The following is a 125,518-nucleotide window of genomic DNA, read 5'->3' as shown; positions in this document are numbered from 1 at the left end:
CTATTACACTTTGAAAATGCAAATAAATTTCAGACAGAGGTTTTCGGACAGGGTCGCTCCTCTCCAAGTTGGCATGTTCTACCTTGGGCTCAAATCATGTTACTAAATAGCTTCATCGGACGTCTTTGAATTTCAAAATTTTATACAACTCGTAGCAGTGTCAGCATGTCATGTCATGCAGAGGTCAAACTATTCAGTCAGACTTCTATCCTTACTTTTTAATCAGATTCTTTTTGGTGTAAACCATTTTTTTTCTCATCTTGCTATTCTTGTTTTTGCTGCAGTGCTCGATGATCTGCCTTCTTCCAGCTGCAGGAAGGTCTGTTCTCAATCACAAGGCGGATCTCAGGATTTAATGAAGGTGACAGGCTTTATTCTCCACTCAAAGGCTGAGGAGCAATCACTCTGTGGTTATCTACAAATCCTCCATATTCACTGTTGACGTTTTTCCCATTTTCGTCTTAATATTGGAGCTGACTTCATCTCCCAACATGCTGAAGGAGCGACGTGACCTCAGTGTCTGCAGAAGCCATTCAAGCTGGATTTACGTCACCTGGAATAAAGTGTCAGTTTTCTTTTTTGTCCAGCGCTGCAAAATCTATTTTTCTTGACAAGTCATTCTGCCCTGAGTCCCCAAAAAAAAAAAAAAAAAAGGACTTTTCTCATAAAACCCGGTAGAGTTCAGGTTGAGGAGTTTGCTGAATAAGATGAACACATCTGGGAAAACATATATAATGTTGTCACTTGTGAAATGATTTCACACGTTTTCACCTTCTACAAAAAAAAGAGCAAGAGGCTTTAAAGCGAATAATTTTCTGGGTTGAAACGTCTTCAGAGATTGAAGGTTTTCCTTTGACTTTGGTGATAATTTAATATCCTCCTCCGTCCCGTCATTTCCAAACTATTAGTAACTCAGCTGTGTCAAAGCCTGACAGCTGGACCAGCTTCAGTCTCCTCTGTCACACCAACATGTTCCAACAATCACAAGAGCAGAAGGCCTCTCATTGGCCCCTTCTCCATTCCTGGGTATCTTCTGTTTCATTTTCTTTTTTTTTTTAAATTACATTTTGTAATGCGAAGAAAGATAAATGGACCAATGTTCACAGGCCGTTTCTGGGTATTTCTTATTTCTTTCGGTGAAATGCGGAAAAGTCAAGTTTTAATACTCAGTCTGAAGATCGGTTGTTTAATTTAGCGGTCGGTTCGGACTGCTGCTTCAGCTGAAATGTGTGTGTGTTCAGTGTGTTTCTGCAGAGTGGGTTGAGCTCAAGCACCAACCTCAGCTTGCAAAACGTGATCATAATGCGAAGTGCAGAAAACCTGTAATACCAGGGAAATTCCAGTAGGGGGGTGGTGATGTTGGTTTTAAAAAGTGCCTGAGTCTCATTGGAACCCATTTAAAACAGCTGATTTTCAGAGTGCAAGAGTCTGATTTTCATATAAATCATCTGTTGATTTTATTTTTTGAGTTAAAAGCTTTGCATAAACCGTCCTATCACAGCGCCTCCTCTATCCACGTGATGCAGTCATGTGAAAGGCTGGACCAATCACATTTACATCCCGTTCCAATTGTTCAATATGGAGAAGTCCTACTTAAATCAACACACATGATATCAGAATGCTATGGGGGGACGTCACGAAAGTTTTGTACATCTTTATAAACCGTCATTGGTTGAGCTCCTCGGTCAAGATGTTCTAAAAAGTGTGGATTCTTCTAACTTTGAGTTGTGTAATCAATGACACATTTTACTGAACTAAAAGAGATCTCTAAATTGTTGTTACTCCAAACATGTTCTGTAACCAGTGTGGGGCATGCTGCATCAGCACCCGCAGATTACCTGAATAATCCGTCTGATTGTTGGAGTTGGCTGTAAACCAGAAGCCTCTTGAGTTTTTTTTCTTGTTTTCCAGCATTAAATACAAGGTAAGACCTGCAGAAGCCTTTGCTTGTCATCTCCGGTGGTTTTACAGCTCCGTTACACGAGAACATGACAGCTGAACAGCGTTTCTATAGGACGAGTGGAAACACAAAGCGACCCAACACCGCTGACACAGCGCGGAGAGCTCCGTCCAACATCCTGTCAAGCCTGGCATTCAGACAGAAGTGATGTATGCCGCGACCAGACTGGTAATTCACATGATTATCTCTGACTGTAATTGCAGAAGTAAAGCATCGGGGTGTGATCGACCGAGGTCTGAATGTTTGAGAGCAGGCACAGACTTGATCTCCTGATGGGAAACACCGAGGATCTGCCCTGACTCTGGGACTGATCCTCTCCAACGCTGTATGGTCCTTTCAGATTTATTTGCTCAAACTCCCTGATCAGTTTCAGTGTTTTCGCGGGTTTTGTCACAGTGTGAAAAGTTTCGAGGCATTTGAGGCCGATTGGTGATCCTCAAACTCCCCGTCACCGTGAATGACTGTGTCTTTGTCCTTTTACTGGCTGTTGACCCGTCCAGGGTGGAACCTGCCACTCAGCTGGGATCAGCTCCCTGACTTCACACCCATGAAGACAGATGGAAGAGAAAAGTGAGATTTCATTAAAAGTCCAGCCAATGCTCTCACCTTCCCAATATTCCATGGATTTTCCAACTTTTATTTTTCTTTCTTGCCACTGTTTTATTGTTTCTTAACATCTTCATGTGGAAACTGCCACTGAAGTACGAACCACTGCAAACTGTTTTTCAACGAGTTGAAATAATCAGCACAGGGAGTTTTTAACAGCTTATCATGTCAATACAGTGTCAATACTGCAAAAACCCCAATTCAATGGAATGATATGATTGACATGCTTATGAAAAAAAAACTTTAATGTGACATAGAATCAGTTAATTGGTACTACAAAATTCAATATTGAATTGATTGTTAATAATCAGCTTCAATCGTTGAATCTACTATTTCCAATCATTATTCAGGAGCGGATTCTCGTTGAGGCTTCTGTACAGTACACACAAACCCTGATGGTTTTTCCGTATCGTGCTCAGAGAAAGCTGTGCCATCACAAGGCTCCAAATGTAATACTTCGATTACATAACCAGAATTACGACTCAAATACACAGAAATTTCCCAGAAGATGCTGTAAAACTGTTACAATGGCAGGTCTCAAGCTTGTTCTGAATGTTTACATAATTCTGAGGCTGGTCAGTTTGCCAATTACCAAATTAAATCAGTTTCATTTACTGGATTTTCAATGCCAAGGTGAGTTTGAAAGTTTCCAAAAAATGGACTTAAAACTTTATTCACTCAGATTATTCACGTGCAGCTTTCTAATGTTGCTACATTCATGCAGAGGTTTGATAAGGATGAAGTGAAGATGAGCACGTGGGGGTCAACGATCTTCCACAGGGACCAACAGTGGAGATCAATCTGGAATGGGAATCGAACCAGCAACTTTTTGGCTTTCGCAAAGCTTTGGGGAATTAACATTTCACAAATCTTCTTCAGATTCTTAAACGTGGCTCATGAATTTCAAACTGAAGTTCATATGGAAAAACTGTCATTTCCTGTCATTTTCAGACTTCAATACTACAAGTTTAAGCAAATATACAATCTGTTTTTGCTCATAGGCGTGTCTGCGTGCTTCTCTCCCCTCCAGCCCTGAAACGATATAGAAGATTGTTTTACACTGTCAGGAAGATGACAAATTCTTCATTCTGTCCCATTTCTTTCAGGGAATTCATAGTTCTGTGACTTTATATGTGCTGCTTGGTTGTAGCCATGATATTGATCAGTGGGAAGGTTGCAGGTTTGATTCCCCATCTCCCTCTATTCTGAGCAAGACGCCAAACTGTGCCTTCCATCTGACAGCCACCTCCACTGGTTGACAGAATTTCCCTCTGGGATGAATAAAGAGCTTCTGCTCTATTGACGTCTATCATTTTCAGTGCAATGTCTTGATAGTTTATGGCCTGATGCATGTTTTAACCTGTTCTCGTTTCTCAGTTAGTGTTATTTAGAACACACTGAATTCTCATTCCATTTCTTTTCTTAGAAATCATTTTACTGAGTTTTCCTCGTCTTTCGAAAATGTTTGCTGTTATTTAGTCGCGGGGCCGTTTCACGATCCATTTACCGACTACAGTAGCTCTGCTCTTGCTTGCGGTTGCATAATCAGCTTTATGGGTGTTTGGGGTTTGTTTTGACACTGAAGCCCAGATATTCTGGTGCGTGTCCAGCAGGGAAATTTACGGGCCCAGCCCGTCACTGTCTGCCACTGTTTTGGTTCAGGAGGAATGTGTGTCTGTCTGAGTGCCCTGGTCTTTCAAGCGATAGCAGAGGTGGAGCGTTGGCTCAATGTGTTTCTGATTATTTGGCGGCATGGTAACCTGCCAGGGCGATAAACAAACTCCCGCTACGCGGGTTGCATGTGAGAAGCTCCTGAAGTGCTTGACGTCGATAGTTAAAGTCAGTGTAGATTTCTCAATAGCTTCCACTTGATGCAGAGTGTTAGATCCCTGTAAACACAACATTTAACACTATTGGAGAGCTTTTGGAAGAGCAATGTCACATCCATACATTGACTTTCCTGCTGTCTTCATCAAGCTCCTCCGAAGGGATCCAGTTGCTCTTCACTGGATATTCTTGTTAGATATTGCAGGAAGAGTTGCTCTACTTTGAGCTTCTCACTCAGGAAGAAAAGACTTACGTCTTGAAATTTACAGTGTTAAAGCAATAAAGGTATTATTTGTTAATTTATTATTTAATTAGGTAAAAAAAAAATTTCAAACAAATCCAGTATGAGATGACATAGACAAGACCTTTTTTTAAAATAATAATTAAAACTGCAAGCAGCATTGTTCAGAACAGAGCCGAACCGCTGGCCTGCGACTGAGGCCATCCTCGTACCTTGCTGACTGAAATCCAGGTCACCAGGAGCCTTGCTACTCCTAAATATCGATTTTCATGATTTTGACTCATTTTTGATTATAAAAGAACTTTAATTATGAAGGAATTTTGGACTTTTATTTTGGGAAGATAGTGCATAATGATAATTGTTTCTCAGTTCTTCAATTCCGTCAGTGCGGATTGGATTACGTAACAAAACTTGGAAAGCTCATGAATAAAGTTTGATTGATCGAGGGCAGAAATTTTCCTCTTGGCTGTAAAAGATGCAAACCTCTGGATAAAACCGAGGCCTTTCAGTTGTGGAAGCATAACTTGTGGAAAAATACATATAATATTACCGATTTTGTCCTTATCTAAAATCAGACTATCTTTGATGTAGTTATTTTCTATCTTGCTCACTCTGAACGTTTTTTTTTTTTTTTAAATGCTTTTGTTGGACCAGAGATAGTTAATGTAGCTGTTTTTGGATTTGGTCATTCCTGGAAGTGCAGAAGAAGGAGCTCATCTCTTGGATGGGATGAAACCAAACATGAATCAAAGGATCTTTCACGGTGATGTGAAAGTGTAAAACTTCCAAACAGGTTGTTTCTGAAATATTTTGCAAGCGTGATTCCACAGCTTCTCTGGCAATGTTTTCAAGTCATAAAAGATCCAAACTGTCAGTGAAGTTTTGCTTCAGTAAATTAAAACACTTGAGACTGAATCATGCGTTGTGCAATGTTTTTCTGTCCAAGACATCCAAACTGTGGCAGGGTTCCAGAAGGTGTATCCAGTTGTTCTCACTTTTTAGAAATGTTGTTATTCGTCTCATATTTACTGAAGCAGCCAAAAACAGAAATGTTGTGTTGTGTAGAGGTCGTGATGTTTTTCAAACTTTATTTTTGCTCTCGTAGCATTTCGACCAATCCAATTAAACTCCAGTCCCATTCAGACTGCAGCATGTAAACACTGTGACCTGTTTAGCTCTCGATGGGATCGGAGGAGGTTGTGCAACCCTGTTTATGACCCCATCTGAGTCCAGGTAAACAACACATTGGACTGTTTCCCACCGACGGAGCTCCGTCCGTTACATAATGTTGCCAAGAGAAGCTTCTTGCTGAGTTTTGAGGAAAATGAAGGCGGCAAATTATGACCGGAGGAGGCGACATGATGCAAAGTGAGTTCTCTGTCCACATGTCCTCCTGAACAAGGGGAATAGTGCTGCAGCTTTAAAAGAAACAAACCCAGCTTGATAAATAAACTCATTTATCACAAATATTTTTCTTTAATAGTATAAACCCTTAAGGCTTACAAGTTCATCTCCAATAGTTGGATGTTTGATCATGTGTGCATGTCACAAATGGCAAGTGCACCAGCACAAAGCATCATGGGATTGATCCATCGACTGAATCATTTTAAATTAAGGTGCACATCTGATCTCAGTTGTAAACAACTCACTCATACCGACCAAAAGAGGGCTGACGCTCAAGCGGCTGATGACCGTCTCTTTGCTACTTTGTTGGACATTTTAAGAATCTTTGGTTGTCATAGTTTTTTTTGTTAGCAGCTCACAAATGGCCTAATCTAATGAGTGGGGTGAGTTTATGAGGGAGAAAAGAATGTGATGATTGGAGGACTCAGTATCCATCTAAAGTGCTTCTAAAGCAGTGAAGTGGCGAGCCAGAGGGTCAAACCAGCCAAACCTCATTGATGCATGTCGGTGGTCGATGTGTCAGATGAGATTCTTGAGATGAAACTGCTGCAGAAGTTCATGATGATTCCAATGAAAACTTGTCAGATAACAGTGCAATAGAGGGTCTTTTCCTTTTTGAGAGAGAGAGAGGAGAAAAGGGGCAGTGAAGACAATATGTGGTGGCAGAACTTTGTCAAGTCTAATTGGTGTTTTGAATCTGAAAACACAAGCAACTGTGGTAAATCAGGATTTTCAGCTTTCTTTGAGTATTTTTGGGTTTGTGCGACAAAAACAAAAGGAAGATCTTGCATCTACAGGACAAATTATGGAGAATGTGGTCACCAAATTAAATCACAATCACGATAAGTTATCTTGAAGGGATTCATGGGATTGATGTTACTGCATGAAATCCTAAATACACTCTCACCTTTAAAGAGTACGACTCCGACTTCTCAGTTAATCATTTTGTGTTCTCACTTCTTGTCTAAGTGGCTCTTTGGAACAACAGTTTTTGGTCATTGATGATGGAATAAACAATTTTTATCTGTCTGATGCTTTTTAAAAGAATAACTCTGCACATCAATCTCATAAATTTAGTCAATATTCATATAAATCCAACAATCTCTCTGTCAGAAATAAGTCAATCAGATTGATTAAAAAAAAAGGAGTCGATATAAATGCACAGAGTTTCCAGGTCAGCACACTTGCAGACGTACTTCCAGACCAATGTCCTCATCTTTACAGTTCAGTCCATACATTCAGTGACTCACTCACAGCAGCAACGTGCAGCGCTCTGCACGTTTCAGCTCCAAGCTGTACAGAAACCTGGCCGACGAGATGAAAAAGCCAGACTTCTATTAACCGGGACTCGACATCCCATGGTTTCTTTTAAAACAGGACATTACAATGTGTCAATACCGCAGCCTTGGGCCTTAATGCTGAAGTCTCGCTGGTGCTTCCTCCCTCATTTGGACCTCCTTCTCACACCATACAGGCAGAACACATATGGAGGAAACCCAAATCAGCTTTATCACTGTTTTCTTTCCCCTTCAGAGGAAATACGTTTTAGCACTTTTTGCAGTCTGACAGAATTGGACCACACCGTGTTGCGGCCGGACGGCCACATTTCAAGGTAAAGGTTTAGAGAGTACGACTCCGACTGAAGCGCACAGCTACTGTGCTGGAAAATGGATCTTTCATTTAATGTCCGTCCCCCCCCCCCTTCTTTTTTGTAGCAAAGGGGCCCTGTAAATCATGTCCTTTATACCTCCGGCCGGGGGTTCACCGCCTCACCGCAGGGTGGGAGGAGAGCATGATGGGAAAAACATGATTGGATCTCACTTTAGTGGGTCACAGAGAGACAGCTCAGAAGAAAATGGGCAAAAGAGATTGAGAGGCTGTGAAAAAGGTATAGGGAGACATCTAGACTGGATGATGGAGAGACGGAGAGGCAGCGGGGTGTCAGATGTTGAAACATATTTATTCAGAGGACCTGAAAGAGTAAGGTAGGGGGGATACTAAGTCATTAACCTGCAACAAAAGCTGGATGCTTCATTAAAACAGGGGAAAAGGCAGCATGGCCCCTCCATCCTGCCCAGAGTGCAGAGCTCAGAGCAAATCATCAACAAACAAAGGGACATGAAAACTAAAGCAACAACATATATAGAAATCATGACTTAGTATTTGGTGGCGAAAACCTTGTCGGCATCCACAGAGGTCAGATGTTTTGTCATTGGTCACCTGTTTTGTGCACATATCAGGAGGGATTTTGGTCCACTTCTCTTTACAGATTCTCTCCAGATCTTAAGATTCGGAGGGAGATGCAACTTAAAGTTCCATCTCCCTCCATAGATTTTCTATGGGATTATGGTCTAGAGACTGGCTTGACCGCTCCTCGACATTCATGCTCTTTCTCTTGAGACACTGTTTTGTTTTGGGTGATTGTCATGCTGGAAAATCCATCCGTTAGCAATCATGAGGTAAGGAGGTTCTCATCCAAGAATTCACAACACATGGCCACACGAGCTCCACTGTATGATGCTTCCCCCTCCCTGCTTTACAGTTAGGGATTCTTGTTGTTGACACAACATTCAGTTATTCCTTCAAACAGCAAATACAGTTGATCCCAAAGAGCTGAATTTGGGTCTCATCTGACCAAATTACATTCTCCAAAGCTTTATCTGAATCATTCCAGAGCTTGTTGGAAAACGTCATTGTGTTTTGTTTAGGGGTGTCCTCAGATAGTCGACGATTAGATGATTCGTTGGAAGGGGCCTGATTCGACTGCCAATCACGCAGTCGAAGCATCGAAAAAATGTGGTTATTAAAGGAGGACCATTCCATTACAGCTGTATGGGGGTGCTGAATGACTGATTTTACATAGAATTGCTTATTTTTTTCCAAATAAACATGATATAAAGCCTATTTGATATACATGTTAGCCTATCAAATACACTGTGGAAAAATTTACTTAACTTGTAGTTTTATTCAATATTCTATCTATTTAGTGTTTGTGAATGAACCACCATGGTGAGTGGCACAATCCGATTTTGCGCAGAGCTCCGTCACAGAGCAGCATCTCGGTGGTGATTTGGCTTAACTTTAAAAGGCTCACAATGTTGGGAAAAAAAAAACAGAACTTCAGACCAAGTCAAAGATGATCCAAAAAAAGTCAAATGCAAGTTGTGTCATTTCATATCACTTCACAACAACATGGCTTTCCACCTTAAACGGGTAAGTAGCCAGATAATTGGGCTAATAAAAGACGGTTCTGTTACTCAGTTCTCATTTTTAATGCAGACATTTATTTCGTTTAATTGTAATATTTTACGTTATTATTATATTATTTTTATTTATCGAAAAGGCAAATTCTATTTATTTTAATGTTTGTTTTTGCGTGGATGTTGCGCTGCGAAACGGACCTGACACAGTGCAATTAAGCCTATTTCATTTACTTTGAGCAGATAATGTGAGAAATTGTTTAGCCAAAAAATGTGAGCTTATCTGCAGAGATTATAGATACAAATAAATAACATGCTTTAGCCCGTTTGTTAGAAGTGGGTTTGGTTATGGTCATTTGAACTATACTTCATTTGTTTGATGTTTAGCGTTACCGACACTTTGTTCCAGTCTGTGTTTCAGTGTGTAGGAAAAAAATAAGTGTTGTTTTACCTGCCAGCGCTGTTTTTTTTTTTTTTAATTTTTTTTTTTTAATTATTATTAGTGCAATCAGGGCTGGCTGTAGGCATAGGCGCCCCCACGCTCCGTGTGAGCACCGACACCCCGTGTAGGCACGCTCCGCAGCCCCCCCCCCCCCCCCCCCCCCCCACCCCCCACCGATCCCCCACCGCTCCGCCAAACAAGATGATAGATTGGACTATCAGTCGACTATTGGCAGGATCGGACGAATCAGATTCGACTATGGAAATTCTTAGTCGGGGACACCTGGAGCTTCAGAGTGAGGGCGATTTATGGTATTTTATAGGTCTTCCGGTGGTGGTCTGTTTCTCACCAAGCTAATGGTCCTGTAGTCCATTCCAGCCTGGAGTCGTTGGCATCCTTTGTTCGGAGTTGACAGTTGTCTTTGATCTGACAACCTTGACAATACCGACATGTGAGTGGCACACACTCAGAAATCACATCGACTGATTTTACAGACCCTTAAATCCTGAGTCAGATTAATCTCTCCAAGACGTTTTTGGAAGAACCTAATGATAATAAAAGCCCAATAAAAACAGATGATCCACAGTCTGAGCAGCTCCAGCTCCTCTCACCTCAACCTAACCGCTCTCTGTCATGTGAACTTACCGCAGACTGAGCTAATCTACTTTGCAAAGCTTTTTTCTTCAACATAGAAAACACAACCAAGGTGTCAAACGCTCTGCGAATCATTTTGAAGGACCAAGAGCAGCCGACTCAGCAGCTGCATTTTCCTAATGGTGATTTTATACGTGTTGTGTTTTAATACTCTGCAGTCACCGAATACCCCGGAGCAGAGTTTTTCATCCATATTTCTCTGATATAAATTGCTTTAGTCTCGACATTTAATATTGGCTTGTCTGACTGTGGTGGGATCGGATGATTGATGGCACAAGCATTCAGACAAGTCAGTTTCAATACCGGCACGCCTGTTGCTGTTGAGGCAAACTAGAGCAGTTCACACAGCTCGTTCAATTAGTTTCAAACCGCCTTGCATGCGATCAAAAAATGTATCATGGACTGAGTGAAACAATACTAATCATTCACTGTGAACAGCGCACGAAAGCAAACAGGGGAACGTGACACGAGCATAAACACAGTCAAAGCTTGGGCCAAAACCAGAAGAAGTCGAGCACTGCATCGATATTTAATATCACCACTGGCTTGCTGTCTCTTGTTTCTGCTATAACCTGCAGCATCCATCAGATACACGCACACACACACACACACACACACACAACACTCACATGCACGCGCGCCAATTTGTCAGGAAGTGTGCAAATGAATGCACATGCACACAGGTCCCTCCCACACAGTGGAGGAAATTATTCCCGGAAATCAGGGGTGATTATTGCTGTAACAAGGCCCCAGGGATGTGCAGGGTGGAGGTGAGTGTGTGAAAAGGTTCGGATGGTGGGACCAGGTGTTTCTGGACGTCAGAGACTGTGTGTGCGTGTGTGCGTCTTATTCCTGATACACAATCGAGCATCAGTTCGTCAATAATCAAAGATCACCGGTGAACCTCCTTTAACTGGAGCCAGACGGTCTAAACAATGACCTCACATCCTGTCGCCATAGCGACCCTGGCTATTAACCCAACAACAACACGCTCTGTGGTTTTGTTTACAGGCGGTCCGCACCATTAGGTTGACATATGGTGGCCCCTCTGTGGCCTTCGGGGGCCCCGACGCTCACCCTGGACTCTGAAAATCAGCATGTTCAGCCCTGCTTCCTACTTTCTGTTAGAAAGTTTAATGATGTTACGTGGCAGAACAGCTGATTCCAGATTTTCGGCCTGTTTTGGATGATATCTCCAAGCAATGAAAGGTTTGTGTCTCATAAAAAGGCTGAATCTGTTTCATAACCTCGCTGATACGAGGCGTTGAAGAGGCCGCCGGGTGCAGCCAGGGTTCTGCAGGTTCTGCGTTCACTGATTTCACTTTTGAGAGGGAGGGAAACTCTAGGAAACACATATTGAACTCGAATTTGTTTTTTTTATTGTATTGTGCATTGAAAAGTTACCAGAATCACGTTTTACGTAATTTAGTCTGTTCCACCAAAACACGTGAATCTTTTAAGATTGTCTCCATAATACCAGACAGCAGTAGAAATAATAAGAGGAGTGGGCTTTATGGCATCCTGGGGGGGGGGCGCCAGAGAGCTCCATGATTAGCTCAATAGCAAGTACAATCTGGGGGATTAAGGGGATTAAGGCCTTTTCTGAGCATTTTTTTTTCAACTCAAAAGTGAAAAAAACACATTGTTGGAAGGAAGGTACAGATTTTAAATATTTTATCGAAACGTGTTTTTAGCCCTCACTTTTGTGATAGAGATGAATTGATATGAGTTCATTGTATTTCATATTAGTTAGTCTTTTAATTTCATCACTTTCACCATTTAGACAAAGAAGTGACTCATGTTAAAATGTGCCGGTCAATACCACGTGGGACCACTAGATGTCCCTGTATGACAATACAATGCTGAAAAAAAACAAAAAACAATATTACCATACTGACTGTGCAAAAAAAATTTTTTTTAATGAAATGTTTAAACCAAAAGGTAGATATAATATATATAATGGAGAGAAAGAGAGCAGCTGAAACAGTTCAGTGTGTGAGAAATGTGAGAAGAAATACATAAAAGTGAAGAAGCCATGATGAAGAACGAAGGCTGATCATTGGCTAAAAACTACTGGACCAGGATTATTGATGCTGCGTTTCATCTGGACATGGAAAAGTAAATGGATGTTATGCACCAGTGATACTTACACATATATACGTCCATTTTGAGAGATTCAATTTCTATTCCTGTGCAACCTATGTTCTGGAGAATATAAGTTTTGGAATATAGGCATCTGTGTTGCACAAGAAAAGTTATGCAACTCATTGCTTTTGGATCCCACCAGCGTCAGCTACAATTTTAATATGTATTTCAGTGTATTTCCTGAAACTATATTATGAACATGAAATTGATTTGGTTGAATAGCCTTAGAGGGCAAGGATCTAAAAGGTCACCCTCACCATGACTGGAGAACATCCAATAAATGATGTGTTTGTAGATCTGCTTTGTTAAAGATGTTACTTACACGTTGCACATGACAAACTTCATCTATTGAACTCACACAACCTGCTTCCTGATTGCAGATTGAGATGCTTGTTTGTTGATACTGTCTCCATTCCCGATGCTGTGGGAGGACAGTCTGATCTCTTTCAGGAACACATGGGATGCCTGTGTTATCAATTTATGAATCCACCTGCAGCTGTTAGTGTGCTCTCACTGAAAAGTGTTTAACCCAGTTAAACCTGGAGCTGAAAGAGAAAGAAAGACACTTTATAGTTTTTATTGTGATGGATGTAAATCTTTTGAGTGTGGCAGCTCATCCTGGCAGTACCATTTAACACCACCAGATGGTGTCATGAGTCATTATAGGACTTTCACTGTTAGCTGAGGAGTTGGCATCTGTTTCAAGCTCCAAACTACAGTTCATGACAGTGTTTTCATGATAAAACAATGATTCTTCTCCCGTTGGGATGGAAGTTTTTCCCAGCATAATTTTTTTTTTTGTTCCTTTCGGTTCTTGTGAAGGGGAAAGTTATTTATTGTTTCATTAAAATGCACATTCTATGAACTGCAATGATTGTAAGTGTAATAGAGAGAATATATGGTTGCGGAATATTGATAAAGATTTACCAGACTTCAATTTAAGAACACTTAACAAGCAGACAAATAGTTAAGATGTCCATTCCTGATGGATCCCAACAGCTGTTTAGCTGTTGGTAGCATATTTTATCCTTCATTTTCAAGGTTGCAGGTTTGATGTCCCATCTTTCCTTGTCAAAATGTCCTTGAGCAAGACAGTGAACTCCCAAATTGCTCCCAAAGAAGCAAAATTACCAATTTTCTGTGTTGAATGGGTGACTGTGAATTGAAGTGGCTTGAGAATGCTGAAACTGTGAAACCAAAACTTACAACTTGATGTGAAACAGAGATTTTATTCATCTAAACTTTTAAAACCCCTCAATTATCAATAAGAACTCCAAGTTTACATTTAATAACAATTACAAAATGCAGTTTGTGATGCTGATTTAGGGAAAATATTTGCAATATTTCCTACTCAGTGAATCTAAACACACTGGAGAAATGATCAAGTGCAAAAAGAATATCAGCTATACATCTGCACTGTATAGAATGTGGACAGTCCTCACATCTCCGTACTGCAGTGTCCACCCACATCCTCTCTGTAGCAACATACACACACGTGACACAGTGCTGTCCTTGGCTGCAGGCCATTATGGTGTGTTCTGACCTATATTCTTCACATCTTGTGCCTTTCTAGGTATTTAGGGTTTATTCAAGCCACGCAGGTGTAAATCAAGGGCAGTCTGTCAGTTTCCTGGTCACGTGCTGGAAACATAAAGCAAAAATGGGCCAGCAAAACTATACGCCTACAGGAGGGGCACATACGTGAAAACAACTTAAAGCCATGGACAGTTTTACTGTTCTTCTGAACGAGACTCTCTGTTCTCCACAAGTAACAAACTTTTGACTGAAGCAGGCAGAGTGTGTGCTAGGAGTTTGGATGGAAAACTCCAGCAATACTGAATGGCTGCCCTCATTTGGAGGGTGGTGATGAGTTAACTTTCCTCCTTCAAAACAGGCTCGACTCCACCGTCCAAACAAGGAATAATGGAAATTAACAGAGGTTGACTCAGGGTAACTAAAGGCGTGTGTGTGTGTGTGTGTGTGTGTGTGTGTGTGTGTGTGTGTGTTCTTGTATTTCTATCCTTGTGTGTGTGTGTGTGTGTGGGAGTTTTTCTTTGTTTTCTCAGAGAAACGTGACCAGATGGAGATGATTAGATGTGGGCTGATTCAGCAAGCTGACAAATTTGTATATTTGCACGTGAGAGTGGGGCTGCCCCCTCTAGATTTAATCAGACACACACACACACACACACACACACACACACACACACACACACACACACACACACAGATTGCATTTGCATGATTTTGTTGGGTCTTCCATTCATTTTCTGCACTTTTTCTGACCCCATTATCGAATGTGTGAAACAATCCCTCTAGGGGGCACCAGAGAGAAACATCAGGATAAAACTCTGGGGTTCAGGGGAAGCCGTTTTGTTTTGTTGTTTAGAGTTAATGACAGAAATACTAAAATGAATCACCATTTTATTACAACACACTTTTTTTTTTTTTACCTCTGAATTTATTTTAAAGCTCGTGTCCGGAGTTTTGAAAGAGAGAGGTTTTTTTAATCCAACGTCTCAGGTTCCACCCTCCCTCTGATTTCATGAGGTCCAAGCCACGCCTCTTTAATTGTGCACGCGCATTATCTGTCGGGTGAAAACGAGTGCCTCCGAGTCCTACAGCATCCTACATGTTTAGCTGTTTACGGTGGATGTTCAGCAGACAATGGATATATCCGAGGTAAGCGGGGCGGCTGCTGCGTAGCTAACTCACCTCTGCCTGGGCGAGTGGCCGTGCTCTCTGGCTGTGTGCACACGATGATTGACAGCACTACAAGGCGGAAGCTTGAAATCTATTGGCTGAAGCTGACCAGCTTTTTCAGATAACATGGGGGTCTATGAGACTAAGGCGGGGCAGGGCGGGGCTCATAAATAATATCATATATATATAATATTTTTATATTGCTTTATGCTAATATCATATTATAGTATCAAACCAGACTAACACATTTAAGCTCTGTTAAAAAATGATACATACATTGGAAACAAACGGAAACTCCGGACACGAGCTTTAAAGGGATACTTCAACATTTTGGCAAATTGTCAAACTTGTCAAATTTGTCAAACTCATCGAATACACAATCCAACAACCCCCAAACACTTTGGTGGACACGTTATAATCCGCACATTCACTATGCTGTGGAACACCAACAAATAATATTGTAGCGTTGCGACACTGAAACAAATACTGGGAACTACTTTTTCTTTTGAAATCACCACGCCCAGACGCCATGTTTAGTAAGTAGTTCCGGCTTAGCAATCTTCGTATAAACAACTCAGTCTGGTAATTTTGCATTAATATTTTACAGCGTAGTGAATGTGCTGATTATAATGTGTCCACCAAAGTGTTTTGGGGTTGTTGGATTGTGTATTTGATGAGTTTGACGAGGGGAAGCAAAAATACCATCCACTTCCATTGTGTTCGTCCCGAAAACCTTCCCCGACTCACCTCTGGATAAACAACAGCTCGCCCTCACAAAAAAGGTAAGTATGCTGTTCGAAATGACTAAGGAATTGCGCTAAATGGGCCAATTTGCCAAAATGTTGAAGTATCCCTTTAAGTGTAATGAAGACAAACACTGTGAGATGTGCTCTGAGTGACAGCTGCAGGCTACATATCAAGACCACATTTCCAGTCTAAAGGATATTCAAATTTAGCTGTGTCTTTTGGCCACAGCAAAGACAACAAGTCTTCACTAGCTTGTAAATATGTTTAGATGACTTTAAAACCACTTCAAACACATCCATGCAAACTATAATTTACATCATAAACTTAGTTTGCATTAATGTGGAAAGAAATGTACAGACATGATCCTGATTGTTAAGTTTTGACCAGGGCTGCTGGGGACTTGAGTTTGAATCCCAGTTTTGGCAGAAATGAGTCAGTGAAAACACAATACATCAATCCCCAAAGAATATCAGCATGTTTTCAGAAGGGAATTAAAAACTGAAAATGTGAATCTGACTAAAAGTGGAGAAGCAACTGAATACAGAGTTTATAGGAATGACTGCAGAAGCCTCCCTGTGCTTTTCTGGGGGTCGTAGATAAGTGGAATTACTTTTCACTTCAGTGTGGAGAGACAATTAGCGAGCCGAACCCTCAGTTACTCCTGTTAGAAAGAACCTTGCAGCTTTTTTCAGACACATGTTGAATTGTAGCCAAGCGACCGAATCTGTAAAACTGTGAGCATTTTCACGGACAAAAGCCCACACACGTATTCAGAATTGAAAATTTAGAATTGGGTGTTGTCAAAATTAATTCCTATTCCGATGAAAGCTTTCTGCTGATCTCTGATATAATTCCTTGTTGGACTATGCCTCAGCTTGTCGGACTGGAGACACAGAGACCTTCACTGTCACGCTGTGAGATGATCCAGTACCTACAGAGGACCCCTGGCTCCACATCCAGAGCTGCTGGATACATTAGGGATGCTTAGAGTGGGGCAGAGAGGAGGAGGAGGACGAGGAGGAGGAAGAGGAAGAGGAGAGGGTAGCAGAGCCAAAGGCAAAGGGCAGAAAGGGGGCAGGAAAGTCATCTCCAAACACACAGAGGCTGAGAGATAGAATGATGCAAGATGAAGAAGGGAGTGGAGCAACACAGGGTGGAAGGAGAAGTGGGTGGGGGGTAGAGTGAAAAAGGAGGGGGAGAAAATGGGGGGGAGTACCCACTGGAGGACATAAAAAGGGCGAGAAGCGCCTTGGAGCCTTGCAGTCACTCGTCCCGACAGCCACGACCACCGCTCTCCTCTCCCCTTCTCCTCACCTCCGGCCCACCTCCTCTCCACTCATCCGCCGCAGCCCTCCACCCATCTGGAACCCTCAGCAAACAGAAACCAGTGAGTAGCCTCTCTCCTCGTGCACGGAGGTCCTGCATTCATCAGTCTGCAGGAATGATGGATGCAGTCCAGAATGCTGCACAGCTTGCATGTAGAGATTTTTGTAAAATGTTGCAGCGTTTATACAGTGCACAGTTTGAGATTCATTTACTCCACCTTCTAGTAATGCATCGATGTTTATAAGCTCAGTCACATCTGTTAGGTGGTCTTAAGGTGAGGCAATATACTGAAACTGTGGACTACTTGCATGCTGTCTTTACAAACAAGGGAGCTGCATCAGACTTTTACCAGACGAGCATTTAAGCTGTACAGCTGATCCTAATGAATCATCTAAGGAGGTAGAAACAGAGTCAAGCTGCTCCTCAAGAGTCAGAGGATGATACGATGAGGTATGTTTCACCATACCGGCATCTGTCTTAATCAGTGTCAGTCTGTGAGTCCACAGTGGAAAACACAGTGTGGAAAGTATCGGTGCAAAATGTCCCTCTGACTCACAGACTTGTTAACATTCATTTTGCAGAGGATTTGAATGCTCCTTGTTTTTCCAGAATCTGAGAAAAAGAGGATGACTGCATGGAGAAATGTCACCAATGAGACAAAAGTCACTATCCAGAAGAGGGTGTCGGGTTTTTTAAGTGCACAGAAAGAGTGAGGATGTCTTGACAGCTGGGTGAAGTTCTAAGTGTGTGGAGAATACACACCTGCAGCTGCATCACCCAGTGTGATAGAAATGTTACTGATCTGCTGTCATTAACTTGTTTCAGGTGCTCCAACCGACCCCATCTGCCTTGATCATGAAGACCTCCTCCTCCTCCTCCTCCTTCTCCAAGGCTCTCTACCACCTCGTCGTCACCGTGCTGGCAGTATGCCAGGGCGTCCACTCCATGCCTGTCCCCACCGACGTGCCCATGTGCACGGCCTCCGAGCCGGCCCAGTACAGCCTGACGTTCTCTGGCCGGTGGACCCAGGCCGCCTTCCCCAAGCAGTACCCTGTCTACCGTCCACCTGCGCAGTGGTCCAACCTCATCGGTGAGTGTGTCCAGAACCTCCTTCCAGAGATCAGTCGAGACGTCAGCCTGCCGCAGCGAGCCGGTCCGATCCTTCCCTTCCCCTCTCTGCTCTCAGGAGTGACGCACAGCTCCGACTTCCACATGTGGCAGCGTAATGAGTTCGCCAGCAACGGAGTGAGGGAGTTCGCCGAGAAGGGCGAGGCCTGGACGCTCATGAAGGAAGTGGAGACGGCCGGCGAACGCATCCAGAGTGTTTATGGATCCTCTCCGCTCCCCGCCGTGATGGGAGGAACGGGGCAGATGCACACTGAGTTCGAAGTCTTCGCCAGGCACTCATATGTAAGTCCGAGCGCCCCCCCCCCCCCCCCCCCCCCCCCCCCCCCCCCCCCCCCCCGTGCATGAGAGGTCAGTCTCTGACAGGTCAGTACATATTGCAAGTTGGTGTGATGCTGGCTGCAATCTGAGGAGGAAATTTCAAGAATTTCTCACTCAATATTGATACAAGCTCTCTTGTTCACATGTAGAGGAGCTTTCGGTTTACATCTATTGCATCTGACAGGAGGAAAATACTGATTTAAAAGGGAAATTTACATTTTTATAAGCCGTATGAACACAAAACAATCTGTATGAATCAATCAATCTACCTGACAGGGATCCAGATTTAACTGAGGAAAATATATCAGAGCAGTGCGCCAGAATAATGGCTGTTCAGGGCTGTGGTTCTCAAAGTGTGGTGCAGTCCCCCACTGGGAGGAGCCAGCAGGCTTCAATGGGGTCACAGACTCTTTACAATAACGACAAAATAAAAACAAATGTAAAGAAAAAGTATTACCTATTCTGTTAAAACATATTTTTTAAGTCGTATTTTTTTGGAAGTGTAATGGAAACATGTGAAAAGGTTAAAATGATAGTTATATATTATGTTCCCTATTTCTGAATGATATTTACCCATTTTTTGCTTGAATTCTGTCACGTTTTGGCAACATTTTGCTTGCCTTTTCAGTGAAGTGAGGTTACAAGGGATCTTATTTTTTGAATTATTGGCCCTGCAGCAGCACTCTGTTGTCCCAGTGATATCTAGTGTTCCCAGATGGTAAATACATATTCATTTTTATATATACGTTACATGACACCGACAGCCAAACATGAGAAAAAAGTGTGATTCATAATCTGGACGTTGCAGACACTTATGTTAGTTTTACTTCTTAATGAATGTTTCAAACACTTGAGTTCAACAAAATTAACACTGCAGTTACTTCTGTCCGTTCTGATTACCTCACATTAACACAACTGTAAGTGCAGTAACTGGCAACGTACTGGAATAAAAACAAGCCCGTGGCTATAAAAGCACTAATAATGTCAACATTTTGTCATTAGTCCAATAAACACACTAAGTTGAGCCTCACATTAAGAGGAGTTACGTTGTAAAAATACTGCATTGTGCTCTTTTAACAAAGCTGATGCAGCAAATTACTAAAAGCTCCTATAAAATCTCTAGACTGCGTCTTTTTCCTTTCCTTTTTACACACACTGTTAACGACCGCTTCCCAAATGGAACAAACTTAATTTATATGTCTTCAAAATTATGTAAAACTCTGCAGAGTTTCCTCCCGATGAGTCTCTCGAGGGGCAATAAAAGCGAAGACACATCGGAGCAGACTGTTAGGCTTGGACAGAGGACAGCGGGAACAAGACAGTCCAGCTGGACAGAAGACGTTTATGTCTGCTGCACAGAGCGTCCTGAAACAATAAAGTGTTTAGTGTTTGTGGGTTATGTTGGGATGAAGACGGCCGACGTGGAGGCCCCAGTCTGATCACCTCTCCCTTCCCCTACGCTTTGCTTCTTCCAGTTGTCCTTCGTGGTGCGTCTGGTCCCCAGCCCGGACTGGTTCGTGGGCGTGGACAGCATCGACCTGTGCGATGGCGACCGCTGGAAGGAGAGCGTGTCGCTGGAGCTCTTCCCCTACGACGCCGGCACCGACAGCGGCTTCACCTTCTCCTCCCCCAACTTCGAGACCATCCCGCAGGACAAGATCACACAGGTCCGTCGCATCGGAACGCACTCTGGAGAAGTCACTCCACCTAAATCCACAGATTCCCCAACAAAAACCAAGACAACCGTCGAAGAAATCGTCTAATTTGTCTCTTTTTCCTCCGCAGATCACCTCATCCTTCCCCAACCACCCTGCCAACTCCTTCTTCTACCCCCGCCTGAAGCACCTGCCGCCCATCGCCAAGGTCACGCTCACCAAGATAAAGAAGACCAATCAGATCATCAGCCTGCCCGTCGAGCCCACGCAGTCCAACCAGCTGCCCACGGGGAACGAGATCGAGGAAGCGCTCATCAGTAAGTCTGAAGACGCTGACGTGGGTCCGTACGTCCTCCCTCTACGTTCACTCCAAACCTCACGGGGGGAACGTGCAGAGTTTCAATACTTCCTTCTTCCTGCCCCAAAATGCCTCTCGACACTGATCAAATGATACCCCACACTTTCAGAGGCTTTCTCTGCAGCCTTAAAGTGAAGAGAAGCGCTTGTGTGTGTGTTTTTTTTCAAGCAAAAGCATTTGGGAAACATTAAAAACCACACACAAATTCAATTAGCTCAGACCAGGAACCAGAGACGCCGGCAGGAGCTGCAGGGCATCAGAAAGTGCCAGGGGCGCATCTGGCATCCAGAAAAATATGACAGATGGAAAAAAAAAAGGGAAAGAGCACTTAAAGAAAACTATGTAGGAATTATGTTTGGGCCGTGACCCCAAATGAGGCACAGACGAATGAGTTTTTACAAGAGTCTGTGAGGTGGATTTGCTTAATGTGAGCTCCCAGGCTGTTAAAGACTCCCTGCTGCACAGATTAGTGGGAATAATTAAAAGAAAGAAAGCTTAACGGCATGGAAGAATACAAAGACGTCTTGGAAAAAGTGAAATGTAGAGACTGCTACTGCAAGCAAAGCTGTGGCTCATTGAAGCTTTCTCAACATTATATGTAAGGGAGCAGTTTTCTTTATCAGCACTCTGAACTTTCTTTCAAAACGGCTCTGGTCTCACAGTTCAAGGTGACAAATTTAAAGTACGGTTCAACAGGGCTTCCTGTTGATTTTCTAAATACACCTCTTAGATGATTTAATCCAAAAGGGAAGTAGAGAGATGGGAAATAGCTGAAAAAAACCAAAATTACTGATTGACAGCATTCCAAAGGTTTAAGAAATGGGATTGTTTCAGTTTAATTTGTTGACAGATTACCTCTGTGACCCCCTACTAAAGAGCCTTGACCCCCAGCAGCTACCGCACTGTGGCAGCCCGCCACTACAATCCGACTAAAGTTAAATTTAGAATAATACAAACTTTCAATAAAGTGAGCTTTCTTTTTGAAAACCAGCTGAAATCACTAGAAAAAGTGTTCAAATAGCTAAAAACAGCAAAACAGCCTCAAAGACCTTGAAAGGGAAATTGGCTCAAAAATTCTAAACCGCTACCGTATTTCCTGTTATATGAGTCAAATCAAACAAACAAAAAAAAAGAAAGATTCACTAACAGGAAAAACATGGATGAGTCACATGAGTTGATTATTGTATAGTTTTTAGTTTAAATTTGGTGTGTTTTTTCTCTTTAATTACATTTTCTTCTGATGCCAGTCAAATGCTTTTTTTTTTTAGGTCTTTCTGAGATACTGTAGCAGTATTCTGTTATCATACAGTGACATCTATTGGTTACTTATAGTATGTATATATACATTTTGATATAAAAGTTCCTTCATAGAATATGTAACATGACAAAAAGAAAGTATGACTTATAGTCTGGGAAATACGGTAAAGCAGCTAAATTCTGCTAGTGTAAATAGTAGTTGCAAAAAAAACCCAATAATGCTACATAAACGTTTTTGCATGTAATGCAAAACAATAATTCAACTTTCTGCACTGGTTTATCCTTATTGTTAAGGACAAACCTGCAGATGAAAACAGGCTCTTGTGGTCATTGAGGTTTTAGACTCTTATTGATCAAAACACTTGTCTGTGTGACTGATGTTCTCCGATGTGACATATCAACAAAACCATCTCATGAAGTTTTGGGAGGAAGGGAAAGCCGGTAACACGTCGACCCGGCGGAGGCGCTGACGTTGCAGTGCCGCGGGTGACGCCGAGGCCTTGAGTCAGCGTCGGGCCCGTTCCCATGGCGGCGCGTCAACAAACAACAGCAGGCAGCCAAGAATCTGCTGGGGTTTCCTGCCATGCTCCATGCTCTGTTTATCTTTCCCTCGTCCATCTCTGCCGCGTCTCCTCAGGAGAGATTCAACAAAAGCTTCATTCAGCTCACCTGCCTCGCACCTCACACCTCAAATTACAGCAAGGCACTCTGGTATTCAATCACATCATCCTGTATTTTCTCATTAGGAAGCAGAATTGATTGTATAAGATGTCAGTGTATCAGCCGAGCTTCACCTGCTTGCTGGATTCGTCCTCCTGCCCGCTCCCGCCTCGCCTCCCACCTCCCTGCTTTCCTCCTCTCCGGCAGACGACTGTGATACAGATCAGCTGTGCGAGGTTGGCTGAGGTTGTTGGACGGGGGTTAAAGCGGAGGGAGCCGCAGCCAGCAGCATGATGTAACACAAGAGTCACCGAGGGATAGAGAGCCTTTGGAATAAGACTTTTCTCTACATTAAAGCTCACGGCGCTTTAATTTGTAGGTGAAGTCAGATTAAAAGTAACTCATGTGATTAAATAACTAAAGTAAAAAGTTAGATTTATGGGTTCAGGGGTGAGAAAGTTTGCAGCCCACCCCTGTAAAGCCCCTGAGCATGACCTTTTGACCCCCACATACACATATACACTTGATCTGGATCAGATTGTTGATTTTTAACACTTTTTGTCCCCCCTGTTGGAGGTAAATAAAGACAAAACAACCGCAGACTGATGACTCCCCCCTCTGTGTGTGCAGATACCCCCCTGGACTGCGAGGTGTCGGTCTGGTCTCCGTGGGGCTTGTGCAAGGGCAAGTGTGGAGACTCGGGCGTGCAGCACCGGACCCGCTACATCCTGATGCACCCCGCCAACAACGGGGCGGCCTGCCCCCTGCTGGAGGAGGAGAGGAAGTGCTTCCCGGACAACTGCTTATGACTAGGCCAGGACGGGAGGGAGAGGAAGGAGAGGAAGGAGAGGAAGGCCCGGAAGGGCAGGAAGGGACGCAGGCGGTCAGGCAACAGCAAGAGATCCGCCAGATATTCACACGAGTCGCTGCAGAGATGAACTCCACTGTGTCGAATCTCCCATCCAGAGACTGAACCCCAACCACACCGAGCCCCGACGTGAAGAAACTGTCCAGAGAGGTGTAGTTTAGCGAAGCTACTAGACACCCATTCAGTTCCGGCAGATTGTCTGTTGGGGGGAGGAAAATTCCCAAAATCAAATTTAATTTGGCTTTTTTTTTTTTTTTTTTTTTTTTACCGTATTGTAGAGGATTTGTAAATATGTGAGACTTAACCTCTATAAAGACAAAAGACCAGGAACAGTGGCGAAATGAGAGCAGTAAACAAAGGGTGTATTTATTAACAGGATTTTTCCCTGTCGTGTACAGTATATGAAATCTGAACGTAGCCCTTTATGTTATGGTTATTGTGATATAAGTTCAAAACAGAAAATAATGTTTTGTAAAAAAAAAAAAAAGAAATACTCAAAATGTGCAAATAAATAAATGTATGTGTTCTGTAAAGGTCAATAAAGTGTAAATACAGCTTGAGCTTTTTGGTTTTTGAGGTGCAGATCATCTTCACAGCTTCTTTCAGTAAAGCCATGAATATCAACTTCCTGTTATCCTCAGCTCAATATATCCTCCACATGTCCAAACCATCTCAAGCTCACAGACACTGCCGTCTTCTCTGCTTTTTTCAATCAAATCTACACTCACTCCCAAGAAGTATCTTCAGCCATAAAGACTTTATTGAGCAGATTCAACTTTATCTGTTAAACTAAAGTGGACTCTGATCTATTATGTTAAATTGGACAAAACTGAGGTAGTAATTTAGACAAAAATGGAAAACTTTCATTGTGTTTTACATGGCAGCGATGCTCAAAGATACAGAACCTTTCTGAAACATTGCTACTGCGGTCATAGTAAACAGACTCTCTGCACAATGAGATGACATTAACAACAATGACATGATTCTATCTTCTTATAGCGTTATATAGTAGACAGTTGCAAGTAAAAACCATCAAACTTCGCTGTCTGTCCATAGAAATATCTGTGTACTCATCATTGTTCGTGTTTATAGCTTATTTTTCTCTGTGCACGTCTGTGTGGCTTCGTAACAAAAACAAACAACAGCACCCACTAGTGGCCCAAAATGAAAATTACTGGTGTTTCTGCAATTTCCTGCAAACGGATATCACTTTTGAAACTTTGCTGTGCAAACGCAAAACTTTACTTAAATGAAAAAGCAAATATGATACTTTTTCACTTGGAATGTTGAGTAAATGGGGCCTTAGGGTGTTAATTAATAATAACATAGATATATATATATAGATATATATATATCACTGTATATATATTCCTGTGCTCCGGAATGGTATTAGCCAAATCATCTGTCTGTTAATTACTGATTTCCCTTAAATTACACTGACTAAACCTGATTGTGTCAACAAATTCCACACATTAATGCTGAATAAATTCAAAGAGAAAGACTTCAAATCTGTGAAAAATCCCCTTTAATACATACAATGAAAGAAACAATTCATCACAAACTTGGTGAGCAGGAGACCTTAAGTTGGCAGTAAAAATACAAGACTATAGCATTAAAACCTTTTTTTCTCAACTGAATACACTGGAGTTTGGGGCCACTGTGGCAGATCCCCAACAGTTGAAGAACCAGCCGTGTTGCTGTGACGTCAATCATTACACACTGTTAAGGACAAATTGGAAATTGGATAAGTAGCCACACTAACAATGACCTCTTCAAAAAATAAAAAGACCCACACAACTTCAAGTAAACGATATGAGAGTAAATCCGTAAAGCAGATCAATTCCCTCCGGAGCCTCCAGCTCCACAGAGCCAGCTCTGGACTGAGGACAGACTGAATAGCAATAAGGAGAGAACATCTGCTTCGTGGAGGACGTCCGTCCACTCGCAGCGACGAGGGAGGGGAAAACTACTGAGATCAGGGAGAGAAGAGAGAAACAGGCTTTTCTTCACTGGAGTTTCATTAACAAGGCATGAAAGCAGCATCCAGTGTATTCTACTGTGCATCTGAGCAAAACATGGCAATGCAGCACTGCTATTAAGTGAAATGATTTCATCTGGTTGCTGCAGGATGGCGGCAATTTATTGATTATCATTCAATTAACATTTCAATTCAGCTTTATTTATTAAGTGCCAATTACAACATAGTCATTTCTAGACACTTTTACAGAGAAAACCCAACAGATCCACATGAGCTGTGGGAGGGAAAAACTCCCTTTTAACAGGAAGAAACCTTTGCAGAACCAGGCTCACAGGTGGAGGCTTTCTGCTATTCTGACTGGGGTGACATACAAAGAGACAGACAAGGAGACAGGACTGACAGGTACATTTCTTGTATACATGCAGAGAGAACACAGAGTACAAGAGAAACAATGGTCAATGACAGGTAGTTATGAAATATTACATGAAAGAAATGAAATTACAAACACTCTGACTTGCTTTAATTTAATGTGGATCCTGCTCGTCTTCTTATATAGTGTCAAACAGGCAATATAGTTATGTTCACATTATTACGAGAAGCTTCTTTCACTCCTAAACAAACGATACCTATCTCAATGTTTATTTTGAATCTTGCATAAAAAATAAGAGGTTATCAGAAATAATATCACTTAACACATTACACTGAAGTTCTTTTATCATGATTGTTTGTCTTACAGTCCTGCCCAGTGGTACATCAAATGAAGTCTCACCAAAAACCCATGGGACAAGGTGTAATGAGTCGTGGTGACCCCTGAGAGTGGGAGAAACCAAAACAATCACCCAAAATGTATCTGTGTAGCATTTTATATCCCAGATTAATTGAAAATGATTTTCATCAATTTAAATGCAAAGAATGATCTCAGTTGCTCTTTTGATGAAAAAAAATTAATTGTTTTAATCCAACATATTCATTTTAACCTTGATTAATTCTCAAAAATTTAAAATATTACTGTGAAAATACCCCAAATTGCAAAATTGCGAGCTGCTGGCTGCCTTGAATTTTCCCATTCTATTCTATTCTATTCCAGACAGTTTAAAAAAAAAAATCACAAAGAGATTAAAGATTAAAAACCTGGTTCAGCATAAACTCTTTGTTTCTCCTCCTATTACAGAGGACGTTTTTGTATTAATGCTAACAGTATATAAATGTAAAGTAAGTTATTTTGTTAAAAAGATATGATAGGCATAATGATTTATTCCTCACACTTTGTGTAAAGCTGCTGAGGTGTGGGAGGAGAAGGCAACCTGACTCTCTGCTGACTTCAGGGATGAAAACTTCTGCAGATGGTGAACCCGAGGAGGGTTTATTCTCTGTGTGGGAGTTCATTTCAAAAGGTAAACACATGGCAGCTATTGTACTTGGGATTACGTTTCCCACTCAGTTTCCAAACACTGTGCCTTATTCTGTGGATTAACAACTGAGGAGGCTGTGATATGGAGTTGTGCAACGATCGAACAAGGTTCGGTTGATGCACACCAGAAAAACCCAGCAAGACGCTATGTTCCTGTTTCACCTGGTTTTGCACTGAAGATGTGCCAAACTGTGCAGAATTATTAATGAGATTAAAACATGAAAGTGGAGAAAGATTTTGTTTTTACTTGATCTTGCACAGAATTCTCCAAATTCCAGATAAAGGGACTGATTCACACATCAAGGCCTCATTTAAACACTGTTAACAAATAAGCCAGGTCATCAGTCATCAGGCTCTTTTTAGCTGCTACATATCAAGCCACAGGATTTTAAACACTAACAGAAAATGTAGCTTTTGTTTGAGTAGCATTCATGTACAAGAAAATAAACATTTTGGCAGGAAAGTAGACAGAGAATGTAGAAATGGAGATGCTGTCCAAGAGAACACCTACTGGGTAAACTGCTAAATGCTGTTCTCTTGGGGGTCACTTTAAGGTATCTCTCACCTCTCCACGATACGCCTTTCTTCCCCCATTTCATGCCTGCAGGTTAATCAGTCACAAAATGTCTGGAAATATCTCGTCACACTAAGCTGCACCTGCGAGTTTCTCACACTGGGGCAGCCTTCCCCTTCTCCATTATAGCACTCGACATAGTGTTTGGAGGATCGGCCCAGCATTTGGACGCCGTCAGGTGTGCTGCGATCTGATGAGATGGGTTTGCGAGGGACAGGCTTCCTGCTGCAGTGTTACCTGATGTTGGCGGGCGCCATGTATTTCGATCTGGGGGAACAGGAGGAAAAGTGCATCATCGAGGAGATTCCTGAAGACTCGCTGGTCACCAGTGAGTTGTAAAGACCGAGCCGTCCTCCCGGGTTTCACGTCTGCTCCCAACTGTAACAATAAATGTGGCATTAAGTGCATATTTAATACATTATCATTGTGAGTCATACAGTAGTCTTGTTTCAGCAAGAGAGAGAAAAAAAATAGAAGCCAGAGCAGCAGGTTGTGACTCATTGGGGACATTTCCAACGTGACTATTAGGCTGTGTCTTCTTGAAAAGTGATTTTCTTTGTGCTCCCTGTAATAAATAACCAGTGTACTCATAAATGCCTTTCCTTCGTTTATTCCTAGACAGCGTGAAACAGGAAAGTCTGGCTCCTCTGCTGACATTTGTTTTAACAATAATATGCCAACAAATGTATGAGTTATGATGAGTAAACACAGAGTATCATAAGTTTCGATGTGAAGCTCAGCAAACGTTACAAGCCTGACAGACAACGTATGTATTTAACCTCACATGTTGAGTGTGTCTTGCCTTTGAGGTTATTTCTTGTTGGAGCCGTGGCACCGGGAGTCATCCAGCAAGCCATCTCGCTACTTTGGCGTCAGGGCGAAGGTCAAAGACCCAAACTTCGAGGTAAGGAACACACAGACTGGTCCACTCAGACCCAGGAGGGATGAGATGTGTTTAACATGAGCTGGCTCAACCTGGTGCACTGGTGAGACATCTGAAGTCAGAGCTTGTGGGTGAGGAGTCTGCATGTTCTCCCTGTTTGAGCGCGGGTTTGTACTGTTCCAAGTTCGTCTCACAGTCTAAATGAGCAAGTGAAGTCAGGTGGAGAATGAAAGTTGTCATCGGTTTGACTGGGTGTCTGTCTCTTGATGTTAAATCCTAAATCCTGACTCTCTTCCATCATCAGAAAACACACAACTTCAGGTTGGATGTCTTTTTTTTTTTTTTAATTAATATTTTTCTTAGAAGGGTGATGCATGAACCAGAAGAAAAAAGAACATTACAAGTTCCACTCTGAAAAATCCCAAAGAGTACATAAATAAGACGAGGGACATATGGAGACCTCAGAGTATGCTATCTCCCAACTTCTTGTCCTCTTTTCTTTATTTATCCCTTGTACAAAAAAAAGATTGTCTTGAACACCGCAACAAAAAAAACCGACTGAGAGGCATGACCCTTGTCGTATATGAGGCAAATAAATAATTAAGAAATACATGAATAAATAAGTAAAGATAATTAAGAATCAGAAAGAAGAAGAAGATATAGAAAACAAAAAAGGAAATAAATAAAGGAACAAAGGGGGCAGGTGGAGACGCCATTAATCGAAGGGGAGAGACTGAAGACAGGTAAAAAATGTTAGAAAGCATTGACACTATCAAAGAGTCAGGTCAGAGTCACCGCTCAGCGAGTATTTTATCTTCTCCAGCTTCAAGAAACCCATGACTGCATCCACTGAAAGCAACTTTTTTAAAGCCAAGGTGGAACTTTTTTATAAATGCTCCGTCTCTATGTAGATAGAAGAAAATGCACCTTTTGAAAATGCTCCGATTACACATGGATTTGCAAAAGGTTCTTTTGCACAGGCCTAGTTTCTTTCTGTTGTTTCAATACACAGTCAACAGTGCCCTCTAGTGGCCAAACATGAAAACCACATAGTAAAAACCGTATAAACAGAAATCAAGAAAAATTCTCCAAGTTATTCCCTTTTCTGTAACCGTGCCCCACTGCCGGCTGAAGCCTAACAGTCTCTCTCCCTTTAGATCGTGGTGGACAAACGTTTCGGTAAATTTGGCAAGTTCACCTTCACTGCGCACGCCTCAGGGAATCACTTCCTCTGCTTCCAAACCAACTCCACCAAGTTCTCCGTCTACGCTGGAGAAAAGCTGGTCAGACCTTCGAGCACACCTGGAGGAAACAATATTGAGAATGGTTGAATCTGAGGGAAATAAAATTCAAAATGTGTCTTTATTTTTTTTTATTCTTCAAACAGAAGCTGCATTTGGATGTCCAGATGGGAGAGCACACCATCGACCCTCAGATAGACAGAACCAAAAGCAACCTGGAGGTTCTGGAGAACAGTCTGAGACACATGATAGACCAGATGGGATACATCCTCAAACACCAGGACTACCAGAGGGTACATCTGATTTCATCTCAGTGTTTTGATGTTCCAGGAACACAACTTCCAGAATCCAACTTTTTACCTTTTTACCTCTAACCTGACTTCTAGACCAGGGCTGTCAAACTCATTTTACCTCACACAGAGCGATGTGGTCTGAAGAGGGTCGACCCAGTAAACAATAATATGATGGTATATAAATAACTAGAGATCTACATCTGTCTTTGTTTACTTACAATAAAGTGTTATTAGGTCATTAAGAAGTTCACAGTGAATCAACTATTCTTTTTTATGTCATTTCTTTGCACCAAACATTTATCTATATGTATTTTCATATTTCAAAATTATCTCGCAATCAATTTAATCTTTTTTCTTTTTAAAATTTTATCATGTGTTGTCATTCATCATTTTGAAACCATTTATAATCTTTTACAATGTGCCAAGCCCTGTTTTGTCTTGTCAGTTCTGTATTGATTCACTTATGAAGCACGTTGACTCATACCAAAGTGCAACAAAATGGTTGTATGAATGAATCATGTGATGTCCTTCCTTCTGTATTCCAGGAGAAGGAGGAGGTGTTTCGTCAGGTCAGCGAGGACACCAACAGAAAGGTGATGTGGTGGGCTGTGGTGCAGACCTCCATCTTGCTGTCTGTTGGTTTCTGGCAGATGAAGCGACTGAAAGACTTCTTCATCGAAAAGAAATTGGTCTAAGGCTCCCCACCTTGCTGTTTTTCTACAACCTGCCTGCTCTTTTACCCCTGCAGTTTCTGTATTGATGTAGAGATAATCCTTCAAACTATTTACTTGTCAGAATTTCATTTTATTGCAATGTCTGTAATAAAAATATAAGGCGTTGGAAGTAAAAAGATGTGAGTAGTGTGATGCTTCTTGCCAGTATGACTGTATTTTTCTTGAGGGACTCTGGTTTCTACTACAAAACTGCAAAAACATCAAAATATTCTTGTGGTGAAATCTGTTGTTTCTCCTTTTAAAAGAAAGGGAAAAAATTGTGTTTTGTATTGTCAGTTTTTCAGATTGTTGGTGCTTTTTCATCTATAATTATTTACAAAACTAAAGCTAATATTTCAGTTTAGATGAACATCTAACTAAGACAAAGCTGAAAATATATAAGTGTTCTCAAATAGTTCACAAAGGAAACATGATTCCTCCAAACTTGAGGAGTCGGTCACAGCCTGAATGTATTTTATACCCCTGACCTGAAGCCATCCTCACAAGGTGCAGCAGACGGATCGATAATGACTAGATGCTGTAATTATGAATGAAAATGATTTACGTGTGTGTTACAGATTATGACATAATAGAATTAGTGTGGATCGATAGATTATCATAAAAAAATATAATGTATGAATAATAAATCATGATATGATAAAGTATATATGGATGTGCTTCACATGGTTCACCTGTTGTTCTATTCCCCAGAACCGCCACTGTTCTAGTCCGTCTCTCTGAGTCCCCCTTCTGACCGCTACAGCTCGAGTACAGGTAAAGGGGGGTTCCCGACATGTTGTTGCTGCAGAGCTTCTATAATTTAGAGCTTCCAGCATGTGGTCGTTGATATAAACCAAATGTTGGGCCCCTCTCGACGCCCCCTTCTAGAATGGTCACCCCGTTTAAACTAAAACTCCAAGTAGCTTCAGAAATGGCGCCTCATTAGGTAATTACATTATTTAACTATAAAATCAAAGTTATCTCTTTTTAAGAAAACTCATCTGATAAAAGATAAATAGAGGGGAAGCATGTATGTAACAGAGGGTGCGGGCTGTATCGCTTTGCTAACTTTGTTTGCTCAGGAGAATTGGCACGCGCTCGTTAGCATTAGCTGCCTGGCTAGTTTAATCTTCACGTGATTAAAATTCCAGGTCTTCAGATGTCTTTCTGGGTCTGCTGCAACTCCTGCTTCCTCTGCCCCAGCGCCGACCGCAAACTGGCTGTCACAACCTGTGGCCATGTCATCTGCAGCGTCTGCTACCAGAAAGGTACGACCTGTTTAGCGTCAGGTTCACATTGAGTCCAGCCTGTGATGATGGTGTGTTATAAATCTGGCTCATGTCTGGAGACAAGTGAACTGATGGTGAGACAGGGACATCTGGTGGAGCTACAGCGATACGACAGAGCTGGTTATTCATATTTAAGAAGCATATCACAGCTAACTTATACGTGCCATTTACGCCTTGCAAAATGTGTTCAAAGACACACATATCTCATGTTTGCCTTGTGATTAGTGTCATTTCTCAATTGATTGCTCTCAAAGATTAATTGCTTCCCAATGAGCATGATTTTTCCACTATTTCCTGTATTTTCTTGCAAAAACAAAATCTTAAATCTTGAAAACATGCAATAGTTGTGTGTGTTAAACATCGATTTTCATCATTTATTGATTTATATGTTCAAGTTAAATACACCAATCAATCTTGAAGGAAAAGATGCAGTTTATTGTTTATATTTAACCCAGTCTGTGATGGTTGGATGATTAAAAAAAGTCCTACATACAGATCAAGTCTGGACCTCAAATAAGTGAGTTAATAGTCAAACAGGGACATCTGTTGGAATTAGAGTGATATTGCAGTGTTGATTGTTCACTTTTATACAAAAATTAATAAGAATACCACGCCTATTGGTGTTGTCAAAGTTTAATCCTGTTAAATTCTGTAAGAAACAAATAATTCTACGCTTCTTACTGCTTTCAGCAATCTTTGAGTGACTTACATACACCCTTTATTCGGTGTTCAAAAAAAATCTTGGAATTTTACCTTGGTCATGCTGCCATTATCTACTTGGTAATAACGGAAATTGTCTTCCTAAAATAGTTCACCCATTGTTTTTTCTTTGATCCCAAGACTTGTTGGAGCTCTAAAATATGAATTACATAGTTAATCACAGTTTGTCATTATTTTGAAATGAAATATTTATAGAATTTCAATGTTGATTTTATGTTATTACTTTATTTTCTTTAAAGTTTTATTTTCTATTTTACTCCCTGATTCAGACCCAAGGCTTTAAAATTGGTTCTTATTCAGAGGAAACTTTATTCTCCATCAATGCGTCTTGTTGAAGCTGATGTTTTTCTTTTTATTTAACACAAAGTGGACAATTAGCATTTTTCATGCTTGATCTTTCTCTCAGGTAATCCTGGAAAGTGTTTAATATGCAGCTCAAAATGTCAAGTATCAGCTCTCTCAGAGAAAGTAAGCACACATCTTCTCATTAACCCTTTATTTAAAGTTTTGAAGTGGCTCTAAATTCTGTAAAAAGCTGTCAGAGCACTTCCTAAAAGTAAGAAATGTTGTTTTCTTGATCCCGTGTGATGTTTGTTCTTTCAGAGCAGTGCTGAAGTGAAGGCCCTGTTTTCTGACATCAACAGTACGGCGACCAGACACTTCACAGAAATCAGCAAGGTCGCCCTGATCAAGCTCCTAACACATCATCAACCTTAGAAAACTCTGCTTTTTTTAAAGTATGCTCATAAACAGTGTGAACCTTCCTCAGGTGTTAAAGTTCCAGTCGAGACACCAGAAGAGGATCCTGGCTTATTATCAGCAGAAGGTGAGATTCATTCAGTCCTCAGACTCCAGATCGACAGCCTCTTTCTTTCCTTGACATATTTAATCGATCCTCAAAGTTTACTTGTGTTTTAACATATTTAAAGTTTGTTCAACAACCCATAAATTAAACAATTTTAGCTATATTGAATTTAATAAAGCCCATAATGTAACATCTTTCCAATGGGAAACACTTATATTATTTATATTACTTAAAAAATTTAAAAAAATATTGTAACTATTTTATGACATTATTAGCTTTATTACAATAAAATTGTGAAAAATTATTGCATTACTGGCAATTTTTTTTCATATTTGGCTTTTATTGCATTATTGGTTGCTACAGTGTGCTTCTTCTGTTTAGTCAGTGAATGATCACTCTACACCCATGTATCAGATGTGTGTTTTTCCCTCTGAGCATCACTCATGTTCTCACCACGGCAGAATAAGAAGCTAGATGAAGTGTTGGTCAAGATGAGGCAAGAAATGCAACAGATGACAGAGTAAGTCCAGATCATGTGTGTTTTTTTTTGAATCATGAATCAGAGATTGTGACACTTTGGGTTCAGAGTGTTCTAATATCTTGTTTTTCCTCCTGAAAAGGAAGCTGAATGAACAACGCACCAACATTGCGAAGCTGAAAAACTCCCTCCAGCAGCAGAGGTGCGACCCCGGCTCCGGGTTATGGAAATAAAAAGGGCAGCACTCAGCTTTTCCCACAATTACTCATTAAAATGAGCTGTTTCCTCTTCCCATTATGTCCAGGAATATGCTGTGCTTTCCAAACGTTTGGGCAATTCATTTTCTGATCCTGTAGATATTTTTTGGAGCATCTTTCAATTGTGCAATTGGAAAAAATGTGGATCACATTTATTGGCCATTTTGTGCAAAATCAGAAGGAATCTAACTTTGAAATTAAAACAAATGTAAAACAAGCTAAATAGTTCTATTCCTTAACTCATGGACGACAAACATAAGGTTTGTGGACCGAAACTGGCCAGGAAGAGGTTTCTGTCTGGCTTGTCAACCCACCAAGGAAATTGTAGAAATTAAAAAAAAAATCATTGATTTAAAAAAATAAATAAATAAATATTGAGACCAAAGCCATGCTGTTAGGGTGAGTTTATAAAAACATGCATAATACAACAGCTGTAAGGTTTGCTTTTAACATTTTACTGTGTTTTGCACCAGGAGGTTTCATTAAAAGTGGCTCAGTGTTCAGATTCTAGTTGTTTTCCAAAGTAATTGTTTGAAAAATTAGACATTTTCATCACATATGCTCTGTGCCAAGAAAAAGACAAAGATCTCTAAGTTAAAGGCCATCGTGGCACTATTGTTTTATTTCACCCTCTGATGGTGGAATGAGTTTAAACCCCTGCTGTAACCAGAGACTTTCAGAGGTAAATATTCCACAAATTAGTGAGTTTAAAGTTCAACTAAACAGCATAAAGAACTTTAACAACATTAAATGAACCTGTAATTAAAAATTCTAACAACAGGGACATTTTGAAAGCTATTTGTGGAAAAAATGTAAAGCTGACAAAAAAAAAGCATTTCTGAATTTATTGGCAAAAATAGGATTTTTTTAAAAATGTGTGATTTAAAAAAACTTAGTTCAAACAACTCAAACATGCATCAATATGACTCTCTTATAATGTGACCTGAGCTCTTTTTTAAAGAAACGCCGCTGAGCTTTCCCCCGATGTGTCTGCTTTCAGCTCTTTTATAGCCGCTGTGATCAAACATGGAGTCACAATTGATCATATTTGCAAAACTAAAAGCATAAATTCAGGAATCTTAAGCACCGAGCGTGAGTACGACATCCTGGAACACACTTTCTGTGGATTATACTCTAATTAAAGTATTTCTAAAAATCAAACACAGGCAACACTTATTTGTGAGGAAAGAGTCACTGAATCCACTTAGAGTGTAGACTTTCTGGCACAGATGCTCGTATTTTGGAGGCCTCTGGCAGCAGTTTGAATCCATCTCCAATCAGCTGGCGGCGGCCGCTCTGCTCTCACTAGGTGTCAGTCCTGGCTCGTGGAAACGGAGCCTGTTAGTTTCAGGAAAGAGCTTCTGAAGCAGAGTCGCCCTGAAATAAACTGTCAGCTTTTACACCCTTCAAATTAAAAGCATATTGTGGTGGTCTGGAGGCGAAAACCGCAGCTTTGATGGATCTTATTTACTGCTGTGCTCACTCAGGGTGAAGCAGGCTTCATCTGTGCCCCAGATGAGCCGCATGTCCCAAACGCCACATGGACATAAAGCGGGTAAACAACACACACACACACACACACACACACGCTGTAACAGTGTAACACTTCATTAAAGGCGATGGATTCAGATTTATATTTAAGTTTCACTCACTTCCTCTTGTATTTTCTTGACTCATCAAATGGAAAACTGCTTGGATTGACACTCCAGAAACGCTTATTTCAATCCCTAGTGTTTTGAACCAGGAAGAAGTTTTGTCACCCACTTCATTCCGATTGTTCGTCCAAGTCACCGAAGTCACTGTTTCAAAATGTGACAACGGATCCATTGACCACAAAGTGAAAAAACAAAAAACAAAAACCAAAACCACTGCATCTGGTCGATTTTAATGTGTTTTTCTTCTGGTTTCCTCTCAGTTCTTCAGATGCCGTACACTTCCCCCGTCTCCCTCTCACGACACGCTTCAGTCTCAAACATGTGAGTTTCACTCAGAAATGTCCTACGTTTACAAGTTGAATCCGAGAGATCAACTCCTTTGATGAAAATCTTTATTGTAGGACTGAAAACATGGAGGTGGATGAAGGGAGTCTGTTCAGAAAGGTGAGTCCTTTTCTTCCAGACGCCGTCCTCCTGTTTCCAGAATGAGAGACGTTGACGTGTTGACGCTGTCTGTCTTCCAGCCTGTCCCCGCTCCCCGGCTGTCCTTCATCGCCTCTCCACAGGACGGGACGCTGGGTATGGGAGCTGTGATATCTGCTTCGTGCCGATTGGATTTTGACTGATTGATTTTGTTGAATAATTTTATTTATTAACGACTCCATCGCTCTCGCTCCAAAAATGTGAAATTAGCTGAAATCTGAGTATTTAAGAAGTTAAAGGTCAGGTTTTGTGTTTGTATGTGTACGATTATCAGGCCGCTCCGTGAAAAGTGAATATTTTCCAATCAGCCACATGATTCAGAGAGCGCCTTGATTTCGGGCACTGATCTGCTGGGGAGGCATCCTTGTGCATAAACATGCTCTTAGCAGCCCCCCTTCATGGATTAAAACAATGCCGCGGTCCAAACACTCACTTGCTTTATGATTGTGAAACACAGTGAAGAGAGAATTGCGTGAAGCAGATGGAGACGGTGAAGATAACAGCGCGATCGCTCACAGCAACGCGGCGTTTCGTTGTTTTTCTGTGTTTATTAGCAACCGCTGAAGCAGCAAGTGTGAGATGCTGCTTGTGGTGGAAGACGACTCCGGGGGTTTTCTAAATGAGACTTGTGGCGTAAAGAGACACTCCTGAGCTCATAATGACCTTGAAAGAAAGAGGTGTGTGTTCATCACTAAGGCCTGCTTGCGTTTTGTGTTGTTTAGGCCCCGGCTGCCTGTCGTCCCAACGCTCCGCCTGCTCGGCCACGGTCAGGTGACTGGTCCCACCAGCATGTGTGTGTGTGTGTGTGTGTGTTCTGGGTTCAGTGAGCATCGACACAATCTGCTCATGCATCTGTGCGTCTTGATTTGTTGGTTTTCTTTTGTAGCTTGTTATTGTAAGACTTCTGGGTTTCTTCTCTCTGAAATCACTTTGTTGACAGAGTGAAGGAAGCTTCCAGAACTCCGGGCCGGGACGAGGATAAACACTGATTCTGTCTCACTGGAACTTTCTCCGTTCATCTCTGACCTTTTTCCTCTCAGAGAGTCACTGATTGACCTTCTGATTGATCACTGATTGAATAGAACTTTATTGTCATCATGTCAGCGTGACGACATTTAGTGAGTAAAACCCAATGAGAGAGCACTGATCTTGGATCTCAATGAATACAGACGTGACCTGATTCGGTCATTTTAAAAGATTAAATCAGGTTAATAGAATGTTTTCTAAAAGCTGCTTTTTTTGTTGAGAAAGCTGCTACATTTTGTTTGTGGTCGAATAAAGAGGTGAAATGAAGTCCTGTGAAGTTTTTGTTCTTCCTAAAGAGTGAGACATGAAGAGAAGCAGGACTGAGCCTCAGTTTTGAAGCATGTGAAACATTCACTGCTCTGCAGAAAAGAGAGAGATAAATAATTATTGGCAGATGTGTGTGTGTGTGTGTGTGTGTGTGTGTGTGTGTCTCGGTATTTTTCATGTAAATATAAACTTTTCTTCCCCTTCAGTAAAAAACCCTCCAGAACTTGGGGAATCTGGGTTGATTCTGAGTGTCAGATATGATCATTCTGTTGTTTTGCTGGTTTCTGTCTGATTCCCATCACTAAAATGGAATAATTAGTGTGTGTCTTCCTCCCACAGTCGATTCCAGGGAGCCTCTCTGACCCCGAGCGTCTCCTACAGCCAGACCCCGGCCTGGAAATCTCCCATCTTCAAACCTCTGTCCTCCTTCAGACACTCCATGTCCTCCCCAGTCTGTCCTTCTCCTTAGCCAACACACACACACACACGGAAGTGTAGAAGAAAAGCACCTGGCCGCTGACATTCAGAGAGGTATTTATGCTTCTCAACATAAAAACAAAGCCGTTGGTATGTTTATTTTGGCCACTGGAACAAGCCAACGTGTTCAACTTGGACATTTTAGCAGAGACTTATTACCCCTGATGACTAAAAACAAAGAAAGAGTTGTTGAGTGGTTGAATAAAGAGCTTTCAGTTTCTAAGTGTTTCATTTCGCCCCGAGTTCCCCGATCGATGCCGAAATCCCCATAAACTCAGCCGGGCTGGCTTCCATTGCGGCTGCTGGTATGCAGTCAAAGGTCAGACTATTCAGAAGAATCACTTTGAAAAGAGGGAAATGTGCAGGCCTGAACCCGGCCCGGCGAGCCCGAAGCCACGGGCGCAGCGAGGCCCCGCCCGCTGCCGCACAGCACCTGCTCCGTCCACAAAGACGAGCCGGGTTATTGTTCACTGGGTTTCACCGGAGAACTAATCAAGCACACAGTTTTAATCGTGCTGCAGGTTGTCAGGATTATGCATTTGTGGGAGGATGAATCTGATGGGTCTCCTCCTGGTAGATCGACTTGTTGGAATTTGAAACTGAAAACCTGCACATACACACAGAGGCAGAGGCTCACACCACTCGCTTATAAACACACACACACTCCAACATAAACACACTCATGCGGATGCGCACACACACGCTTCAGACTGTCCAAATATGATGAGATAGAAGAACACAGAGTGGACTGAAGAGTAAATATTTAGCAGAAGGAGCAGAGCTCCATCACATCACTATGAATTTTGTTTTATTTGACTTTTATTTATACAACCTGATCTCGTTGAGACATGTTCTCATTTACAAGAGAAATATGTTGAAACACACTGATATGAAGTTGCAGATAGAATTTTTTTTTTCTTTTTTAAAGATACAGGAGGAAGTGCAGTGTTCTGATGTTAGTAAAATAAACCACTGGCGTCGTCTTGTTGGAAACCATTCAGGAGAATCAATGTTTCAACATAAATCATTACCAAAGAGAGACAAGATTTGGCTTTTTACTTAGGAATAGCTGCCGTTCTGAGATCTGCAGCTCATCCCACAAATGCCCCGTCTCTCCAGCGGTGCAGGGTTTACTGTTACCAGGGGTTCTTATCATCCAGCCCGACGTGAAGGAACCAGTCTGAGCTGCTCCCTGCTCGTGCTTCCCGGTCCTGGTTGGGTGGTTTTTGACTTTGGTAAGGAGACTCGTGACTTCACCCTCAAATCTGTTACAAAACGTGTGCAGGTGGAGGCAGAGAGCCGAGCCGGGCCGGGCCGGGCCGGGCGTCAGGCAGGAAGAGGATCTCAGCTGCAGGAGCTGTCCGGACAGGCCCGGCTCTCTCTGGAGGCCCGCCATCCTCCCTCCATTGTCCCCGCCTGTCAAGGTGCTGAATGCTGCCTATTCAAGCGGGCTCAGGTGTGACTGCGCGTGCACGGCGGGGGGGCGTGCACGCCATCCACGAGAATCTTGTACGGACTCAGCAGGCCTGATTCACCTCTGAGATCCTTTCCTGTTTTTTAAAGGTCCACTTAGAGAGAAATGGCTCCCCGGGGCAGACGGAGCTGACACACACACACACACACACACACACACACACACACACACACACACACACACACACACACACACACAGACCCACCATACACAGACTCACAACACTCACATAAGCACACAAATGCACAAACTCACATTACAGGCACCAAAACACACACTTTACATAGACTTACACACGTGTGGTGTCCACAGCCTGGCACAAGCACAGACACACACTGCCACGTACACACAGATGTACTTGAGTACAGATGCAGACGTAACACTGACAAACACACACGTACACACAGACACACTACTGAACTGACACAAACTGGCTCACACACACACACATGAGCACACACGCAAATACACACTCAAACTTTTTCATACAGACTTACATACACTCTTGCACAACAAATACACTGTTTGGTTTCACACACTTACATGAAAGTTTGACTTGTGTTTGTACTTTATATTACAGACAGAAGACTGTTCTTTCTTCTTTCGCTTTTGCACACACACACACACACACACACACACACACACAGCATGGCTTGGGGCAGTACAAATGAGCTCTGCCACTTCAGAGAGCTAAAGAAAACTGTTCTGATGTCAGTGGTGATTATTCACCGTGTTCCCACAGCTCGTCCATCCCTCCCCCCCCCCCCCCCCCCCCCTCTCTCTCTTGGCTTCTCCGTCTTCTCGTATGTGTGTGTGTGTGTGTGTGTGTGTGTGTGAAAGAAGCTTCCCACTTAATCTGATCCAGATTTCACACTTTGTCACTCAGAGTTCGAGCCTCGTACCTTTTCCTGGGCTGAGAGAGTAATCCCCTCCAGGCAGGACGCGACATGAACTAAATGATTTCACACCGGAGCTATTTGTCTCCGTGAGGCGCCCAGAAAAGTGTTTCTGTGTAATCTGTGATCCCTGTCACCTTCATTGTTTAACATTTTGTTTAATGTAAAGAAGGGCAATTTAAAACAAATACGGTATACCCCGAAGAGGATTTATTTTCTGAGGAGCGCTACACCTTCAATGACAGCCCGGAGGCTTTCCTATTGACTTTAGTCACCAAATTCTGCCAGAAAAGGACTTTATAGATGTGTTAGACTCCAGGTTATATCAAGCAGATTGAAAGAACCTGAAACAGACAAAGAAAGAACGCATTATTAAAATACATGTAGTCAACTTCTGCCTTTAGACACACAGATCTAGAAACACTGAACCAATTTCAGAAAGAAATAAATCAAACCGGTTCTGAATCTACTTGAAAGAACACCGAGAAGACACATTTACTTCCCTCCAATTTATTTTCCTAAGCTAAAACTGATAAAATGTGCATCGTTTACTTGATTGTGTGATCTTTGTTAGCAGATATTCACCTCACTTTCATAATTTTGGAGTTATTTTTTTTTATTTTGCATAAAACAACCCTACTTTACAGCAACATTTGTTAATGATAATGGACTTTTTTTTGTGCTGTTAGGATTAACTTTTAAAAAAAATTGTGTTTAATCGCAGAATGGGGTTGAGGGTTAAAAATTGGCTCAAAGAAAAGAAATAGGAGAGAAAACTAATTTTTTCATCCCTGTGCAGTCCAGGTTATGAGGATCAGATTCTTCATGTGAAGCTAGAAAATGTTACAGACATCCTCCTGTGGCCGTCGACATTTTGGACTGTTGAACACTGAAAGTGAAAAAGGGACGGGCCTTGCCTTGAGCATCTCAACTTTAGAATGTTGGATGGTTCAGATTCCACATTTGTGAATGTTTCCTGAGATCCAGATAAAGCCGATTCTGCGCATTAAATCAGTGATTTTGTCTGTTGATTGAGAGTTCACAAATGATCCAAATAACAGTGGTGAGGATTGTGATTAATTAGTCAGGAAATTTCAGTTGATTGACAGCACAATTTTTTTCATAGACTTCTTCATTTGTGTGAGAAATGTGCTTCAGAGCAGAGATTCTATACAGTTTTTTTATATATTCAAGTGTCTTTTATTGACAGTTTTTCTGTGTGTTTTTGTTTGGATGATTACTGGTTTCCCCTTCTCGTGTCTGATTGCCGCCCTGATGTCCTTCACCTGTGGCTGAGTGTGTGACAGCCGTCACCTGCTGGCTGTGCTGTAAATGAGACGCTTCTTGTGTGTGTTCTGGTTGTCAGTACATCTGTGTGACGATGCTCCTGAGTGTCTGTACCGCCCCTGTGCTGCTTATAAATGTATTTGAAAGTAGTGAAGTTGTCAAAAAAATGCAAGGTACTCTTCTCAAAAGTCACACAGTACCAACCAAATTAATGGAATTTTCCCTCAAACAATGGAAACAATGTTTATAAGACACTTGGTGACAATATAAACCTTTTAACAACCTTTAAAATGTTTGAAGTCCTAATGAACCTAAATATTAAATTCTTTTTCTTTTATATCAAAAAGCAATAAGGGCAAAAAGCGATTAGCTCAGAAATGAAAACTGCTCATCAGAACTGAGGGATTTATGGAGGAATGGTGTGTTGATATCATCTTCAGCCATCCTCGCCACCTGCTGCAGGTCCTTCCTGGTTTCCACTGTACAGCCTGAGAAGCACACGCTGCAGCTCTCGTAGAAGTGAATATACAGGAGGTGATGGAGAAAAAAACCTTTTTCAGCCTCCTGAGGAAGTTCAGTGTTTTCTGTGCCTTCCTGGACTGGGTGGAGGTGTGTGTGGTCCAGCTGAGATCGACCCTTCACGTCTGAAGTCCAGATGAATGTCATACTTCACATATTTGTTCTGGTGTTGGACTGATCAGCCTCTAGGGGGCGCTGTGGTCCACCTCAGCCCTGTGTGTGTGGCGGCTGCTGCTGTGTGCATTCCTCTGCTGAGTGTGAAGGTCTGTGGACCACAGCTGTCCCAGATAGGGATCTGCAGGATGAGGACGGGACGCTCAGGTCTCACACACACACACACACACACACACACACACACACACACACACACACACACACACACACACACACACATTTCAATCAATCCACAGGACAGTAGTCATTTCCAGAAGATGATTGATCATATGAACACTTGCTTTAAGCACTCAGAACATGTCCACAAGCTGCTGTTTGTTCCCACAACTTACGGTAAGTAATTCAAGCACAGTACACACACACACATACACACACACACACACACACACACACACACACACCTCTGGTCTCATCTGCTGCTTTTGTGGAGCATGAAAAGATCAGGATAGAGCTCTGCTCATGACCCGCCCCCATTCAGCTCTCTTCCGCCTGAACGTTACAACATCTTCAACAAAGAGGAACAGGTGAGCTTCGGTGACCTGGGCCACTCATATGCTCTTCAATACTCACACACACACACACACACACACACACACACACACACACTGGCATCCCACATGTGAGTGCAGGCGGGGGCCGCCGCCTTTGAGAGCGGGGGGCCTCCTGCAGCCGTCCGCCGTATGCCTGAGTGATGTCAGGACGGCTGTGGAAAGATTCCTTTCCTGTGCTGCTCACAAACAGCGCCTCCCTGTCACACACACACACACACACACACACACACACACACACACACACACACACACACACACACACACTGCCACCGCTCCCTCCAGCTCACAGACATGCACACTGCCGCTTGCATAAGCACTGGCTGCTAGTTTCTCTCATGCTCACACACACACACACACACATACACACTTGGCAGGATGTGCAGGGAGAAAAAGGGGCCGAAAGACAACACGGAGATTAGGAGGCTTTTGTCACGGCTCTGTGGCAGACTTTAAAGGCCCTGGCTGCCTTCCCCTCTGCCAGATTTCTTTCTCTTCTCACCCTGTCTGTCCACATCCCTCTCTTTTCACGGGCGGAGGAGGGGGGGAAGGTAAACATTTGGTACGGGGCGGCGGAGAAAGGCTGGAAGAAGGATGGGAGCCGCCTGTTGCCCCCTCCTTTGTGCTGTTGTTGTCTTTAGTTTTAACGGCGGCGTGGAGGATGATTACTGAGGGAGAGGCCAGCAAACACAGCGGCGGCTCCGAGCCAGCCAGGTGTCTGCGTCGCTCCCATCTGGGCTCCTGTGCGTGCGAGACGTCCGCACGCTGCCTGTTTACCTGTCAAGACTTTCGCCCGTGTGAGTGTGTGCAGGTATCTTCCGTGTGTGTGTGTGTGTGTGTGTGTGTGTGTGTCCAGGTGTGTGTGCATGTGAGCGCTTCATGGTCACTGCCTCCATTCACCTGACTGCTCCCCTCACGCAGAAAAGGCAGTTGCGAGTGAAGAAAAGCAAAAAAAAAAAGGAGGGAGAGAAGAAAGCTCTTTGGACAGCTTCTCTTCATCACAAAGCACAGCTGCTGTTGACTCAAGCGTCCAGGAATCTCCTGGGCGAGTTCACACCCTTTTAACCAGCCAGCCGCACGCTGGGACCCTCCGCCGACAGCCCCGGGGTCCTCCGAGACCGCGAGGGCCGGAGGTGCTAACATGCGGCCCCGGTGCACCGGGTCATGCCAGCAGACAGAGCGCGGCTGGCAGAGAGTTGAAAACCTTCATCCACAGCTGAGACACTTCGCTGCATGAAATACACAACGCAGACCCGCACAAGTTGAAAAAGTTCACATTCAATGTGCAGAAGGCTTCTTCAGATGAGTGGGGATCATTTGAGGGTTCACCAGCTGGAGGAGCTGTAGAGATAACATGCACGCTCAGGGAAAACATGCAAACCACACACAGCCATCGAGCCTCGGCGAGAAGCGGCAGTATTCTCTCTGTGAGAACTGCTAGCGGTCCTTTAGCATGCTAGCTAGCTAATGCTGCTCTAACCTAATCTGTAAGCAAACCAAGCATGAAGGCTGTCAATGTTAAATCTAAACTTGTATGTTTTTATACTTTGCAAGGTTGTCTTTATTACTGTCTAGCTGTCCTGTTTTGGCCCGCGGGTCACACGTTCGACACCCCTGATCTCAGAGGTAATCTCACTTCCCGGCCTGCTCATTTTTTTCCAGTCTTGTTTGACAGTTCTCCACTCATCTCCATTCTCTCATCTCCGCAGTGAGCTCAACACATCTGTCATCAGAGCAGCTCCTCCTCCTCCTCCTCCTCCTCCTGTCCTCCCTCCCTCCTGACTGCAAAGTCAATCAGACTCAGGAGATAACCGCTATCTCTGCAGATAAGGGGAACTAAATGGGATTTAAATGTCAAGGATGGAAATACACTCGGACCATCATCACACGTCTCGGATCCCTTCTGTTTTTGTTGTTCTTATCTCATCCTCACACCAATGTGTTCAGTCTTTCACAGCTGCTGCGTTTATGAGAGCTTTGTAAATCCCTCACTCCGCTCGGACACGCGCCTGAAAAAGTGCTGATTTTAGCAAAACATCTTGTGAAGCACAGATTCCAGTGAAGTATTTCCCGTCTTTCTACATTTATATTGTTCATTTCCTTCCTCAAATAAAATTCTCCCAAACTCAGTATGCAATTTTATCATCATGGATACAAGACCAATGGCACAGTAACAGTATAATCCAACGTCATATAAAGGACATAAGAAATACAGTTTATGGATCAGGAGTTACATCTTTCAGGGAGGATTCTTAAGAGAGAAGCAGAATTCTGACTTGGAGATAAAACTGTTCAGTTTCAGTCTTTTAGATTTTTTAATTTCAAACATTTACAAGACGTTTAAGCGAATTTCCCCACAAAATGAGGCTATACTGGTGGAAATGGACAATTTAAGAATTAGTTTTGTTCTTTTACTGAGATGTATTTTTATCACTTGAAGAGACATGCAAGTTTTATGGACATTAGATGGCGGTGTTGAGTGACTCAAGATACCATCTAGTGGTAATATTGTGTATCACAAGAATAAAAAAAGTCCATATAAAGTAAGAAAACCCACTGATTTTACTGGAATTACCAGCAGGATTTCAGAAAACGTTTCTTACAGATGAGATGAGGACTGATTGAGGTCATAATGATTTTCATTCAATCAAAATACTATCGTTTGTACCTTCAATGACACAAAATTATGTTACATTTAAAATATGATCTTTTGCAAATGCTTGAAAAGGAAGAGAAGCAAAGTGATCATAAAACAGACCTTATTTCTAAACTAAACCATTTACTAAAGAAAATATATGTGAATATTTTACTTTTGAATAATTCAAAGAACATTTTACAAATATCTACTTTAAATAAAATTCCACGTTGTTGTAATGGTTTACACTAAATTTGTGCAAATCTCTAGTTTGAGCCTCTCTGTGCAGATTTTTTTCTCTAGAATAAACTTATTGCCTGCAAAATACAAATCAAAATGACGCGCTGACCAACGGTGGAGTCCACATCGCCTCCGATCCCATGAAGAATTAAACAGAGACAAGATCTTTTCCTTTTTTTTAATGGCACCAATAACATGATTACACTGGGAAGAGAAACACATTTTGACCTAAATGACTGTACAAGATTGTCGATAAAAAGATTATCGATAGAATTTCGTATACTTTGTCAGCACGTATAAATACAGTATCTTACAATGACGTGGACCTGCGGTTTGCTACATAGCTCCCATTATGACGAGAAACACAACATCCATCCATGCAGTATAATGCCCAATTATAGGAAATACAAATAAACATGTCAAAAAGAAACAAATAAATTATAAACACACCTTTTCTTTAATATAGCCTGTAACAATGTTTGTATGGGCCGATGTTCTGAACAGTCCAACCTCTGAATCATCTATTTGATCTCAACACTAACAGTCGTTTCATGTACATACAAGTGGAGTGAGCACATATACAGTCTGCTGGCAGTCCTTTAGCTTTGACACATAAAAAGGAGGTTTAGGAAACGAAAAGAAATATAACTGACATGTTTTTAGCAGCACAAATAATAAAAAAAAAAAACCTGAAAGATCTCTGACCAAACCATGATGAGGCAGTTTGAAGATTTTTTTTATTATAAAGTTATTTTTATTATTGTGCAGATGGAATTGGCAAGACAGGGCTTATTTTATTATTCAAAAAAGTAAAAGTCTATTCTTCACATGCCGACAAACCATTCTGAAGCAGATGACGGGGAAATTCAATTTCCCTGAAAACTGAATCTGACCTTTATGTCAATATCAATGTCCTAATTTAATCAATAAATGACTTTTAAAGTTAATTGTTGGTGATCATCTGCTTTTTGTAAAAGTACCTGGCAGTAGAGACAATAACAATCCTCAGACTGAACAATTATGAGAAAATCATGTACTTTCTTTGAAGTGATACATTTTTGATTTGATTGTCACCACTCTATTTTAGGGAAAAAAAAAGTTCAGAAATCTTGTGGTTCTGAACTTGGGGGCAATGTGCCAGAAATCAGTCACAAACAACTTGGACCAAATCATAAGGTTTTTAATCATCCTAATATAATTTAATTACTCTGTTAATATAATTTGGAGAATCATTTTAAACTTCCTTTAATATTATTAAGCTTAAAACTCAAAGGGAGGCATTTACTACTTTTTTATATGACATTAAATCTTGGATCAAACCATTATCAGAGGGACTGACTTGAAGAGAATCACGTCACTCCAATGGGATATTTTTGACAAAATATGAGGACGAACAACCAAATCAATAAACATCTTAAAAAAAAAAAAAAAAAAAAAAAAAAAAGAAGTTGCCTGTTTATGGGACGTGACGAAACCAAAAACGACCCTATGAATTTATGGTCTGCTCAATTTTTTTGTGAATGGAGATAAAAACATAACAATGGAAAAAAACACAGGGGTATAGGAAATAGCTAAAAAAATATATCTGTACATTTTCCTTCTACAGTTTTGGGATTTATGTGCAAAGAACAAGAGGTGAATCCACCAGATGATTCCAAAATATCATTTCCTGGCACATGCTTACTTGAGGAGCGTCTCGTAAAGTCGTCGCCGTTTGTGAGCCTGCAGAGGAAAAGAGTCGGTAATAATTCATGTGGATGCATGTTTTCGGCCAGCACGCTGTTTTCTTTAACCGTACGAGGCTTTGAGTTGTAAAGTGAAACAGCTGGAGGCCGAATTTGAGCAGATTACTGTTATTTTTAGAGATAGCGGTCAGATTGAGGATCAAACACAAACAACAAGGTGAGGAGAAAAGAAGAACTGTAGTGCGAGCTGATGAGGGCGGGAAACACAGCAGGGGGGAAAAGATAGATAATTAACAGAAAAATAAAGAATATAAAAAAGAATGAAGTGAGGCCAAATGGTGTAACAGTGGTTCTTTGAAAATTCCTCTTTTTAGAAGGAATGAAATATTTCACTTCATGTTGAATAAATGTAAAATATATGAAAGTTTCAATAAATTGTCAGACTACTCAACTTCTCCGCTGAACGGTGATTTGGGGACACACTCATAGTGGTGATGTCAGTTTTCCTGCTCTTACTTGTTTCTGTTTTATCTGTTAAAATATGCCGCTTTTAATCTAAAACAGTTCAATTAAAGCTCCTTTGAAAAAAAGAAAATAAAACCATTTCTTCTGAAAGTTATTTTTTCTCATATTACTAAAATGCAGTTTGTGATATTTGTGGCATGAAAAAAGGAAGAAATGAGTCCTGAATTTATATTTCCATGAAGTAAATTAAATTGATAAAGAATGAAAAATACAAAAAGCTTAAATATATTTGTATTTAAAAAATGCAAACTATATTTAGACGATTTAATTGACGGTTTATCTACATTCATTCCATATAAAGTAAAAACACTGAAGCATCTTGAAAGTTAAATTGGGATCATTTTGACCTCTCATTGGAAAAAAACCCCTCTGTTTGTGATTTGCATGAATTATAAGTCTGAAATTCTTCTTTTTATGTGTAGTAAAAAGCAAAACGTGGAATTTTCACACTTTGAAATGAATCATATCGAAAATGCAGTTTGAGGAACCTGCAGCGTTCACGTCTGCATTGTTCTGTTCTGTTTTTCTAATAGATGAAACAGAAACAGCAGCTCTGGGGGTGAAGTCGGAGTGGATGAAGCAGATTTAAAGCCCTGATTAAAGGAGGAGAAGACTCATCCTCACAACAAACAGCTCCACGTCGAGTCTTTCTTCTTTAAAGCCTCCAAATCTCATAATAGAAGCAGAAGAATCTGCAACATATCTGGAGATCCAGCTCTGAGCCCTGAAATCTGGAAACCATTGGAGGCATTGTTCCTGATCCCGTTCTGCTGCCGGCTGATGAGTCCAATCTTTTTTTTTTTTTTTTGGGGGGGGGGGGGGGGAGTAGGGGGGAACAGGCGGATTCTGGCAAAGGTTAAAGTTAAAGTGAAGGAAAAAGGACAGAATTGTGTGAAAGTAAAGATCGCCTGATGATCTAACAGAATCGGTTTGAGGGAAATCCAGACTTGATCCAGTCTGGCTGAAGCCTGAGATACGGTGAAATGAAAGGTTTCACAAACACAGACTGCACTGCTCTTTAGAGATTACCCAGAGTGCTAAATGCCATATAATCATTTATACATATGCATATATATAAATATACGTGGCTATATGTGGAGCCCTGGAGTGTGAGCGAGGTGTTTGTTCACTGGGACTGAGGAGGTTGTGGTTGTGGTTGACGTTTCCTTGAAACTGCAGTTAGCCGAGGCTGCGGACGAGGCGCTAAGAAGAGTTAAGTACGGAAAAATAACCCAACATAAAAACCTTCTTTCTTCACATTCTTCATTGTTCGTGCTCTGAGTGATCCCAGGTCCGTGCGTGAGAGCGTGCACGTTCGGCGTGCGTGCGCCAGCCGCCGCTAACACTGGTAGTGGATGTGCTGGTGCTGGTGCACCTTGCCGTCCACGTGCGAGTGCGTGTGCGTGTGGATGTCGGTGTAGATCTTGGGGTAGACCTTGGGGGCCAGAGCGGTGGCGCCGCCGCCGCCGCCCTGAGCCAGGAGCAGCTGCTGGTGGGCGATGTAGTCCTCGTAGGACAGGTGGTCCTTGTCCCCGCCGGCCGGCTGGGCGCCGCGGTCCCGGCTGGCGGCGGGCAGACGCTGGGCGGCGGGCAGGGCGGAGGAGGAGGAGGAGGACGAGGAGGTGGAGGAGGAGGAAGAGGAAGAGGAGGAGCAGGTGCGTTTGGAGCGGCAGAACCAGAGGAGGGCGGTGCCGAAGATGAAGGCCACGCCCGCTGGGATCCCGATGATGACGGGCCAGGGCAGGCCGGGGGAGGTGGCGGTGGGCACCGGGACGGGCGGAGGCTTCCGATCTGCAGACACGGCACAAACTGTCAGCTCACTGAACTCACTTCATTGTTTTCTTTTGACATCTTTAGTCAAGGCAACATGTGGCTCTACAGTCCCTCTGCAGCGGCTCCACGAAGCTTTCACTATATATATATATATATATATATATATATATATATATATATATATATATATATATATATATATATATATATATAATTATAGTGACACACCACAGTACTATTCCAAATGATCCATCACTCCCGGTTCAAAAGGAATTAAAAAAAACAGTACAAGTAAAACTAGCTGAAGCCACAAGAAATTGGGAAAAAATGTGATAGAACGTTAAAAAAAAAATAATACAAAATGTCTAGAATTTCTAAAAAAACAACATAAATAGGGTTACAAAAAGTATATAAAACTGCTTAAAAGGAGGTAAAATGGTTAAACCAGCTAAAATTTCAAAATTGACAAAAAAATGTGAAAATAGGAGCAAAAGTGTTAAAATCAAGTAACGAAATAGGTTAAATTTAATAAAATGTGCAATACTATGAACCTTAACTTCATAAATGAATAAGATATATTATTGTAAGTGTGTAACGAACAGGCCGGTCGTTACTGGTAACATGACTCCACTTTGCACTGAGCACTCTTTCTCACTCACAAAGCACTTCTGAAGTAAGCTATGCACATAAAAGAAGAATTTGCACTACTATAGTCATTTGAAAATGATTTCTTTATTGGAAGCTGTTTGCTCATGGGTCCAGTCGGGGTGCGTCTCCTGCGGTGATGGCGGCGGACCTGCAGAGACAAACACGACAAGTCAGTTGGGGAATGTGCAAAATCTGTGAGTGTTTATAACTGGCCTGTCTTTTAGCTGTCGGTGTGCATGCAGTGTGGCTGTGGGAAGCTGTTGGGTGTGAGTGTGGTGAAGTGTGTGATTTTTTTTTTTACTCACCTTCTGCTCCTCCTCGGGGGGACCGGACGCCACTAAAGAAGGTTCCAGGCTGGACCAAGAGTGGAGAACAGGCGAGGGGTGGTGTCACAGATTTTAGATATGGTTTAAGGATTTCATTTATTCATCTGGGTGATTGGTTCAGTTTATTCTTAATTAAGGATTTTGTTTTCTTTAGATCAGAATTATGAGTTTTGTAGTGGACGTCACGCCCTCTACCTGTGGCTCCAGCTAGTGGCAGGCCGCCGGTTTCTTCTTCTTCCTCCTTTCTCTCTCTGTAGGTGGGCTTCTGGTGACTGAGGTGAGGACTGGTGCAGGGGAGCTGCTGATCACCTGAGTGCTCTCACCTGCAGTGGGGTGTGGTCAACATCAAACAACTCATCTCTCCCTCCAGTTCTGTTCAGTCCTCGGCCAGCTCGGCTCGCAGCTTGTCAGTTTGTGTTCTATCAGAGTCAGAGGGTGACTGACTGAGTCCTCAGCTGGTTACAATAAAAAGATCTTAGAGACTCGTTTTGTTCCCTGGAAGTTTCAACGCTTTTTCCTGCTGTACTGGATCAGTCTGGTTCTTTGTGTTGGGTTCCCTGACTGTAAATAAAACATTCTTTGCCCGAGTCTGAGTCTGAACCTTGACAGTGGAGGATTTTAACATAGTTTTAGGGAACTATGTTTTCACACCTCTGGAGTTTTTGTGGTTTTACCCACTTAAGGTGAATGTACTTAAGGGCCTGAGGACCGCTGGCCTCCAGGCAGCGCTCTCCCCGTTACCTGGCAGCACGGTCAGGTAGGCGCTCCTGAAGCTGTAGCCCATGGTGTTGGCCCCCAGGCAGATGTACATGCCGGCGTCCTCCTCCTTCGCTCTGGTGATCAGCAGCTTGTTGAGGTAGGATCCGTCAGGGCGGGACCAGACCTCTCCCGTCGGCAGCACCACGAAGCGATGGTCTCCAACCTTCAAGAAGCATTTTTATTCCGGCGTTAATGACTGAACAGAGCATTTCTGCAGCAGGTTAGGTTTTTGCGTCTTTCCGTACCTCTATGGTGGAGTTGAATTTGTTCTCGTCTCCGGGTTCGACTCTCTTCAGCCACTGGATCACCGGCTTGACGTCGCTGCGGACTTTGCACTGGAAGGACGTGGTTCCTCCGTAGTCCACCGTGGTGTTGACGGGATGAGTCCCGGTCAGGATGGGCTTGGAGTTAGTACGCTCTGCAGGGAGAGAACGCTCAGACGTGGTCACACAGACACCTGAAGGAACAGCTGCACTGAACGGTCTCTCATGTTTCTGGTCGGTTCATTTCAGCTGATTAACAGAAGACAAACTCATTTCACTACAGGTGGAAATGCACCGCGGATACACAGATGGAAGAATCTGACACATTCCAGTTGATGAGGTTGTAAATGAACAATAGATTCCCTATTTTGCACTACAATCGTTGTCCCTCTTGTTGTTGTGTTGTAGTGTTTCGTTTTATGTAATTGATTTTACCTGCCAAGTTAGTGAAAATGGAAATTCAGCTATTATCTTGCATATTTACATGTGCAAATTAAGAAACCTGTATTAGAAAAGATAACAATTATTTCAGTCTGAAATAAAGAAATGAGAAGCATTTAACAGTTACCACAGTCTTGTCTTTTAAAACTAATGAATACAGTTAAATAACTAGAAAACAAAGTGCCGTGTTGACAGTTCAAAGGAGGACCAGCTAAGATTCTGGAAAACAAAGAACATTAAATGTGGAATAATCACATTCGGATGTGGTGAAAGAAGGTCATTTAATCTGAATAATCAAATCTGATTAAAGACACTTCAGAAGCATCATAACAGCAGGGATCCCAAAGCAGCTGAACGGGGACAAACAGACAAAGAAGTTTGGTTCCTTAAGAGGATTCATCTGTTGTCAATGGTCCCTTGACTAAACTGACAAGTAAGAATACATAAAGACATATTTCTCACAGCTTTGGGAAAAACACCCTCAAAAAGAAAGATTGGAAATAATACGCTTCATCCATTAACAGCTAGATATCAGATAGATGAAGCATGGAAACAACACATGGAGGGTCTCCATCTTTGAATGTTTTTAAATATTAGTTTTTACTGGATGTGTTTAACTGACTGAACCAAGAAACCAACAAAAAAAGTCATATTTGACAAAAGCAAGGCATGATTTGATTTCCCTCCTGTGTGTGTGTGTGTGTGTGTGTGTGTGTGTGTGTGTGTGAGGAAAGACTCCAGCTGTAGTGTAATGTCGAACAGATGTGGTGAGTAAAGTGAGAGTAAAGAGAGCTAGTTTGAGCCTCTCAACAGACCTATAACATTTGGTTACGCTCCGTTCAGCACATGCAAGCGCTCACACACACACACACACACACACACACACACACACACACACACACACACACACACACACACACGCACGCACACCACACACACACTACACACTCCACAACTCTGCAGCAAACGGGTCAACATTAAATCACCTCCCATCCGAGAAGCTCCTGCAGCTTTCTAACACCAGCGAACGTTTCAACAAACAGCCGCAGCTCGTCAAAACACACTTTCTGCTGTCATCGGTGAAACTCAACCGTTCTGAGACTAAATCTGCAGCTTGCTCGCTCGCTCACCGTCCCTCCGTCGCCTCCATGACGCCGGCGATCAACAAGACCGGGCTTTAAAGGAGGGGTGTCAAACACGTTTCAGTTCAGGGGCCGCATGCAGCCCAACTTCATCTCGAGTTAGCTGGACCCGTAAACATAGTATACATAAAGATAATGTCTGCACGCAATTACAACAGGAAACGGCTGCAATCTCAACATAAAACCAGGTTTAATGAAACCTTCTGGAGCACAGATATCTCAGTTCAAGTCTCAGTTATTGTGTTGTGTCCACTAGCAAAAAAAATAAAAAAAAAAAAATAAAAATCATTATTTTCTTTGAGGTTTTTGGTCATTTGTTCCAGACTGGAGTCTCTTGTGTGTTTAAAAGCCGTTCTTGGCTCATGAGGCAGCCCGCTGGTGAGATCTGGATTAGTCTAAAGCCACGAATACTGAATTAATGCTTTCACTGCTCATAACCGAAGAACAGCTCCCTCCCTAACTGAGAAGGAATCATTTAGAAATCATTTACCGCTGCACTGCCAGTGGGAAAAGAAAAAGAAAGAAAGTGACTCACGTATGACCTCCACCTTGTAGGTGGCGTTGATCTCCCCGGCCCGGTTGGAGACGTGGCAGGTGTACTTCCCGCTGTGCTCCGGCGTCAGGTTCTTCAGACTCAGCGTCCACCTCTTCTTCTTGGCCTCGCCCGCCGCGCCGCTGTCGTTGTCCACCAGCGGCCTGCTGTCCTTCAGCCACACGATGTCGGGCCGGGGGTTCCCGCTCGCCGTGCACTTCAGGCGCACCGAGCTGCCCACCGGCCTGGCGATCACCCGCTTCCTCATCTTGGCGGGCTGGGTGAAGCGTGGTCGCACTGCGGGAGAGGGGCGGGGTAATGAGGATGGCATGGAGAGGGAACATTGTGCTCTGGAATCTGTCAAGAGTTCTAGAATAAGTTAACATTCTCAACTCTGTGAGGTTTTGAAGCGGTTCTTGAATCTAGAGCCTGTTTGCAGAATCTGAAAATCTGAGTGCAGAATTGAGAGAATGTCTTGAAGCGCCCTGAGGGGAGCTGATGAATTTGTGCCTGCAGATGGGGGAAAAAGACGCATGGAACAGGTGGGGAAAAAGGGTGGAAGTGGAAAGATGGGACCAGTAAAAGTTATTGGGAGATGGTAAAAGGTTTATGGAGCAGCTTTATGTTTACAAGCAGTGTCTGTTCCTCAGGCCAGTGAAAGGGGAACACGGGGGGAAACGGTGGGATTCATTCAAGATGCTGAAGCCACACTTTTATTATTCCACCAAGCAGTGAATCAGAGTCATGTTATATGTGACAGAAACAGCTCTTCCATTACATTACGTCTTGTACTGTCTTTGACAGATTTTAGATCCACCTTCTCATTTTAATTTATTCACATCTTGCCATCGTTTTTTAAAAATTCATATTTTTTTCCTGCTGAGAAAAATTAAAAATGTCAGCAGAGAACAACGAGAATCTTTCAAAGGATTGTTTGAGACTCCGATAAACTTGCACATACTGTACGAATGCTGGTTTGGCTTCAGGAACTGTGCGTCCCTGTTTCCCTGTTTACTAAATCTGATGTTTTGATGGTCGAATCACTGTTTATGCGTGCCGACATCTGCAGCAACTAATGTGATTACAAATTCATTTTCTGCCCCGAGAACAGTCATCGCGGGCGCTTAACTTTTCCATTATGCCCCATGAAATCCATTTCTTTGAAGTCAATGAAAATAACAATAATCTGCATCCACGGCTGGCGTGAAGAGGCTTCTGTGCACTGACGCCGTGTGTAAACACAAAGAATGAAATCATGTCAGCCTGGAGAGAGGATGGAGGGCATTTCAGGATGGAATATGAGACTCTTCGACTTGCTGGGTTTTTGTTGTAGCAGCGGCTGAGGTCACCGCCGCGGGCCGTGCCAGGAGTTCATGTTGTGCTGAAACAACATATGGCGGCGTGCCTCCCTGTATATACACAGCCTCATCTGCTGTAATAAACCCTAATTGTTTTGTTTGAGCAGAAATGTTTGAATCACTTCCTCTTGTCCGTGACACCGAAGTCTTACTCACAAGAGCGGGAAGACCGATTCTGCAGCCTGCCAGCAGTTTTTGGGCTGCATCGTAGTGAAGTTAATGGTCGTGTTTTCTCTATATGGACGTTTTCTCCAAAAAAACATGGCCGAGGTTGGCTGGTGACTCTGAATGGGTCACTGAATGGCAGGTCGAAGGTCGGTCCTGCTCACACACCTCGGGAACCCCGCGACCTCAGGTTGGATGGAGAGGTGAAGATGCGTGGAGGAGACGCATGGACGGAAAGAGACGGCTTCCAAACACAACCTGGCCCTTTGAGTCGGAGCTCACTTTCCAGGCTTCTGCTCAAAAATGACGAACCCAAAATGAGCTAAGAGCATCTCTGCAGCCGCAAGATCTATTCGCACAATTTAGGTGTCCAAATATTGGAAAAACTTCAGGAAAATGGTTTATATAATGGATTTTGGTGTTGGAGTTTGGAGCATGTGAAAATATTCATTATTGTAGCTGAGTTTCTCTGCTTCAACTCAATGTCACGTTATAAATTTACGTGATGAGTGCATGATTAACTTAATGTCACAGTCTGAAGTCAGAAACAAGTAAATGAGTGAAACCAGATAATAATCCGGAGTTTACATGAAACACTATTAATTTAATTGAAACATTTCTGAAATGTTTTTTTTTTTTTTTTTTTTTTAACAGAAAGAGGAAGTCTTTCCTTTTAAGCTTCAACTTGAGGGCAAAACAAGGAAAAGTTTTCAGAAAAGTGCTATCAGAGATCTGAATAAACTACACCAGCACAGTAAGTACGTAGAAATGCTTTGTCTAAGGTCATTAAAAAGTAGTGTGGGTGAAAGGACCAGGTTTGGTTTTAGAGTTAAGTACCAAAAAGTGTGTTTTCTCAAACACAACAGAACAAATTTTCACTTAAAAAGTCACAAACTTCACCTCAAGCGTTGCATCAAAGCAAGCGTTTTGTAAAAATCCTCCTCTGAAAGCCCACACCCCTCCAGCAGTCGCACGACTTGCCTCCTTCTAGTCATTTAAAGTTACATATCTCTCCTGAAAAATAACTGAAGCTGCTGGACACTGACCCCTTCCATATACGTTCTCCACACACACACACACACACATGTGCTCCCCAAGAAAAACACCAGCATCAGTGAAAAGCACATCAAAGTGGAAAAAGAGAATCCAACAGGGAGCGAGGAGAGGAAATCATTCACAGGAGCGCTTGATTTTATGGCCCTCATGTTCCAGCCACGGCAGATAACCATCAACCCGGGGCGATAAATCTCCCCCAAACTACTGCGAGTCGCATCTCTTTCTGCAGACACGGTTATTATTCCAGCTCCGGGTAAACAAACAGGGGGGAAGAGTTATGTGACGGGTTTGTGTGCTCAAATTGGGAGATTTCTCTCCAGCTGCATTACTCTCAGCAGACGGGCCCGAAGCCGGGCCGGATGACAAAACAAACATACCGGAAAGGCTTTTGAGTCTCACCCCCGTGCCCCCCCCCCCTACACCACCACCCTGGAGTCTGGGGAAAGCTACTGGACTGCAGCTGAACTGTGACCAGTCAGAGTCAATAGATTCAACAGAAACGGAGCGAATGAGACGGCGATTCGGAGATTAATACCCGACTACGATGGCTGCGTAAATTCAGCTGCTGCGCCGGCGTCCGCTCAAATTAATTGCAAAGAGGAGGAAGAGCCAGCCAAAGCAGAGCGCGGCTGGATGGGGATGAGGCTGGAGGACGTCCAGAACGCGAGCGAGGTGCGATCGAAATGAGCCGACTTTAGACGGACCGAGTCACACAGGTCGGGGAGAAACCAGATGGAAAAAGGATGAGCGAGGTTCAAACCGAGGTGAAGGCGCGCGGCGTTAAAAACAGATGGACGGAATGGAAAGCCGTGGCGGGGCAGCGACGGAGACAGACGATGTGCTAAACGGCGAAGAGAAAAGGTAGAAGAAGCAGGGAGAAAGAAAAACAGAGAGAGAGGAGAAGCAAGGGTGAAGTTAAACCGTGGTCAGGGAGGAAGAGGAGGTGAGAGCCAGAGCGATGAAGGTCACGCTTGTTCTGGGTCTCAGGGGCCACTTCAACGCCACACCTCACAGTGTAAAAATACTGCCGACCCCCCCCCCCCAGCTGGCCGCCTCTGATCAGACGCCGCGCTAAAGACGGAATAAAGAGGAAATACCTGTGAGTGTGTGTCATCCAGATCCTGAGATAGTGTCGCTTTTTACTCATGGAGGACATTTTTGGCCGCACGCCGCAGTTTTAAAATGAATTATTCTTATCACCATGTTAAAGATTTGGGGATTTGGACTCTGGTTGGGGTTTTCTGTACAGGAATGAAATACATGGAAAGTGAACATTTCGTACATACAGCACTACGGGAGGACATTTCAAGACCGAGGCCCCACGGCTGTAGTAAATAGTTCTTCCACATTCATGAGAAGATGGACAATAATAACAATGGCGGCCTCCTGGGCCATGTTCCCCTGGGCCCTGGTAGTTTTACAGTTCAGACCAAGCAGCCCAACTTGGGTGGTATAGTCATATCACGGTGGAGTGAGCAAGGGCAGGAGCAGTGTGTCGGGAAAATGTGGTTTTCATCTGTTTCCATGGAGATGGAACGCTTTCAAAAAGTTCCACCTTGGATACTTGATGCTACCAGAAGTCCAATCTATCTTCTGATATGAATGAGTTTTATACAGGAAGCAGGAAATATATCTGTCAGGTTAGTGTTGGAAATCTGATTTTACTATGTTGGTTCAGTTTCACTATAATACTTTCACAGATCTGGGATTTTGGAGAGGATCAACAGTCGGTCTCAGAGGTGATCTGGTTGCTCTCAGCTGAGGAATCGGTCGGGAGAGGATTGGTCTCTATCATTTCATTGTGAGAGAATGGACGAATCCATTGGAGATAAATGATCTTTGCTACTTGTGTGAACGCACCCTCCTCACAGTTATCAAGCTATAGAAAACGTGCAATGGAAGGTCGTCATGAGGGACGACTGCATTAGAAGAAAAAGGCCCAGAGGTGAATGAGAAAGGAAAAGTGAAGATATGGATCGAGCATCGATGAATTGTGACGAAAGGATCACAAGATGCGGAGACTGAACGGTTCAGTTACATGACAGGAGTTTCCAAAGAGACGTCCAGAGGGTGGGGGTGAAGGGTGGACAGAGGAAGGAATGTGTCCCACCGAATCACACCTCACACAAATAGACTGCTCTCCACTCTGTCAGAGCCAATTACCTCCACAAGCAGCCACCCTGATGTGAGTGTGTGTGTGTGTGTGTGTGTGTGTGTGTGTGTGTGTGTGTGTGTGTGTGTGTGTGTGTGTGTGTGTGGGCATAACTCCCCCTCAGTGTGCAGGGTGTTAAACACACAACAGGCTACTGTACGTCTTAAAACTGTGATCCAGTTTCAATCGTGTCAGACACAACTTTTCACTTCATTTCTCCTTCAAGGTGATTCCCTCTCCACACATCCTGTCATGTTACAATGCCAATAAAGACTGTTTTTGTCTTTAAATCTTGGAAAATGTGTTAAAAGTAAAAAGCTAAGATATCCATGTGAGGCTGTAACATAACGAGATGTTTTAGAAGCGAAGCTTTGTGAATATTCTAGTGATGCACTGTCAGTTCGGATCTGATGAGGAGTGGATGAGTTACCCAGTTTCCCGGCCAGCTCGGGGGCATTTTCCGAGCCGCTGCTGGACGATCCGGCGCCGTTTCTTGAACTGGAGTCATCTGGTCAAAAAGAGAGCAGAAAACAGAACATTTTTGTGACTTTTGTTTATTAAACACAGCAAACACGAATCAGGCATCTTAGTGGTTCATAGAAAAAAGACAATAAAACACTTTCATGAAGCTTGTTGATAGTTATTTAGTAATTTTTGACTGTTTATATTGTGTGTGAGATGAGGAAAGATTCCACACGACCCACTCCTGTGTATAAATATTAATAAATTCATCATTTTTGCAGCACACGTTGATCCTCATCCCCGGTCTTTATTATCCAGTTGTGCCTTCCTTACTGAAAGGTGTCCTGCACTGGCAGTTATCCTGATCATTACTGACAAATGCAAAGTCGAAACAAACTCCAAAAGCCTGAGAGTGTGCAGCTCGCAGGGATTTTTCAGTTTTGATAATGGCTTCACACGATGCAGCTGCGATGCATGTTTGTTCAGTGTGAATAAAAATGATTCAGCGCTCCATTATTGCAAATTAGAAGCAGGCTGCGCACATGCTGGAGGGTAAAATGCTATCAGTTTGAAACTATTTAGATTTACATTAGATTTTTTTTTCTTTTTAAACTGGTAAAAAGCTCTGCAGAAGCATCATGTGGTGAGCAGGTGCGGGGCTTCAGGCCGGGAAACTCATCTGCGCAGGGACACGGCTGAGTGTCGCTCATCCAACCTGCCACGTAACAAACTACTCGATGGCTGTATGCAGCAGATATATAGTAAGTTTTATGGCGTTTGTAAATGTTTACTCTGCTGGTAAACATCATTTAGTGCACTGAGCCGTCCTCTGGCTGTAGGTATTTATCCACCAATCAGTTGCTGAACCGCATCTTCATACACAACAAACTACAAAGCACTGCGCTCTCTTCCAGCTTTTATCAGAACCAGCGTGAATCTGCAGCAGCCTGAGCTTCATTAGCCCGACTGCTGCATCAGAAAACACAGGAAAACACCTCAACACGTCGGTCAGCCGATAATCGACGATGAAACACATTCTAAATCTTTTTTCCCCCACTGTATAAACCATTTGGATAAAAAAAAAAAAAAAACAAGTCACAATGTGTGACAAAAATCACATATTTCTTGTTGAAAAAATGTCTTTTCTGCACAATACAGAGTATTTACACCCCTTTTCATAACTGAAATGAAAAGTGCAATAACTGACTGTATTGTATGAGCATGCTTTTTAAATTGCATTTTGTTCTGCATTAGCTTCATAGTTTTTCACAAAGACTATTCAGACATGATCTGCTACTTACAACAAAGAAAGGCTTGAAAATGCCTTATTTAGTTTAACTTAAATTGTGCCAAATACAAATTAAAGAGTTTTTTGCGTCACCTTGTGCCTTCAAAACATAATTTCAATAAATATCTTTATTAAATAGTAACAGAAAAAAAAAGATGGACATGGGGAAATTCATAAACAAGACAAAAATGTGTGAGACAATAAGGCCGTATTTGAAAGACGTTTCCAGTGAAAGCACATCTTTTGAGCATTTTCATTTCGGAAAAGTTTTGCATTAACACAGCGAAGTTATCTGTTTACACAGAAACGGCAGAAACACTGGAAAGTAGCAGTTTTCCTGTAGGGTCACCAAACGGTGCTGTACAATGCCGACAATTAGGTTGGATTCCAATTCGAGGTGACGCTCAAGAAATCCCAGGAGAAGAGGTCCTTTTACCAAGGTTGCAGAGATTTATGAAGCAAAGTTCTTTAGTATTCCTGATAAATCATGACTTCTCAACAGTTGCACCACATGCTGCAACTTCAGGCTTTTAAATTTCATCAAACCTCTCACACCTGGACCGTCTCTGCTTGGTTTGCCTCATATCCCAACAGCACGGAGGAAAACCCGGCGCAGCTTCACTGTACATGTTGAATCCCGCTCTGTGGATCACACTGAATCCGCCCCGCCGTATCGGGTTCCTCTGCTCAGCGTGGCTTCTCTCACTGATTGTGAAAAAGATACAAACATCTGTCTGAACCTTCACGCTCAGAACCGCTCCAAGATGGAAGTAATGGAACCGCGGGGTCCTAAAAAAAGGGCCGGTACAGTCCGGCCTGTCAAAACGCATGTGTATATGGGGGGGGTGTGCAGTTAACTTGACTTGAACCTGAAACTTCAACCAAAACCGGATGGTAGCTGTGGATGAAGTGGGGGTGAAGAAAGCTCTGGACCACCTGGAAAAAAGTCTGTGAGAGCGCGCCTGCAACTGGCAGTGGATATGTTTATGGTGCGTGTTGGTACACAGGGCGGGCGTCCAGAGGACCACCTGAAAGCTGCAGGCGTTTAATGCAGCGCCAAATGTCTTTAAAGCATCACTATTTGGATGATGGCATAAAAGGCGCATTTGAAATGCAAATGTGAGGCATGACCTGCATCCTGGGGCCTGGTATTAATAGCATGCTGGCATGCCACGTGGTGTGTGTGTGTGTGTGTGTGTGTGTGTGTGTGTGATATGAATACCGCCATGGGTGTGTCGGTGCATGTGCTCTGGCATTATTTAACGAAGTGGTAACTTGAGGTGCCGGTATTCCCGTCAAACTTCGCTCCTCTCCCCCCGTCCGAGTCCCCCCTTCGTCCCGCCCTCCTGACACATGCACGGCGAGTTCTGAGAAAGGCCAGCGCGTTTGAAGCCCCGGCGGCTTGGGGGTCGAACCTGAAGCCCTCCCCCCTGCAGCAGGGGCCTCAACTGAACAACCGAGGGAGACCGCAATCAACAAGTTATCAGACTGAGAACCGGACATTTATGTGGTTTGTGGGAAACAGGTTCAACAAAAAGTAATACAAAATCAACAAAGAACTAAAATTATATTGGAAGTAAAAAAGCGACATACAACCAAATGTGATCTTGAAGCGCTATCATTAAAATAACATTCATTTGGTGGACACAACTCCAAATGACTATTTGTTTTAGTGCAAAGAAATACAGACACGGACAGATTTAGTTTGATAGCTTGTCAGCATTATGCCCTTGATAGAACCATTCCTTGGTACAAAATATATCAAGAAGTCCCCCAGCTACATTATTTTGCAGCCTGTTTCATTCATGTTTCTGATGACTCCACTCTCACAGATTGGATTTGATGCTACTCTGGCAATAAGGAAACTTGGTGGATCCACTCGATATCTTCACTTCTTTGACTAAAACACTGCAATGAATTTGAAACTGAACTTTCTGCTGAGAAAACATCCTGATTCAGTTTGTGTTTTTTGAGCATTATGAAATAGAGCCATTAGAGATTGTGAATATTAGGAAGATAACACACTGATCGTAGTATTTTCCCACCAACAGGCAGATCAGGACTCGCTGCATCACGAGTGTCATCTTCAGGTTTACTGATGTGACGAGTGTCAACTCTCTGCCTGCTCGCCGGTCGGCACCTTCACACGACGCCTCGGCTTTGCCGTTCACGGTCGGCGTAGAACCCGACATCACGCTGTTTGCTCCCTGCTGAAAACACACACATCGAGGAAAACATTCCCTCCTCGTTTCAGATGTTTTTAATGAACTAAAAGTTTTCTTCTGATCCCGTTCCACCTTCAAAAGCTCTGCCAGATACTTTCCCTTTTGCCAAACTAATAAGCACACACACACACACACACACACACACACACACACACACACACACACACACACACACACACACACACACACACACACACACACACACACACACACACACACACACACACACACACACAGAACAATCCAGATAAGCACTGAAAGTCATGCACAGATAACACAGTGAGTAGAAACGTTTTCGTGTGGTTTGGAGTGATCCTGTCTTCTTCATATGAGACACTGTGTCGGTTTGGTTCGGGACAAACTTCCCTCCTGAACCTGACCAGTCCAGGAGGGAAAACCATGAGAACTGAATGCATTTCTGCTTTCTTTGACCGTGAAATGGGATTTAATTTACATACAAGTCACAAGAATAGACAAATACAATGTGTTCAACTTGGGATTTAGAGAATAACGTCAGTTATTAAGTCACAGAACCTTGTTTGTTGAATTAAATGCAACTAAATTCCATAAAACTGTTCAGACCCTGAGTTTGCAGATTACTTCACTATTTTCTCACTCAGGAAGGATCCTGTAATGTTGCTGAAGGTTTTGATAAGTGTAACCACTGCAATAAAGAGATATAAATTCCTACTCCAGCTAATGAACTTCCAAGTAGACTTGTGAACTACTCCTTCTCTTTCTGTGCCTCAAGTTTCTGGTTCAAATCCTTCCCTAGCTCAGGAGCCTCTCATCCCAGTTGTACCGTTCCAAAGATTTATGACGCTTCAAGAACACATGAGAATATTTTCATGTGCCTCCACTCGATCTGGCTATGAAGACATCAAACCTGCCCCGAGAGAACATGATGTGTAATCACAGTCTGTGATATTGTCCTTTAACACATCAGTTTCCTTCTTCTTCCTTCCATCTCTGTTAGTAACGCTGTTGTTTTGTTGCTTCTTCTCCCTCCTGGCTCCTGGTCTACGTTTCGGCGGCGTGCTGCATCTCTCACATCCACCCCGTGTCGAGTGTGAGCGCGTATTTGGATAACCCCTCACTTGTATTTGCTTTCAGGTCTGCAGAGAAAAGGCAGCAATTGGATGTGAGCACAATCAGAAATATGAGTCTCCACCGTCCAGTGTGTGTGTCTGTGTGTGTGTGTGTGTGTGTGTGTGTGTGTGTGTGTGTGTGTGTGTGTGTGTGTGTGTGTGTGTGTGTGTGACCACGAGTGTGTCCGAGGGGGGGCAGTGTTTTCCTAAAGGGTCATGTCCTCCCAGGTTTTAATATAGAGACACTGGATATGTGGACAGAACCTCGGTGTGTGTGTGTGTGAGGACATGTTTCTGCACCGGCTTCCACTGACCGCCGATTGTTGTCCCGTCACGGCCAAAACCAGCAGGCCTGACGGGGGTTTGTGTGTCTGACAAACCCCGTAAACCGCGGTTAGTCCTCCAGGAAGGACCGCAGTAACAGTTTTAGGCTCCGCAGAGCCGCAGCTCGTCTCAAGCTCCGTCCAGATGTGACGTTTGACTTCATATTTCAGACTCCGGCTCCCACAACTGAGCACATTTCACACGGCGGCCAGAGGAGAGGCATTGTTCGCCTGAGCTCCGCGTTCGGGAATGCGTTTATTTTCCCAGCTTAAGACTGAATTTTGTAGCACAGCTACAATTTTAACCGAAAATAAAGCGTGGCCGCGTTGCATGAGGTATAAATGGCCTGAAATATCACACAGCGCTGTTTTTATTTTAATATAATAAAGGGCTCCTATTGTCTTTAGCAGATAGTTTGTTGTGGTTTCCTGTCATGACAGCTTTTGGAATTTGAGCTTCTCATAAGCAAAACCTAAAAAAAAGAGCTAAAAAAAAAGAGCTAAATGAGCAGAGAAACTGAGCTTTTTTGTGTCCATAAAGCAGTCGTTACACTGGCTTCTGCAGGAAGACCATATCAAGTAAAGTCAGGGTGATAATGGTACTATTCTGATTATAAAATACTGATGTATGAGAGCGACTTGAAGCTTGTATGGAAAAAAATAAAGAAGCTGTTTAAAATTGTAGCCATTACAGCTCACAACTGGGAGGAGAAGTTATGGCAACGACTGATATAAAGAATAAATGTGACGGAAAAAATGCAAATTTGTCAAATGATACTGCAATATGGAGAAGTACGGGTGATTTGACATCAAACTGTGCATCACTATCGCTTCACGTAACAGGGTGAATATCTGCTTCCGTTTGAAAAACATGCTGAATATCCGAAGCGGGACGAGAGCCGATGATCCTCTGCAGCAGCTCCTGAGTTCTGTCTGCTGCCCGGGTATAAAAAGATCACACAGCCACGTCGCAGGCATTGTCCTGAGAGATGCCGCGAATGACAGCAGCGCGGCGTAATGCGGCCGTCGGCATGCTGAGGGGGAGCACCGGCGAGCGGCGGTCCTCCGTCCAAGGTCTAAATACGACGGACTCGGGCTCTAGACACCACTGAAGCCGTTTGAGAATGGAAATGTGAAGTGGTGAACTCCTGACCCATTCATCCTGGTTAGTTGTGATAATCTGTCTTCCTTCAAACCCAGCGGCTGAACCGCCGGCCCGTCGGCGCACCGACCCCCCAACTGAAACACACACTGTCATTAAAGCTCCATCAGAGCAGCGATACTCTGGAAACAATGGAACCGCACGTCGTGTGGTTCCTTCTGCTGTTATTGTGGGTGACGGACACACACAATAGATTACACATGTTTTTAAACTGGCGGTTGGGATGGAAGCAGAGCCAGGCGACATATCTTCCACTCTGCCCTGGATTTGTTCGTTCAGCAAAAAGCCACAAGCAGAGCGGAGTTTTCTTTAAACAACCCGCAGTTCGGATACTTAGGGAGATTTGGTTCAGCAAACTGCTGGATTTCACACCGTCGCTGGAATAAATGGTTGAATTGATTTCACTGTGGCGTTAGATTCTAAAAAAATAAGGTCCAGTTGGATCTGTGGGAAGTTAGCTGTGCTAAAAGCTTTAATTTAGAAGATTAACACAAATCCCAAAACATTCAACCCCAAACATGATGCAGTAAAGAAAACTTTTCTCTTAATGTATTTCCTTTACCTTGAATTGCCAAGTTTTTTTTTTCTTTTTCTGATACTGTCGACACCTCTTCGGTAGATGGAGCTGCATTAAACAACTTAGCTGTGTTTGCATAACAGATTAATCTGACATGTCCTGAAAAGTGCTATATCGTAGAGTAAAAAATAACGGACTCATTGCAAACTGGGACCGAGTCCAGTGGATGATGGAGGGATGTGAGTAAGAAGAAAATGTGACCCTATAAATAAAGATAAGAGAAGAAGTGAGATTTTCCCTTGAAATGCATCTTGTCAGCATCACCATAACTTTAGATGTGACACTTTCTGGCACGGTGCTGCTAAAACAGCATCATTAGGACACACTATATTTTCAATATGATCGTCATGATGCTTGTTTTCACTTTCAGACCAAATAAAGTCCTGCTCACACAGAATGAGCACAACTGATTTTTTTTTCTTCCTCTGTTTGTAATCTCTTCAATAATTCATCGTGAAAACATTCAGTTGGAAGTTACAGCAATATCAACTTTTTTTTCTCCTCCTTTTGATAAACTTTCCCAAAGCCTTTACCGACAATCCAAGCGGGTTGATGGAACATAAATGGACAGAATCAGCGCTCTGAACATGATCCATAAGAGAAACACACATTCTTCATACTGAAAAGTTGTAAAACTCTCAAGAGAAAACACAGAGATGGGAGTTAGTGCAGTCAAGCTTTCACGTGCACGCACGCACACACACACACTCTCACGTCACAGTGATTTACACTCCAGCCCGTGGAGACGCCGCGCAGCCTTATGGAAATCATTAGAAGTCGTGTTGCTACATAGTCCTCCATTAACGGCGGGAGAGCGAGAGGAGCTGGAAGAGGCGGTGGCGGAGAGGAAGGAGAGAGCGAGCAGGACGAGGAGACGGAGCAGCGGAGGGAGATTTACGATGTGTAGCGGCGGACCATCACGCACTGCGGTTAACTGGCTGCTTTCTCTGTGAGGGAGAGGCAGTGTTTAGCAGCCGGAGATCACACAGGTGACGTGTGCCGGAGGTGGCGACACTTTACTGACACGCACATTTACAGGACGGAAATACAGAACCGGCCAACCAGCATCCTCCCTGCTATCCACAGGCCCGCTCTTACTTCTGGATCTTGTTTGGCCACACATTAAAGCATTATAACACAAGTGAAACGCTGCTTTGCCTCAGGTAAATTCTGATACGATATGACGTCGAGCTGTCAGGATAGGGGGCAAAAGAAAGATTATAATCCACAAGAACAAGAGCAAAATATAATTTAAATTCCAATTTCTTGGGTACTGATTCGATTTTATTTGCATTTCTTCGATTCTGACAATTTTTGTGTTTTTTTTTTTTTTTTTGGTTCTTTTTAACATCAGACCATGAATGATGACGTGTACAGACTATATATCAGGAGCAACAATGTTCCCCAAATATGCAAATCGCATCTGAGTCACTTTTTAGAACTGATGCTTTCTTTTCAAAAGCCTGGGTGGCACAAGAATGAGGCAAAAATTAGGAGTTTACCAATAGCTTTCCACATGCCCACCTCTGCTTATCCCTTTATAGCAAAAAATCCAGAATGTGTCGACACGTTCAGTTTAAAAAGTGATGGTGGGGTTTTATGTCCGCGCAATCTGAGAGTTGTCCATCATTCGTCGCTTTCTTCACAAGCGGATATGACGCTGCTGCTGGATGGTCAGGAAAACACATTTCGCTTCTAAACAAAAGACTACAACGAAGTGATTAAAAAAAGAAAAAAAGTCTTTAACAGCAGAGGACAAGACGGTGACGGGGTGTGGTGAAAGGACACGACCCGCTGTGCCCCGCCACCCAAAGGGAGCAGTCGCAGAACCAAGATGAAGCCCTTACAGATGTTTCCGTGACTTAAACTGACTCCGCTGCTCTACGGTGTTCATAAGTGCCGGTTTCCCTGACGACAGAGTAACTGTTGGACTGCAGAGACCGTCCCATTATCCAGAACTCTACGGTCCAGAATTCTTAATTGTCTGGAGACTGTTATCTTCAGCGCGACGCTGCCAGACAGCTGTGAGCGTCAAAATCTGTAATTTTTATCTGGTCAATGTTACAGAAACATGCAAGGTCAGTTCGAGGTCAGTTCTGACCCAGAGGGAGTTTGCGCCACCTTCTGGTGCAACGAAGCACGAATTCAGTGTGATTTCCATTAAAACTTGTGAGTTGTGGACACCACCAGCCCCACCTGACAGCGTTTTCTGTAGACACCCCCCCCAATTCGGAGCGAAGAAAGACAACAACAGGCTTTTTACGAGAGCGCGTTTACGAGGCTATTTACAAATGTGATTACACAACGCTCCGCTCCGGGCTCCGGCGCTCTCAGATAGCAACAAAACACGTTAGCGTTCGGCCACCAATTGCTTCCAGCTTTCTGACTTGATTCGCACAAACTTGCGAGTACACACACACACACACACACACACACACACACACACACACACACACACACACACACAAACACACAGATCATATATAAATCTGAGGTCGATCACCCAGAGATCCTTGGCAGTCGAAAGAAAACTCAAGTTTTACAATCTCTATACAAGTTTAACTGACGAGAGTCACGACCCAATTCATGTGTATTTATATTTATGATTATTATTCCTAAAGAAGTGCAGATAAAACAGAAAATGTCCTGGGAACTAACAGCTGTAGCCCTTTTAGCAAAAGATTTTCCTGTTGATTTACATTAGAGAAGCTTTTTAATCAAACAAATTGTGCCACGTGGAAAAAAAAAATCATGTGGAACTAAACACAAACCCACTACAAGTTCCAGTAACTGAAGGATCACAGAAGAATGTCCGGCTGTCGTGGTCAAAAATACTTTCGTATTTTTTTTTTTCAAGAATTTTTCTTCATCTCAGTTCCCGAGAAGATCGTCTTAATACCCCGACCACCTCCATGTCCTCCTTCACTCCGTCCATGAATCTTCTGATGTCTTCTTTCCCTCCTGCCTCACAGCTCCAACATCTTTTATTCCAATAAATCCAGTCAGATCTTTCCCAAACCCACTCAGTCTCCCTCCATCCAGGTCTCCGTTCAAACCACCACTGTGCTCTCATCTCTTTATATATTACATGTCCACAAACGTTGGCCAGAGCAAAAGACCAGGTAATTTATCGATCTATAACTCTAGAGTGAGATCATGTTCAAACATCCAGGCCCTCTGAGGTTTGCCCTAACAATGTGTGAAATGCTGGAGTTGACACACACTCACACACACACACAGTAAGCAGCAGAAACAAGAAGATAAACAGTTGATCGGTCACAGCTACAAGTTTCCCTCCTGCAGATTTATTCCTGCTTTCTTAACCTTGTGCCCAGCTGGTCCGGATCTGCAAGTTCTGCTTACCGCTGCAGCAAGAACTGTGTGTGTGTGTGTGTGTGTGTGTGTGTGTGTGTGTGTGTGTGTGTGTGTGTGTGTGTGTGTGTGTCATAAAGGCTGACTGGAGATGTTAAACGTTTCAGGCTTATCCGTCCCATGATCCCCTGCTCTCCACCTTCCACGTGCAGAAGTAAACACCAGCCGTGTGAGTTTCTGCAGAGCTCACAGACTTCTCGCTCGCAGACTAAACAATAACTGTTTGGTTGGGAGCCTTTTGTGAAGCCGCCATGATGTTCAACGGAGAAATAAAGGATGGAGGCCGACGCATGTGGATGTGAGTGGAGGTGTGTGAGCGAAGCTCTGGAGTTTGATCCTGTGCCATGAATGGGCTGCACACACTCTAATTACAGCCACCTGTGTGCGTGTGTGTGTGTGTGTGTGTGTGTGTGTGCGTGTGTGTGAGGTACAAATGGCAGCATGAGGCAGGACGGTGACTGTATGGTCGGGAATAAAAGCAACCTGCTGTTTCCACACATGCACACACACGTTTTCAAGGAAAAAAATATATGTTGCCTCATGCTTCGAGGAGGCAGAGGTGGCGTTTTCCAAACTGGGGTTAACCATCGGGGTGTGAGTGTGTGTCTGCTCTGCGTCAGCTCTGCCGCGTTCATTTGGGTTTTGACCAAATCACAGCGGCACGTCTGGGTTCGTATTCCCGGCCGTCCGTCAGTCACTGAGTCAGAAACAAGATAAGATTGAATATGGCTTTTTCACATTATCTAGATTTCTCATTCAAAAAGTAATTTTTACTTCTTTTATTCTCATAAATTTTGATACTTTTATTCTCTTTATAAGCATTTCCTACTTTTGCTGTGTAAATAACCTCACCTTTTTATGTCGAATATTTCTGGTTAAATCATACTGTATCTTAAGCAGGTTGTTTAAGTCATTTCATAAATTTCTTGCTTCCTCCTGAACTGGGTGGAAATTCTTCTCCTGGCGTCAGGCGAACAGCACGAGTGACTTTCACTCCTCCATACTGATGCTGGTCTGGATGTGTCATCGTCAGATGGTAAAATCTGCAGCCACACTTGTGTCTTTAATTAGAAAACCACATATTACACGCACATAATGTCTTTTTTTAGTTAAAACGGGAGACTTTATGGCAAAGGCAGTTAATATTAGTCTGATCGCAGCTCAACACATCTGGCCTTCTGGTTTTTCTGGACAATTCAGCTGTAAAGTTTTACACTGAGAGCACAACTGGCCTGGGACGAAGGTGAGGCAGCAGTGTGAGTGCTGAAGAAAAAAAAAAAATTAAATGCCCACTGAGAACAGAAAAGCCCCCAAAAAGTTCCCGATTCCGCTAAAGAAAATCCCCAATCAGCCGCCGCTTCCAGGTGACTAATTTGAGCCAGAGATTTGGGGGTTTTGGCTGGAAGTTCTGCGCTATAAAGAAAACCGTGTTCCTGGAAGTTAACCCTGCCACACTGCAGGCTTGAAACAGCTTCACAGCGCTCAACGTGGTCACCTCCACACATCCAGTGTGCAGCTGGGTTTAATTGTACGCCTCTCTGGTTGCGTCGGTTCCCACGTCCACATTAATGCGGTTTAAGGTTGAGATCGCTGGTCCAAACATCATTATGCAAGAAAAATACAGATTATTCACAGTGCAGATTCTTAAATTGTATTAGAGGGTGTTATATTTTATACTCATGCTCAAAACGCTTATTTACTCTATTATTCACCCCTAAATCTCCCTTTTTGTTTCCTATCCAGCCCGAGAAACCTGTGCGAGCCATTTGTTATCCTCTGCGGTGAGGCTTGTGTACATCATGGCATCTTGTTTCCATTAGTAATCAGTTCGCTGTGTTGCTGTGTTGCAGTCCACCTACAACCAAATGAAAACTCAGACAAGTTCTGTATTTCATTTTCAGGTTCTCCTGCTTTGCTCTGCTGCTGAAGAGGCTGGAATCCTCCTGCTGACCATAATTAAAGCTCCGTTTACACAACGGCGCTTCATGTGAAAACAGAATTTTTGTGTTTCCGTTTCACGAAAGCTCCATGTCGAACACGATGCTTTCAAAAACTTGCGTTTTCAGCGACTCCAAGCTCCATCGTTGTGTAAATGGACAGCTAAAATAGAACAAAACTGTTCTGTTTCCCCTTGAAAATGTTGTATAAGACGTTTGCATTAAGCAGCAATGAAGCATGACATTATCGTGCATTTGCACGAATTCCACATATTTGTACGCCGCTACAAGATTACAAAAAAAAAAAAAAAAAAAAATAGACAGTTAAATTCTGCTGCTTCCAGCTGACCAAGCACAACTCCCAACCCCTGCACTCTCCATCTGATATTATCCAAATACCCAATATGTGATTAACATGCCACCTTTTTATGAGGCGTTAATAAGCCCGGATCCATTTTCCGGAGGACTTCTGGGATATTCTCAGGCGCTGTGGTCAGGCACGGGCCGTTCGCCCTTGGCACTCAGTGAGGCCCGGTTACAACACGAAAAAATGTACAGAAAAAGCCACCGGTGTGGAAAAAAACACCGAGCACGTCTAAATCTGATGTGTAAAGATATCAACAGAGCGGTGGGATAACGCGCAGACGCGAGGCGCGAGCGGTTCCACACGCTCGCTCATAAACATCACACGGCCACGGCTTTATGAGTTCTGAAAACATACAGTTACAGGATCGGGTTCTCGCTCTTTTGTGCAATGTGCCGCCGAAGCGAAAGCATGTGGTCGCCATTCCGCAGGGCTCAAAAATACACGTTAACTGAAACCGTTCTGTCCTTCAAGGCGTCAAAGATACACCGTGACATGCCAGCTCTGACCTCAAATCTCTTAAAAAGTGTCATAAAAAAACTGACCTAAACCACACATTTTACCATTTCTTAATAAAACAAAAAGTCGCTCAAAGTGGGATTCAGACCTCCGAAAAGAATCTCTGTGTATTATTAACACTTTACAATAAAAAGTGTTACTGGATCTATTTGGTCGCTCAGTGATGCAGCGGTCAGCACCTTCAACTCATAACAAGGAAGGCCGCAGTTAGGGGGATTTGATTCCTTTGATCAAACATTTGAGACTAAATGGCAATCTTAGTTGACAATGGACAATCACAATATTGATCAGGTTGCAACCATCAACAGCCACGATGGAGGAAAACATCAAACATCAAAGTACATTTTGCTTTTTAAAGCCTCACTGTAGGAGTAAAGTCTGACTCTGTTTCTCCGTTTCCCCCTCTGTCCTTGAATGTGTGTGTGTGTGTGTGTGTGTGTGTGAAACACTGTGTGTTCGCGACATAAATCTCTGCATGTGCAGCGCGTTCACGTAGCTGTTTTACATCAGTGTTCGCACTTTGCCGCGAGAGCGGCAGGGTCAGGCGATGAACATGGACTGAGATTAGCCCTAAAATGGAGAGGATGTGGAGTCTGGCGAACACACAGCTGCAGCCCGGAGCCAATCCAGCCAAGGTCACAAATGATTCAGTGGAATTAGTGAATTACTTCATGTCCGCTGTGCTACGGCGGGGGGCCCGGAGTGGAAACAGAGAGTGTGTCAGAGTATTTTACACTGCACACACACACATCTGTGCACAGCTCTGAAGTCATGCGTGACTGAAAAAACTCAAAAAGAATAAGTGAAAACGTAGTGATGCCGATTATTAGAGTTATTAGAGCAGCCAGATCGCTTCCATCCAGCCAGAGAACATTTACTTATAACTGAAACGCCAGTTTTTAATCATGCTGTGAAATCATGACTTCATCGGCACCTGTCGACCAGGTGTGGCCTTCACACACTCACAAATGGTTTTCATTAAAACTAAACGCTGCAGCCTCGGGTAAACCTGCGCGGATGTTTTAAAAAAAGACATGTTGATGGTTTATATTTATTAGTTTTCCCACCAGATGCCCTGTTGCTCAGCGCTGCTCAAGTTTAACTTGCAAAAGAAGTTATAAATAAAGTAATTATCAGAGCCGATTCACATGTTCTCAAAAACAACCATCAATCAACCGTAACGCTTCAAGCCAATCATTTATTTTTGGAAATCGGTTTGCGGTCCACAAGATGTGATGACCGGGACGGCATGCGGCGCGCAGACAGCCGGCAGCCCGCGTCTGATATCAAAATTAAACCGGCAGAAGGAGGCATCATGGTCCGAAATGATGCGGAAGGTGCACCGGCTCCCAAAGTAGCATCCGCCGGGGTATATTTAGTAATTCGCTCCATCCTGGAATCATCCCGGCTCGTAAAAAGCTGCCGTCACGAGCCAGAAATAGAGCGTGTCCCCATCGGGGAGGCATTACCTCTGCGCCGTGTGACAGGGGGAAGCGTCACCGCCACGCCTCCGTCACCACGGACGCTGAAACATCCCCATGCGCTCGTGACCTCTGTCTGTCGTTGCCCAGCTATATTTGGCGGACTTATTAAAGATCGAAGTGGCGCTGACTGGCAGGACGGCTGGATCCATACGGGCGGGACGGTTCCGTCGCTGGAGGAATAAACAGCGCCGGTCTTTACTGCCTGCTGATCACGGTTCAATAGTTTTTATGCGCATGTGTGAAGTCCATCAACAAGTGTGTGTGTCCTCATTTCTACATTTAATAGAGCTTTTTCACTGCTCCGTCACCTGGATCACATGTGAAGACATTTCTCAGACGCAGCAGGTACTAAAACTTTAAAACCTTGCAGGACATCAAACTTTTGAACAACACACACATCACAGGGATTCATTACAGGAAACTGATGTTCAATTTGCATTTTTATGCTACATTTAAAATCTAAGACAAAACTCAAAACTGGATTCAGACATTTTTCAATTTCAACAGATGGACGGATATAAAAGTCATAAAGGTTTCTCCAGGAAAACAATCTATAAAGTCTTCATTAAACTTTATAAATGAAGTCCATGTTTAGTTGGTGGGCATTAATGTGCGTCTGCCTCCATTTATAGAGCACGTCTGCCTGAAGGAGGGAATGTCTGTTATCTTTTGCATCCGAGTGTATTTACACCTGTGTGTGTGTGTGTGTGCGTCCAGCTGCTGCCTGTGTAACTCTAGTAAACATCAAGGCGTTGCTTCGCTTTGCAGAATTAACGAATCTCTCTCATCCGTCGCCGCGCGCCGCCTCTGAAACACACACCGCCCGCCTGGGCTCGGCACTTTGAACCCAACATCGCTCCCTCCCACCGCATCCATGCATTTATGATCATCAATACCATATTGTCCCCGTTTCACCTCTTTTTACGTCGCCTCGTTCATTTCTTTACATGAAACAGTCGTGGAAGCTAAAAACAGCGTCTCCACTTTGGTTTCGGGAAATGAGGCGAACCATTGATGGTCGTCATCAAAGAAGAGAAGCCACGTTTTGAAATGCTCTCAATACTGTCGGGATCTATGGAAAATAGAAAACATTCATTAAGACTTTTACTTCCTGAACGCAGAAGTCCTGATATACTGTGCAACTACTTTAAACATTCTATACAAGTACAATGTGTGCAGTGAAGGCGACGAGCCGCTTTTGTCTTGAGTGCGTGCGCGAGCGCCGACAGAGGAGCGGAGCTGCCGTGCCGAACTTCAAAGATGCTGGCACGCTCCGCTGGGGGAGGCTCCACGCTGACAGCCCGTCTTTGATCAACAACTATTTACAACAATGTAAAAACCCGGTCGCTCGTCACGGCTGTGTTTCAACACGACGCCTGCTCCCTGCAGCAGCCATCTGGGTCGGCCGCGGCGCTGCCGGGATCGGTGATGATACCTGCGCCCAGATGGACAGGATCACCGCTTTTCAATGTCAAACTCAGCCAGAGCTGTGCCAACTAGGCACTTGCTAAATCTGCCAGCTTTAGAAATCCTTTCAGTGACAAGCAAAGAGTGTTTTTGGTGTTTTGGATTAGTTTTCCATTATTTTGGGTAGTTTTATGGTGCTTTGATGGTGTTTTCTGGCAGTTTTATCTTGATTTCGAGACGCTTTTCGGTGTTTTTAAAGAGTTTTCTGGAGTTTTGGAGACTGATATGAAACCAGCTGTCACTGTGCAGTTATTTTCCTAAGCGGCCGGTGAGGCAAAGAGCCCCTTCCTGTCCTGAAGCACCTCCACGGCGGCTCCGTGGTTTCCCCCACAGCAGCAGAAGCTGCAGTCAGAGCAGAGAGGAGAGCCACACCACTCCACATCCCGCCCCGGCTCAATGTTTCTTCACTGTCACACTAAAATAAATCACTGGATTTGACCCAAAAACCCTCAGACACACAACATTATTCGGTTTAACACAGTGTTTTTTTGCAGACTTACCAAGAAGATGTTGAATAATCATAAACATCTTCACCCCGAATACTCAAGCTGTTTACAATCATAATCGATAAATCGATGAATTCCCGTAACTGTGGGATGTGTATTTATCTTGTCATGCAGTTTAAATTATGTGACAAAAGTACTTTTATTCAGAAAAAAACAGTAACTTTTCAGTTAGCTCGGCTGTGCTGTTTCACACCGTGACGCTGCAGCAGAAAACTGACTCATGATCCACTAAATATGTCACATTTGTATATGCTGCGCTGAAATGTCTCCACTAATTTCAGAAACAGGGGCCGAGTGTGAGGCAGCTGCAGCGGATCCCGACAGCGGCTTAACTCTGCGGCTTGTTCTCATCGTTTCACGACGTGCCTGACAGCGGCAACACATCTTCAGCCCGCTCCTCCGTCTCGCTCCGTCCTGCGGGCCAAGAGAGGAGTCACAGCAGCTTAACGCCAATGGATGTTGGCAAGGCGCGCCCGGAGCCTTCCACCAACCCACGGAGAAATTGACTAAAGATGTTCGCCGTGAGTGAAAGCGTGGACGATCTCCTAATCGCAGCTGAAAGCCATTTGAAAGGTGCCGAAATGCTTGTGTTTGATTTATAGAGCAGCGGAGAGACGAACATGGAATAGAGTCACTTTGTGAAGAAGATATCTGGAGGATGCAGACGTCGAAGCAGACAGGAGGGATTGTGGTCGTGTCTCAGTGTGTTTGTGTTCAGTTTTGCAGTGTGCTGTCATCAAACTGAGCGCTGATAGTGAAGGTTCCTCTAAGGATGATGGGGAAAAAAAAAAAAAAAACTGCACGCGCACGCAAACTTCATCCACAGCAGGACAGAGTTTAAACATATTGTGCTTCCATTTATGTGAAATATAATGCGGCGGAATGCTGCGAAATCATGCGAGTAAGAACATGCAGATAACCACACACAAACTCACAATACCTTCACACACACACACACACACACACACACACACACACACACACACACACACAAACAGCCTCATTTCCATGGTGATACTGCTTCAAGAAAAAGATCATTTTACAGCTTATTTCAGTCTGCAGCCCTATTATTTTTCTTTGTTTCTTATTTTTTCTCCTTACTTCACTTCAGAACCCTGTTTTGCAATAATTAGAAAAGTAAAACACACTGAAATTTTACTTTTATTAACGTGACTGGCCACATGTTGCTGCAATTTCAGTAAACTCATCAAAACACCTCAGCGTTAGTGTTACATAAATGATTAAATTATATCTGTTATTGAAAAAAGAAGTGAAAGAACATAGTTCTACATAGTTTTTTCTCTAAAAATTACAATTACAATTTGTGACAGTTTAAGTTCAAAGTAGGTTCAGATCTCAAAACTAAACCTCTAATGAACACATTCAAATAAAAACTTCAAAAATCAGTGAAAAGTTTTATTAAAAGATTTAAGAAAATCAAAAGAAATGCAGGATTTGGAACCAACTTAATTTTGTTTTTCAGCTTGTCAGAATAAAAACTTTCAAGATGAACTTTTCGAAGCTAAAGCTGAAAGGGAAATGTTTGAATTTCATTGTATTTGTAGCTCAATATGATCTCAATCAACTCGCTTTAAGGAAGCTGAGATTAAAGGTTGCTGCTCTGCGGCTCCTGGACCAACGCTATCAGACTTCCTGGAGTTTAGATACGGCAAACTGAAGTTTAGTCTGCCCACGTTCTGTAACCGCATGACAGGAAAACAGTGAAAGCCAACAAGGTTTTATCTGAATCAGATAAAATTTAAAAAAAGGCAGACACTGTGATACACGACTGAAACTGTGATAAGCCTGTTGATGAAGGGGAACACGTTCCTCCATGAGGCTTTACTTTTTTTTTTGCATCCTGGAGAGGTGGGATCGGAAAGGACAGATGTAACCGCTGGAATCTGAAGAGCGACAAAAGGGAGAATGAGGCTGGAGGAGGAGGAGGGGGAGGAGGAGGAGGAGGAGGAGGAGGAGGGGGGGTGTAATTCGCTCTTCACGTTGTCATTAAGACATCAAAGCGGCTGCAGGAGATACAGGGCTTTTCAGCGCTGACACGAACGCATTCTCCTGCAGAAGAGTAACGAATGAGAGAGGAACAGAAGAGGAGAGAAAGGAGGAGGAGGAGGGACGCTGTGTGCCGAAGAACCAGTCTCTGGCTTTGATGACGGCACAAGAGCGGAGCAGCGAAAAGCAGACAAAAGTTTCTAAAACTTCAAACGGAGGCTTTCCGCGGCGCAGGTCTGCTCCCTCCTCGCTTCAAACACGTCTCTGCTAATTGCCGGACCCCGCTCTGTCCCCGGTGGGCCCGGCGCTCCTCCCGGGGCTCTTGAGGAGGGTCGGCGGGGCGGCGGGGGGGGGCTAATAACTGGCTGAGTGGGACAAAGGAGCCTGCGGGGCCCGTGACAAAATCCAAGCACTAATGAGAAAAGACTCCTTCAGCGAACAAGCTTGTCTGTCAATACAGCGGCCTGTAAGGACTTCCAGGGAGGGGGGAGGGTTCATCACCAGCGTGTGGCTTTATCTCCAACTTACAAGTCCAGGAGTATATAACACATTTATTTATAGGGCTCAAATGTTTAGGAATCAAAGTTTTCCACGAGAACAGGAGGTCACATGAGGAATAAAGTGTGTGAAGTTGCGTGCATCATGTGTGGGGGAGTGCCGCTCCCTCCTGAGGGGAACAATGGCGAACAGGCCTAATCCTCCAGACCGTATAATAGCTACTAAGCTGTCTATTCAGGAGGACACGGCTCCCCCCCCAGCAAACTGCTCCGGTCAGACACAAACAGCCGCGCTCGGCCGCCCGCCATCCTTCCCTCAGACGGCGCTCCGTCCACCGCTCCGGCTCCGGCACTGACAGGTCGGGAGAGAAGTGGAGGAACCGGGTTTCCACATGACCACAATTACAGCAAGGAAATGTGCATTATTTAGCTCTGTGAATTTATTTCTTTGTATAAAAAAAATGTAAAAATGTAAAAAAAACAAAAAAAAAAAACAAACAAAAATCTGAATTCCAAAAAGTAAGATGTGTCTCGACTGTAGCTGCAGGAGACCTGCACAAATACAAACTTAATTAAATATGAAATATGACGTATTTTCAGGTGAAAACTTGGTGTCCGTTTCTACGACAACGGTGGTTGGAGCAACTGAAAACGGAACTTTTTCAAAAACTCCCGTGGTGGAACTTGTCAGAAACTCATAGTACGTAGTTTTCCTGAAAATTTGCGAGTAGATGGGTAACGAACAGTGACTCCCCGTCCTCTGTTCATCTTGCATGGGCCGGTTTTGGCCCACTGGCCTTATGTTTGAAACAGCTGCTTTAGCACATAACAGAACAATCGGTGAAAAAACAAAACGTGTTGCTGCATGGTTACCACAGCCTTACAAAACCTATAGATATGACCGGCGGCGCTCTTGTTGTTTCTCGGGCATTGGATGAGGTTTCCCAGTCCTGCCCTCCATCTGTTGAGCTCTTAAAACCCCCTCGTCTCCTCTTTCCTCCCCGGAGTGGTTTCTGCTGTGTGAGTTTGCACTGATGAGTTTTTGGAGAGGTTGACCCCCCCAATCAGAAGAACGCGGAGTCATTGTTTAAGCATGCGGAGGAGCAGGGAGCTCTGTGGAGGAGAGAGCTGGAGCACCTCGTTCCCTTTCAGCTGGAGGCTTTTAGAGAGCTGGGCCATGTTTGTGAAGTGGTGGTGGTGGTGGTGGTGGTGGTGGGGGGGGGGGGGGGGGGGGGGGGGGGGGGCCAGAACATGTCGCTCATGAGGACTCTCACTACCCTCAGAGTGGGGGCTCCAGGGGATTTGCCACATGTCTGTGAGCTCCCCGTCCCTCATTATTAGCTCCCACCTTCAGCTGTTTGTTTTCTGGCCTACGGTCGTGCCAACGCACCGTCTGATTCTGGTCATTTCAGAGGAAATCCAGGATGAACTGGACCTCAGATCGTCTTCTGATAAATCAATCACACAGTGTGACAGGTGAAACATTTGAAGTCTGGTAAAATCACAGTCTTTCTGTGGTTTTGCTTTCATGCCAGTATCATCATTATCTCAGGCCTCTGTGTTGTGTTTTATCTGCTACTCTTAAGAGATGTGTAAAAAAAAAAACACATTGATTTGCATTACAGTGTCTCAAATTCGGAAATATTGTCACACGATTAAAGAAAAAAATAATCCTTTTCCATACAACAAACAATTTCCAAGTGTTCCCTTCTTTCTTTCCTTTCTTCCAGCTTTCACTGCTGCAGAGAAAGCCCTCGGCTCTCCCCCTCCGGTGTCCTTCCTCCGTCCTTTGTTACTGTTGGACTCACACACAGGAGGTCCACCTTTAATTGCATTAAACTAACTGAGGAACTGGGATCCTTTCAAGCAGCCCACATCCGCACGTATTCACTTTCATAAAGTTTTACTCACACTCGGGGACAAAGTGCATTTCACGATATGAGTAATAGGGCACCAAATGATACATGTGAAAAAATCCCGCTCCATTTGTTACTTATTATACGTCTTTTCTTCTCTTCTTGACTCAAAGGATGCTGCAGTGCCAAAACACACAGAGAAGTAAAGCTGCACCTCGTTGCAGCTATGGGAGAGTTGCTGTGGAAACCTGGAGTGGAAACAGGTTCGCTTTATATTCTGTGAACAGCTGGCAAATGAAGTTAAAGGCAAATTCCAGCCTGAAAGTGAATTTAAAGGGAATAAAGGGGGAAGACGAGAGTAAAGGGGTAAATGGTGGGATGAACTACACAAATAGTGTTACTGTGGTTTACTTCAGGTTTGCAGTTGGTAGCACTTTGCAAAATAAATGACATTTATACAAAAAAGATGTATTTCTCTACTTTAAAAGTATATTTGGCTCATTTCAAAAGTAAACCGTATTGCAGCATATACAGTCATTCATTTCAATTCAGATCTGTTAAAACTATGCATCAAGTGACCGATCCTGTGTTTTTCCGCTTCACATCGGTGAGTTCTTCAACATTAATGTGTATTTTCAATCGTACAGAGACGTCACTTTACCCCGAGGGGATTTATTCAAACAGCTTTCTGGAAGTTCTGGAATTTCATCCAATCAGCTGCAGTAAAGATGTTATGTTTCTGAAAAATCTACATGCAGGAACAAAACAGCGATATGTGGATTTTAATTATTCTGTGAGGATTCTTGTGGAATAATCAAGAGTTTTCCTTCTCTAACTCTTGGAACAAGCATGTTTGTGGCTCAGTGAATCCATTCTGCTCATCTGGAAGCTTCGAGCATCTTCAATAAAATGGTTTCTATCAACAGGATGGAACAGAAACGTTTCAGTAACTATAATTCACAAAGCTTTAATTGGAATATTTCCAAGCTATTGCAGCTGCCGTCTTCAATGCGTTAGTCATTTTTAGAAAAGTGCATTTTAATTAAGCAATGAGTGACTTAATCACTTTTTATCATGATTTCTTGCAAAAACACTGATGTTTTGAGAGAATTGAGACTTTAACCAAACCAGACTTAAACTCAACTGATATACCCAAAAGATAAATATGATGAAAGTTAAATACAACATAAAAAAAAAACAAAAAAACAAAATTTAATAGTGGTCACAAATGGGCTCAACCAGAAGCAGATGTAGTTTTTCATTCTCCAGAATCTACAGTGAGAAGCACATGAAGACTTCATAGAGGGCGTCTGATTCAGGAGATCTGGAGCTTCACCGAGAGACAACACCAATTAAACTCTCCATAACGGGACAAAACGTGTGTCTCACTTCTGTTTCGGGGCGGACCTCCTCCTTGACGTGAAGTCACGGACTGGGCCGGGAGAAAAGCGCTCGCTGACTGACAGATGGCGTCTCGCACTGAGAACTGCAGGCGGAGATCGCCGAGGGTATTTAAGATCCATTAGAGCTCCATGAGAGCTTGACTTGGCATACAACTGGTAGAGAAAAAAAAAAAAAGAAAAAGAAAGAAAAAGAAAAGAAAGCCTCTCACACACATGCACAGGCACATACACTGATGTAAATGGAGCATGAAGGCAAACAGGAGGGGAAAGAACGAGGAGGTGAAAGACGCGGTGGGGAGAAAAAAGAAAGTCTCCTCTTGATTGGTTCTGCAGGAGTACGGCCACAGGAGAGCTGTGGGAGGAGGAGGGCAGAGAAAAGAGAGGAAGCTGGAGAAGGGAGGGATGTGAGGCATTTTGAAGCTCCAGCCTGATACTGAGGTCGCTCTCAGTTTTGAGACGAGGGGTTTGCACCTTCTCCCTGTGATAAAATCCATCCATTATTTTCAGGTGTTTCAGTGAAAGCATAAGGATTTCGTTGTGTTTTGGGAAATCCTTTTACATGACAAACGTCTGAAGAGAGACTGAAAATATAACTTTTGGAAATGCTCTGACTCTCAGGCTCCATCTTTATGTCAGTGGCGGAAACGCTGCTGCCGTGCACCACGGCTGAAATCATTTCCAGTGTTTCTGCCATGTCTGTTTAAACGGACATGGAAACGTCATTTTAACGAGTGTGTGTGTCTCTCTGTGTGTTATCTGTGTCTAGTGTGTGACCTGCCCTCACCCACCCTGGTGGGCAGAGGATTGATGGGTCGTTTTTAGCTGGGAATCCCCCAATGTTTAGGCCAGATTTTTATGGTTGCAGGGTTATTAACACTACTTTTTACAACAGACCGCGCTGGTGTCATGTCACGTAAGAGATTCTGTTGCTTCGCTGAAGTGTCGGTTTTCTGCAGGTACAGTGTCTCTGTTTGGGATCTAGGAACATCTCAACATGTTCGTACACGGATTCCCAAAATTTCCATCATTCATCCTTTTTTTTTTTTTTTTAAATTCTCCAGACTGGTTGTTGTCTTTCAGAGTGAAGCCAGAAAAAGAAAAAGGCGCATTGTTCTTTTCTTTTGCCGTCCTGTCCATCTTTTCTAAATCTCTTCACTGGAAGTGAAACGAGGCAGAACGAGAGGATGTGGGACAGACAGGCATGAAATGGAGGCCGGGGCCCCTGAGGAGTGTGTGATTGTGTCAATGTGTGTGTGTGTGTGTGTGTGTGGATGAATGTCTTTAACCACATCACTTATTAAGGTGTGTATTCCAGTGAATGGACTAATATTTTCTGCTCAATCTTGCTGATATTTCTATGCAGAAAGTTCCAGTATCTGAGTGTTTTTCCACAGGCAAAAACAAAGTGGAAGGCCCCCCCCCCAACACACACACACACACGCCAGCATGTTTACGTGTCAGCTCCGTGCAGTGCCACCCTGATTTCCGGAGGAGCTGCTGTGTCTGCGGCCGTGTAGGGGCGGCATGTTATTTCAACCGGCAGACCAAAGAGAATGGAGCCAATCTGATGGCGAAGGGCCCAAACTGAGCATGACGAGGGAAACAGACACATATACAACCCCCATCTAACTGCAGATCTGCAGCGCCACTCTGATTCAGACCAGACGGGCTGCAATAACGTGTTTGTTTTTCCGTGAAGTTTGTTCGGTATTCGTATTCAATCATACAAATTTAGAAATCTGAAACACAAAAACGACGCGTTTTCTCTTGAAGCTTCGTCTAAAAACACCGCTACTTCACAGATTAGAATCATTTTGAACTGATGAGTTGTGCTATTTCTATCTGGAGTATATATTTAATGAATGAATCAGCAAGTCCGTGCTTGATTTTGTTTTATTACAATAAATAATGCATTGTAATAGAGAATGGAGAGTGGTGAGGGAGTGTGAAACCGTTTGAAGATTTCTTGGCTTTTTTCCTCAAAACAAATCTTTTTTTTTTAATGTTCTGTGAGTCATGGCTGAGGGCCCCCCAAACCTCCCCGGCGAGGCCTCCAGCAATCAGCTGAGGCTCCCTGCAAGCGGCTCCAGCTTCGCTCCATGCATTTTTCCCCGATTAGTGAAAAAGTGCCGCGTGTAACCCGAGCAGCGCCGCTGTGTTTGTAACCGGGAGGGTGAAGCTGTGTGTGAAAAGACCCCGGGTTACTTGAGATTCATTTTAGGCTGTGTGCAATCACACACACACTCATTTCCAATATGTGTGCGTGTGAGTCATTCCAATTAGGCTGCTAAACCTTGGCCACCTCTACATCCCCTCCAGATGAGGCACCAGATAGCTCAATTAAAACAGTGCGAAATCCGAGAGCGCAAACAGAGAGGAGGAACCGGGCCGCAGGAACTGATGGACAGAGGGACGATGTGGGTCTGCAACCCGAGCCCGTGTGTTCGCTTCTGGCCGGACGACAGCTGCAGCCTCGCACATGTGACGCGGTTTAACGAAAAGCGGGGACCTGAAGGAGGAGGGCGGCTCGACTGGAAACCAGAAACCGCTGGATGATGGTTAGAAATAATCAGAAACAACATCAGGAAATCACTTAGTCGTCACGCCGCATCGACTCCAGCGCTGAGCGTTATTGAAGATAGATTGACGATGTAGCGCTGGTGGAATAATCCTGGTATAAAACCACAGAGCAGCGGTGCATGGTGGGTGAAGTGGCTTGCGCTCTCCCATCACTGTGAAAACACGGTTCAAATCTTTCACTGTGGTGGAGTTTAGGTTTTCCACAGCTTCTCCGTGTCCAGGTGTGAACGTGAACCCGGCCGTCGTCTGTTTGCGACCCGCTCACACTCCCGTCTCAAACCGGGACGGACTCCAGCCGCGGCTCTGAATTGGTTAAAGCTGTGGAGAAGACGGATGGACGGATTCTGTTTTGTATTTTCTCAAAACAAGCCTCAACAGTCCTGCCTCGGTTTCACCATCTGTCATGTTTCATCTTGCGAATCCATTTTTCTTGCTTCAGCGTTCATTACGCGTCGGCCGCCTGACGACCGCGGATCACGTACGAGCTCATTTATTCAAACACGCAGTATGTCAGCGTTTGATATCTTTTTCTCGGGCCGCTCCTTTGCTCTTTGTTCTGCAATTATGACCAGATGTCAGCCGCTGTGCTGGAGCTCTTAAATCACCACAAATCATCACATCAGTCACTTCTGGACGGACCTGCGTGCGCAGAAATGAAACTGTGGGCACACATGAACGCACTCATTAAAACTCGAGCCTGCGCAGAGCGGAACGCACGTGCACGGGGGTTCAAACGCTTCAAGTGAGGGTTCAAACAATGATGCATGCATGCACGTGTGCACGCACACACACACACACAAAGACACACACACACACACACACACACACACACCTCCAAACCGCTTCCTTCCTTCCTCCTCAGCTCCAGACACGCTCCCATTGTCATCACATCTGGCTGAAGCTATAAATTTTGTATCATTTATTCTTTTGGGCACAAAAGAATGAAAACAACCTGAATTTCAGTCCAACTGGTTTTTTTTTTTTTTTTTTGCCTTTTGTTTTGTTAAAATCGAACACCAACAAAAAGAAAAGAGTAGGAGGAGGAAACGGGAGCTCGCCTGGTGTTCTCGCAGACGTTTGTGGAGCAGAAAATAAAAAAGTATGCTTTTTTTAGTTTCACTTTACTGGTGGTCCCATAAATCTACCGACACCAATGCGCACACACTCCCATACACAGAGGCTCTCGCATAAACAAGCGCACACACACACACACACACACACACACACACACACACACGCACACACACACACCGACTACTCACTCACGCAAGCGTTCGCCAGCCTACACACAATAAAAAGAACAAACACTCCGAGGAATCTTCTAATTTCACTCGCCAACAAAAGCCTGGCCTCACCGAACGGCTCCCCATCAGCTCCCCACCGCCGGGCGGGCGTGCAGTGGGCGTTCTACAGCAACCCGGCGCCATTACTGGGGGGGAGGCGGTGGTGGGGGCAGGCTGGTCGAGGAAACTGAGAAAATATTGATACAAATTAAAAGGTGGTCGAAGAAGGAGGCACGAGGGCTGAGCGATAATCGGAAAAAGGTGTCAAAAGACACGTCGGGGGAGAAACTGAGAGGGGAGAGACAATAAGACACAGGTGTGGGCTCATTAATGGGGAAAGCGAGCGGCCGTGGAGTAATTGCAGCGGGACCACACAGGAGAGGAAAACCGTAGAGGGAGGGGGTCAAGACGCAGCGGAAAAACAGAAAGAAATGGCAAATAAACTTTCCAGGGCTGAGGTTGTTACGAGCAGATAGGAAAACCTCTGTCTGTCACCTTCTCACCAAAACATCATGTTTGGACCATGAGTTCTGATGCAGACTGAAAATGCTGATTTCCGTGCCGAGGAGATGCTGCGGCACGATTCCTGGCTCGTATTAGAGGGAGAAGGCTCGTCTTTGAAGATCAACGTGGTTAACCACAAAGCGGCTGTGGGCGCCGCTTTTCTGATCTGGTAAACGGCGACAATCTCTCTGATTTGCGTGCGCATGGATTCTGATATGGCGACTTCAGGAGCCTGAACTCTTCTTGCCCTCTCCTGTGCGCGTGCACCGGGAAAAGGCCGAACGGTTCGCTGGACGCAGAAGTTTCTTACTTTCAAACCGTCTTGTTTGAGACGAGGTGCAGAAAATCATGCACAGCAGAACTGATCATCGTGGCCGCAGTGTGCAAAAAAACAACCGAAACATCGAAAGTTTTCAGATTTACACTTGGAAATGTGCCAACGGCGCCCAAACCAAATGTCAGAAGATGTCACTGAAACTGAAGGAGCAAGCGGTCATTACTTTTAAGAGTGAAACGCGGTTGGACTGTCGAGGTAATCCAAAGCTGCCCGACTGACAAACACAATTCGTTCATGTGGATTTTCCCCATTGATCGTCTCTGGATCGGTTTGTATGTGTGGAGCGAATGAAAGGGACAGTGAATGAGGAAAGAGGTGGGGGGGGGGGGCAGCTGCTGCCTGCCTGGATGACCTCAGCGGCAGCTGTTCTGTTGCCCCCCCATCTACCCACCCCCCCCACCCGGCTCCTCCCCTTAACCCCCTCCCACCCCCTGTATGCCAGCTCGCCTTTGAAGTTCGGGTCAAGACCGGCGCGGCGCTGAATGCATACCGATAATGATTACTGGAGAATAAAAGGATATTTTTCTACTGACAATTTGCCAACTCAAGGTAGATTGAATGTTTTGTTTTTTTCCCACTATACCTACAAAATTAGATCACTCAACAGCATAAATCTGGAGACCTGTTTCCTGACTACTCACATCTCAAACACTTACATAAACAAACACACCATGAAGCTGTTGTGTCACAGAGGGGTTAGCCAACAGTTCTCCCACTTTGCTATGAAATCTCGTTAGATTATCGAAGGCGCCACGTCAATCTGAAAAAAGGGGACCATTGATACAAAGGTCCCCATTGACAAGCGTAATCTACAATCATTAAGATACCGAAAATATTGGCGGGCTATATCTGTAGCAGAGCATTTTACTCAGGCTCGTCTTTGAAGTGCCGACGCCGGGCAGCGAGTGTTGCTTCAGTCAGATTCTCTGGAACGCCGTGCAGACTTAATCTCCCTGCTGGCATCCAGTCCGACTGAAACCTGACACACACACACACACACAGAGGCGGTGTACACATGGGAGGATGCATGCAGACAGCGGAGTGCAGAGATGCTTTGGACCACAGGCAGACAGTGTATGTATGTGAATGTGCACTGACACATTGTCCTTTCTGCAGGATTTATGGTGGTGGGGTGGGTGGAGGGGGGGGCTGAGAGCTCGGTGTGAAGCACAGCATCAGGGACTATGTGAGGCAGTCATGGGGATGCCTTTTCCCAGCAGGTTACACTCTGGACGAATCACCAGGACAAACTCAGAGAGAGAGACACACACTCACACAATTGCAGCAACTATCAATTTTAAAGCCATAAACTCACCTCAAATGAGTAACTGTCAGAGGAAACCTATCAAGCCAGACAAAGAGAACATGCAAACTCCACACAGAAAGCCCCACAGAGCTTATAATTCTAATAAATGAATGAATGACACAATGAACCGGTTTTTCATATTGAAAGCATAAGAAAGAGTTACACCTTTTACCACAAACACCCATCAGCAGCATCTCATGTGAAAATTATTAGACTACAGCCGCCACATGATGACAGTCAATTTGTGCAACTAACACAAAATGCCAACATGACAAACCCAGACATCAAAACATACGTATGTAGCCCGCTGGGCACAGAGTTACAGGAGAAGCCACACGAACAATGTCTCTTTTATAGTGAACATCTACATTGAGACGCACACGCTCTGACGCAGTGTCTCCTTGCAGGCAAATGTAGCCAAAGCAAAAAGACAAGCATCTCCTTTAACAAACGCCTCATTCATAATCCTACAGGAACACACAAGTACAACAACTGTGGTCACAAACCCACACAAAGCACAGAGACTCAGACAATAAGATCGCCATTGTTTGAGAAACTAAAGGAACCATGTTAATTGTAGACCTTCAGAATTGTGTGACGTGACTCTTTAGTTTTGCCACAAGTATTCAGTCTTTACTGAAATCGTAAATAACTGAGCACGGTGTATTTGTTTAAAAATCCATCTCAACCTTTCACTTATGTAGAAAAATACAGGTCCTGAAATGTACTCTTGCAAAAAAGTAAACATTTAATTTAATGATACAAAATGTTCTTTTCAGGTAGAATCAACTCTCCTATGCATGAGCAACGCATCCTGAAAGTATTCACAATGTTTCTATTTTCATTTATTTTCGTTGCTGTTTTTAGAAATGCATTAACAATTAGAAAAAATCAAAACCCTTAGAAAAGAGAAATGCTGTTGATGTTACAAGCTTGGCACACCTCCGCTTGGGCAGCTCCTCTCCTGCTCCAATAGATAGATGGGAATAGATGGCAAGTGTGATTTTCTAATCCCCACAGAGATGTTTAATCGGACTGAAGTCTCGGCCCCGGCTGGGTCACTCGAGGACATTGACAGAGTCGTCCTGAAGCCTGCTTGGATGTCTTGGCTGTGTGATTTGGGCTGTTGTTCTGCTGAAAGATGAACCGTCGCTCCAGTCGACCTGGAACAGGTTTTCATCTCCGTACATTGCTGCATTCATCTTTCCATCCGTCCCGACTAATACTGCATCTGCACAGCATGATGCTGCCGCCACCGTGCTTTGCAGGCACAGATCAGTCTCTGTCTCAGCTGATCAGACTCCGGAGCTCTGACAGAGCGACCATCGAGATTCTGATCACCTTGATGAATAAAGCCTTTCTCCCCGATCGCTCAGTCCTGGAGGCCTGAACTTCTTCCATTTACTGATGAAGAAGGCCAACGTGCTCATCGTGGATGTAATACATGGAATTTTGCAGAAAACAATTGTTTAATCCAACCACCAAAATGGTTGTCACGTGGAAAAAGTGAAGCACTGAGAATACTTTTGGATGCTGTGCACACACATTAACATAGTTGCTGTATCACCATGTTGAACAGCACGGACACAAAGCATTAATCATCTGCAATGACGCTTCAAAAGAAGAGGCTCGAAACAAGAAAAACTTTTAGGACTTTGTTTTTAAAGGAGGACAAAGAACAAATAGTCACTTGAAGGAGGGGAAGTACAAGCTTTCCACTTGCAACAGAGCGACTTTGTAACGCTACACCTTCACTCGCCTCCCTCCCTCGATTCAGTAGGCTCCACTTCTATAATTATGCAAAAAGCTTCCGCCTTTATCTTCACTTGACCTTTTGCCTACATCACAAATTTAGCTACTTACCTTCGGTTTGCGGCACAAACCTCCCCTTGTTTATTCAGCTACTGAATGCAGCACAACAGCGGCCGGTGGTATCACAGTGTGTGTGTGAGCCACACACACTTCAAACAGAAGCCAAAGGCAGGGAGTCGTCTCGTGCGTGCGCACTTCAGACGTCTGAAATATGAACACAGCACTTACCGATGACGATCAGCGTGTAGTTGATGTTGACGCTGCCGAACCCGTTGGTGGCTTTGCAGATGTAAGTCCCGGCGTCCTCGGTTTCCACCTCCTTGATCCGCAGAGCCTCCAGTAAGACCCGGAAGCGCGTCCAGCCGCTGTGGATGTTGCGGCCGTCCTTGGTCCACATGATGAGGGGCGGCGGGTCGCCCTCCACGGGGCAGGGCAGCTTTATGGTGCGGCCCAGGCGGACGCTCTGCCGATGGGTCACACGTTCCGACACCCGGGGGGGGCCTTGATGAGAGAGAAGAACCGGAAAGAGATATTTCAATGACGACACGAGGAAATCATCTTTGCTGCTTCTTGGCTGATGCTTTTAGAAACTTTGTGCAGACTGTATCAAAGGTGACTTATGAAATTACAAACTCCACATGGAAAGGCCCCCGAGCCTGTAATCAAATGGATGGGGGGTCTTCTTGTTGTGAGGTAGCAGTGCTAATCACTGCACCATCGTACACCCTGAGATTTGATACCAGTAACAGCAAAGGACTTATCCAGGCTTATATGGTCAAATTAGAGGCCTACTGGTCTGTAGAGTCTAGTTTTATCAACAGGTAGACATTCAAGCTTATTAAGCAGATTGTTTTGAACCACACTGGTGAAATAACACATTTCAACAGGTTGATCTGTTTTACTGTGTGCATTTTGCTCCCATTAAAAACGGTGATACTAGTTCTCAGGTCAGTTTATCATTATTGTCAAGGCTTAAATTCTTATGATATTATATATAATAATTCAATAATAAATGAGAAATTTTCTGTTCCTTGTGAACTTAAACAAGAAAAAGTAATTTTTTTTGATGAGATCACACAAAAACTATCATTTGAGGCCGAACGACGCCAAGCAGCGGGGTTCAAATCAGCCAAGATGTGAAATCAGGCGTGACCTTGACCGCTCGGTAGCTGCTCTCCTCTGAAACGGCACACTAGAAAAACAAGCGGTAGAAGCATCGTCTAACTCAAGTGGAAGCGGTGGGAGGACACAGTGGAGAGCAGACGTGGGGGTGAAGGAGAAAACGAATGAGAGATGAGAGGAAGGAAGGAGGCTCGGTAAGAAGAGAACCACATCGAAAATAACAGACATTCAAGGGAGTGAATCTGAGAAGAAAGAGGTGGATGAAATATGGCCGAATAGGAAAAGCACACAAAGAAAAACAAACAGGAAGAGTGCTGGACGTCGGGTGGGAGTTTCTACGGTTCAAAATGCACCGCACATCTCATGTTTGACCTTTTAGATTAAAACAATACTCTTCAAATATAGCATGAACGAAACAATGTCCTGACCGACTACAAAAGAGAGCATAAAACTGCCGGGTCCAGGTCGTGTCCTGGAGGTTAACCACTTTAAAGGACGCACAAAGGGTGTTTCATGTCACAAACCCGCTTGATAGAGGCTTATCGGGCTGCATACATGTGGTCTGATAGACAGAAACATGTTAACGTGGCTTTAAATGCTCTGCAAACATCTGAGGTGTGTTCAGATTATTGCCCCGAGGCGATATTTCTCATGGGAACCTTCGTGCTGCTCTTGTTCGTGGATGTTTGCACCTTTGAAGATTACAAATGAAAGTTTGTTACACTGTTTAACATTAAAGGGGATGTTTGAATCGAACACCCACAGAGTGCCAAGTGCAGGTTTTCTGTTTGGGGGTTAAATCTTATCTTGCCGTCACGTTCGTGTGCGAATGTTTCTTCTAAAATAGTCCCGTAATAAAAAGCCGTGCTGAGTCTGCGCTGTGTTTCGGTGTCATTTACGAGCCCGCCGCTTCTGATCTTCGCCGTCCGAGGCGGGCTGCGTCTCTCAGGCGCCCCCCTCCTCCTCGCCGCACACTGCCTGAGGCGGAGGGAAGCCAGCCGTAAACTGTCTCCAGCCACAATTCACTCCCGAGAAATCATCTGCCCTGATAAACTGTCGCTCACGACCAGCTACTGCGAGACTCCACAGGACGCCGGACTTCAGGGATCAAAGACGGTCTTTGTGACGGGAAGACACTAATCTGACAATTAGGATTAAGTTTACTGAATTGAATAAGTACTGAAGCAACAAAAAACATTCAGACGAGTGAACTTCAAGCACATTCAACAGCAAACATTTCAGTTTTCTAAGTAAGAAGTGGAGATGGAAGGTGGGGTTACAGCGATCAGGGTTTTCTCTTTTACGATTTGCATCATTGCACCGTTAACGGTCGAACTGTAGAGAGCGAATTGGGCCAAGCGGATTCCAAACAAGAGGACTGAGTCTACTGGACGTGGCGCTCTGAGCCCTCCTGAAGACTCGCTCTGCTGCATGGTCAATTTCAAACCCTTCTCTCTGTACTGCAGAAGCTTTGCATTTATTATCAGAAATAATGTGAATGATGTAGAACTGCTGCTTATTTGATTGTATTATACGTTGTTATAGGTTTCAGTTTACACATTAACGTTGTGAAAACGATGTCAGTTTCCATGGAAACAGATAAAAAATGATGTAGTCTTCATACATGGAGAAGCATTACATGTCACATTGTCAAATTGCTGATTTTTGTGAAAAGAGAGAAAAAAAAAATCAATTCAGTTTTTCGCCCTGCAGCTGTGAATGCAGAGGATGAAGAAGATGGAGTTGAGTTCTATAAATCCAGCTCAGGAGGTGAGAATACGTTATTAAACTGGGAGCACAGTTCCAGTAGTGTTCTGGAAGGCGCTGTCGCTGTGTGAACCGGCGAGCGGGAGCTGGACACAATGATGGATGGAGAGAAGTGAAAAGTGTGAAAAAGACATTAGTCACGCAGAAGTATTCACAGGAGTCTCTGCTCCTCCTCCTCCTCCTCCCCCCTCGGTGGGGGGAACGTGTTCTCTCGGCTGTATGGCTTTCTCATCAGGGGCCTCATTTCTGCTCTTTCTCCCATCTTAAACTTTTCAGGTTATCTTTATTCCATTTCTTTGGGTCCTTCGCAGCCATTTCCATTGAACACATGATTACCCTCACTCTCTTTTTTTATGCCATTTGTACCAAAAACTCCCCTGTATTTTGCTTTTGTGCTTGAAATACCAGATATTCCTCCCCGGAGCGACTCCTGTGTTCACTGTTAGTTTATTTTGTCTTTTTTTTCCTTGAACAGATTGAAATCTCATTCCGCTGACCTCCGACTGCTCCCCTGCTACCTCTTTTCCTTTGCCCGTCGCTCCTCTCTTCTCCATCCTGTTCTCTCTTTAGTCTTTCATCACACTCATTCACGCCATCCTCCCCGGCCACTGCAGTTTCTCATCTCTCAGCGGTGATTTACAGCCCCCTACACACACACACACACACACACACACACACACACACACACACACACACACACACACACCCCTTCCCCAGCATCTCTCCGGGGGATCGTAGGAGCAGGACCTTTTAACTGAACCTCTCAACTTTAGACAGTTAAACTGGCCGACATCTTCCTTCTCTCTTTCCCCAGTGAAGAGCAGCCATCGCTGCTCCTCTCCCTCCTTCCTCCCCAGTCCGTGGCTGATGGAAAGTCTTTTAGAAATTTGTCTCTTGGGGTTGAAGACTGAAGCAAGCCATGAAACTTTGTATTTTTCAAGAGACTTGTTTGTGTGGTAATACTGATTTCCAACAGATTTATTAACAAAAAAAAAAAAAAAAAATCCTGTAAATGATGATGCACATTACCGTGGCGTTCTTTTCTGTGCTAAATCACTCAAGTATTTACTAGGTTGGAGCAAGTGTGTAAACCCCTCGGGCTTATAAATTTTTACAAAAGGTAACAAGAGTTCAGAACTCACAAACCCTCAAGTCTTATCAATGAAACCATCTTGGAGATGATAGTTACAGGTTTGGCTGATTTATACACTCACACACTCACACTCACACACACACACACACACACACACACACACACACACACACACACACACACACACACACACACACACTGCTGGAAGCATCTGCTGAGGGGAAACATGCCCCGGGAAAGTTTACGGGAAACCTAAGAGGTAATATCGAAGAGTTTAGGTATTCATCAGTTCACGGTTGGACAAACTGTTGATAAATGGAGACCATTAGTTCTCTGGCCGATGTCTCCGGCTGTGGGCGTCCAGCTAATAGGACCACAAAAGCAAAATGCAAACTGCTAATGAGGTCAGGAACTTTCTGGAGGAAAAATATTGCAAAACTACAAATGCTATGTTAGAAAGAAGCATGTTATTTGGGGACTTTTTCACTGATTACCAGTTTTATCACCATGTCGAGTTAGATAGAAGCCAAGTGAAGCAAAACCAATCTTTAAGTCACACAAGAACCTGAACTCAAAATGAATGAAAAATGCTTGCAACCGTTTGCGAGACATACACATAAAATAATTCCTTCTTAAAGCATTCGTATGGAAAGAGCCAATAAAATATGCAGAACAGCTATTTACTACGGCTGTGAAGAGCTGGAGGAGTAGCAGAGTTCAGAAAAATGTGTTTTCCGCCGTCGACACACAGAAAGATTTGGAGTGTTTTCAAAAAGTTGTGTTTTCAGTGACTCTGAGCACCGTTTTCATGCAATGAAAGTTTTCCGTTTTCCTGTGAAAAAACACTACTGTGTAAAAGGGGGCACTGTGATCCCACCTGGTCTGAGAGAAGAACGCATCCAAACAATGACCTTATAAAATCTGCTTCCACTTTGATGAAGGTCATAGGAAACTGTTTTCCTCTTGGAAAGTAGTTTAGTAGTCTTCATCAAAATAAATTAGTAGGCAGGAGCATTCCTGGGCAGAAGTAAAACATCAAAGGAAGAAAACAGAAAATATATGCAGTAAAGTGAATTTATTTAAAACAAAGACGTGAAACTAAATAAATCAGCTCCATGAAGTGATCCGATCAGGGCCAAGTCCAATTCAATTCATTTCAGCTTTATTTATGAAGTGCCAATTACATCATGGCCATTTCTAGACACTTTAACATCCATAATGCAACATGCAGCCACCGGAAGTATTTCATCAATACTGTAACCTTGCATATACCTTTGCTTAGTTAAAAAAAAAAAAAACAACAAAAAAACTGTCATACTTTTAACTATACACCAGAGACCCTAATCTCTCCAAAGACTGATTTATTTATCCTCTGCCTTCTTTTCAGATCTGTACTCAGAGACATACACCCCCGTCTGTCCCTGTGGGGCAACGACGTCTTCTTTCTTGACCCTCTCGCTCAAATTGCACCATATATCGTTTGCATGCTTGTGGCTTATTGTTCACACTTTAAACATTTAGCATCTTTGTGTGCACACACTGCATATGTAAAGAAAATTCTTGGGCTTCAAAACGCTCGCAAAATGCTCGACTGCCCGACTTCCAGAAAGTGTCTACCCCGGACTCGCACGTTAAGTTACACGCTTATGCATGCCATCCCCCACAATGCAGCAGTGTTTGCATATATAGGTTTGACACACGTCTGGCAACTTGCAGCCAAGCAAGGGGAGAAAAAAGAGAGACATTCCCGCTCAGAGCAGCACAACCTCGGCAAGGAGCGAAGGAGAAAGTCTGAAGGCCAAATAAAGACGGAGTCGCTTCATACATTCTGTTCTTCGAGCAGCTACTCCCAAAACAACTGCAAATGCCTCCTTCCAGTTCCTGCACTGGATGATGAATGAGGTTTGATTTGGAGCAAATACAGATTTTCATCGTTTTCATCTTTCACTTCTCAAGATAAAAATCTGTAAGTTTCATCCTGGGTTTACTTTACGTCCTGCGTGATGCACAAGTGTCCAGGATCAACAGAATTCCTGTGGAGACGGAGCTGTTGGGAGGAAATCCGACCCTGTCCTCACCACAAGACCAACCTATTTACATAAAATACCCGATGAAATCAGGTGACTGCAGCAGGAAAGCAAATTCAGTGAATGTTAAATTTTAATTATTGCACATAATTTATAGTTACTAGCTTAATGTTTCACACTAAACAGTTTTTTAACCGATTTCAGGACATTTCACCAGCTTTTTTTCCAACACCTTCACAAGGACGATACCATCCTGATCAGTGGTTTACCTGACACCATCTTCTCCTGTCCCATTAATTTGAGAAGAAGTGCACGGCGTCCACTGGTTCCCTGCAGCAGCAGTAGTCTGACGAAGCCACACAGAGGTCGTTCTGGGGTAAACGCTCAGGTCTGCTACTTGGAGTTGAAACGTCTTGTGGTTTCACCCTGTTTTGGTCTCCACAGCCCTTTCTTCAAATTTAATCAACATCCTCCACGACAATTTGCTTCAGATGTTTTGAACCGCTGCTGATGTGGTCGCTTTGTGCAGGGTTTGCTTGGATTTTCATTGCTGCAACTCTATTTTCCTTTCCTCCCCCTACTCTGGTCCACGGACGCGTTGAGCTCTTGACAAATTCACCTCTTGAGGTGAAGCAAACAATCGCAACAGTTTGAACAACCTAATAATTCTTTACACCGACACTGAGGAAGGAGTAGTTCGACTTTGTTCGTCAGAGTTTCCAAACGTTAATTTTAGTTGAGCTGACAGGATATTTACATATCCCCTCAAAACGGGACTGGTTTTACATCAAACTCCAGCTCCAGTTAGAATCTTAAGAAACTGAAGCACAACTATGGAAAATCCAGTCTAGAAAATACAAATGGATTTTTCCAGCCTCCTGAATGACAGCGCCAATTTAGGTGGAGTTTGCATGTTCTCCCTGTGGAGGTCACACTGCTTTCCTCACATGATTCAAATCAAAGGTTGCCAGGTAGACTGGAGATATTAGATCTGCTGTGGGTATAAATATTTTAATGACCGTCTGTGTTTACTATGTAGAACAGTTAAACGATAAAAGCTTCATTATTACCTCAATCACTTTACTCTCCTTTTAAATAAATGAATTTACTTGAACACAGTAACATTTCCAGACCATAAAATACAGTTTACTGAGTTGTCTTTTAGCATTCCTCCAAGAAATTCAAACTGCACAGTCAACATAGTCTGTTTTTTTTTTTTTTTCAGATCAGACTCTAACGTTTTTCCCAGACTTGCCCACAAGCAAAGTTTTCTTAGAAAATTAGTACTCTAAGTGGACGTTAGGAGCAGAACCATAAATGTCAGTTGCTTAAAGAGACAATTAAGGTTTCCAGGAAGCAGTCAAACACAGCTCTGGCTTGCGAACACATCAATTTCTCAAGTGTTAAAAAAAATCTGTGTTAATTTGAGTTGCGTATTTTGGCTGGAGTGCCAAAAAACTGGCCTTTATGTCTTGGATCAGACTTTGCTCTTCATAATGCTCTTAGCGTTCTTTGAGTCAGATGGGTCTGCGGAGTCCAACACGACGTTGTTGTTGGCAAAGAGCTGAGAGCGGGGCGAGAGGGGAGAGCCGAGGAATGCTTTTGATGGAGAGCTCGGAACAGCGGGGCGCAGCACTGGTGCAGTCTGCGAGGTGGAGGTGTGCTGCTCTGCTGCAAGACCCAGAACTGGGACCTGAAGAGTCCATCGTTATTATGGGCTCAGGTACTGAAGCAACACTTTCTGTTTTGTACTTTTAACAAAGCTGACAGAAAGTTTATCCTTCTGCATTATGCTTCACTGAGGAACTGCGCTGAATGTTGTTCCTATTACCCAAAGACCCTCGGAAGTTTCTCTTGAATCACATTATCGCATCTTCATTTCCAAAATCGATTCTGACCGGTGGGATCGCTCGCGGCGCTGAGCTGCATTAACGGTGCTCAAGTGAAGTGTTGGTCGTCGCCGCTCTGACAGACTGAACCCGCAAAAAGCTGTCCGACATCTCGCTGAGTGTCTCGTCTCCGCTCTCGCTGGCAGACGAACAATCAGACGCAAACTCGGTTGCCTTTTCGTCGCCCGAGGCAGCGGAGGCAGAGTGACGGGTGCCCATTAAGCTGTCCTTTCCCAGGTACTCACACACACACACACACACACACACACACATATACAGATACAGGCACACACACGCAGACATACAAACACACCGGCAGACGCATTGTGCCCCAAACACTTCCACCCCATCAACAGGTCAACTGCTGCTTGTTACTCCATCCTGACAGTTAACACTAGGCCCGAGGCTGGTGCCGAACTGAAGCTCTGCATGACACACACACACACACACACACACACACACACACACACACACACAACACACACACACACACGCACACACACACACACATGCGCGCGCGCACACACACACACACACACACACACACACACACACACACACACACACACACACACACACACACACACACACACAAAACTGGAGTCCTCCGCTCGTCTCTCTCGCTCTCACGTAGAAAAAACACACAGCAGCCAGAAAAACTTTGAGGAATCCGCTGAGTGGTTGCTCCGGGAACCTGATCCTCTCAGCGACCCACAATATGGTCTTTCCAATAGCGCACGCACACACACACATACACGTTTAAAAAAAAAAGTGTCAACTCTTTGATTTTGTTCTAATCAGATATTTTATGGCAGGATTATAACCTCCAGCCTTGTTCTTTTCTCTTTATTCCACCTGTCTTCCTCACCTCTGCGTCTCTCTCTCTCTCTCTCTCTCTCTCCCCCTCTCTCTCTGTAAGCTCTTTTTATTATAGCTTTTCTAATAGCTGGTTATATCGTTCCAACTCTTTTCTCTTGTGTGTGCTGCACCTGTCTGCTTTTTCCCTCCAGGAAAAACCCTCCACAGGCGGGATGATGAATCAAGGACATTATTTGGGGAGAACTTACCAAACAAGTTGCTCCACTACAACAATGGGAAAACTCAGGCACTCACACACAAGCTCAGGTCCAAGTGCACCCAGAAAAATGATATGACATTACCACATAATCACATAATCATGCAGTTCCTTCCAAAAAACAAAAAAAAGGGTTCGATTAATATTTAAGTATCCTAAATCCAGCAGAGTACGGTGTCTTCTTGTTGGATTTACACTCAACAAGTGTATTAAACTTACTCCAGGGTTTGCCTGAGAAATGAAAAAAAAAGAGGCCTTAAATCACGTTGCATGTGTCCAACCAAAAGAATACAGGAAAGAAGATTTATGGGAGCAATTAATTTATTTAACTGGGGAAATAGGAAAATGTTGCGCGTAATTTAACTTTGAGATTTTGTTTTACGTTTTTACAGCTGTGGGAAAACGCTGGAAGAGAGGAAACATGAGAAAGATCTAGTTTAGCCGTCACTCTCATGAGTCATTAGCAGAGCTACGCACGATAAAAAAGCTTTATGATTACAAAGTGTTATTGCTTACAGAAGTAGGGGAGGAGGGTGGACATCTGTCATGTAGAATGGACACATTTCAGTCGCATATTCTGTTGTTCTTGTCCATCTGCTCGCACAAAAGCTGTTTACTATGGCCGTAGTGCGCATACGCAGTTACAGTGTTTCAGAAAAGTTCAGTTTTCAGTCATTCTGAGCACAGTTGTCATTGTAAACAAACACCCAAAATGCAACAAAAGAGTTCCATGTTAACACGAAAACGTCCTATAAACAGGGCCTCAGTAATCAATGCATGCAATTCAATAGAACATAACAGGAATGTTTATCTTCCTCTGTAGGTAGCATGCATTTGTGGGATGAGCAACAGAGCTGGTCTTTAAAAAAAACACCAACGTCTCTGCTTACACCAAAGAGGAGATCTAAACTCTGCTGTGTACTCTGTGAAGGAGAAACCGGTTACCTGAAAACGTGCGAAGTGTGAATCAGCCTTTTCCAACAGGAAGTTCTGCTAAACCGCGGCGACCTGGGGGCAGTTTAAACCTTCGACATTCTTTTAAAGCTTATGAAAGCTTTTATGAAAACCACATCATGCAGACTGCGCAGTTGCGTGGGTGTGAACAGAAACACCTTGGGAGCATTATAGAAACGCAGATTCAGGGAAGTGGAGAAAGTACAATGAACGACGGAAGAGAATAGAAAGAGATGGACGATGAAGTCAGGAAGGGATAAAGAGGATTAATCGGCGGAAGCGACTACCTGCTGTCTACATGAGATGATTTATTGGCCAACGTGCAGACTGGATGAGGAAATGTCACTTTAATGAGTGCTTTGAATGAGAAAAAAGAAAGAAAGATGTGGCCGGATACAGTTTACTTTACAACCTTGTGTTTCAGTCACATCCTGTGAGGCGGCAGAGCGAGACAGGCGTCCTCAACGGTTCATTAACAACTTGCAATCATAACTTGTTGAAAGCCGATCGGGTAGCTGTTTCCCAAGTTATTTTCTCTCAGACGCTTCTGTCTGGCTGTCTGTCACAGAGAGAAAATAAAAAGTTTCGCCAACACGTTCAGCAACGATCGAGTGTCTCCAAAACATCCAGGAGACTGGAGGAGCTCTGTTTCACACGAGATTATTTACCTTCCTCACCGAACAGCGAGTTCTAACTGATAGTGTTTGTGGCATGTCAGCCAACAGGTGATGCAGATCCACAACCTCTCTGCATTCTTCTGTTAAATCAGGCGAGAAAGTGAAAGAAAATGAAGAAATGGAAAAAGACTGAATCAATGGAGTAAGCAGACCAGCAACGACTGAAAGTAGGTCAAAGGCTGCAAGTGCTCTTTCAGTGTGTGTGTGTGTGTGTGTGTGTGTGTGTGTGTGTGTGTGTGTGTGTGTGTGTGTGTCCTTTCATCTGGACATCATTGCACAGTGACCCATGGGAGCTACATGGGGAGATCCTGAAACGTTGAGGTGTATCTATGTTTTGGGGTCAGACTCCGGTTAGGATTAAGTTTAAGAGTCATCCAAGAAGCAGAGCTGGGTTCAGAGTGAGTCTGCTGGAAAGTAGATGCAAGTTCGCACAGCGTGGACATGAAGAATAAACTTATGTCTTTATGCGCTGTCGCCGTAAAACACTGAAATACGTGTTCATGGAATAGTTTCTCTGTGGCGGAGGGGACACTCAATCACACACACATTTACACCGAAAGGGCCAGGTTTAGAAAACAATGTCCATCTACACGGAAACGGCAGAAACACTGAAGAGGGTATAGTTGGCATGGCAGACCCCTCGGGGGTGCTGTTGGTTGTTTTAGTAACGAAACCACTCAGACGACGAAGTTAGATCGTTCCTGCAGGTGACTTTCAAATCAAAGGTGACTTCAGGCATGACACCCTGGAGGCGAACGCTGCACGTACTCATGCACGTGCAGAGAAACGGTCTACTATGGTCGTGGTGTGGTGTGCACGTGCAGTAGCAACGTTTCAGTAAAGTTGCATTTTTCTCTCGTTTCCATGGAGACCAAGCTGGAGCTTTTCTTTTTGGAAAGTTCCACATCAGGAGCTGTTTTTTTTAAAAAGTTTCACTTTCAGTGGCTCCAACCTCCACTGTCACGTCAGTGGACACGCAAAACGCAACCGAGGTTTAGAACTTTCCCTTGAAAATATTGTCATGTAGACGGAGGCTTTGAGTTTAACTGAAGTGAGATTTAGACCATAAATAGTTCTGGAAAGAGAGGCAGAAAGAGTCTAAATGGCAATTCTAAACTTTTTAAGTGAGGACATGCTTGAGTGTGAGACTGTGTGTGTGTGTGTGTTCCTCCCGCCCAGTCAGTGTATGGAGGCTGGAGGCTCCGTTACATTTTAGTGCAAACTAAGACCTGACACAGACAGAGAGCAGACCCTTTGATTCCCAGCCAGAAGTATGGCGGCGCGCTTCGCTCTCCTGCAGCCCCAATCAAAATAAAGAGAACGGCTTTTTGTTCTGACTAAATGAAGCAGGTAATAAAGTACGAGCTCCACAATCAAAGCAGGTGGGAGACTCCAGACGTCGAGGTGGCTTTGGAAAAACTCACAGTCCAGACAAAAAGCTGCCTGTTTCACAAAATTACACTGAGGAAACGGGCATGAATCAAGTCCACGTTTTGGATTGAAGAGAAAGGTTTTTCATGCACTAACAGACTGAGAGTTTTCCTCCGGCCTCCAGCAGTGACCTCCGCCAGACGCTGGTGCAGCCTGTGCAGCAGCGGCAGGTGGTGTGGTTGCATGTGAGGAATCTGCGGCGCGGGTCCGTTTACTTATTCGGCCACTGTCGGGTTTCAGTCACCAGCTGTGGACACAACTAAAGCAGGACCCACTGACCCAGGTCGTGTCAATGAAACACACACACACCTTTCATGGTAAACACACTACATTCAACCATTAACCACAGACCTCAAAGAAACCTCAAACTTTATCTGTGTGAAGTGAATGGATGAGTCTTTGTCTCGTACCAGATAATGCAAGATGTTTGTGTTTAAGATAAGTTAAGTTTGACACTCAGGAGTGTGTGTGTGCGTGTTTGTTTGCATGCATGCATGCGTATGCGTGTGTGTGAGAGTGTGTGAGTGTTAGAGCAGCGTCCTCGACCTGACGCTTATCAGTATTGTGGAGGCAGACAGTGTTACTCATTAACAGCACTGATAACAAACACACACACACACACACACACACACACACACACACACACACACACACACGGAGGGGCCTAGCAGCACCTGCTCCGGTCCACTGCAGTGATAAAGAGGTGTATATTTGCCGTAACAGAGACGTCCTCATTGACATAACACAGTGAGACAGAGGGTCATTAAAACGCTCCAGATAAGATCTGAATGAGTTTTTATTCAAGGAGACGACCTTCTAAATCCGGCAGAGGCATTTTCATTGTAGCTGCTTATACCTCACAGCTTCGCGTTTTCAGACGTTAAGACACTATTAATTCCTGGCTCTAGTTTGCATGTTCTTCCTGTGTGTTGGGATTCCTCCAACGTCAGTTTGGATCAATTCAACGAGTAACAACCCCAAACTGAATGACGTGATTGTGAAAATCAGTGGATGGATGTAAAATCACCTTTCTGCTACTGGGTGAGACTACTTAAACTGCGTCTGCTGCTGTGTTCCAACGTACACCGCAGACTCGGATTGTTTCTATTCCTGCTACAAACAGGATTCAAACCCGGGTCACCACGCACCAACTGAAGTCTTAATTTGCATAAACTAACAAAATAAGATGAAAATGCGTCCTTTTGTGTTAATTATTTATAGATTCAAGACAAAAACGTTTTTTAAATGGCAGGCTGTTATGTTAATGAGCTGGTGACTAGATGTTCAAATGTTACATGAACCTCGTAATGAGCATAATAATAGTTGGGTTTTTTTTCATCTTCTCCTGTAATTTCACTTTAACTGACACTCCGGACTCTAATATACAAGTTTATTTTCAATATATTCAAACCACGAAAACAAACCAGAGAGGAAACGTAATGAGTTACTTTCACTAGAACCAATTATAATCCAGTGTTACTCATCTACTCTCCCCCGCCTCCTTCCTCTGTGTTTCTTCCTCACATTTCCTCCACCTGTGTGTTTTCTGGTTCATTGGGTGGGGAGTCAAACATTCCAAGCATGCACGTAACACACACACACACACACACACACACACACACACACACACACACACACACACACACACACACACACACACATGCATTAATGCATGCAAACACACACACATTCATGCCCTCCTCCCACATTCCACACCAATCCTCAGCCGTGACTAAGTCCATTTGTTCAGCTCTGGTCACTGTCTTAGCCTACCGTGTGTGTGTGTGTGTGTGTGTGTGTGTGTGTGTGTGTGTGTGTGTGTGTGTGTGTGTGAGTGTGTGTGTGAGTGTGTAAGTGTGAGAGAGAGGGGATAAGGTGTGATTGCATGTGCTTAACCTATCTCTTTTTCCTTCTAATCTCTTCATGTTGACTGACATCTTAATGTCCCCTAAAGCCTTAAAAGGGGGAAAGAACTGCAAAATGAAAAAAAAAAAAGGGAAAAACCCAAAAGAAAGTCACATCAACTTTACCAGCTTTTTAACCTTAGTGTAACAGGTGACGGCCTCAAAAAGAAATGCCTGGGCTCACACAGACCTCTGACACAGATCGACATCACTGGAACAACAATGAATCATCTTGACTCTTTAACTGATAATTCAACATCCCTGGTTAGTTTATTTCAGAGATTCCTGTTTGTTCATTAGTGTGAATAAGAGTGTTTCCTGCGGGATCAGTCACATTCAGTCACTCTCACATCATGAGGAGGGTGTCAGCGTCCTGCTAAACTATGTGGATGAGAAATCAAACCACCAACCTTGAGACAGTGCTCCATCAACACAGCCTCAGCAGGGCAGAACATGCCAGATCTGGCTCCACTTTTGTTTGTTAACAATGAGATACGATGCAGAAAAACACTGATTTGATCAATGAAAGAACAGTTTGACTGAACCATATAGCAAAGGGCCTGGCATATGGCACGCTATATGACATGTACACACCACATTCCCTCTGATTGGCTGCTTTAATGAATGAATTTTAGACGTGCTTATAAATCAAGACATATACACAAATTTGGTCAGTTTTACACTTTTGTCATTAAAAAGGCATAAACAAATTGTTTTTAATCTAAAAGGTCTCATGTAAACGTGGATAAACTGAGTCAAACTCTTCCATCATCGACTCCACTCACCGACTGACGGCGCACCGGTTGATTCATCCTTCCTAAAATGTGTGTGTGAGGTACATGAAAATGTGTGCCAGGAACAGAATCTGAGACGCGTTGATTGATAGTGACCCTCTATCAAACACACACAAACACACACACACACACACACACATACACACACACACACACACACACACACACACACACACACACACACACACACACACACACACACACACACAGACAAGCCCAGATTAGCGCCAGAAATGAATCAGTCATTGTATCACTTGTATCTGTCAGTGAGCGCTAATCTCTCCTCCTCTCTCATGTTTTCTGCACTGATATAAAACGCTGTGTGTGTGTGTGTGTGTGTGTGTGTGTGTGTGTGTGTGTGTGTGTGTGTGTGTCATGATGAATGAGATACTGGTGGGATTGCGTGTCAGTATACATTTTGTCCAGAATTAAAAAAAAAAAAAAAAGTCACTGAAACGGGTACAAACTAAAACTTGCCACATGTAATCCAGTGGTGAAAGCGACGCGTCCGAACTGTGAAACCTGCAGATTTACCAGCGTTCCCCTCCTCCCTCCTCCCTCCGTTTTCCACCGCAACACAAGAGTTAAATCCCAGAAAGCGGCCTGTAAGTACCGTTGTTAATTACATGTGGAAGAATGGGCCTGTTGTGTGATATACGCGTCTGCACAACAGAGGGATTAGCTCCGGATAATCAGTCCGCTGAGCTGCCCGGTGCGATGAAGGGCCGTGCAGTGGGAAATAATTAACAGGGATCACCGCTCTGCGCCCTTTACAGCTGGACGTGTGCTGGCTGCCACTGCAGACCGGTGGCTGTTTGTGAAACTCTGTACACATCTGGTCAATGTTACAGCAGCAACTCCGAGGAAGAAAAGTCGAACGTCAGACATGATTTTCTCAAATTATGAGTCAGAACCAACATCAGGTGTTTCATTTAGCTGCATGTTTGGTTCTAAACGAGACTGAAGCATCTCGGTATCTGACATGAGATGCTTATTGGAGTTGGTCTACTCAGATCCATTTTTTTTGGCCATTTTATTGACAGATTATTTGATGCAGTCACCAACAAACTCACAGTAATGCTGAACAGAAAAATAGATGCAGCAGCAAATTTATGCTTTCTGTCAGAAAAGGCTGGCATTTTTAAGGCTTTAATTATGTATTTAAGGACAAGGAAAACAATTTCCACAATTTTTTTTCGATACCATAGTAGGAAATTAGGAATTTCCTTTATCAGCTCAAACCTGATGTGCTCCGTCAATGAGACCCCTGCAAAGTTTAACGCAGAGCTGCAGATTTACAGCATTTCAGTTCATTTTCACATGTTCAGCTGTGAAGGTTTAATCAGGGTGTCAATAAGAGGACTGCACAATACGATGCAAATCTGTCATGTTCGCAATAACAGAATCCAAAAATATACAAATCACAAAAATCAATACTATGAAATTAGAAAAAAAAATGTCAATAACAGCAAAGTCAACACACTGGTTAGTTTCTGGGAACTACAGATATACATGCAAAGGGGAAATCATTGTCCGATCCCGAACTACTCAAGCATTTTTCATCAGATATTTAAATACCTTCAAGAAGCCATCAGCTGACCTATCATCACTCAATATTTCTCCAGTATATAACTTCTTATCATGAGGGTTCGTTTCTATCTAAAGCTTTGAGTTCAGATATTCACATAACAGCTGAATAATCAGCAGCCACAAACTCTAACATAGAAATAATTGCAGAGGCACTGAATGCCTTCGCTCCGGATTCAAACTATATGTCTGTGAAACTCCGAGGCGGATCTGTCTGAACGCACACGTACAGTCATGGCGGTGTGCGTCCCCTCCACGGTCCTCCAACCCACCCCCACATCTCTCATAGTGGTCTCACATTCCCCCCGCAGTATGGATTCCACATCGACAGCTGGCACCGAGTGTGTGTGTGCGTGTGTGGTGTGTGTGTGGTGGTTTAACTCTGCGGCTTTCCAAAACCACAATATGTGCATTTCAGAACCCCTGAGAACATGTAATCTAATAAATGTGCAAAACTTAAATATGTGTGAAAGATTTTATTATTATTCACCAGTGGATTCTAAACAGATTTGAGGGGGAAAAAAAAAAGGTCTTAATAGAGCAAATCTAATGTGTCGTGGCGAGAAGCTGCAGAGTATTTCCCTAAAGCTGTGTGCCTCCACATCCTGCCCCAGATCAGCCTCCACTTCCTGGGGTCAGAGGTCATCTGTATGTCTGACAAACAATCGGGCGGAGAGGATTCGGCCGACTGTCCATAACATGTCAATCACGGGCGACACCGGGGTCACGGCAGGGATATTTTTGGTGGGCTTAGTTTTGAGTTCCTGCTGTTCCGTCTATCACAGTCAATAACACACGCTTCACACCCCCAGCCCCCCCAGCCCAAAGCAGAAAGATAAACCAAAGCGAAAACAACTCTTCTTGTCACAAAAAAAGTGAATAACAGGAATAACAGCTGGAAAAGAGCCCGTGGGGGTCGAAGTGCAGAGCCGACAAGGGGAGAATCCAGCAGAGGAATTAACATGACAGCGAGGGAGATAAATCAGATCAAGTGATCGCGACACAGAAAAGCGTATGATATAGTTTAACTGGAAAAATGCATCCAGACGTCTTAGAAACCAGAAACAATGCTTTTTAAACTCCAGGATTCCAACGTGACTCATCTATTTTGTGCACATTTAAGTATCTGCAGCCTGGAACAGTTCCTTCTCCTTCACCTGCTCTCACGTTTAAACAAATGCAGCTTTGTGGATCCCGAGTGCAGAGAATGTAATAAACCTGATATTTCAGTGGTCTACCGTTGTTTAGGTGTAAAACATTTGGGGGAAAAAAAAGGCAATTTGAATAAATTCATGAATGGACATCAACCTCCTGTGTCATATGTTCAGCTGTGAGTTGAATTACAGATCCAGATCTCATCCTAAAAGTCCCAATTTCAGTCACGTGCGTTAATCAGCGCTATTCAGTCTGAACAAATCCAAGGGACAAAGAGGTGAAGGAGTGAAAGCAGTGTGTGTGTTGTCCTGTGGGGTTCCCGGTGTGTTATTACAGTCTCCTCTGGTGCCGGCATGTGCTTTCTCTAACCCCCTGTTACACACAAACCAGCACACACACACACACACACACACTCTCGCTGACCCCTCCCTAATCCACTGGCTGCCCTCTGACCCGCTGTGCTGTAGCGCTGACCAAACATACCCCAACCCCACCGAGACCACAATACAGCACTGTGGCGCCGCGACCCACACAATACTGCAGTCTGTAGGAGCGGGACAGGGCCGAGGGGAAGGACGGCCAGAGGGAAGGAGGAGACGGAGGTAAACGCTTAAAATATGCAAGGTCACATCCACGGGAGGAATGAGAAGAACAATCTCTACTGTCTGCAACAATGGCTGCACACAAATCTGCACGAGATGCTAAAAAAAAACCAGAAAAAAAATCCTGAATGCCCTGTTGGTGTGAGACAGTGTGTGTGAGCCATCACACCTTTAACTATGGCTAGCTGGGTTCTGCAGCCAAAAAACTATAACAGTTTTCAAAAGAAAAAAAAGTTTCTGGAGGATTTCCGTTAAGAGACTCATTCCATCTTTCCAAACCTTGGTACCGTTCACTGTTAATGGTTGTTCCCCATGTGTAACTTTATAATCTAATTCTGCTTTCATTACATTCAACTCTAAAAAGATGTGTATTTTAATAAAATCTGCAGTTTTCCAAGCTTTATTCGAGGAACTTACAAGATAATTTCCTGCTTGCCGGGAAAAGAGGTTTAAACGGCGAGTTTAGAAAGCTGGAGTGGAACTGAAGGGTGGGTGAGGCGAACCGTCACACCCCCAATGAAAACACACAGCCGAGATTTCTCCAGACTCGGGTGTCAAGTCTGCTTGATCCACTTCAGGGCTGGACGTACTGCAGTCAGTCTAGAGCAGGGTCCGGACTGTGGACAGCTCAGCGAGTCCATCACAGCTCAAACTCTGCATGTTTCAATCAACTCCTGACGCTAAATGTCAACTTCAATTCCCACAATATCAGAAATTATAATCCACCTGAGTCGCAGACGCACTGACCCCTCGGTCCATGTTGAAGCTCTGCTCTACCTTAAGAGTCTGCAACGGGCCGGGAGGACAGAAAGCCGTCTGCTCTCTGATTGGACAGCTCCATTTGTCACCGTCCAATCAGATGGCCGTGTAAAGACGGGGAAAAAATTTGCAACCACAACTTCAGAGACTTGCACAAAGTTTTATGCTTTGCATCTGAGAACCTGTATGTTTGCAAATGAGTTCTCTCTTCTTCTTTTCTTTATTCACAAAAGTCAATCTTTTTCACGACCATGCTAATTCTTCTCTACAAATTCACAAAGTTCAATTTTTGGTGCAGATTTTTTTTTTTTTATGGTACGTCAACACATGATTTACAAATACACACTGAAGCTAGGTGCAATCATTCCTTTACAGATGGAAAGTAATAATGGCCTAAATTTTAGCTCATTTGAACAGTTTACATCTATTGCATACACTGATTTAGTTAGTAGTTATTGAAACCCATATTCCACTGAGTGTTCAGCCTGCTTTGAGTCTGACTCCTGGAGCTGCGCCGATTGGAGAAAGGGGCAGTTTGTGTTCTAGTGGGCGCTCTCCTGCTGCCGCCTTATCTCCTCCTGTCGCTCTCCTTTTGTGCCGCAGGCCCTCCGCAAACACACATCCTAACGTCAGCGTGACGGGCCGTCGGCCCCCGCCGAGAGCGTCCAGACAGCCCCATTAAGACGCCGCCGTTAGCCAGGTCAGGGCAAACATTGACTTTATCTAAATGTGGGCTAATAGTCTTTAACATTAACGGGCCCTGTAAAGCCGTGGCGGTGGGGGTGCGGCTGGAGACCCCCACAAATACCTTCACACTAGAACTGCTTCATTTGACAAGGAAAAACAAAACACTGGAGGATGGTATAAGATTTGAAAGCTTCACCGATATCGGCCTTGTTATTTTTGGCTCTATTTGCACAAACAGTCATCAACATTTGGCCCCGGCGTTAGGATTTAACAAGAGGAACTAACAGAGTCATTTAGCTCCTTTCAAGCTCCCTTTTGTCTGTTAATCACCATGTAATCAACCCACAAACACAGAGGCATTGTCCTTCCTCCTCCATTCAGAGGACAAAAGCCTCCCTGTCTGATCATAAACGAAAGCTGCATGTTAGAGGAGGACGAACAGAAAACCTAAAACCTAAAACATTCAATGAGCGAGTTCCTTCGTTGTGCTCTGGATCGGGAGCGGCCGGCAGGTGAGCAGCCGTCAGGCCGTATAACGGCCGTCAGCATGTCAAATGGTTTTTACGACAGCTGGCTGTGATTTGGGACGCGAAACGTCGGGAGCGAGATTTACTGGCCTGACTCTGTGTGTGTGTGTGTGTGTGTGTGTGTGTGTTTGTGTGTGTGTGTGTGTGTATTTACGAAGAGGTGAGGTTGTGTGTTTGAGGCATCAGTCTGAGACATGTGGCTGTTTGCTGGAGGAGGAGGAGAGGAAAACGCTCATCGCCACATGAAATCTGATTACACTGTGTAGTCATTCAGAAGTTCTCACTACTCTTGCTTTTTTTTTTTTTTTTTAATTTGTGACTGAAGTTCGGGGACATTTGTAAGGATTTCTGAACAAAGACAACATTTTCCAAAACATCTGGAGCTAAAACAATGCCAAGCCAACAGCTTCAATAAGAATATCACGTGAAATTTTATTAGAAATGTGCAGGAAGAGAAATAGTTGGACATAGAATACATTTGTTTATAACTGTCTTACATAATTATTTCAGTATTCAAATAAGTTTATACTCAGTCACTTAATACACATTTGAAATAAAATATTCAAATGAATGTAATAAAGCAATATAAATGATACGTTGTTGGTGTATGTTATGTATAATTGTGATGATAATGAAAGAGACAGTTTTTAAAAAGATTTTCTCAATATTCCTCTTCATTGATGTTGGTATTACAATTATTTTCATTCCCATTTTGCAATTTCATTTTGTAAGACTTCAGTGCTGTTTATGTTTCTCCAAATGAAATCAGGTCCTCAATGAAAAACACCAATGTTGTTCAAACTAATTTGATTTAAAAATTAACAAATCATTGTTTTTCACAATGACGTACAATAGATTAAACATTCACAAACTTACAAATTCAGATTTATACAAATTAAAAAGTACCTAATTTATGACTTTAATTGGGTCTTACCTGTGTAATGGATGGTGTAAACTTAAATACTATAGTCTAAAATAACTTTTTAAAACAACAGATTTTCTATTGTGAATCCATTTGATTTCATTTACCTGCATGAAATATCTTCGCTTAAAGCATATTTCATTAATTAATTTGAAAAATCAATCAAAAATAGTGATTTTTGTTCATTGGCTAACAAAAAATGTACCTTATCAGAGTTGATATTTGTATTAAGTGTTTTAAAAAGTCCTGAAACGGACTGCGCGGTGGGTTTTCCTGCTTGACGTTCCTCTGGTTCTGCAGCTCTTTGAAGCCCACCACACTTCTCTCCTACATATCACTGTTAGTGTTAGCCTGCTAATTACATTCCTCAGTAATGACTGTTTGGAACTGAGGCTTGTTAAGAGGTTGTGGGCTGTGTGTGTGTGTGTGTGTGTGTGTGTGTGTGTGTGCACGTGCATACACATGTAAAGTCATATTTATGTGTAGCATCTTCTGTTTGTTTACATGCAGCGCTCTGTGTCTGTCATTTTCTGCATTCATGTCAGGCCTTTAGAGATCTCCTGCAACTGATATGTGCCTTCAATGTTTCTTTTCAGCTTTAGTTGAATTAAGATCTATTTGTATCTTTGCATTTAACTCCCTGATCGCTGGTTGGAAAGATGGGTGGTCTATACAACACACTGAACCATCCAGGTGCCAAATATAAGGCCCGTGGGCCAAAACCGGCCAGCAAGAGGCTCCAGATTTTCAAAAATTTAAAGGGAATCATTGATTTAAACACAGAGCCTGAGCTGAGGTATCAGTGATGCTGCCATGAAAGACAGTTTCTTCAGGCACAAACTCGCGTTAGTCTCAAAACCATGCTGTCAGGGTGCGTTTGTCAAAACGTACAAAATGCAACAGCAATAGGAGAAATTTTGGGGACATTCCAAAATATTTTGCACCAAAATGTATCATTTAAACTGGCTTTACGTTGAGATTGCAACACAACAATTTGCCAAAACAAAGACCAAATTAAAGGTTTAAATTTAAAAGTTATTAAGACAGTATTTCATTTCTTCGGTGTGGTGAAACTCAGGATGAAACTGGTCTGACTGTGTTTGACACCACCGCCGGTTCAGACGAAGACATTTTGCACATCAGAAAACCTTTGTGACAGAGGGCTCTAATTTCGTAGACTGCGCCCGGTCTATGCGCTGTCTATGTGGGCTGTCGGCGCAAGTAGTCAACGGGGCGTGTCCAGAACATTTTGCTATATTCGTGAACGGCGCAGTGCAGCGCGGTCACTCCTCCGTCCCGCCCACCAGCGCAGGTGTTGCAAGAGGGAGGAGAGAAAGTGGGTTTAACCCAGCTGAGCATAATTTGACCAATCAAATGAACACCTCTCCTCATTTTCAAATGCCCTGCAGCGAAGCTCACTGCCAACTTGATTAAATGCATTTTATTTCCTGGCCGCTCTTCCACATCCCAGACTGTCTGAGGGGAATTAAGCTTATTTCTGCTTCTTTGTGTCACAATTCAGGTTCAGATGCACATAATAAATGAAAAAGTATCTATCATGTAACTTTAAAGACTTAATGACTTTATTGTATGTATATCTGTGTACAGATTATTTATTGATTCAATACGACCCGCACCCCACCCCCCACCCACCCCCACTCAGAAGCAGAAAAACAAAACAAACTCCAATACTAAACCATAAACCAACAATGTATATGATTTTTTAATATATATAATTAATTTTTTTTGAAGCGCTTTGGGGAGTTGGACATATGAAATAAAAATGCAGACATCCTTCATTTAGAGGCTGATAATCTTTTCTCAGTGACTAAAGGCCTCTACATATTCCATGAGAAGGTTCAGCTTTATGACAATAAGAAGAAAGTTCTCCTGCTGTGGACATTTCATCCTCCAGCAGAAGGAACTCCGAGGCCAGCACCCTCACTGCAGGCTGCATTCTCCTGTTTCCACACTGCCCAAAGGTGTAACAACGGCGTTTTCGTGGAAGAATTGATGAAGGATTTATTATTGAAGCTTGCATTTGATTAGCAAATATTAGCAGATGAAGAAAAGAGGAGTCCAGTCTCCTGGTTCAATGGAATTCTCAACTTCACCCGTCCTCATTCAGGTATTGGTGATCAATTAATCTCTTGTCTGTGCATAAAATAAATAGAAATAAGCTCATTTTTGCTCTGCAAAAGCTGTAAAAGTTTATTTTTTTTATGGCTATAAGCAAGGCAGGTTGTGTGATGGTAAACAGATCAGAGAGGTGCAGATTTGACAGCAAGAGCTTTCTTTTTCTATTGTTCTTTTATTAGTAAATATTTTATTTTTCCTCTATATTTAGCCAGTAATTTTTATCCCCAATTTTTTTCCTGTTTTTTTCCAGTCTATAAATGTGTATTTCATTTTTACAATGAAAAAAAATTCTTATATATTTCAATTTTTACAAGATTTTCCTTCTTTGACCATCAAATCATCAGGAATTAAGAAGCCTTGTGTTTTATTGATCCATCTATCGATCCAGTCGCATGCTGAAGGAGAAGCTCTTTAACAGACAAGGCATTAAAAATGATTTGATCATGATCTGTACAGATCTGCACCACCTGCAAGATACATCCACCAGCACCTGCCACGCAGTTTGGTTGTGGCAAGGTGGAGGAGCCAGAGGGTGGAGGAACCAGCAACCTCCAGGACCAGAGAGAGACCGTCGGACCCGAGCATCTCCAGCAGCCCAGGCACAAGAAATTTCCAGACTCCTCCAGGACTTGAGCCTGGCAGGAGGGAATTATCGGGTGTAATTAATTATTTTTAAAATCAAGAATCCAACAAAAATATGTGAATAATTTCTGCCATGCCTTTTAAAGAACCTTTACTTAGAAATATATATTTTTTAAAATTCTGGTTCATCATTTTTTGGAGAGATGTGAGGACTACGCAAGTTTTTTTGTTTTTTTTTTCCCTCGGGGATATGAAGTGTTTGTGGTATCTTGGCAATATATAATAAAGCCATTGTGTTTGAAAACATTGTTATCAAAGTCATGAAATCATCCTTTGAAAATTTGTTCGCTTCATTAATTAAATAAAATCAGTTTAAAGCACAATCTGAGTCCAGAATCATTTTCAATATAAATAACCAAAAGAGGCAGTTCTCCATTGAATATTAGTAACATTTTGTTCGATAAAAAGTGGTACAAGTAATGTAAACATGTACGTGGACAGTTAGAAAACTGTAAAGATGAATTCAGCTGATTTTATGAGTGATTGTTGCAAAACTGCCAGCTTTCTGCTCAATTTAATAAATCACGGTCTCTTCAATGGCCCCACTTTGGCACCAGTCTGCTAAAAAAAACCAACTCATTTTAGGATTTCTATATTTTTTCAGATTTGCCCATTTTTTTCCGTGTCTTTCCTTTTACCATCCCTTATTATTTTATTTTACCGAGAATTGGACTTAGACCACGGTAGAAAATAACGGAGAACTGACCGTGGGTCGCTGCAGTGCTGTCAGCGCAAAGTACAGCAGACTTTTGTCTGCAGCGCCATCTACTCCATGCACAGCTCCTGGGAACCTGGAGTCAGCTGGGAGCCTGTCACTACCACATCAGAAACACACACACACAATAAAAAAAAGAAAAAAAAAAAAAAAGAAAAAAAAAACTTTTGAAGAGTCCGCGCCTTCAGAGTGGGCAGACTTTCCTAATCAAAGCAAAATGTGTAAAATTCTGGTCTAAACTATCTATCTAGTCTGTGGACAAAAATAATGATTTAAGATATTAGCTTTTTTGCCACAGACTGTAACTTACTGCTCCACTCTGGTGTCAAAAGTAAAAAAACAAACAACAAAACAAACAAAAAACAACAACAACAACAACAAAAAAACACGTGAATAAGCTGAATGATTATCAAATTCTAAAATTATAAATTATATGTTTCACTCTTCTGTACTGTAGTGCCATTTAAATTTTCTGACACTCCTCAGTCTGTGCTGCGTCCAGAGACATCCTCCATCATTATTACAAAAGATGATTTAAATAAAAAATATAGATATATTCTTCATGAGTGATTTGTGTATCTTTCATGACACTGACAAGCTGAAAACCTGTCTGTGAGGTTCTCTCAGACAAATTATCATCTTCCCTCCCCTGCCTGCACACTTTCTGCATGAAATTATCACTGCGCCCAGCTGATTCTGTCGACACCTCCCCCTGGTGAGCGACCACGCCCATCTCGGCGCAAGCGCAGCTGACCGGTCAGACACCTGTTGACGAAAATACGAATCCGCCTCCGCCGGTTTCCCATTCTCTGCGTTGCGCCGTGAAAATACGGCCCAGAAACTCGCACTCAAATTTCTCTGAACTTACATCCAAGTGTGTAAATCTTTTAATAATGCGTATGAATAAACAAATAAAACTTGAAAACATTCTGGAATTAGTTCTTTAATCACCTCATTTATACCCTGTCCCGTTTGTTTGACTATGAAGGCTTCAACGGTTGGTTCATGTAAACACCATCTGACACACACATGGGCTTTTACATCACCTCATTAATGTAATAGTGTGTGTGTGTGTGTGTGTGTGTGTGTGTGTGTGTGTGTGTGTGTGTGTGTGTGTGTGTGTGTGTATACACACACTTGCATGAACCATATCGAGCTCTGTTTGGTGGTTGGTGACATTTGCACACTTCCCTCACCTGACGGATGCAGATGCAACATTTTCATGTGAGTTTTTTCCACTGGACGAGCAACATCTGCTTCTGTGAGTGTCTTTAATTATTTAAAGCCGAAGGAAACTGGAGACCAAGCCGACCGTTACTCCTGAGCACTAAAGACACTCCTGGAAAAGGGCACTTGTTGCTCCAGGGGAAATCTTTCACGTTGACACACATCCAGATTTGACTGTAAGGACAAACAAACCAGCAGCTCCAAACTTACTGAAAGAGTGGCTTAATATTTTGCGAAGAGTTCTCATGATAAGAGGATTAAATCTGTATTATAGTGAGTTGGAATTGATTTTCCAGGCAGGGTCGGCAATTTTTCAGCCTGTTTGATGGTAACTTAGTTTAACAGTTTGAAACTATAATCTGTATAATCTGTCTTAAACTGGCAGCAGGTTAGCATCCAAAATGTAGCAAGTTATTCTTTAACCTGTTTCGTTGGCTTGGATCATGTAAAAAAGGCTCATATATTAAGGTGGCTGATGTTTTCCTGTTTGATATATAACTTCAATGAACATGTTTGTGGCTGTAAGGCTGTTTATCAAAGGATTAAAATGAAGCACCACATTTTGTGCCAAGTACAGTAAATTTTCCCAACTTTTTGGGGCTACAAAAAGGTGTTTCATATGAGTTTCCCAGGATGTCGCTCAGACATGAAGCAGCGAGCAAAGGCCTGACAGAGCCAGACCCAGCTGGAGGGACTGCAGGTAGCCTCCGACGCGCCGGCCGCCTTCTTGTTTTTGACCCTTGAAATCGAGCGCAGGGCTTTTTCATCCAACACGGGAGAAGGCTAATCTCTTAGCTGCTCGGTCTCATGCTCCGCCACACACACACGCACACACGCACGCACACACACACACACACACACACACACACACACACAGTTCACACAGTGCAGTTGTGTAAGCTTGTGGAGTTTAGTCACTCCACATCCAGCCGAATGCTTGTTTTTGCCACTTCTTCCAATCTTCTAGATCATCGGTACCAAACATAAGGCCCGTGGGCCAAAACTGGAACACAAGATGCTCAAACTCCTTAAGAGTAGCAGACACAACACAACACGACACTGAGACCAGAGCGGAGATATCAGTGATGCTGCGACTTTGCTGCTGTCAAACTAGCATCACAGTCATGCTGTCAGGTTGAGATTGTGAAAACATGGATAATGCAGCAGCTGTGGCAGGGGTTTTTGGACTTTTCACTGTATTCTGCAACAGTAGGTTTATGTTGAGATTGACATCATTTTCTGTTGTGACTTTTTTTTTTTCTTTCTTTTTGGTGAAAACAAAGAGGTTTAAATCACTCATAGCCATACACAAACAAAACAACTTTAATGGTTTTTATGGCACTACTTCTCCAGTTCTGCCCCTGGTATACACTACAGCTGTATGGATATGGGTGTATAACACACGAGTGTGTTATATGTGTGCGCATGTAGCATGTACAATTGTAAATATGTTAAAATAATGAACATGTCTGAAATAAAATGCAAGTTATAATCATCAATTAGCCATATTTTATTCATGCCAACTCAGGAGAACATGCAAACCCTGCAGAGACCGGCTGAGATGGTCTCACTGGGAATACAAAGCTGTGACGTCCAAAATTTATATCCTGAAAGAGTTTCTGTCTGGCATTTTCTTGAGCTCATTGCGGATTTCAACAAACCAGCTTGAGGGAGAAGTTTTTTTTTTTGTTTTTTTTTAAACAATTGTTCTAATCAAATTTGTCAGTGGTTTAATGTAATTTTGTACTTAAAACTGGAAATTGGAGACACGAGTTTGTCATCCTTCATTTCCCATTTACAGTAACAGACTGAATGCATCTGAACGCCACTTAATTTGGTGGCGAAGCCGCGTCATGTTGGATATTTCCGGAGCGAGTGGACGAGAGAGAGAATACATCATCTGCTTATGTTTTCAATTATGAGACAGACGGAGCTGTCCTCTCAGGGGAGTTTTTACAGTACTACTAAATGAATCATGTTTCTGATGTCTGTGAGGATTATGAGGTGATTTCTTTGAGCTGCAGTTGGATACGAGACACGAGACTTGTTTGTATCGAAACAGCTTCGACTGGGGAGTGTTTGATCTTTAAATCACTCTGAGGGGCACTGGATAACTTTAAGTGTGACTGAAGGTGATTTTGTTCCACTGTGACTCTCATAGATGTGGAAAAAGGCTTTTAGAAACACACTACGCTCAAGTGGCACCTTTATGGTGTTTAATGAGTACAAATCTTTAGAGAATTTATGTCCTTTTTGCACTTTACTTATGAGCAGTCCCCGACTGCATTGATTCCATTTCCATAATAAGTGTCATCACTGATTTCTGAAATTTCTAATTTTTGGAAAACACATGCATTCATAGACTTCTCAGCTTCATGCTTAATTCTGGCAGTACTAGATGGATTAAGAATGTCAGCCTTGCATAACGATTCCATAAAGTCTGAGAACATGTAAATATGTCCGTACAATGAAACGCACATCTTGAAAACCATTGAAAAGCTACTTTTTCTTGAAAAGAGAGGCAATAGTGTAAATAATGTCTTATTTGTGAAGTTGGTAACCTATGCATTCTAAAACACTTTGTTTTTTCCATAGCTTATCGAGTACATTTAAAGGTGAATGGGTTCAAAAGTAAAAATCCTATGCTAAAGGAAATAATAACATGATAAAAAAAACTGTAATTATTTCAATGTCGAGCACAATTTAATCATATTTTCAGACTGTTATCAATGGACAAATATTAGTTAAAGGAACTGGAAAACTCGCTTAGGGCTGCATCATTGTGTCATTAATCAACATATTGCGTGTTCACTATGCAGCCCGATCAAAGGCTGAGGAATGCTGACAACCTGACAAACTTCATAAACCCTGAGAGTCACTTTCCTTTCAACACTTCTACCAAAAGTCTGATTCGGACCATCAACACCCAGAGTTACAGGGAAAAACTAAACATCTATTTTTGTTGGATGGTGAGGTGAAAATCATCAGACAGAGACAGAATCAATCGCTCGCTGCGGTCCTCAGGTCACCAAAACTGTTCAGTCATCTCATTAGAGACCCTGTGCATCGGCTGACAGTCACGTGATAAAAAATGGGAAATATGTTCAATAGAATGTGAAACTGAAAACTGACATTAAAATGACATTTTTGACTGTTTCTATTTGAATCAGGACAAAATAAAGTTATGGACTGGTAAAAATCAGGTCAGAGAAAACAGCAATGATGGGATTTCATTTTAATAATCTGTAGTTTCCTCTACTTGGTCTTCTTTCCCTCCTTCCCTGCTCCTCTTCCCCCTGGTCTCAACTTTCTGCCTCTCGCTGCTCCTCGCCGCCTGTCCCGGTTTTATTAGCCGACCGCAGGGAGTGCGGGGGAGGAAACGCTGTGGCATTGTACAGCAAACATCCCTAATAGGCTAATCTAATCTCATCTCCTTGCGGTCTATGGGCCTGTGTTTACTTTCGGCCCCGTGTCTGCGTGCCGGCTCCACCTCGCCTCGCTGAATGCAGCATTGTTCCCGCTGGAAACTCATCGCCGGTGTGATCTTGGGAGCGGGCGCCAGCTCCACATCTATCTGCTCATAAAGGCTGCAGGCAGGGGACCTTCTTGCATGTGTAGCTGTTGTTTCGCTTTATTGTTTAGTTTCATGGAAACAGGGGGGAAAAAAAAAAACTGCCAACTAACTCTGCAGCTCACCCTAATGGGCATCATTTTTCAGACCAAACACTGACCTGTTTTCTATTCACAAGGTCGCTGGAAGCAAACAAATGGTAGAAAAGCACACTGCAAGGTAGAAACGTGCCAAACGCTGAGCCACAGGGACAGAGTGACCAGTCTAAAGTTCACCTGAGGACAAACACCTGCTCATATTCTCAAAGAGAGAAAGAGTGATTGCAGCCGCCGACGTGTACGTTTCATAAAATGCAAAAAAATGTGGGAATAAGAGGAGAAATGAGAGTCTATAGCAGTAAAAACGATGCAGTTCACGTGCTGCAGAAACCCCCTGTAAGCTGCACGGTGTTGCCACAGTGCTGATTTCATCGCGGTGTTAATCTGTTGCGCTGATATTTTTAACTGTCACCAGCGAGCGTGTCCACTCACCCCGGACGGCGGCGGCGGACATCAGGAGCGCCTCCAGCAGCAGACAGACCCACAGCACCTCCATCGCTTCTGCCGAGTGATGAGAAACCGCTCGGCCGCTGAGATGTGCAGGGAAGACAAATAAAACACACACGTGAAAACACATCATGTGAGGAGATCCTGGATAATCATTTCTCTACCTGAAGTTAAACTCTCACAGAAAACAGCTTTTTTCTCCACACGTTCAGCCACCCGTTTACGAACAAAATAACGGGAAGAAACCTCCCACTGCAGCACAGTAAAATAAGGGAAATGCAAAGCAGAAGTGTGCACCATGCCTTCATTTGAGGTTTGATTCTCATGAAAGATTCTTCAGACAAACAAAGAATTCCCATGTTAAACAATAACATTAATGCATGAAACCGAAATTAATGTAATATATATTTTTATTTGTTTGGTTTGCACTTCACAATGATCAACTTCCATGTCATAAAGTATTGAAAGATTGGCGTTTCTCCTGTGGGGCTGTGTGATTGCATGTATCACATATTTATTGTTATCGTAACATCAACATGCAGTGTGTACATTTGTGTACATCTCGCAGGGATTTGACTGAACTGTGATGCTGGAATGTTCAGAAAAGGCTAAGTAAATTACAATTAATTCACTAAAACTACACGCTTAATAAACCTGAAACAAATAATTCACAAGTCGAACAGAATCGCAAAAAAAATAAAGTTAAACCAATCAGCTTCATTAATTGTGCTGGTGTGAATTAGGGTCAAGAGAAAGAGCACTGTTATTTGAGAGACTAAACCTCAAAGATAACAGCGATTGTACTGAATATTACTCAACATTCACTACCAGCTATTTCATTAACTAGTAGCTGACTCTCAGAAGTAGACCGACTCTTGAAGCTGGACTTTCTAATGATCTGGTTCCACACAGACAGAAGCGGGTCTCTTAAAAATCAACTTTGAATCTTTATTAAAACCCTGGAATGTGGAAAGTAGATACTTCACTGCTTCAAACTGCACCTGGATCGTTAAAACCAAACCTGGATTATTTAAACGTCATCCAGAGCTGAACAGGACTTCTTTAAGCAGAAATGGGTTCTTTAGAAAGCAAACTGATTATTCAAACAAGACCCAAGCTTTATTAAGTGGACGAGACATCTGGATCGCTAAAACCACACCAGGAATCTTTAAAACACTGTACTCTTTTCTAAACTCCACCAGGACTCTTCACGCCATGCCCAGACTCCTGACATCAAACCAGGGATGGTTCTCCTGGTCCTGGAGGGTTTCAACCTTCATCTAATGAATGAAACATCATGAAACTCTGCAGAAACCAGCTGTTACTTTTATGTCTGTTGAAGCGGGAGACCACTGAAATCATAGCATGCAAGACGGAGACCCTCCAGTACCAGGAGAGCCTGTCACAGACTCTCATGGTTTAGACATATTTCAGTGAAAATGGGTGTCTGTTTACAAGACAATGGTGGTCGGAGCCACTGAAATGGGAAGTTTTTGAAAACAGCTCCAAATGTGGAACTGAAACACTGCGTCTCCATGGAAACTGAGGAAAACACAACTTTTCTCAGACACTCCTACAGTGCCCTACCACCGTAGTACGTAGTTCTTCTGCACAACAGTAACAACAAATAGCAATCAAACTTCGTCATCAGCAAAACCAATGTTTTTTTACTTCAGACTTTGTGTAAACAGAGCCTTTGACATATTCCTCCTTCATATTCCTACTCGCCAACGATGTCTCGTTCCAGTTTCTAAGAAAGACCTTTAGTGTCAGGATAAGCCTGAAACAGGACAGCAGGCCTCCAGGAGGGTCCAGGACTATCTGAGGTCCACATGGACTCCAAAAGCACCTCACATTTCTTAACAAACCCAAATTCTTTGAACTAAACTCTTTAAAGTGGTGGATTTCTCTGAGCAGAAATTGCTGTAAACTGATGAAGCCGATGAAGATGAAGTCAGTCTTAGTGATGATCGCATGAAGCCGATTGAGAAAAAGTGAGAAAAGGCCGAACATTGTCTGTTTAACACTTGTATGTTTACTACCATATCTAATGTTGTGTTAGTTTTTAATCTACAATCCCAAAAAGAACTGAATGAAAATGTGTATTCAAGCTATTTCTAACACAGAGTGCATATTTTTCCTTATATAGCTATAAATGTGTTTTCATTTCTCATGTATTCACAGAGAGTCAGTGGTTTGTGGGACTACAATCAAGAGCAATGTGCTATTAATTCTCATAAATCCTGTCTCGTCAAACTGTTCACTCACAGGTTGAATCTCCTGATGGTGTAGATAAAATAAAGGATTGATGACGCCCATCCTCTTCAACTTCCAAGTCCTTAAAATACCTCCTGTCATGGAGGGGTCCAGGAACTTTCCTCCCTTCTTTGAAAACATCTGTACGAGTGTTTTGTGACATGAAAGGCAGGACATATGTGGCGAAAGGATGTACGCACTTGCTTTCAGAGCGTCTCGTCTTAATCTTTTCATGTGCAGGTTATCGCTCTTCGGCAGCAGCTCACGGCGCCCAGAACAAAGCGAGGCGCTCATCGCTGGACCGACATGAGCATGAATCACTCGGAGGGTCTTGTAGAAGTCAGATTTATTCTGTCCACCTGCCCATATGTCTCTGCTTACAGAAGTTTTAATCTTTCTGCCACATAAATTCTCCCTGTGAGACGCGATCTCAGCGCCGGATCTTTGATCAGCTCCTGTCATCCTCGGAGCGTCGGTTCGCCACAAACTGCTACAGGCAGATGACTGATGTGGGGAGGCGTGTGGCAATCAAGAGGGAGATTCATCCGTGATACTCAGGCACATTTCATCAGTGGAAAACTGTATTGTTCAATAATTTAACTGTTCAGTGAACATTTTTTTCTCTAAAGTCTTAAGTACTTCAAAAAAGAGCTGAAAATTTAACTTTTGTGATCAATTTAAAACAATTTTTTTTATGTGATATTGCTTGAACTGCACTTCAGTTCCCGATAAGCTTGTGAGTCAGTGTGGCAAAGCCTCTTTAATAACAGTAAGTCAAATATTTCTTGAGGAAATGGATACTTTTTCAGTACAATACCTATCAAAAACCTGATTTGCACAGCTATTTTGATGAAAGTGGTGCATGTTCTTCTTAGAATCTGTTCTCTATTCATAAAACTGTAGAAATCTTAATATTTCTAAGACTACTGTCCTCAAATATGCCCTCAAAAATCTTTTCAATTAGATAAAAAAATGAATCTGAACTGGGGAAAATGCTCCTTTCCTCATCCTTTGACCACTTGTGGTATGACTTTACATGAATTGGACATGATGAACAACTTCATATCTCATGCACTATAGGTTTATGTTTACAGTCATCAAACAGTCTAACAATTCATGTTGAGAGTATAAATCAGGTGTAAAGACTGAGAATAAGCAAGCTGAAGAGAATTTTGAGAAGTGTAACGCAGAACTGCTGCGGCCTTCAATCATGTTCTCAAATTCGAAACATCCTACAAAGGCAGCAGCAAAATACTTTAACCATCTGTGTAAGAAATGCATAAGTTGCCATATATGATCACTCATGTTTTCATTAAACCTCAGTTTGATATGATGTGTAACTCCTTTTCACTGGCAGTGGTTCACTGAAAACTCACATAACACATTATTAACAAGTTATATGAAACCTTGATGAAAGTGATCACTGAGCAGGAGTTATTAAATTTGTCAATTTGACAAAATGTTAACTTTACACTTCTCAAAACAATCATTGCTTTGGCAACACATTTCTATCTGAGAGTTTGGAATATCTATATGTCACATTAAAATAAATCAAATCCTTGATATCATGATTATCTACACTTTACATATAAAAGAAATGCATAAAACAGAGTTCTTACTTTCAAACATGCACCCTGATTCTTGAAATATTCTAAATGGTGTCAAATGTAAATCAAGGAACATGTGATTTGAGTTCATTTTAACTATTTTATACCATTATAATGTCTAGGTCGCTGGGTTAATACCATTGAGGTATTTTGAAGAGTTCCTTATGAAAAAGAAAAGGTAAAATAGGAAAACAAGACACTTTGTGTTTCATACATTTAAAAAAAAAGTGCGAACTCAAAATGGAAAGAGAATGCAGCAATGAATAAAGAAAGATTGATAGAGACATGTACAAACATGCAATTAAGATAACATTCATTTCAAGCTAGTCATGCTTGGATATGGAATTCGAAATCCCAGTTCATCAATCTGCAAACTCGTCTTCACAGTTAATTCTGCCGCTCTTCTCACAAATGCAGGTTCATAATAAAAGTTGAAAACAACAAGGACATTATAAATCTTTCCAATGTCAGAGGGGAAAGTGTTACAGCAAGAAAACCTCTATTAATTGCTTTTCTCTCCATGCTTGAGATAAAGTTAAACTTTTGCACGGGATAAAGAGGTGAATCACACATCTGATGCAAAGTTTCAATTAAAAGTTTGACTTACTATTCAGTTTCTTGAAGTGATGTTTAATCCTCTGAGTTATCCGCAGGTTACCTGCATGTACACCACGCCGTTATTCCGTTAAAAAAAGAAGAGGAAAAAAAAAACTTCTCCTCCTTCTTTCCACTGACTTGACGATTTCAGGAACTTAATTCAAACCGGGAACAATTTAGGCGCCTGTCAGTGAAAGGACGAGCTGCAGGTGAATGAAATCCACTCTCAGACGGCACGGGGAAGAGATAACAACCGACCGAGAAGCAGAAATGAAGGAAACTGCGGCAGCAGACACGTGAGCGCTCCAGCGGAGTCTGTAGTATTTGTGAATGACAGTCCGCGTGCGGCGCGCAGCAGCGTGAAGACGCGCGGAGGGAGAGGAAGAAGAAGAAGAAGCCTTTCTACATCCCCTTCACTTCTCCACTGAAAGCTCATTAAAATGTGCGTTTAATAATGAAAAAATAATAACAATAACAAGCCTGGGAGCTGACGTCCAATTGCCTCCAGCTACAGTCCGTCGCCTAAATTTCAGCCGTGGGCGAGAAAACAAAGTGAGCGGACGGACAGTCCCAGCTCGGAACTTTCAGCCAATCAGAGAGCAGGCCAATCAGAGCGTCGGCCAATCAGAGAGCAGCACAGTGCGGGACAAATTTGGAGCGGCTTGAGGCGTCAGGATGCATAAAGAGGCACATTTGTAGGAATAATCACTTATGAGAGTGTGGAAAGTGACCGTGGAACGCTGTGATTTCAAATAATCAAAATTATGATTTATTTTTAATATTTATTCAGTTTTTTGTCTCACAGGAACATGTCACAATGTTACTATTAATAAAGGACTAGTGGTATTTAGAAGTCGTTATTTAGAAATTATTTTGTCCTGTCTGTCTCAGTGTATACATAAATTCCAGTGCATCGGCAGAGGTGGAGTAAGATTGTGGACCTACACTGACACCGTGTGGAATTTTTACTCAATTGCATCAATCTGCTTCTAAATATTTTATTCATACATGAAGGGAGGTAGTGTAGTGTTTAGCCTTTTTTTCGCCCCCAGACGACCAGATTTCATCGTATAGACTGAAGGGCCAAGAAGTTCTATTATTATTATTATTATTATTATTATTATTATTATTATTATTATTATTATTATTATTATTATCATTTTACTACTCTAAAGCATCTTATTGTGTAAGAAAGCTTTTTACTTTTTGTCAAAACTCAATATTATAGCCTCGACAAAGGGTCGAATCTTCTTTGGACAGACGCCTTGTGTTATATGTTTAACATGGAATTCCATGCAAGACAGACAAGAAAAACTGTTTGATCCACACATAGCATAATGTGCATCAGTGCTGCACTTCATGCTGTCAACATAAACTCAACAATATAATGAAAAGTTACATTGAAATATTTAGTTTGTACTTAAAATCTGATATTGGGCCACAATGAAAATAATACTTATCAGTGTTGCACAAGTTGGGTTTTTCATCCAACTTATGTAAAGATAGATAGAGAGAAAAAGACACAAATAAATCTCTGTTGGTTAAAATATTAGACAACTGATTAATCAATGCATCCTGTAAGCAGACTTGCTTCACATTGTCCAGCAGCGATGGTCAACTTCAATTATTTTCAGGCCCTCAAAAATCTTCCGTAGCTCTGTGGTGACAAATTCTAACATTTATTACAAGTTTTTTTTTTTTATTTGTATATATAGCTTAATTATTGAAACATATGAATTGATTCAGCTTGAAATAACCTCAGAAACAATTCAATTTGTTGCCATTTCATGTGATAGCAGCTGGTGAAAAACAATAATCCATATATTTTTGGAAACTACCTTATGCTTTACAGAAGGTCAGATGCTGCATTGACTGACTCAGTACACACTCTAGTGGCAGAAACTGGTATTACAAGTTTAACAGGTTATGCCAAGTTGAGATAAGTTGCTGACTTTGATTTCTTCATTTATTCTTTATTGTTTCTGTTGGATAAAAATGAAAGTTTTTCTACATTTTGATGAGCACATCAAACATGTCTGATAAGCTGTGGCTTAAATGTCCTTCAGATGATTCTGGATCACAACATGATCCCGAGTGACTACTGTACAGTAATATACTACTACTGTAGTATTGCCAGTATTAATATTGATATGCTGTTGATATGCACTATATAATGGGTCAACGTTGCTAAAGTTATTATATTCATTTCACTGCTGCAGTGCTCTTAACCAGTCAGAGAAC

General features: G+C 43.0%; 4 protein-coding genes across 6 annotated transcripts; 3 read left to right on the top strand and 1 right to left on the bottom strand.

Moving 5' to 3' along the window:
- Positions 1–17,191: 17,191 nt before the first annotated feature.
- Positions 17,192–24,049, top strand: spon2b (spondin 2b, extracellular matrix protein). The gene is made up of 6 exons (XM_030109115.1): positions 17,192–17,316; positions 18,081–18,345; positions 18,442–18,665; positions 20,177–20,368; positions 20,487–20,673; positions 23,262–24,049. The coding sequence occupies exons 2-6, from the start codon at positions 18,111–18,113 to the stop codon at positions 23,438–23,440; spliced, it is 1,017 nt and encodes a 338-aa protein (XP_029964975.1). The 5' UTR covers positions 17,192–17,316; positions 18,081–18,110; the 3' UTR covers positions 23,441–24,049.
- A 3,611-nt stretch (positions 24,050–27,660) lies between these two features.
- On the top strand, positions 27,661–30,632 carry LOC115396683 (transmembrane emp24 domain-containing protein 11). The gene is made up of 5 exons (XM_030102669.1): positions 27,661–27,790; positions 28,272–28,366; positions 29,503–29,628; positions 29,733–29,879; positions 30,425–30,632. Exons 1-5 carry the CDS (start codon positions 27,661–27,663, stop codon positions 30,572–30,574), a joined length of 648 nt encoding a protein of 215 aa, XP_029958529.1. The 3' UTR covers positions 30,575–30,632.
- Positions 30,633–31,751: 1,119 nt separating this feature from the next.
- On the top strand, positions 31,752–38,041 carry rnf212 (ring finger protein 212). The gene is made up of 12 exons (XM_030102657.1): positions 31,752–31,860; positions 33,008–33,069; positions 33,205–33,279; positions 33,371–33,427; positions 33,868–33,926; positions 34,027–34,086; positions 35,629–35,696; positions 36,057–36,117; positions 36,198–36,240; positions 36,321–36,375; positions 37,002–37,050; positions 37,912–38,041. Exons 1-12 carry the CDS (start codon positions 31,752–31,754, stop codon positions 38,039–38,041), a joined length of 828 nt encoding a protein of 275 aa, XP_029958517.1.
- An 8,722-nt stretch (positions 38,042–46,763) lies between these two features.
- fgfrl1a (fibroblast growth factor receptor like 1a) lies at positions 46,764–123,796 on the bottom strand. Of its 3 annotated transcripts, none has more exons than XM_030112961.1 (8): positions 123,288–123,796; positions 118,803–118,900; positions 89,235–89,507; positions 59,078–59,155; positions 53,920–54,213; positions 51,784–51,956; positions 51,521–51,701; positions 46,764–49,823 (listed from the first exon to the last, which is right to left on the bottom strand). In XM_030112961.1, exons 2-8 carry the CDS (start codon positions 118,864–118,866, stop codon positions 49,372–49,374), a joined length of 1,515 nt encoding a protein of 504 aa, XP_029968821.1. In that variant the 5' UTR covers positions 118,867–118,900; positions 123,288–123,796; the 3' UTR covers positions 46,764–49,371. The 3 variants fall into 3 exon arrangements, with proteins under 3 accessions (XP_029968821.1, XP_029968810.1, XP_029968829.1); XM_030112950.1 differs by lacking the exon at positions 123,288–123,796 and adding an exon at positions 118,982–119,049; XM_030112969.1 differs by lacking the exon at positions 123,288–123,796 and adding an exon at positions 119,000–119,044.
- Positions 123,797–125,518: the final 1,722 nt, after the last annotated feature.

Source organism: Salarias fasciatus, chromosome 2, assembly GCF_902148845.1.
Source record: "Salarias fasciatus chromosome 2, fSalaFa1.1, whole genome shotgun sequence".
Classification (NCBI taxonomy): domain Eukaryota; kingdom Metazoa; phylum Chordata; class Actinopteri; order Blenniiformes; family Blenniidae; genus Salarias; species Salarias fasciatus.
The sequence above is the reverse complement of the archived record's forward strand: the minus strand, read 5'-3'. Positions and strand labels throughout refer to the sequence as shown.

Bases quoted from the DNA above. Each gene is read 5' to 3' on its own strand.
- spon2b (XM_030109115.1), top strand. From the start codon at position 18,111: ATGAAGACCTCCTCCTCCTCCTCCTCCTTCTCCAAGGCTCTCTACCAC. The intron at 18,666-20,176 runs GTAAGTCCGAGC...TGCTTCTTCCAG, and splicing joins TCTTCGCCAGGCACTCATAT to TTGTCCTTCGTGGTGCGTCT. The intron at 20,369-20,486 runs GTCCGTCGCATC...TTTCCTCCGCAG, and splicing joins CGCAGGACAAGATCACACAG to ATCACCTCATCCTTCCCCAA.
- LOC115396683 (XM_030102669.1), top strand. From the start codon at position 27,661: ATGGGTTTGCGAGGGACAGGCTTCCTGCTGCAGTGTTACCTGATGTTG. The intron at 27,791-28,271 runs GTGAGTTGTAAA...CTTGCCTTTGAG, and splicing joins TGAAGACTCGCTGGTCACCA to GTTATTTCTTGTTGGAGCCG. The intron at 29,629-29,732 runs GTCAGACCTTCG...TTCTTCAAACAG, and splicing joins TCTACGCTGGAGAAAAGCTG to AAGCTGCATTTGGATGTCCA.
- rnf212 (XM_030102657.1), top strand. From the start codon at position 31,752: ATGTCTTTCTGGGTCTGCTGCAACTCCTGCTTCCTCTGCCCCAGCGCC. The intron at 31,861-33,007 runs GTACGACCTGTT...TCTTTCTCTCAG, and splicing joins CAGCGTCTGCTACCAGAAAG to GTAATCCTGGAAAGTGTTTA. The intron at 37,051-37,911 runs GTGACTGGTCCC...TTCCTCCCACAG, and splicing joins GCCTGCTCGGCCACGGTCAG to TCGATTCCAGGGAGCCTCTC.
- fgfrl1a (XM_030112961.1), bottom strand. From the start codon at position 118,866: ATGGAGGTGCTGTGGGTCTGTCTGCTGCTGGAGGCGCTCCTGATGTCC. The intron at 59,156-89,234 runs GTAAGTGCTGTG...CTTTTTGACCAG, and splicing joins CTACACGCTGATCGTCATCG to ATGACTCCAGTTCAAGAAAC. The intron at 54,214-59,077 runs GTAACTCATCCA...CCTCTCCCGCAG, and splicing joins CGAGCTGGCCGGGAAACTGG to TGCGACCACGCTTCACCCAG.